The 121,896-nt window shown below is 36.1% G+C and overlaps 1 protein-coding gene across 5 annotated transcripts; it reads left to right on the top strand.

Annotated features, from left to right (window-relative positions):
* The first annotated feature begins 582 nt into the window (after positions 1-582).
* On the top strand, positions 583-56,798 carry LOC127879630 (isoleucine--tRNA ligase, cytoplasmic-like). Of its 5 annotated transcripts, none has more exons than XM_052426613.1 (30): positions 583-700; positions 4,182-4,208; positions 16,800-16,922; positions 17,111-17,267; positions 19,268-19,387; positions 21,275-21,409; positions 23,360-23,444; positions 25,016-25,144; positions 26,239-26,322; positions 27,140-27,204; positions 28,015-28,236; positions 33,012-33,103; positions 33,839-33,937; positions 34,758-34,961; positions 35,667-35,861; positions 37,862-37,948; positions 38,259-38,342; positions 38,867-39,011; positions 39,535-39,655; positions 39,920-40,089; positions 41,950-42,071; positions 43,421-43,523; positions 43,963-44,046; positions 46,206-46,322; positions 47,593-47,760; positions 48,888-48,983; positions 49,665-49,832; positions 50,687-50,941; positions 52,959-53,240; positions 54,030-56,798. In XM_052426613.1, the coding sequence occupies exons 2-30, from the start codon at positions 4,186-4,188 to the stop codon at positions 54,165-54,167; spliced, it is 3,873 nt and encodes a 1,290-aa protein (XP_052282573.1). In that variant the 5' UTR covers positions 583-700; positions 4,182-4,185; the 3' UTR covers positions 54,168-56,798. The 5 variants fall into 5 exon arrangements, with proteins under 5 accessions (XP_052282573.1, XP_052282563.1, XP_052282590.1 ...); XM_052426603.1 differs by having other exon boundaries at positions 26,239-26,326; positions 27,144-27,204; XM_052426621.1 differs by having other exon boundaries at positions 672-700; positions 4,182-4,278.
* Positions 56,799-121,896: the final 65,098 nt, after the last annotated feature.

The raw sequence follows: 121,896 nt of genomic DNA, 5'->3' as shown, positions 1-121,896 counted from the left end.
GAATAATTTTTTTAAAGCCCAAAAAAAGTAAACCTCAGCAGGACTCGAACCACTGACCGCTGGAGTCCTGGAGTAAAAAGTCTACGACCTAGACCACTCGGCCATCCTTTCAGATACATTCAACTGTGTATTTTATACTCTACATAAGTTATCCTCGTAGTTTTACCAAATATAACGACAACAACAGAACTCTCAAAATTATTAATTCGTTTTGCGTTGCAACGCTTTATAATTTTCATGTTTTTAATTCGTCAAAAGATGCATATAATGGCTATTTTAGAGCATGGTAAATGTTCAGTATTACTGTTTCCTCACAAATATCATAACTAAAACAAATATTTGCGAATATGAAACAGCTTTTTCCAGTTTTGTCAATTTACTCAAACGCGAAAAGGCCCCTTTAAAGGCAGCATGAAACGAATAAAAGAATTATTTGGTTATTTGTTCCGGGCCTATGGTTATGCTCGTATATTTCGTTGCAATTATATCTATTGAAACTTATGCATGCCTTATGCATGCATTTTTTCTCTTAAAGCGAATCGACGAGTTCGTTATAACTTCCTTAGCAAACAAAACATTCAGATATAAGATATCGCACGTTGCTATGTACTGTATCGATTTTCAAATCACATGTTCATGCTAGATTATTCAAGAGATTATCCCGAAGCGCACAACCGTGTGCGCACAGATTTTAGACCAGGTAAGTCATATCGCATTTATAATAACTATACTATTTTTTTTTACGTTATATCTGAAAGCTGTAATATTTCTATATATCGCTGACGTTTTCAATGCGACTCGTCTGTCAGATGAACATATTTGACTTCTTGGCTTATAAACTTGCTAAGTCGTCTAGTATTGAGACATTGTATAGTATTTTTCTGTTGTCCGTGACAAGCGGTAGATCATGTGTATCAGTAGCGGATTCGATGAGCACAATACATGGCATATTCATAACTATTAACGTAAATTCTTTTAAAATCACTTCTATTAACTATACGCATGTGTAAATGTATTATTTTGAGCACATGGTTGCTGTGAAACTCACAACTCACACCGCGACGCCGGATTATATCATATAATTGTTTAAGAAAAGACAGTTGAATGTAATAATTTTTTTTCTGAAGATGTTTTACAAGAAAAAGCTATGATACGCAATGAAGAATCTTGGGGAAAAAAACTAAAAACAAGACAATAAAACACACAAAAGAAACAACAATAACATGCAGATTTCTACGATAACATGCAGATGACTACGATAACATGCAGATTTCTACGATAACATGCAGATAACTACGATAACATGCAGATTACTACGATAACATGCAGATGACTACGATAACATGTAGATAACTACGATAACATGCAGATAACTACGATAACATGCAGATGACTACGATAACATGCAGATGACTACGATAACATGCAGATTTCTACGATAACATGCAGATGACTACGATAACATGCAGATGACTACGATAACATGCAGATGACTACGATAACATGCAGATGACTACGATACTATCTACTAGGTCATGATAAGACACGCAGTGTCGGTCATTGTTTGTCATTGCAATATGAAAGTGCATGGAATGATGCAATCCGTTGTCATTTAAAAACGAAAGTGAATTGATTCAATCCGTAAATTATAAAGCGCTCTTTTTGAAAAACGAAAGTGCTTTGAATGATGCAATCTGTATATGGCAACGCATGCACTATAAGTCATTTAAATACGAAAGTGCATTAAATGATTCAATCCGTAAATGACAAGGTGTGCTTCATCGTGATTAAGTAGATATAATGTACATGCGCATATATTCTTGATTATCGCTGTCGTATTTTATGGACCAAAACGTATGTGTGGTACTATATAATCCGATAAAAAAAAATTTATTATGAGAGGAGACGATAGTTGAACATAACATTCCTGAACGGTCAATTAGGTACACTACACAATTATGGAAGATTTTCTTTTAAGCACTGTAACACTGTACGAACTGGTAAATGGACGTTTTCATTTTTAGACAAATTTAAATAGCAAATTGCTTACCGGGATAAAATGTATGTCCCTGCTTTCAAAAAGTACAAAAAAGTTACAAATACAATCACCCTCTGTTTACGCCTGCCCCCCCCCCCCCCTTCCATATAAAGAAGTGAAACTCCAGCTGCTAGAGCAATATTGCATTCTCATTATATGCAATTTGTTGGTCCTTTATTTAAGGCAAGTGACCAATTGCCAAAACAGTACGAAACAGCACACTACGAAACAACATTCTCATTATATACAATTGGTTGGTTCTTTATTTAAGGCAAGTGACCAATTGCCAAAACAGTACGAAACAACATACACACATAGAAGAATAAAGCTTTGGTCAACGCCTTGGAACGGTCAATGCAAAGCATTGGGGGTTTAAACCGGTTTTAGAGCGCTTAACCTCACACTTGAACCAGCAATATACATATACGTGTAAATAAAATTTAACCTCATAGCATTGCAACTCAAATTAAACAATAATAAGGGAATTAAAACGCATTCAATTTAATAACCATTTTATTACTAAATGGTAGGGAAGAGACCAGAGTAACAGAGTTACAACTTTTTGAGGAACGATGAAATGAAATTACGAACAAGTGTCAACTACATCCCTGATTTTTACAAAAAGATTTAAGAATATAGCATCATATAGTTAATATTTCAGATCATCATCGTGCAAATACAAGAAGAAGCAGAAATATTGGGTGTGAAAGATCCATATTATATACATGTAGCTTGGTTGTTTATGTGACTGCTAAAAAAATAAACAAGGGACACAATTGTCACAAAACCAGGTTTTCAAATTGAAAAAAGTCTGATAATGGGAGACAATTCAAAATGTGCATTGTTTCCCCCCTTGTGTCAAATTCAATCTATTTTTACTCGTGGCGACCTTAATATCAATTTGAAAACAAAGTCTGATAAAGGGAGACAACTCAAAATGTGCATTGTTACTGATTGTTTATAGTTACCCCCCCCCCCCCTTGTTTCAAAATCAATATATTTTTAGTCGTGGCGACCTTGACCTTAGAGATATCGACGTAATTCTTTCGCGAGACACACCGTCCAATGATGTGTGAACAAATGTGCCAAATGAATTTAAAATCTCACGATGAATGACATAGAACTTTATGGCCCGGAAAAGCTCATTGATGGCCATTTTTGACCTTTGTACTCAACGTGTGATCTTGACCTTGGAAATATCGACGTAATTCTTTCGCGCGACACACCGTCCAATGATGATAAATGTGCCAAATGATTTTAAAATCTCATTATGAACGACAATATTGACATATTGGTACCCGATAGTAATGAGATATCCATTTATATTGAGGCACGCACATTCACTGTGAGTTATGCATAAATCATTTAAATATTAATGCACTTTTGTTTTTAATGCACTTTTGTTTTAAGCGTAATATCAATTTGTATCAATTAAATCTCTTTATTTATTGTAAATGAGTGCTCGATTTTTAAAGTCGTTTTTACCGAAGGTACTATTTTAGCCATCTTGTCATAAAATTTCCTTGGTTTGAATACAGAAATTATATTAAAAAATATATCAAAAATGTGGTAAAAAACGCTAGAAGAATATAGCATGTCTTCTATAAATTGGTTTCAATCCTGATATGTTCCAGGCAATTGCTATTGGTAATAAAACCAAAAAAGAAAATATAACATTTAACCTTGATGATATCTAAATTCTATGTGATGACACTGTGGTACTCCTCGGCGTAACTATTGATTTCAAACTCAAATTTGATATACATGTTTCAAATATATGTAAAAAGGCTTCAAGAAAACTTAATGTCCTAAAACGAATTGGGAAATATCTATGTAGATTAGGAAAATTAAGTATATATCATTTTTTCATCTAGTCAAATTTTAATTACTGCCCTCTTACTTGGCACTTTTTCGGGGAGGTTAATACCAAAAAAATTGAAAAACTACAGGAAAGAGCCCTGCGTTTCATTTACTTTGATTACAATTCTGACTACCAGACTCTTTTATCTCGTTCAGAATGCCCTCCCTTAAAATAAGAAGAATAAGGACTATGGCACTTTAAGCCTTTAAGATTATAAATAAACAAGGACCATCATACTTACATGATCTCCATAATACGAAAAAACAAAAATTACTCTTTTAGGTTCATGGAACAGCTGATATACCACAGGTGAGAACCACTGGTTATGGTACTAACTCCTTCCGCTCTTATATATATGCTGCCAAACTATGGAATACCGGTAATCTCCCTCAACACTTTAGAGATGAAAGCAATTTCAAATAGTTTAAATGCTTGATGAGCTCATATAGTGGAGAGAGTTGTACCTGTACTTTTTGTTCTAACCATGTTTAGTTACAGTTCATACACCCTGCTTATGTTAATCTGCTAGATTAGTTCATTCTCCCTTGTTTTTATGCTTTATCTTTTATTTTGCCTTTTATTCTTATTCTTAATCAGGGGCTGGATCCCCACTGTCTCTTGTAGGTATGCAGAAAAGTAGAGCATCCACTCCCCTCTATAAGACATGTTGGGATCAGGGACGCTCCAAATCCCCAGATCTGAAAAGATCGTGTCAGATGTGGGGGCGAGAAGCGCACCTGGCACCCCTGGGGGTCTCCATGATGCCCGGGAAGGTGCTCTGATTGACTTCAGGGTCCTAGAGTGGAGGCTCTGCTCCTGTTGTGCTTGCATGCTAGTGATGATATGTACACCCACTCACATGATACCTAAGGTCAGTCTGTGTATATGTACTATGTATTTATGTATGTGCTTTGTGAGGTAGCTGCTGATCAGTTCCTCGCAGATCTGATCTGAGGGGATAGCGTTTTTTTTAAATCCATTTTGTATCTGACGCACCTTTGTGCCCATATTTCTCATTCAGTTTTAACCCTCTTTCTTTTAATGCAGCTTTTAGACATCTATAAGTCAAGATCAGCAGGTACAACACATATTTTTATCGTACAATGTATTTATGTTATTTGTTTTAAACTAGATCTATCTTAGATATTTCATTTCAGTATATGATACTATGATTTTTATAGTTATTGATTTATTCTCATTGAATCTCGCATATACTTATTTAATTGTTACATGTTATGTGGTTATGATATGTCGGTAAATTTTATATTGTCATGTATGCGCCGACTTAAAATAAAAATTGTATTGTATTAAATATGTAGTTGTGTTTAGCCTATATAGGCGGATGACAACGACCAAGTACGGTGTAATTTCAAGAACCGGTACATGTGGATGATGAAATTTAATAATTTTTATTGAAAGAACTGCTGGCAATCATATATTTTTGCATAACAACTAATAAACTACATAACTTATTAACATTGTGAAAGATAGTCATACACAGAGCTTGTAAATTGTAAGTATTTTTCGTTTCTTACACATATCATGAGTTTTCGTGTCTTATGTCATGAAATTTACAAATAAACTAACTGTTAGAATTTTTACATAATTTTGTGTAGCATGTGTGCTTTTATTACATGGTGATAATTTGGAGTAGTTTATTCACCGTTTCATACTCGCCCTTTTACTCTTATCAACTGACAGTACCTATGAGAATATGTTGGTATCTGGAATAGTAAAGTGAATATCTGGTTAGCCTTATTTGTAAAGAGTTAGACACTCGCTCATACAAAATGACAAGAGTTAGGAGCATTGTCGCAAAGGATGTCGCAAAGTCGTTTGCATTGAACATCTGAGTCCAAAAATGACAAGAGTTAGAAAAAAATTGCTTTAATAGTGTTTCACGGTGCAAGCAGTCAATAAACCTTAATTTATTCACAAGAAAAATGACAAGAGTTAGAAGGAAACACGTGCTTTAACTGTGTTGTCGGTCACGAGCGGTCAATATACTTTATATATTTACATGCAAAATGACAAGAGTTAGAAAAAACCCTGTCGTTCGCATTTAACATCTGAGTCCAAAAATGACAAGAGTTAGAAAAAATTGCTTTAATAATGTTTCACGGTGCAAGCAGTCAATAAACCTTAATTTATTCACAAGAAAAATGACAATAGTTAGAAAGAAACACGTGCTTTAACTGTGTTTTCGGTCACGAGCGGTCAATATACTTTATATATTTACATGCAAAATGACAAGAGTTAGAAAAAACCTGTCGTTAGCATTGAACATCTGAGTCCAAAAATGACGAGTTTGAAAAAATTGCTTTAATAATGTTTCACGGTGCAAGCAGTCAATAAACCTTAATTTATTCACAAGAAAAATGACAAGAGTTAGAAAGAAACACATGCTTTAACTGTGTGTTAGGTCACGAGCGGTCAATATACTTTATATATTTACATGCAAAATGACAAGAGTTAGAAAAAACCCTGTCGTTTGCATTTAACATTTGAGTCCAAAAATGACAATAGTAAGAAAAAATTTCTTTAATAGTGTTTCACGTGAGTCCAAAAATGACAAGAGTTAGAAAAAATTGCTTTAATAGTGTTTCACGGTGCAAGCAGTCATAAACCTAAATTTATTCACAAGAAAAATGACAAGAGTTAGATAGAAACACGTGCTTTTACTGTGTTTTCGGTCACGAGCGGTCAATATACTTTAGATATTTACACGCAAAATGACAAGAGTGAGAAAAAATCCTGTCGTTTTCATTGAACATCTGAGTCCAAAAATGACAAGAGTTAGAAAAAATTGCTTTAATAGTGTTTCACGGTGCAAGCAGTCAACAAACCTAAATTTATTCACAAGAAAAATGACAAGAGTTAGAAAGAAACACGTGCTTTAACTGTGTTTTCGGTCACGAGCGGTCAATATACTTTATATATTTACATGTAAAATGACAAGAGTTAGAAAAAAACTGTCGTTTGCATTGAACATCTGAGTCCAAAAATGACAAGAATTAGAAAAAAATGCTTTAATAGTGTTTAACGGGGCAAGCAGTCAATAAACCTTAATTTATTCACAAGAAAAATGACAAGAGTTAGAAAGAAACACGTGCTTTTACTGTGTTTTCGGTCACGAGCGGTCAATATACTTTATATATTTACATGCAAAATGACAAGAGTTTGAAAAAAACCTGTCGTTTGCATTGAACATCTGAGTCCAAAAATGACAAGAGTTAGAAAAATTGCTTTAATAGTGTTTCACGAGGCCAGCAGTCAATATACTTCATTTTTTCAAAATGCAAAGTGACAAGATCTAGAAAAACACAAACTTTAATTGTGTTTCACGAGGCCAGCAGTAAATATACGTCATTTATTCGAGTGGAAAAATGACAAGAGTTAGAAGAAACATATCGTTTAATTGTGTTTCACGAGGCCAGCAGTCAATTTACTCAATTTATTCAAATGCAAAATGACAAGAGCTAGAAAAACACATGCTTTAATTGTGTATCACGAGGCCAGCAGTAAATATACTTCATTTATTCACCTGCACAATGACAAAAGATATTAAAAGCAATTCTTTAATTGTGTTTCACGGTGCCAGCAGTCAATTATACTTAATTTATTCATATGCAAAATAACAAGAGTTTAGAAGAAACTTATCGTTTAATTGTGTTTTATGTCGCGAGCAGTAAATATACTTCATTTATTTACATGCAAAATGACAAGAGCTAGAAAAAGCACATGCTGGTACGCGGTGACCCCAGCTTTATTTGATTATGTTTGCATGTTGTTATGTATTGTGTAATGCTGTTTTTTGTATCGTGCAGTGCGGTTTTGGCCATTTATCACTTGCAATAAATAAAGGACCACATGCTAGTGTATAATGAGAGAGCAATACTGCAATAGTTTCAATGATATACAATATAATTGAAGGTCGCGGTGGTGTAATGGATGTGTTGTCCGCCTAGCGATCGGGAGTTCGTGGGTTCGATCCCTACTCGGGGAGCGTTCTCATTATCTCCTCGATAGATACCAAGTTCTGATTCTTCCCAGGAAACGGACTCGAGAGTGTCTCAATAAGCCTTAGGATTTTGATGTAATCGAGCAAAAATAAATAGGCTTAAACTAGTTCAAACATTAACTTATGTAATTGATATCATTTGGCAAATGTATGAAGCCGTTTTACGATGGAAGTAATTAGTAAGCTTTAATTACGCCTTTGGGAGCATACTCAAGACACAACAGTGATTCACTATAGCAAAAATATATGCATAATTTATTTTTAAAGCTTGAATTATACAAAAACAATACATAATACAAAAGGCTGTCACATACATGTATGCTCGAGGAGTGGGCAAATGTATGAAGCCGTTTTACGATGGAAGTTATTAGTAAGCTTTAATTACGCCTTTGAGAGCAAAGTAAAAAATTTATGTTTCGGTCGTCCTAAAGGTAATGACGTTATGCATTTTCGGTCATATTATGTACCGTAGTGATGTTACACATACTGATACATGTAGTGGAATGTTGCAAAAATTTAATATGTAATTGTTCAAAATGATCTTACTTAAGTAAACTTAAACAAATTGCTTAATGTATTATTATTTATTCGGTTACAAATCATCCGATCATTATGTTTTACAACATTGCAATAAGTGAGCAAATACGTTTTTAAAGTTTAAAAGACATACTCATAAATACATAATCAAGACACAACAGTGATTCACTTTAGCAAAAATATATGCATAATTTATTTATAGTGCTTGCATGAATTATAAAAAAAACAATACATAAAACAAAAGGCTGTCACATACAAGTAATGCTCGAGGAGTGGGCTTTGTCACAGATATTGGCTATACAAGTTCAAAGTGGTTGGCATATGAAACATGTGTAAGGACTTTTTATCATCAAAATACAATAAAGCTACCTTTACAATTCAGTAGAAACGAAAGTTTGTATGAATATTGCACAACACTTCATGGAGAAATAACTCATGAAAAAAATCATTGAACTTACAATATTTGCTTCAAGTACATGTATTTCTTGATACTTTAGTTCCAATTCGGTATTAGCAACTTTATTTTCGTTTTAGTTCGCACATATTTTTAAACACTGCGTACCCACCTATTTTAATTGTATGTATACATGTATTTAACTCACGTTCATACAGTATCCTTTTATGTTTGATATATTTGGCATAAAAAATCATCGATCTGTGAACACACTCCTTTAAATGTCATTAACAAATTTCCGACCCTCACTGCAACAACTAACTAACTCTACCACAATTTTCTAAAAATATTCATGCACAGTTCTTTAATTAATTTGAAATTAACACAAGAAAAGGCCAATAACCATACAAAACACCATTAACAAACAGTAATAGAAAATACATATGCAGGACTGCGGTAGAAACAAACACAATTTCAGATTTGTATTGTATTGTATTGCCATGAAGAGGTAACACCTTCACACAGGCATCTTCTCCTTAATGCTAGTTCCTGTACAAAGAAAGAAGCAACAAGGGCTGTTTGTAAAACATGCATGCCCCCCTATATGGGCTATAAGTTGTAGTAGCAGCCATTGTGTGAATACTTTTTTGTCACTGTGAACAATGGTGGTGGTGGTGGCTGTGGTGGTGGTGGTGGTGGTGGTGTTGGTGGCGGTGGTGGTTGTCGTGGTGGTGACGGTGGTGGCGGTGGTGGTGGTGGTGGTGGCGGTGGTGGTGGTCGTGGTGGTGGTTGTGGTGGATACAATGCATTACAAAAATGCAGTTAGGCTAACATTTGGTAAAATTTAATTATATTACAAGGGAGGCAAATGCTGTAACAAAAAAGAACATGCATAAACGGTAGTTGTTTCCCTTGTTTGAACAATGCTAAATCCTTAAAATGCCTATTTCCAGTAACTGTGACCTTCACCTGTGACCTTTGACCTAGTGACCTCAAAATCAATAGGGGTCATATGCGAGTCATGATCAATGTACCTATGAAGTTTCATGATCCTAGGCCCAAGCGTTCTTGAGTTATCGTCTGACAACCACCTGGTGGACGGGCCGACCGACAGACAGACAGACCGACATGAGCAAAGCAATATACCCCCTCTTCTTCGAAGGGGGGCATAAAAATACTATGATAACTACACAGAATATTTACACATTTAATGTTTTAGAACATTTTTATTGTAAAAGAATATATTCTGTCATCATTGTTATTTGGTAAATTTGATGTTGATGTGTCTCATTAACTGTGAATTCGAGAATTGGTATGCTTCTGTTTTTTAATTTTATTAGTATTCTGCTTTAACTATGTTGGGTCAGGCTCTTAATTTCTGTCAGCGGAATGAAATATCAGCATCTTCCTGCATCATGTACACTCAGTGACCCTGTGATAATCCTCCTTGCATCCTCCTAGAATCCTCCTCATATGATTATCCGCCTTGCATCCTCCTACTGTGATTATCCTCGTTGCATCCTCCTACTATAATTATCCTCCTTGCATCCTCCTGTGATTATCCTCCTTGCATTCTCATTCTCTGATTATACTCCTTGCATCCCCCTCCTGTGATTATCCTCCTTGCATCCTCCTCCGGAGATTATCCTCCTTGAATTCCCCTTCTGTGATTATCCTCCTTGCATCCCCCTCCTGCAATTATCCTCCTTGCATCCTCCTCCTGAGATTATCCTCTTCCTGTGATTATCCTCTTCCTGTGATTATCCTCCTTGCATCCTCCTCCTGTGATTATCCTCCTTGCATTCTCCTCCTGTGATTATCCTCCTTGCATTCTCCTCCTGTGATTATCCTCCTTGCATCCTCCTCCTGTGATTATCCTCCTTGCATCCTCCTCCTGAGATTATCCTCTTCCTGTGATTATCCTCTTCCTGAGATTATCCTCTTCCTGAGATTATCCTCTTCCTGTGATTATCCTCCTTGCATCCTCCTCCGGAGATTATCCTCCTCCTGTGATTATCCTCCTTGCATCCTCCTCCTGTGATTATCCTCCTTGCATTTTAACACACAATACATGTATGATTACAATATGATGATTACAACAGACTTGCATTTACATAACAGCAGCCACAATTACCTTAGGCTGGTTGTAATGAATTGCAAATCTGCTTATTACTCACTTCCACATTAACTGAAATTCAATCTGAACACACACAGAAGTGTTGTTTTCAATGCCGAGTGTGGTACATCATTTTAACAACTTCAGTATTATTAAAAGAAACATTGTAAATGTCTACTGTACAATGTTTTATACAAAATATACATGTTTTAGGCCTTAGGCTATGGGGAACGGTTTCCCATTCAGCCACTGGACCCTTTTGTTGTTGTCAATATTTGAGCCTGATTCAATAACAAACAAGAACATATAAATAAATTGATTATGTTTCTACTATAACCATATGTTTGCTACATAACAAGCTATTACATGTACCTACTTAATGAAAAGGTTTGTTTATGTCTATAACTGATGTTCTAGTTAAGAGTAAGGGTGTCACATTTACAGATTTTTCTAAACGTTTAAACGACATGAAATAAACGAAACGTTACCGTTTAAACGGTATCCCTATGTCCGTTTTAAAATCATCACGCATCAGTGCCATCACTTCTTCAAACTGAAAGTAGTACTTATTTCCGGATATTATATTTAATGCATATCCCATTCGCACATGATGTCATACTAAAACCAACTGTTCTCATAGTTGTCTTACCCAGTGCTCCAGTTAGGATTTGAAAAGGGCAGGGGGGCTTTTTTGTGAAAAGGGCACTTTCGACGCGCAGTATATTGTCAAAAGGGCACTTTCGACGCACAGTATTTTGTTCGAGCGCGCGGATGTTTCTGGAATGCCTCCTATTGCATGTTAATTTATATGTTATAAATAATTGTATTATTCCCATTATTATTAAACCATTCAAATATAATGTCTACAATGAGGATTAAAATAATTACAATGAAATTTGAGATTTATGAATTATCATATGAACAAAAAAAAAAAAAAAAAAAAAAATTATATATATATTTTTTTTTTTTGAGAGGGGGGGGGGCAGGGCGGGGGTTCGGGGGGGCAGGGCGGAGGTTCGGGAGGGCAGGGCGCGGCGCCCTTCGATTTAGGCCTAGCTGGAGCACTGGTCTAACCAATGGGTTACAATTTGTCTACTTACATGCCGTAGTATTTTGACACGAATGTGAATTATTTACCAACATTCCTTTAACAAGAGTAAACCAGTTTTAAATTTTTAAAGTTCTACTTATAACACGATGCATATCAAAAGACGCATACTTAAATTTTAGTAAAATTTTCCTATACGGAGATTGTTCGCCATATCTCGAGAAATGAATGGCGATGAATAAACGTCGTGAATATTTCCTCGGGCCGACGCGCGTTGAATGCTCAAGAGGATTCTGGGCATTCTCATGCAACAAAAGCCAGGAATTTCATGATGATGCGCGTATAATATTCAAGAGGTCTAGTCCATACATGGTGTATTGCTATGCTTACGGTATTGTGAATAAGGGCCATCTGGCGCACAGGATACAAATAGTTTTTAATACGAGTCTTTTTCAGCAGCAAGGGCCCTCTCTACACTTTGGGGGATTGGGGCCGGGGCCCTTAGAGGGGGGAATTTTGCATCGTTTTGGGCGAAAATGGGAATTTTAGAAGATCTTTTCACCAACCATTGAGCACTTAAAATTGCGATATTTTAATATGAGTTATATAAATAAACAATTTATCAAAGTTAGTAGCACCATATCAGCAGGCAACATAGGTATAACATTAAAAAAAAAAAAATGGAGGGGGGATTTATAGCTGAAATAGGGGAAAAAAGTATACTTCTTTCATGGGGGAAGCCACAGAATATTCGGCAGTAAAGAATGCCAAACGAGGGCCCTGGCAGCTGTTAAAAAGCTTTGAAACGTCACAACGTAATGAACTAAAACAAATTTTATTGATATAGACTGGCGTTTAAAGGTTAACTGTTTTTGTAAAGGTTTTTGAGCAAACCACGAAACGCGGCCGTTCAAACGTTTAAAGGTGACACCCTTAGTTAAGAGTAGTAATGTTTTGATTAAATAAATAAGTGGCGATAACAAAAAAAAATAAACGATATATATGTTTCTCCTAACTCGTGTCATTTTTAATATGAATATATAAAGCATATTAAAGGCTGGTGACCTATAATACAAATAAAGCATGTGTTTTTTCTTACTCTTGTCATTTTGAATGCGAATAAATTAAGTATATTGACTTTCCCCAGACCCAACCTGCCACCCCCATTTATCCCAGGGGTTCCAGATTGTTAAATGTACACATATTGGGAATGGTTTGACTTTTCAACAAGAAATATTGACGAAAATACACAGTTTGAAAAGAACCTGTGTTAATGTATTATATAAACACAAAGTATAAAACGCACTATGTGCCTATTGATGAAAGATTGAGGAACACTGGACAAGACCGTTTTCATCGAGAACACTCGAGTTGCCATGCCTGTTTATAATACCTATACGAGATTTTTTAACTGCATATTTTTGTCATTATTTGTTGTTGAAAAGTCAAACCAAACACAATAGGTGTACATTTAACAATCTGGAAACCAAGGGGTAAGCTGGGGTGGGGGGTAGGGTCCTGGGGAAGGTTGGGTGGGGGAATTAATTATACTGCTGCTTTATCCGTGAATTATGCAATATTCTATCTTAATATCCGCAGTATTTTGATAAATTATTAATATTAATAGGATTTCGGTATATCTACACACCGATTTAAACACACTTAACGCTCATGGTTAAACAAACCCTAGTCATTTTTCATATTAATAATGTATTTTGACTGCTGGTGACCTACCAGTACTTCTTTTGCCAAAGCCTTTGCTGCTGTAGCCAACAGCATACCTCGTATTTGTTTGTATTTCGTGGTCACGAAGGCTTTTTATGCATTCTTCAAGTGATCCAAAAAGCACGGTCACATCCTCTGTCATTTTGTAGTGGAACAGTTTTCGGTAACTCGCAAGACAGAGAACGATTTGTGGTACACACATAACTCTTGTCATCTATCGTTCTAACTCTTTACAAATAGGGTCTACGTGAATATCTTGAGCTAAAACTTTGGATTCATAGATGTTAAGTGTAGCAGGGTCCATATGATATAAACAGACTCCCTGAGCCTTTGATTATTTGTGCTATAGTAGCTCTAGAGTCCATATGCACCCAGTGTATGGCGACAATGCGACAGCGCGATAGTACGATGGCGACAATGCGATGGTATGATGTTATAATTTGCTGAAATCTGGCTGAATATATTCCTTCAAGTCTTGGGGCTTCATCAGATGAAAAAATGCGTGTTATCTATGCAAATACACATAAAGAGGAGGCGCGGAATGGGTTTTGAAAATAAATGTTTACATTTTGCATATACCATTACCAAAAAGAACGAAAAGAAACAAACATTTACACGCGTGCATTGTCAGAGATGTTTGCAAAGCTGTCAACTTGAAGTCATGTATAATAGATCCAAATTTAGTTCACATTTATGAAAGTCTACCCATAATTGGAACTGTAGGCAGAGAAAAATTATTATAAATGTTTTGATTACCGGACGTATATTTTTACCTGTATGAATCAATTGCTTTACATTTACAATGATTTTCAAACAATAAAAAAAGATACAAATAAGCTGGAAATTAACTTAGCTTCAGAACGGATATAATTATAAAACCTCTTAGTTCAATGTAAATGATCTACAAAGCATCAGAGTGGGCATAATTCAGCTGTAATAGTGAGCGTTTAAGTTTATAAATGAACTGCACTCATGTCATATCTCGACATCTTTGTACAGCACGATGTCATATTTTTTCATCAACACGTTGAATGTAAAGTCGAATTTTTCCACCAATACGAATTTTTTTAAGAAACCCTGGCGGATATGTTACTCTGGGACATTGGTTAATATAATTGTCGGTGCAAAAACTTTTTCACTGGCATACCTTTGAAGAAATGTGTAAATAAAGTGCTAAATATGAAACAAATCCCTGCATTGTCGACTTTAAATAGCCATATTTCAAGAAATCCTAAATATATAATAACCAGGATTTTTCTAACATACATGGTAATACCTCCTTTGCATACACCAAAATATATTTTAATTCAACAATGCCTTTAAACAATTAAAGAACTGGATTTACTTACCCTACAGAAATTCAACGAAATCTATCGGCAACTTCTCCTAGCACATCCAACTTCTCACAGTATATCGGGTTTCCGGGGGTGATACTCCTCCCTAATACCTATCTTAATGTTTCAAGGCTGGATGCGCCCACTAAACGTGTCATGCATCTGAATGGACCTTAGAGAAAATATTGCACAAGCTCAGATCTGTTTACAGTGTTTTTGTTTTCATTCAAAATTGGGTCTGGTAATCGGCCCCATTCCAAATGGAAACAAGTATATATTTTTCCCAGATGGGAGCTAAAAATTCCCAATGGAAAGTTTCAAAAAAATATTTTTTTTTTTTTAAATTTTAGATCTCAATATTTTGTTCATCTCCCATCAACATAAATTGAACCTTAGTAAATATAATACTAAACACACTTTTATTCTCAATTTTGAAGCATTTTATAGCAAAACAACAACAACACTTATTTTCCAATTTTAGTCAAAAGGCCGCAAATTTACCCAATCCAAAGGGACCTGGCCCCATTCCCAAAACGGTGAATAAAATCACTGGTTTACTGTCAGATTGGCAGATTGTGTAAACCTTTTTGCCATTAAAGGGAAAAATTCCTGAACTCCAACTGGGAATGGAACCAATGTCTCACAAGTGGTAAACAGCCACTCTTACCGCTTGTCTTAAGGGCTAGCTCAGCTGCAAGGCCAGTGTTTTTTTCATTCAAAATCGGGTCTGGTAACAGGACCCATTCCCAATGGGAAAAAGTATATATTTTTCCCAAATGGGAGCTAAAAATTCCCAATGGAAGGTTTCCAAAAAAAAATAATTTATTTTTTTATTTTTTTATTTTATTTTTTTTAGATCTCAATATTTTGTTCATCTCCCATCCATATAAGTTCAACCTTAGTAAATATAATACTGGACACACTTGTCTCCTCAATTTTTAAGCATATTTTAGCAAAACAACAACAACACTAATTTCCCAACTTTAGTCAAAAACAACGCGAATTTTCCCAATCCACAGGGACCCGGCCCCATTCCCAAAACGGTGAAAAAAAACACTGAAGGCTGTTTGAAGTGACCTTATTTTACTACAATACAAACATGTACAGGCCCCCATTATTATGAGTGTTTTTTTTTTTCCCTTTTTCTGGGATGTAGAATTCAACTCATGCAATCGGGATTCAACAATTGGGAAAAGTACTGGTACCAGTGCAATTGGGAAAATTGTGCGCGATAAATCCTGAAATATTATTAGTGTATTCGATTTTTTGTTCCCAAATACTTTAAAATTGATAAATAAATGTTGTCAAGTTGTCAATATTATATTTACTTAGGTTTAGCTGCATAGTGAAACTGACTAAATGTTGCATTTTATTTATGAAAAAAATAAATAAATTTAGAAACCTTTAATTGGGGATTTTTTTTTGACACTAATTGGGAAATTTGTAGTTTTTTTCTAATTGGGAAAGTGCCGTTTTCCGTTTACTTTATAAAAAAAAAAAAAGATTGTTGCAAGTGATTTGCTACAATCCATTAACAAAGTTTATTTGTCGGGAATATCAATTTAACAAATTTGCTTGTTTGTATATGAAAATTTGTCCAAGGGTTGGACCCATTCTTGGGAAATACTTATCTGACCCATTCATAATGTGTTGTGTCCGTCTTATAACAAATAAACAAATTCAATGAAAACATAAAGTGTAATAATGTTGTTTAAAACTTTATAGAATCATGGCTCAGCCAGTGCCAGAGAAGATTTCCTTCCCTGGTGAGGAGGACAACATCCTCAAATACTGGGAACAAATTGATGCCTTCAAAACTTCAATGAAGCTTTCAAAGGGGAAGCCAAGGTAACTCTTGTAACACATTTTATGTGTCTGTGTATAACACAACTCTTTTGGAAGTAATAAAAAGGTATGTTAAGAAAATAATTTAGTTTTATACATCTCGGTCTCTAAGAAAGGTATTAATTTTGTCCATCTTCTTTAACAGTGTTCAAACTGACCTTTTGAATAACTTTTCACATTCATGATTTCAGGTATACGTTTTATGATGGGCCACCATTTGCCACTGGACTTCCGCACTATGGCCATATTCTGGCAGGCACCATCAAGGATGTGATGACGCGATGGGCACATCAGAGTGGCTTTCATGTTGAGAGGAGATTTGGCTGGGATTGTCATGGACTACCTGTGGTATGTTTTAAATATGCTGAGTGTAATGTATCAAGTTGGTATGTGTGTCTTAAATATGCTAAGTGTAATGTATCAAGTTTGTATGTGTGTCTTAAATATGCTAAGTGTAATGTATCAAGTTGGTATGTGTGTCTTAAATATGCGTAGTGTAAGGTATCAAGTTGGTATGTGTGTCTTAAATATGCTAAGTGTAATTTATCAAGTTGGTATGTGTGTCTTAAATATGCTAAGTGTAATGTATCAAGTTGGTATGTGTGTCTTAAATATGCTTAGTGTAATGTATCAAGTTGGCATGTGTGTCTTAAATATGCTAAGTGTAAGGTATCAAGTTGGTATGTTTGTCTTAAATATGGTAAGTGTAAGGTATCAAGTTTGTATGTGTGTCTTAAATATGGTAAGTGTAATGTATCAAGTTGGTATGTGTGTCTTAAATATGCTAAGTGTAATGTATCAAGTTGGTATGTGTGTCTTAAATATGCTAAGTGAAATGTATCAAGTTTGTATGTGTGTCTTAAATATGCTAAGTGTAATGTATCAAGTTGGTATGTGTGTCTTAAATATGCTAAGTGAAATGTATCAAGTTGGTATTATATTCACCTTTTAAGGATATGGCGACTAGATACTAACAGACTTAATTTTGGCAGGTGATAACAATTAATAATGGACCCAAATATAAAATAAACTAGAAATGGCGCTGCAGAGGCCGATGCGTATCCCCACGCCGCATGTTTGACCCAGGGGTAATAGGGCCATGCATAGTTGAGATTGACCGTATTGTGAATCTGTGTTGAAATGAAGAAGTTACGTAAATGGCAATTTTGGGTGGGTGTGGCCTATGTGGGCGGGGCAACCCAGGGTTGGTAATGGGGCTATGCATTGTTGAGATTGAACGTATTGTCATAAGAAGAGTTCAGTATCAATTAGAAGTGAATCAGTGGAGAAATGAAGAAATTATAGTAAAAGGCAATTTTGTGTGGGTGTGGCCTATTTGGGTGGAGCGCCCCAGGGTTGGTAATGGGGCCATGCATAGTTGAGATTGACCGTATTGTCATAAGAGAAGTTTAGTATCAATTAGAAGTGAATCGGTGTAGAAATGAAGAAGTTATAGTAAAACGCAATTTTGGGTGGGTGTGGCCTTTGTGGGTGGGGCGCCTCAGGGTTGGTAATGGGGCCATGCATAGTTGCAATTGGCCATATTGTCATGCATAGTTGAGATTGACCGTATTGTCATAAGAGAATTTCAGTATCAATTTGAAGTGAATCGGTGTAGAAATGAAGAAATTATAGTAAAAGGCAATTTTGGGTGGGTGTGGTCTTTGTGGACGGGGCGCCCCAGGGTTGGTAATGGGGCCATGCATAGTTGTGATTGACTGTATTGTCATAAGAGAGGTTCAGTATCAATTTGAAGTAAATCAGTGCAGAAATGAAGAAGTTAATGTATAATAACATAAAAAATGAGTGAAAATCTCTGACCCGGCCCCGCCCCAACCCCCATAACTTTTGACCCAGGGGTCAGATCAAAATTCCAAATAGTGCAGGGTCGCACATATGCTTATAGCTACCATGTGTGTAAGTTTCAAGGTTCTAGTGCTTATTGCAGGAGGAGATAGTGGCCAGGACGGACAGAGAGACGGACAGACAGACGGATGGCGGAGATAACCACAATATCCCCACGCTTTTCAAAAAGCGTGGGGATAAAAAGTCCTGATGGTTCTTGTCATTAAAATGTCCTGACATTATCATATTGTCAATACAGTTGACAATCTTATGAATGCTGATTACATTACATTTTAATACTGTGAATTTGTTAAGTTGTTTTGAACAAATATGTCATGTATAACAAATTTATGACATGAACTTTTTTTCAAATTTTGACAGTTTTTTTTACATGGAATTTCAATACACTTCCTAATGAATCATCTTAAAGACAGTTACAGCATACAGTCAAGCACAGCTTTTTCAAAATTTTGCACCCAAAAGCAATGCTTTTAAATTTTCAGGAGTATGAAATTGATAAAACCCTTGGCATCAAAGGACCTGAGGATGTGGCCAAGATGGGAATTGACAAGTACAATGCTGAATGCAGAAAGATTGTCATGAGATACTCTTCTGAGTGGAAGGTAGGTCAGAAGGTACTCACCTGGTTGGAATGTAGGTCAGAAGGTACTCATAAGGTTGGAATGAAGGTCAGAAGGAACAAATATGGTTTGAATGTAGGTCATAATGTTCTTATCTGTTTGGAATGTAAGTCAAAAGGGACCCTTCTTACTGAAAGGTAGAGTCATGAGGTACTTATCTGGTTAGAGGGTAGGGTCATGAGATACTTATCTGGTTAGAGGATAGGGTCATGAGGTACTTATCTGTTTTAAGGGTAGGGTTGTGAGGTACTTTTCTGGTTCCAGGGTAGGGTCATGAGGTACTTATCTGGTTAGAGGGTAGGGTCATGTGGTACTTATCTGGTTTGAGGGTAGGGTTGTGAGGTACTTATCTGGTTAGAGGGTAGAGTCATGAGGTACTTATCTGGTTAGAGGGTAGGGTCATGGGGTACTTATCTAGTTAGAGGGTAGGGTCATGAGGTACTTATCTAGTTTGAGGATAGGGTCATGAGGTACTTATCTGTTTTGAGGGTAGGGTTGTGATGTACTTTTCTGGTTCCAGGGTAGGGTCATGAGGTACTTATCTGGTTAGAGGGTAGGGTCATGTGGTACTTATCTGGTTTGAGGGTAGGGTTGTGAGGTACTTATCTGGTTAGAGGGTAGAGTCATGAGGTACTTATCTGGTTAGAGGGTAGGGTCATGGGGTACTTATCTAGTTAGAGGGTAGGGTCATGAGGTACTTATCTGGTTTGAGGGTAGGGTCATGAGGTACTTATCTGGTTAGAGGGTAGGGTCATGAGGTACTTATCTGGTTAGAGGGTAGGGTCATGAGGTACTTGTCGGGTTAGAGGGTAGGGTCATGAGATACTTATCTGGTTTGAGGGTAGGGTCGTGAGGTACTTTTCTGGTTCCAGGATAGGGTCATGAGGTACTTATCTGGTTAGAGGGTAGGGTCATGTGGTACTTATCTGGTTTGAGGGTAGGGTTGTGAGGTACTTATCTGGTTAGAGGGTAGAGTCATGAGGTACTTATCTGGTTAGAGGGTAGAGTCATGAGGTACTTATCTGGTTAGAGGGTAGGGTCATGTGGTACTTATCTGGTTTGAGGGTAGGGTCGTGAGGTACTTTTTTGGTTCCAGGGTAGGTTCATGAGGTTCTTATCCGGTTATAGTGTATGGTCATGTGGTACTTATCTGATGAAAGGAAGGATCATGAGGTTCTTTTTTGTTAGAGGGTAGGGTCATGAGGTACTTATCTGGTTAGAGGGTAGGGTCAAGAGGTACTTATCTGGTTAGAGGGTAGGGTCATGAGGTACTTATCTGGTTAGAGGGTAGGGTCATGAGGTACTTGTCGGGTTAGAGGGTAGGGTCATGAGATACTTATCTGGTTTGAGGGTAGGGTCGTGAGGTACTTTTCTGGTTCCAGGGTAGGGTCATGAGGTACTTATCTGGTTAGAGGGTAGGGTCCTGAGGTACTTATCTGGTTAGAGGGTAGGGTCATGAGGTACTTATCTGGTTAGAGGGTAGGGTCGTGAGGTACTCATCTGGTTAGAGGGTAGGGTCATGGGGTACTTATCTGGTTAGAGGGTAGGGTCATCATCATGGGGTACTTATCTGGTTACAGGGTAGAGTTTATGAGGTACTTATCTGGTTAGAGGGTAGAGTCTAAGAAGTACTTATCTAATTAGAGGGTAGAGTCTAAAAGGTACTTATCTGGTTAGAGGGTAGGGTCTCAGAGGTACACTTATATGGTTAAAAGGTAGGGTTAAGAAATGCTTTGTGAATTGAAGGTTTGGTCATGAGATACTCTTTTGATGAGAAGTTAGGGTAAGGGATACTTCTTTGATTATATTTTATTCACATCAAATTGAAACTTTGAAACATTTCACTTTGACTTGTACATGTACTTTCAGCAAGTTGTCACAAGACTGGGGCGTTGGATTGACTTTGACAATGACTACAAGACAATGTACCCCTGGTTCATGGAGTCCATCTGGTGGGTGTTCAAGGAGCTCTACAATAAGGGCCTCGTATACAGGGGCTTCAAGGTGGGTGCACTTGAACATATATTTTCAATAGTCCAAGGATGCATATTATGATTTTGCAAGCAAACTGTATGTGTCAAAAGTCAGAATACTTAAAAAAAATGTATAAATAATTTGTGTTGAGCCTGCCCGCAGAACGCTTGATATAGCTGTCAAAAGTGTTAAGTGTATGTGCATTCGTTATTGTGTGAATGCATCCAAGATTTTTGTGACAGTAACTTTGTCATTACTTGTTCTATTTTAAAATAACTAAGCACACTAGTTCACCATTATTAAATCACATGATGTCACGTGTAACAATCTGCTCCCTACCTCAAAGGTCAAGGTCACATATAAAGGTCAAGTGTCGATTTTGTCATTAAACCCTAGTCTGGACTGTTATTTGTCATTCATCATGCAATTTTAAAACTAGCTTTCCATGACTTAATTGCTTTCAAAAAACATTTTGGAAAACAAAGGACGATTTGTCCAACATGTTTCTGTGTTATGACAGGCATCTGGTTTACTTATTTTCCTGATCTGAAACAAAATGCTGATACAGATACATATAAAAGACTAGAAATGGAGCGGCAGAGGCCGACGCGTATCCCCACGCCACATGTTTGACCCAGGGGTGCCCCAGGGTTGGTGATGGGGCCATGCATGGTTGAGATTGACCATATTGTCATAAGAGAAGTTCAGTATCAATTACGAGTGAATCGGTGTAGAAATGAAGAAATTATAGTAAAAGACAATTTTGGATGGGTGTGGCCTATTATGGGCGGGGCGCCCCAGGGTTGGTAATGGGGCCATACATAGTTTAGATTGACCGTATTGTCATAAGAGATGTTCAGTATCAATTTGAAGTAAATCGGTGTAGAAATGAAGAAATTATAGTAAAAGGCAATTTTGGGTGGGCTGGCCTATGTGGGCGGGGCGCCCCAGGGTTGGTAATGGCGTCACGCATAGTTGAGATTGACTGTATTGTCATAAAAGAGGTTCAGTATAAATTTGAAGTGAATCGGTGTAGAAATGAAGACATTATAGTTAAAGGCAATTTTGGGTGGGCGTGGCCTATGTGGGCGGGGTGCCCGAGGGTTGGTAAAGGGGCCATGCATAGTTGAGATTAACTGTATTGTCATAAGAGAGGTTCAGTATCAATTTGAAGTGAATCGGTGTAGAAATGAAGAAATTATAGTAAAGGCAATTTTGGGTGGGCATGGCCTATGTGGGCGGGGCGCCCCAGGGTTGGTTATGGCCATGCATAGCTGAGATTGACCGTATTGTCATAAGAGAGGTTCAGTATCAATTTGAATTTAATCGGTGCAGAAATAAAGAAATTATAGTAAAAGGCAATTTTGGATGGGCGTGGCCTATGTGGGCGGGGTGCCCTAGGGTTGGTAATGAGGTCATGCATAGCTGAGATTAACCGTATTGTCATAAGAGAGGTTCAGTATCAATTTGAAGTGAATCTGTGTAAAAATGAACAAATTATAGTAAAAGGCAATTTTGGGTGGGCGTGGCCTATGTGGTCGGGGCGCCCCAGGGTTGGTAATGGGGCAATGCATAGTTGAGATTGACCGTATTGTCATAAGAGAGGCTCAGTATCAATTTGAAGTAAATCGGTGCAGAAATGAAGAAGTTAATGTAAAATAACATAAAAAAATGAGTGAAAATCTCTGACCCGTCCCCGCCCCAACCCCCATAACTTTTGACCCAGGGGTAAGATCAAAATTCCGTCACTGTCACCGTGGCACATATGCTCATAGCTACCATGTATGTAAGTTTCAAGGTTCTAGTGCTAATAGTGTAGGAGGAGCAGGTGGCCAGGACGGACGGACGGACAGACGCACATAGCCACAATATCCCAACTTTTTCTCCGAAAAACGTGGGGATAAAAATTGATTACATGGAATGTAATGAAACATCAATTATAATGATGTATACCCTGAAAATGTATACAATTTCTTGCAGGTTATGCCTTTCTCCACAGCTTGTAACACTCCACTTTCGAATTTTGAGTCTGGACAGAATTACAAGGACGTTGTTGACCCTGCAGGTGGGTGACAATGCTAGTTATCATATTTTCTTGACTAAAAGTTGTCACGTTAGATATTAAAAGATTTTTCCCAAACTTACCTTTTTTCACATTTTCGCCATGTATAAGATGCTAACAGAATAAAGGACGCGCATAAATGCTGTAAGTATTGAAATACTTGTTTGACCATGTTTGTAACAAATTTGTATCACAAAGCAGACCAGCATCCTTAACCCTTTCAGTGCGGGAACCGAATTTTAAAGGCCTTTGCAAACAGTTTGGATCCAGATGAGACGCCACAGAACGTGGCGTCTCATCAGGATCCAAACTGTTTGCTATTCTGATAGTATTCTTTGAAAAAAAATCGAAGAAAATGCTAATTTTAGAAATTCAGCAGACGACATTTTAGCAGACGACAAATTTCCCAGCATGCAAGGGTTAATTTGTTATTCCTTTATAAATGATGCATGTTTTCTTAGGTGTTTTCTCATTAATTGTGATGTTTTGGACAATCTGTTACATGACAATCGTAAAATAAAATGAATCTTATCTAGTGTTGTTATGTTGAGAATTAATTTAAAAATAAAATATTGTATTGTTCACGGTAAAACGAGTTCGCCAGAAACTTATTTTGGTGTAAAATAAAATAAAATAGTTTTGTGAGAACAGCACAACAAAACAAATAAATTGTTATCCGAATGTATGCAGTTCTAACATAAAATTTATTTTTGATTCATGAATAAGAGTGACCAGAATTTAAGAAGCAGGCAAATGTTATCAGGAAAAACATTGTTACTTGTAGTCTATGAAAATGCGGTAATTTTTCAGTGGATACATCTCAATCTCGAGCAGTGGTGTAAGAGATGCTATGTGATTCTTGATATGGAGTCATAATTTGGAATATAAACAAGGCTTTAGATAAAGTTAGATAGTATTTTACTCCCAATTTTTGTCGGTGTATTACCAAATTTGAAGTATCCAAACTCCCAAAAAGAGATAAGAATGCCAACATCCATCACTAAGTTTTGTCTTTAGAACATTTCACCTTAGTGGTCCCTGGTGCAAGTCCTTATTATTTTAATTAGTCAAGTTTGCAAATGGTATAAACAAACAAGAAGTAAAAAAAAAACAGGACTAAAGCAAATAAACTACTTACAGATGATACATGGTATACAATATATATTAACCCTTTCAGTGCGGGTACCGAATTTTAAAGGCCTTTGCAAACAGTTTGGATCCAGATGAGATGCCACAGAACGTGGCGTCTCATCAGGATCCAAACTGTTTGCTATTCTGATAGTATTCTAATAGAAGAAAATGCTAATTTTAGAAATTCAGCAGACAACATTGTAGCAGACGACAAAATTTCCAGCATGCAAAGGGTTAAATGATGTAATGTGCATGTTTATGTCGCTGTATGAACAGAACTTTTATAATAATTATAAGTATATTGTCTGTCCAGAAGGCGCTATTTTGTGTGAGTGATGACTCAGTTCTTGTTGTGTTTATCAGCATGTTTAAGAAGAAAAGTGGTGTAAGAAATTCTGCTTGTATTGCTGATACAGTAAAAATATCCTGTTTGTATCTTGCAGTGATAATAAGTTTCCCCTTGGATGAGAACCCCAGTGTGAGTCTGATAGGCTGGACCACAACTCCCTGGACATTGCCAAGCAACCTGGCCCTGTGTGTGAACCCCGATATGGACTACGTGGAGGTCAAAGGTAATGCCTTTTCATTATAAAATACACACATAACAAAACATGGGTCTTATTAATATTGTAAAAAAATTAAAACAGTACTAGGATAGTTTTTGCTTTGATTGACAAAACTTTAGGTGGTTTATCGCACTTGTTTACATGTATGTGTGTATTTGGTTGGAAAATGCATACAACTTGAAACAAAAGACATAATATGCTAATAAAATCAAATAATTACATTTGTGGTATTTTCCTTCATATTTATGACCAGTGTTTTCATGGATGTTACATTTAAAACATGCTTACTGAATGGAGTGCCTAAAGCAGCCATAAAAACCATCAGAATACAGGATTTGATAACCTCATTTTAAAAATGTTCATGGAGAGGAGAAGCATGTCCCCTGAGCCCTCTAGTAGGCCCTTTTTAATTTAAATATGGCTTCATCGAAGAATTCTTATTGATAACCCTGAACTTGTTGTGCAGTAATGCTTGTTGAACAGTTATAAACAAAACATTGCCAAAGTGCTTGTCAATTTTAGTTGTACGCAGATTTGGCCGGATATGCTACACTAAAAATGGATTTTTAAAATAAAACTTTAATTGATGATGTTTAGCCTGTCAAAATATGGCCAATGCCCACTGATTCAAGTGTAGGGGAGTTCACATTTACTGGCATAATGTGTAATAAGTCAGGGGTTTTTCTGCCATGTAAAAAAGGCCGTAAAACGGACTCGATCCCAAAGCAAAGGACCCGATCCCAAACCGAAAATAAATAAATTCCTAATTGCAAAAAAAGAAGTGTCATATGACTTATATTATTAGACTCTGTATCTCAATTTTATTTTGTAAACAACCTACAAAATATATGGTTATTTATATGATTTTTATCCAAAATGGCCAGGAAAAGACCTGTTGTGTCAATATTTGTTGATAAAAAATTCCCAATTTGGTCCTTTTTGTCGCTAAAAAATCCCCAAATTTGCCACTTTTATCAATTAAAAAATCCCAGTTTGACCAGACTCCTTTTCCCAAAATGGCTTGAAAAAACCCTGTAAGTATTGATGTAAACATGTTCACTACAATGTTCATACTGTAAAGTGAATGTTGCCTTTTGCAGACAAGGCCACAGAGAAGGTATATATCATGATGGAGGCCCGTCTGTCCGCGCTGTTCAAATCTGAGGAGGAGTACACCATCCTAGCTAGGTAGGTTATTTGTACACGATCTGCGCTCTGGGAAACCAGGGCTTAATGCACGTGCATCAAGTGTAATACAAGAATAGCCTATGCATTACGCACATGCTAATCAGGGACAAGATGTTTTGCTTTTATGGTAAATTTTGTTAAAAGGTAGTTACCGCTTATTAAAAAAATTAGTGGGAAAGTGTTGTCCCAGATTAACTGTTGTGGACTGCATAGGCTTTTCTGGGATGACACTTTATGCATATGCATTAACCCTTTCCCACTTGGAAGCAAAGTGAAAATTGATATGTGCAAACAGCATAAAACCAGAACAGCCTGCGAGTAACTCGCAGTCTGTTCAGGTTTTATTCTGTTTGCTGCTCATCAGTATCTAAGGGTTGGAAATGAAGCCTTTAAAACTAGAATCTAGTAAGAAAGGTCTTCAATTACATTAAACTTTCTGTGGGACTACAAATGCGTGAAAATAGGTATCTAAGTGGTAAAGGGTTAAACTTCGAGTTCCCAGAGCATGGTTGCTCATATATAAGCTGTATATAGAGATTTTAATGACATATTCTCTAAATAGCCTTTGCGTGAATATTTAATGTAATTGTTGAAATGAATATATAGACTGTGGACTGTATCCATTGTGAAATTAATTATGATGTATGAAAGTGTATACCTCTCAAATAAATTGACAAACTACTATATAAAGATTGGAAAATGTGTTCAAAATTTCCCTTGCTTAGACAGACTGGTGTAGAGCAGGGACCGTCACTGTGGTTGCCATAGTAATAAGGTGTCATGACCTCAAGATATTGTTCTTATTCCTTATCTACAGGTTCAAAGGTCAGACACTGGAAGGGAAGACATATCAGCCGCTGTTCAACTACTTCATTCATGTAAGTTTGTAAAATATAAAGGCATGTAGATGCATGTATATTTGATGATGGTCACACATTTACATTTTTGTGTAAATGAAATCCATGGAAAGTTACATATGAGGTTCAACCATTTCCTTTTTTTTACAAAACATTACATGATTTTGTTTATTAAAGTTTGAAACTCTTGATAGTTGATACATAATTTGAGTTGAAGCTGTTACTGCTAAAGCCACATTGTTTTCCTGTCATACATTCCAAGTGAGATCCAGAATTAATTTTCTAGGACTTGCTTTACATATTAATTTCTCATTATTTATTAATCCACAGTTTTTTTTCCGCCATTTACACATTTTAATAAAAATGATGTTTGTTAAGCTTGTTAAACTCTCGCCTAGCAATTGAGAACATTGTTAATTTTTATTATAGATTTCGTTTTAACAACACTCAAATGGGAAAATATAATTACGTTGAAAATAAGAGCAATTAAAACTATTAACGGAGTTTTAAAAAAATCTATAATAGACGGTTTTGGTATCATATAAGTCTTGCTCTGTGGAAAGGGGGTTTAATGCATAATAATGTGTTGTCCAACATAAGCCTTTGCAGTCCCCTCAAGCCAATCAGTTACGACACTCTCCTTTAAACTTATTTTTTGCTTACAAGAAACTTTCTTTAAACAAAAAAAATCATAAAAGGGGAAAGTGTCATCCCTGATAAGCCTGTGTAGAGTGCACAGGCTTATCTTGGAAGACACTTTAAGCACATGCATTTAACCCTCCCTTTTCACAGAGCGAGGCTCATATCCTATTATTTACATAATTTCCTCAGCTGAAGGCTAAGACGGGTGCATTCCGCGTGCTGTGTGACCGGTATGTGACGTCTGAGAGCGGTACAGGGGTGGTACACCAGGCGCCATACTTCGGTGAGGATGATCAGCGAGTGTGCACCAAGTACGGGATCATCACCAAGGACATGGAGATGGTGTGTCCCGTCGACTCCACCGGGAAATTTACCTCCCCTGTGAAGGAGTTTGAAGGGCAGCACATCAAGGTGATGAAGCGATTTCTTGTATTATCGGGCATTGTTTTTTAAATATATTTAGCCTGCAGTTCCCTTTAAGATAATTTTTTAAATTATGGCAACGTTTTGTGATTGGTGATTTGGTCAACAGTTGCTTACTGGACTGTTGTATAAGAACAAGATCTTTAACCTGAGCTTTATGAAATTCTAATTGGATATAGAATTAGCAGGCAAGTTGATAACTCAACTGTACGTCTCTTTAGAAAAGAATGGTCCTTAAAGTCATTAAAATTAAACTTCAAGTATGCCCCATTAAAAATTGAGGCAAAGTATACTTACACAAGCAGCAAACAAGTGGGCATCATTGAGGATAATAATATCTGATAACTATTTAAAATAGGTTAAATGGGTCATTATGAAACTTCGTGATCATTTTTGTGGCCATGATGTCTGAGCGAGCAAAGTTCAATTACTAGCCAGATGGCATGAACTCAAATAATTGTAATAGTATCTTCTTCAAACTTGGGAACACTGTTAATGGGCATTATCTCAACCAAGATCAATAACCTGCGAGATCACCTGCTGCACTTCAGAATTAAAGCCCTTGAATCTAGCGCAGAGTTAAGTAGGGGCTCAGGTCACGGTCAAGATAACTGTTACTAAAAATTTAAAAAAATTGGTTTCTGCATCATTACTTCAGTATTTGTGATGAGGTATTGCATTCAAATTGTGTGTGTAACTTAAATAGAGAACTAGCTTGGGATAACATTTCGGGCTAGTCAGATTAAGGTTACTTAAATAGAGAGAACAAAATCTGCTAAAAAAGTTTTGATTGAGGTATTGTGCTGAAATTGTGTGTGTAGGTTGCTTACTTTTAGACCTAGCCTGTGATTGCACATGAGCCAGTCAGATGAAGGTCGAAATGAAAAAAGTATCTGCTCAATTAATTGAGTCTGAAATGATGTATTATGCGTAAATTGTGTATGTTGATAGCATACATGTATTCCTAGCTTTTCTTGTGGAGAAGTTTGGGTGAAGGTCACTGTTAAGATAAATTGAATGTTATGGGGGAATATGCAGAATAAATATGTGCCTTGATCGCATACAACATCAACCTTGCTTTTATTTTGCGCTGGAATTTTTTGTGGAGGTAGCTTACGTTCGGGATTTATCTTAACACAGAAAAGCATGGATGCCCTCCCCTATCCTTCCAATAAATATGTGGCCCTGCTTCCATTGGTGTTCATTTTTTATTTGTCAATGATCTTGTTATTGCAGAAAAATCAACAGTGTTTTGATTGGCTATTTAATGTTTTAAAGAGTAGCATACAGTATTACTTGATATAAACATCGAATTATCGAAAGAACATTCCTTATGGCGAAATGTTGAATTGATTTTTGTCCCCTACCGGTTTCAACGGAGGGGACTTATGGTTTCCGCTCTGTGCGTCTGTGAGTCTCGTCTGTCTGTCTGTATGTCTGTCACAATTTTCTGGATCCTGCGATAACTTTAAAAGTTCTTCATATTTTTTCATGAAACTTGAAACATGAATAGATGGCAATATGGACATTATGCACGTCATTTCATTTTGTTCCTAAGTCAAAAATTCTGGTTGCTATGGCAACAATTAGACTAGAAATACTGCTGAAAATGGTAGTTTTCTGGATCCTGCGATAACTTTAAAAGTTCTTCATATTTTTTCATGAAACTTGAAACATGGATAGATGGCAATATCGACATTATGCACGTCATTTCATTTTGTTCCTGCATCTAAAATTCTGGTTGCTATGGAAACAAATTTAAAAATAATAAAAAAATTCTGACAATGGTGGAGCCGGTAGGGGACATATATTACTTGGCAATAGTCTTGTTTAATATTAGTATTTGAGTATAAATTCCTAACAATGTGCAAAGTTTATCTTAGGACGAATTTTAGCCAAAGAGGTTTATCTGTCCCTTTTCAGCCCCCTTCCCCTGCCTTTTTTGAGCCTGTTTAAATTACTAACTAACTGCATCTACGTTTTTATACCCCCACAAACGAAGTTTAGGGGGGTATATAGGAGTGAGCTTGTCGGTCTGTTGGTCCGTATTAAGTGTCCGCTCTCTAATTCAAGTTGTTTTCATCCGATCTTCACCAAACTTGGTCAGATGTTGAATCTAGATGATCTTAAGGCCAAGTTCGAATATGGGTCATGCCGGTTTTTTAACATTCAGCATGTTGTCCGCTCTGTTATTCAAGTATTTTTCATCTGATCTTCACCAAACTGTGTCAGAAGTTTTTTCTAGATGATCTTAAGTCCAAGTTCGAACATGGGCCATGCCAGATCAAAAACTAGGTCATGGGGTCACGTAGTACATTTTACACATTCAGCATCGTGTCCTCTCTCTAATTCAAGTAGTTTACATCCGATCTTCACCAAACTTGGTCAGAAGTTGTATCTAGATGATGTGTAGGCCAAGTTCGAACATTAGCCATGCCGGGTCAAAAACTAGGTCACAGGGTCACTTAGTGCGTTTTAAACATTGAGCATGGTGTCTGGTGTTTTTTGTTAAGACAACATGCAAAATATTCTGTGTCAATGCGGCATGTGGGGGTATTAGTCACGTCTGTGACAAAGCTCTAGTTTTAATTTAATTAGATTAACATGTATTAATTAATATTAATATGCCATGTTTCTTTTTGTCTCCACCATCTTGAAAAAAAATAATAAAATACATCCTCCATAGATCAAGGTTACCGAGACCTTAAAATGGGAATAATGTGTGACAAGTTGGCACTCTTGTTATGCTCCCCCGAAATTTATTTTGGGGGGAGCATATAGTCCCCGCTTCGTCTGTCGGTGCGTGTGTGTGTGTGCGTCTGTCCGTCCGTGCACAATTTTTGTCCGGGCTATTTCTCAGCAACTAATGGCCGGAATTCAATGAAACTTTATTGGAAGCTTCACTACCAACAGGAGATGTGCATAATATCAGCGGGTTCTGGTCGGATGATTTTTCACAGAGTTATGGCCCTTTGAAATTTTCCATTAACTGTACATAAAATAGTGCAATTCTTGTCCGGGCTATTTCTCAGCAACTAATGACCAGAATTCAATGAAACTTTATGGGAAGCTTCACTACCAAGAGGACATGTGCATATTATCAGCCTGTTCTGGTCGGATGATTTTTCACTGAGTTATGGCCCTTTGAAATTTTCCATTAACTGTACATGTAGTGCAATTCTTGTCCGGGCTATTTCTCAGCAACTAATGACCGGAATTCAATGAAACTTTATGGGAAGCTTCACTACCAAAAGGAGATGTGCATATTATCAGCCGGTTCTGGTTGGATGATTTTTCACAGAGTTATGGCCCTTTGAAATTTTCCATTAACTGTACATATAGTGCAATTCTTGTCCGGGCTATTTCTCAGCATCTAATGACCGGAATTCAATGAAACTTTATGGGAAGCTTCACTACCAAGAGGACATGTGCATATTATCAGCCGATTCTGGTCGGATGATTTTTCACAGAGTTATGGCCCTTTGAAATATTCCATTAACTGTACATATAGTGCAATTCTTGTCCAGGCTATTTCTCAGCAACTAATGACCGGAATTCAATGAAACTTTATGGGAAGCTTCACTACCAAAAGGAGATGTGCATATTATAAGCCGATTCTGGTCGGATGATTTTTATGCCCCCGGTAGGGTGGCATATAGCAGTTGAACTGTCCGTCAGTCAGTATGTCAGTCTGTCCGTCCGTCCGAAAAAAACCTTTTACATTGGCCATAACTTTTTCAATATTCAAGATAGCAACTTGATATTTGGCATGCATGTGCATCTCATGAAGCTGCACATTTTGAGAGGTGGAAGTTTAAGGTCAAGGTCATCCTTCAAGGTCAAAGGTCAAAAAAAAAAAGAAAAAAAAAAATTCAAAGCGGCGTACTCATGAAGCTGCACATTTTGAGTGGTGGAAGTTTAGGGTCAAGGTCATCCTTCAAGGTCAAAGGTAAAAGAAAAAAAAAATAATTTCAAAGTGGCCCAATAGGGGGCATTGTGTTTCTGACGAACACATTTTTTGTTCACAGAGTTATGGCCCTTTGAAATTTTCCATTAACTGTACATATAGTGCAATTCTTGTCCGGGCTATTTCTCAGCAACTAATGACCGGAATTAAATGAAACTTTATGGGAAGCTTCACTACCAAGAGGACATGTGCATATTATTAGCTGGTTCTCGTCGGATGATTTTTCACAGAGTTATGGCCCTTTGAAATTTTCCATTGTACACATAGTGCAATTCTTGTCCGAGCTATTTCTCAGCAACTTATTACGGGAATTCAATGAAACTTTATGGGAAGCTTCACTACCAACAGGAGATGTGCATATTATCAGCCGGTTATGGTCGGATGATTTTTCACAGAGTTATGGCCCTTTGAAATTTTCTATAAACTGTACATTTAGTGCAATTCTTGTCCGGGCTATTTCTCCCCAACTACTGACTGGAATTCAATGAAACTTTATGGGAAGCTTAACTACCTTGAGGAGATGCGCATGTTATTTGTGGGTTCTGGTTAGATGATTATTTAGAGAGTTATGGCCCTTTGAAATGTTTAAGTTGCTAAACCATCCATCGTATTATTTTGTCCAAAGTTATGCCCCTCAAGACGTTTCCTTTTATCTGAATATAAAGTACAATATTGTGACAAAAAAACCTTTGGGGAGCATCACCCGTCTGCGATAGTTTCTTGTTCAAGATTGATCTGGAGCTAGAGGAGAAATGCTTGTTTTCAAACAACCACAGTATATTTTTTTGAATTCTAGGACGCAGACAAAGAAATCATGAAAAAACTCAAGGCAGATGGCAGACTGGTTCACCAGAGTACCTTAAAGCACAGCTACCCTTTCTGTTGGAGGTAAACAAATCTAGAATTTTCTGTAAATTGTTTGAACTAAAGGTCAGAAAGTGTACCCATAGCTATAGTGTTAAATTGATAAAATCAATAACTCATTTATTCTCTACTTTTACCAGTATGTATTTGCATCACATTGAATGCTGCAAATTCAACATGCTAACGAAACCGATGCCCATATTAGTGAGCTGTTGTATTGTCAAAGTGTCATGTACATCATTTGTACAGGTCATAGTGTAATGTACATACTTTGTACAGGTCTTAGTGTAATGTACATCATTTGTACAGGTCTTAGTGTAATGTACATCATTTTTAAATGTCATAGTGTAATGTACATCATTTGTACAGGTCATAGTGTAATGTACATCATTTTTTACAGGTCATATTGTAATGTACATCATTTGTAGAGATCATAGTGTAATGTACATCTTTTGTACAAGTCATAGTGTAATGTACATCATTTGTACAGGTCATAGTGTAATGTACATCATTTGTACAGGTCATAGTGTAATGTACATCATTTGTACAGGTCATAGTGCAATGTACATCATTTGTAGAGTTCAGAGTGTAATGTACATCTTTTGTACAAGTCATAGTGTAATGTACATCATTTGTACAGGTCATAGTGTAATGTTATCATTTGTTCAGGTTATAGTGTAATGTACATCATTTGTACAGGTCATAGTGTAATGTGCATCATTTGTACAGGTCATAGTGAAATGTATATAATTTGTACAGGTCTGAGACGCCCCTGATCTACAAGGCTGTCCCCAGCTGGTTTGTGCGAGTGGAACACGCTCAAGAGATGCTCCTGGCAAACAATGCTGAAACATATTGGTTTGTGCTCTTTATATAGCTTTTTATGATAAAATTTGTATGCCCAAACAGAGTTAGAGGCATGAGTTCCTTACTTACATAGCATGTGCTTATTTTTTCAAGACCTGTTTTAATACTGGGTGGCTCTCGTTCAATGTAAACAGTTGAATGACCTTAATATGTGCATAATTGTAAAGAAATGCTTCCACACATTTTGGCAGAACTATATCCCTGTGTCCGCTTTTCAAGTTTAGAGTTTCACAATTTTGTTTTCAACTCTATATTAAATGCTTTACAGATTGTTCTCAAACTTGTACAGCTTTATTACCTTAATGTGAAGATGCTGTTCAAGAAAGGAATTATGGTTGATACAAGGCTGGGCAGAGTTAAGGCCCTTTGTCTTTTTGACAACTGTAGAATATATAATGGATTTGTCTGTGGTGAAGAAAGTTTAGTTGGGGCTCTGTGGCACATTTCTAGTTTATTTTTAATATAATATTGACATAAACATTATTTACTTCTATATTTATTGACATTGTTATTGAGTCTGTTAAAGAACCTTGTGAATGAATGGTAGATTGTTTGAACTTGTCTATGTCTTTTTTCTAATACTTTGATTCAGTCTTAGAAAATTCTGTAAGGAAATAAAGGAGGGTTTCTCCATTATGCTAAAACAGAAATTATAAAATTAAATGTGATTTATTTAATTGTCTATCAGTTGAAAAAATGGTCAATAATAATATCCAAAAAGACTGCTGAAAGGACCTTGTGGCTTTGAATATTTAGATCAGTAATCTTAATTTTGTAATTGTAAGTGAGTTAACTTGGTGTGTTCACACAGGGTGCCTGCATTTGTGAAGGAGAAGCGTTTTGCCAACTGGCTCCAGGAGGCGCGTGATTGGGCGATCTCGCGTAATCGTTACTGGGGCACCCCACTACCGCTGTGGGTGTCAGACGACTACGAGGAGGTAGTGTGTGTGGGCTCCATCGAGGAGCTGATGAAGCTGACAGGGGTCACTGAGGTCACTGACCTGCACAGGGAACAGTAAGCACATCTGCATGCACAATAAGATAACAATAAATTGTCTAGATTGTGAACATGATACCAGCCTCGCTCTTGGAAAATGGGGCTTAATGCATGTGTGTAAAGTGCCATTCCCGATTAGCCTGTGCAATCTGCACAGGCTAGTCACAGACATCACTTTTTGCTTTAATGGTATTTTTGGTTTAAAGGAAGACTCATCTTAATTAAAATACAGTTGAAGTCAGTTGAAGTGAAGTGTCTTCCTGATTAGCCTTTACGGACTGCACAGGCTAATGTGGGACAACACTACGCAAAAGCATTAAACCCTTTATTCTGAGAGGGCGGCTCATATTAGCATTTTTCCTCAATATAAAGCTGGTAACGTAAGACTACTATTTCCATTGGACCATTTTTCCCAATTTTAAAATATCTCTAAAAATATCCCATTACCCCCCAAAATTCCAAATTTGTAGAAAAAATGGCAAAAGGCTGCATATGCATATGTCTATACAATAGGTCAGTATACCTGCTGAGCATGTTTTCACAACACCCTACACTTACTGTAATCCAGTTTTGTCCGGATTTTCTGTTTACACATACTGACGAGATTTCTTATAGACATCAAACATTTTTGGTGTGGTTTTCTCCATATTTCCATGTTTTCTTTTAAAGTTTGCCAATAATGACTGAAATATATTAATGTAAGACCTGTTCCATATTTTTCAGCGTTGACAAGCTGACCATCCCGTCTCGGCAAGGCAAGGGTGTGTTGAGGCGTGTGCCGGAGGTGTTTGACTGCTGGTTTGAGAGTGGTGGCATGCCATACGCCCAACAGCACTACCCGTTCAAGAACAAGAAGGAGTTTGATGAATCATTCCCAGCAGACTTCATCGCTGAGGGAATTGATCAGACCAGAGGCTGGTAGGGCCTTGGGTCACTTGTTGTGAAATGAAAACTGCTAATCGTAACTATTAAACAGATCAGTGCTCACGCTGCTGCCAGACATTATCGCCAATGGCGATTATTTTATCCAACTGACTATTATTTCATAAAATTGTCTAGAAAAAATGGCGATTATTTTATCCTCCTACATCAAAAAACAAAGTGTCTCTAAATGTTGTCCAGCGAATGCGAAACGCCTGCAAATCGGGCCATCAAGCAGGAAAAATCGATAACGAGATTACCTGTGTACACACTCGACCCTGTGTATTGTCATACACGCGTCAATAACTTTTGCGACATTGTGGCCTAGAGCGTTTTTCTCAATCAGTGTCCGACAGCAGTGATATATTTCGGAAAAAAACGTTTTTAATCTCCCCGTGCTTTACCAATCATCGGTAACTGTTAGATCTTTGCTAATTTTTCGCCAATTATTATTTAATTGTCATGAAAGCGCTGCTTATATTGTCGGCTGGTTTGTTTTTCACGCCGTTTTTTCTGCAATAAGATTACGTTGAACATTGCTTGATGAAATAATTATTTAATCGCCATCAACTAATTATCCCCGTAATTACCGCTGTTTGTTGTCTGCTTTAACATAATGATTTCAATTTTTAACCAGGTAACCTGGTTTTCCCAATTCAAAGGGACCCGGCATATGCCATGACCAGCACACACGTGTTTGGAATTACACTGAGGTGGTGTATTTTAACTCACACGCTGTGACGTTAATTGACGTAAACATGATCGGCATTGCCAAAGTGTTATTTTTGGAGTAAATCATTTACAATTGATATTGGCCTCTGCCTACAATATTGCGGCCGATGGCAAACATCGTATTAAGAGATAAAGTAGTCGAACGATATGCACATTTTAGATTATGCATATTAATATTTGATATTATGCATATTTCATGTGCAAAACCGTACAATTATTCGGATTACCGTTTTCGGATACTGTATTTTTTTCGTCGATTATGATTTATTTTCGAAGTTCATAATAGCAAAAATAGAATGACGAATACACATGTGGTGATACGGAAGGTGTGGTTTATAATATTTCAAGTTGTATTATAATATTTCAAGTTGTATTCACCAAAAATTGCAATTGGAAAAACTATAAAAAATTGTATAATTAGTAAGGGCTCTGGGTGGGTTGGGGCCTCTGCCCTTAATTCTTATGTGTATGTAACTGTAGCTGAGATCTGGTTTGTTAAGTCACACTCACAGCATTGATTGTATTCTTTATTGTAAAGCCATGATAATATTTTATAAGAAAATGACACACTGATATTATGCTTGTTTTTAAGTGTACCGGTATATTTATATTATAACTTTAATCCAATAGATATACATTTAATAAAACATAGATAAAATGAGATTCATTGTTTTTTCTTTCTTTTTGCGTTCAGTTCCGTTTTGCGGAAAAGTCCGCATATGTTTTAGCTATTATTTTTTTAAGTAAAAAAATTTTGGCTATTATTTTCTGAAGGCCAGAGTGAGCACTGACAGATGTAGATCAAATTCGGAACTTTACAAGCATTCTGATAGGTCAGTAATTTAAGTTGAAACCAAGTTCAACCTTTAAAACATTTTCTTTTTTGTACAGTAAGTTCAATTATTAAAAAAAAAAGTTTAATTAAGATAACAAATGTAAGAAATTATTTGTATCAGGCCAAGCATTTCTCTGGTCAGATTTCCGGCTTTTGTCAAGAGCCAGCTTGATCTGTTCAGAAAGAAAAAATGCATTTGTTTCAAATTCTGTTGTCCTGAAATAGATTGAAAAAGTGTACAGTCATATTAAGTTATATAATCTGAGTCACTGCATGAAGACTACCAGTATCTAGAGATTTCACACTGTTACACATGTACCTCCATGGCTGGCAAAGCAGATTACTGGTGGATTATTGAAGTTAAAAAATTACAAGTTCAGCTTTAAAAAAGAATAACAAGAAAGTGATTATTATTTTTATTTTTTTGCAGGTTTTACACCCTTCTTGTGTTGTCAACTCTGTTGTTCGGTAAACCCCCATTTAAAAATCTGGTCTGCAATGGACTTGTATTGGCCGCGTAAGTAACACATACTCCAACTTTATGAAGATTGAGAAATGAACATTTATTTGAATCAATATGACAATTTGAACAAACGTCTGGAAGAACATGTCACTATTTCATTTTGCTTCATGGTTTAAATAAATTACTGACAAGTAAATTTAGTCCCTATGTGTGGTGATGTGTTACAGAATTATTAGTCTGTTATGCAAAATTTTGACTGGCCCATTCTTACTCAGTTACTGCAAATTGTTGATGCCAGTCTGGGACATTTTTCTCTGCTCACTTTTATCGTAAATAAGCAATTTGAATTGATTGTTTTATACAGAGATGGACAGAAGATGAGCAAGAGGAAAAAGAACTATCCTGACCCCATGGAGGTCGTAAACAAGTATGGAGCAGATGCACTCAGGTGAGTGATGATAGATAACCTCTGCAGTTTGACAATTTAGTTTCATATCACAAACATTATTGTGATAATCAACTTTGAATAAATGTTTTTTTTAAATGTATTATTTTTATTCAATATAAAGTATTTACTCACCTTGTATTACCTGTTTTCTTTCTTTGAAGATTGGTTTTAGTGGTAAGCAGCTAGAGAGTGGTTAAATTTTGTATGGTTGTGGTTCAAACTGATGTGTTTATTTTTAAACGTGAATGTATGGAGGTATTTCCGTGCATCATCTTGATGTATCAGTAAAGTCAGCAAATACAAAAAAACATACCATAAGCATAAACCTTGGCTTGCAATTGCCCGGACATAGAGGATGGACAAGTGATCACCATCTCATAAGAAAGAAGAATTTAACTCAGATTTGTTAAAAAAAACAACACACTATGAAAAGCCCAAAATGAATTAACCATAAAAAAGAAGACTTTCAATAAATTTCATGATTTGTTTATGTTCTTCTAATGAGCATGTTCATGGTGCCCCAGGCTGTACCTGTGCAACTCTCCCGCTGTGCGTGCAGACTCCCTGAAGTTCAAGGAGGAAGGGGTGCGAGACGTGCTCAAGGATGTCTTCCTGCCGTGGTACAACGCCTACCGGTTCCTCATGCAGAACGCTGAGAGGCTCCAAAGGGTGAGTACATATCTTGCTTGAAGAGTATTGTTCCCTTCTTTGGAAAAACGTTGCGTGCTTTAAGAATTAATGAAACCCCTTGCAAGAGCCCATTTATAGCAGGGACCAAAGAAACAAACAAAGATTATTTTTTTGAAATATTGAAATTTTCCACCAAATTGAAGCTAAGCTTGAAAAATGTATATCTTATGTGAAAGTAAATAAACAATCTTAGCATGTTGGCCTTGTTGCCTGGTGTTATATGAGCTTTGCTGTGGGAAAATTGGGCTAAAGCATATGTGTACAGTGTCTTCACAGATTAGCCTGTGCAGTCCACAGAGGCTTATCAGAGACAACACTTTTTGCCTAAACTGGATTTTCACTAAGAAGAGACTTCCTTTAAACAAAATATACCACAAAAGGGAAAGCATCGTTCCTGATTTGTCTGTACCAACTGGACATGCTAATCCGTGACGACACTTATTGCACATGAATTAAGCCCCATTTTTCCAGAGGCTCATATTTGTTGCTATATTGTGTCCAGGAGGAAGGCGTTTCCCTGCAGTACAGACCGGAGAAGTTGGGCACCTCAGAGAACTACATGGACCGATGGATTCTCTCCTTCACTCAGTCACTCATCAAGTACGTCCGCACCGAGATGACAGGTATGGCACACACTATCAAATTATAAAAATAGAACATAAATATTTTAAAACATATGAGCGCGGCTCTGGGAAAATAGGGTTAAATGCATGTGGGTAAAGTGCAGTCTGCACAGGCTAATCAGGGAGAGACTTAACACCTAAACTGGAATTTGCTAAGAAAAGACTTCCTTTTAACTAAAAACTCCATTAAAGCGGAAAAATTTAATAAAATCATGAGCTTATTTCACGAAGCAGTCTTGTAACATAATCTGTATCCTTCCCCAGCATATCGACTGTACACAGTGATGCCAAGACTGGTGAAGTTTGTTGACCAGCTGACCAACTGGTATGTTCGCATGAACAGGAAGCGTTTGAAGGGCGACACAGGGGCAGACGACTGCCTGCATGCTCTAACCTCGCTGTTTGGAGTCCTCTATTCTATGACCAAGGTCATGGTAAGTGCTAATGTCTATTCTATGACCAAAGTCATGGTAAGTGCTCATGTCTATTCTATGACCAAGGTCATGGTAAGTGCTCATGTCTATTCTATGACCAAGGTCATGGTAAGTGCTCATGTCTATTCTATGACCAAAGTCATGGTAAGTGCTCATGTCTATTCTATGACCAAGGTCATGGTAAGTGCTTATGTCTATTCTATGACCAAAGTCATGGTAAGTGCTCATGTCTATTCTATGACCAAGGTCATGGTAAGTGCTAATGTCTATTCTATGACCAAAGTCATGGTAAGTGCTCATGTCTATTCTATGACCAAGGTCATGGTAAGTGCTTATGTCTATTCTATGACCAAGGTCATGGTAAGTGCTAATGTCTATTCTATGACCAAAGTCATGGTAAGTGCTCATGTCTATTCTATGACCAAGGTCATGGTAAGTGCTCATGTCTATTCTATGACCAAGGTCATGGTAAGTGCTAATGTCTATTCTATGACCAAGGTCATGGTAAGTGCTCATGTCTATTCTATGACCAAGGTCATGGTAAGTGCTCATGTCTATTCTATGACCAAAGTCATGGTAAGTGCTCATGTCTATTCTATGACCAAGGTCATGGTAAGTGCTTATGTCTATTCTATGACCAAAGTCATGGTAAGTGCTCATGTCTATTCTATGACCAAGGTCATGGTAAGTGCTAATGTCTATTCTATGACCAAAGTCATGGTAAGTGCTCATATCTATTCTATGACCAAGGTCATGGTAAGTGCTAATGTCTATTCTATGACCAAGGTCATGGTAAGTGCTCATGTCTATTCTATGACCAAGGTCATGGTAAGTGCTAATGTCTATTCTATGACCAAGGTCATGGTAAGTGCTAATGTCTATTCTATGACCAAGGTCATGGTAAGTGCTCATGTCTATTCTATGACCAAAGTCATGGTAAGTGCTCATGTCTATTCTATGACCAAAGTCATGGTAAGTGCTCATGTCTATTCTATGACCAAGGTCATGGTAAGTGCTCATGTCTATTCTATGACCAAAGTCATGGTAAGTGCTCATGTCTATTCTATGACCAAGGTCATGGTAAGTGCTCATGTCTATTCTATGACCAATGTCAATTATTGTCGTCTTAAGTCTTCATAACAATGTGTTTTCTTTGTAAAGTTGGAAGAATCTCCCCAGGATTTATGCAGCATGGAGTTATCATGAATCAGAGTTAAACTGTTGTGGCTCTTATATTATCTAACAAAATGTTATATTTCATTCATGTTTGCTTTTCACAAACTTTAAAAATGTCTCGTCTGGCAAAATATTTCAGGCAAGTTTGATAATCATTCAAATCACCTGTACAAACCTATATACATGTAGTTTTATATATTGAAATGATAAATATCAACAACAAAAAGCTCACACTTACATTTGCTCACCAATGCAATATTATTGGGGCACACAAAAGTTTTCCCATAATTTTGCCACCCTGTACACAGAATTATCTCAGTCCAATGGTAATCATGTAATCATGTAAAGAATATAATGGCCCATCTTAACCAGTCTGTCTACCGTAGTTGGTAGAGCAGTGGACTACAAGTGTGAGAATCATGGGTTTGATTCTGGGTTTGTTACATAACTAAAGTGGTGATTGGTCATGGAATTATTTCTACAGCCAATCTCTGGCTACCTCATTTTAGTATGCAGTTGTTAGTTACTGATACAAGATGTGCACTTTGTACTCGTAAATATGCTTACCAAGCACAATTTTCTTTGGGTTAACTGACTTAAAATTTATATTACTGAAATACTGTAGAAAATGCAAACAAACAATATAATCTCTCCTGTCAAATGTTGGTTAATGTCTGTTTGAAGGCCCCCTTGATCCCGTACATCACAGAGCTGATGTTCCAGAATCTACGCCACCTGCTGGACCCCGCATACGTACAGGGACAGGACACCCGCAGTGTACACTTCACTATGATACCTGAACCTAGGTGAGTAGAGTACACTTCACTATGATACTTGAACCCAGGTGAGTTGTGTGTACTTCACTATGATACCTGAACCCAGATGAGTTGTGTGCACTTCACTATGATACCTGAACCCAGATGAGTTGTGTGCTATTCACTATGATACAGGATCACAGGTGAGTTGTGTGCACTTCACTATGATACAGGATCACAGGTGAGTTTTGTAGGCTTCACTTTGATACCTGAACCCAGGCGAGTTGTATACACTTCACTATGAAACCTGAACCCAGGTGAATTGTGTACACTTCACTATGAAACCTGAACCCAGGTGAATTGTGCACACTTCACTATGAAACCTGAACCTGGGTGAGTTGTGTGCACTTCAATATGATACAGGATCACAGGTGAGTTGTGTGCACTTTACTATGATGCCTGAACCCAGGTGAGTTGTGTGCACTTTACCACAATACCTGAACCCAGGTAAGTTCACTATGATACCTGAACTGAGGTGAGTTTTGTGCACTTCACCACAATACCTGAACCCAGGTAAGTTCACTATGATACCTGAACAGAGGTGAGTTTCGTGTACTTCACTATGATACCTGAACCCAGTTGAGTTCACTAAAATACCTGAACCCAGGTGAAATGTGTGCACTTCACTATGATACCTGAACCCAGGTGAATTGTGTGCACTTCACTGATACCTGAACCCAGGTGAATTGTGTGCACTTCACTATGATACCTGAATCCAAGTGAGTTGTGTGCACTTCACTATGATACCTGAACCCAGGTGAATTGTGTGCACTTTACTATGATACCTGAACACAGTTGAGTTCACTATGATACCTGAACCCAGGTGAATTGTGTGCACTTCACTATGATACCTGAACCCAGGTGAATTGTGTGCACTTCACTAATTTACCTGAACCAAGTTGAGTTGTGTATTCTACACTTTGATACCTGAACCCAGGTAAGTTGTGATAGCAGGACACTTATGTTTTGCTGAAATTAAAATAGACTGCACTGTATGGTGATGCCCTTACTTTGTGTTGCAAGACAATCAAGGATAGACACTTCAATCTTTTATATGTTTGTCATGTTTACATGTAATTAGAATATCCTGCTAGAGAGGAAAGTATGTGTTCAGATACATTTTTATCATAATGTGAAGTTGTGAACCATTAAATTGTGTGTGTTTTTTCCCACAATATCAAAGGAGCTTTAATAAGGATGTCATTTTTGTCTTGTATCGGGTATTACATATTATTATTACAGTGTTGTTTAAATTTAGTTTTGGCAGTCAACACAACATTGATGAAACCTGCACAATACTATGTGTTTACGTACATGTTCTACCCCTGACATGCTTGCAGGGAGGAGCTGATAGATACAACCATAGAGGCTGCAGTGTCCAGGATGCAGTCTGTGATAGAACTGGGCAGACTGGTTCGAGAAAGAAATACACTGCCTCTCAAGGTAACCAGTCCACATGCTGCCTAGCTCTACACAGAAAAATTAAAATTAGTAAACAAAAAGTATGAATCTGGGCTCGTTTGTTACTTTTCTGTTTATAGAGCCTGGATTTTTTTCTGCTATGTAAAAAAGGCCATTAAACGGACCCAATCCCAAGAAGAGTCTGATGATTATTATATCTCAATTTTATTTCTTAAACATCTAACAAATTATATAACTATAATTTATGATTTTTCCCAATATGGCCAGAAAATGACTTGTTGTGTCAATATTTGTTGATAAAAAAATTCCAATTTGGTCCTTTTTGTCGATAATTTTTTTTTACATTTGCCATTTTGTATTGTTTAAAAAATCCTAATTTAATCTTTTCCTTTTCCCAAAATGGCTATAAAAAACCCTGGAAGCTATATTACAATTAGAATTACAATATATTTAATTATAGTACCCCCTGAAGGAGGTTGTGGCTATAGCCAGTGACCCTGCCACACTGAGTGACATCAAGGCTCTAGAGTCCTATATTGTTGAGGTGAGGCTTGTATACAGTTTGAGGACCAATTGGGCCTTGTTCTGAGAAAACTGGGCATAATGCATGTGTGTAAAGTGTCATCCCAGATTAGCACAGGCTAATCAGGGACGACACTTTCCATCTAAACTTGATTTTCAGTAAGGAGGGACTGTCTTGAAACTAAAAATACCATAAAAGCGAAAAGTGTCGTCCCTGATTAGTCTCTGCGGACTGCACAGGCTAATCTGGGACTTTACTTTACACACATGCATTAAGCCCAGTTTTCTCAGAACACGGTGCAATTACTGAACAGGACCATTAATCCTTCGACTCTGGGATATGCATTTTAACACGTTTGCAGTCAATTAGAAAATAAAAATAGATGAGAGACCTTTCTTACAAGATTGAAGTTTTAAAGGCTGATGAACAGCACCTGAACAGACTGCGAGTTACTAGCAGGCTGGCTGTGCCGAATTTATGCTGGTTGCATTTAGCCATTTTTACGTTGTTTCTGATTGTAAAAGGGTTAACTAAAGAATATACACATTTTGAAGATAATTTCCCTTGTCAAACAACCATACAGTTAGTGTAGATTGTTTTCATGAATGCTGTAAAATTTTTCTGTATGTATCAAAATAAAGTGGTTACTAACTTATCCCCCACAATAACTTAAGGGATATAGAATTGGCGTTGTCCGTCTGTCTGTCAGTCCGCTGTCTGTCACAAAATTATTTTTTGGCGGGGAATATCAATTCAACGAATTTGCTTGTTATGTCACGCAAAGTGTGACTGGGGATAACCTCTTATTATTGCTGTTGGGCAGAAAGTCAACATATATGAGACAGGTTATGGGTGTAACATTTCCTTTTGATGAATGTAAATGATAATAGATATTCCACATTATTACCAATTACTCAGTTTTCATATTCTGTTGGTAAAAATTGCTATTTCAATATGTTTAAACATCCATTTGAAATGTTTTCAACAAAACTAAAGTAAAAAGTAACACAGAAGGGAACTTATTTGCACTGACTTAGCCAATTTAAAGTAATTAACTTGCAATTCAGTACATCTGAAAGTAAACGTAAACAATATATGTGTTTGTCAAAAACACTATGTCCCCTTTTGAGCCGCTTTGAAGATATATATTTGACCTTTGACTTTGAAGGATGACCTTGACCTTTTACCACTCAAAATGTGCAGCTCCATGAGATACACATGCATGCCAAATATCAAGTTGCTATCTTCAATATTGAAAAAGTTATGGCAAATGTTAAAGTTTGACGCAAACACACAAACCAACAAACCAACAGACAGGGCAAAAACAATATGCCCCCCCCCCCCCACTATAGTGGTGGGGGACATAAAAAGGTTAAATGCATAAATATTCTTAGATTTCATATTTTTTGTTATTTGTTCTTATCATAGCAGTGGTGCTTATATGTTGCCTGACAGCTCATATCGTACTTAAACTGGGCAATAATGTTACAAAGCTTTGTAAACAATGTCTTAGAATTATGCTATGGACAAAAATTATGTAAGAAAATAAACAAAGGGCAACAACTCCATAAGGTGCAGAGCCACATTTCTTGTGTACTGCACCTTCCGTTAAAGGGAGTTATCTTACAAACAAGTTTCATGTTGATGGGTTGTATACACTCTTACAAAAATAATTGATACAATTTTGTGCTAGAGACATTCAAAACTAGACTCTGAAACTGCTGTTATTAATAAAACTATAACCTATATGTTGCATTGTAAGGCTACGCAAAATCCAGTCTTTGTAAGAGTTGAATCGTTTTAAGACTAAAGTGTTTTCGGTGCTTATTATACCCCGTCATAGGCGGAGGGATATTGTTTTGGCATTGTCCGTCCGTCTTTCCGTCCGTCCATCCGTCTGGAGCCATATCTTGGAAGGGCTTTGGTGGATTTCATTGAAACTTGGTATGAGTATATAAATGGATAATAGGATGATGCACGCCAAATGACATTGTACACCATCTGTTAATAAAGGAGTTATGGCCCTTTCTATCTTGGAAAAGTGCTTTTTTCAGTGTCAGATATAACACTTTTGTGTCAAGAAGCATATTGGCGGGGGATATCAATTCAACGAATTTGCTTGTTTGATACATAATTTATGGTATGATAAACATCTGCAAACCAATTTGGTGCCCTTTCAGGAATTGAATGTAAAGAGTCTGACCACATCTACAGACAAAGAGAAGTATGGTGCCCGGCTTCATGCTGAACCAGACCACCGCATACTGGGAACCAAACTGAAACAAGACTTCAAAGATGTAGGAACCCACATGAAATGTGATACCTAGCCCCATGACTAAGACAATGCCAGATCTCAAAGCTTGCCTCATGACTTAAGAGATACCAAAGAGAATGCTCACTACATTTCACTGTTGATAAGGGAGAATGCTCACTACATTTCAGTGTTGATAAGGGAGAATGCTCACTACATTTCAGTTTTGATAAGGGAGAATGCTCACTACATTTCAGTGTTGATAAGGGAGAATGCTCACTACATTTCAGTGTTGATAAGGGAGAATGCTCACTACATTTCAGTGTTGATACGGGAGAATGCTCACTACATTTCAGTGTTGATAAGGGAGAATGCTCACTACATTTCAGTGTTGATAAGGGAGAATGCTCACTACATTTCAGTGTTGATACGGGAGAATGCTCACTACATTTCAGTGTTGATACGGGAGAATGCTCACTACATTTCAGTGTTGATAAGGGAGAATGCTCACTACATTTCAGTGTTGATAAGGGAGAAGGCTCACTACATTTCAGTGTTGATAAGGGAGAATGCTCACTACATTTCAGTGTTGATACGGGAGAATGCTCACTACATTTCAGTGTTGATAAGGGAGAATGCTCACTACATTTCAGTGTTGATAAGGGAGAAGGCTCACTACATTTCAGTGTTGATTACAGATAAGGGAGAATGCTCACTACATTTCAGGGAGAATGCTCACTACATTTCAGTGTTGATTACAGATAAGGGAGAATGCTCACTACATTTCAGGGAGAATGCTCACTACATTTCAGTGTTGATAAGGGAGAAGGCTCACTACATTTCAGTGTTGATTACAGATAAGGGAGAAAGCTCACTACATTTCAGTGTTGATAAGGATTGGGTTGAAAAGAAAAGATAAAAACTTTAGCTTGTAATAATGAGGCCATATATATGAATGATAACATTTTTTAAAGGGTTTCTGCGTGAATACCAGCTTAATAACAAGCAGAATGTTTGCAATCATTCCACTCTGTGGCTACTGTAAGCAGATTTGCAGAATGTTTCTAAAGAGAATCTTAAGTTTAGTAGAAAGGTTTAATCCTTTATTTGATGTTATGTCTGTAATGTAACGTGTGGTCCTTTTTTATGCTCCACTGTAAAAATAATTGGATTACAATTAAAAATATTGTATTAACGATCTTTATCAGCTGTTTTCAGAAGTAAATGTTTATTAACTTAATGCTGCTTAAATTATTTAAGTCAGTCTAATGTTCTATCAAAGAAGCCTATTTTAAAGAAAGTCACACATATATCAGGTCCACAAATCCATCCAGTCATTGACAGACAAGGACCTGATGGCGTACCAGCAGTCTGGGGAAATCACTGTACTGGGACATCGTCTTGAGGAGGGCGACCTCCGCCTCATGTACAAGTTTGACAGCGAAACTGGGGCCAAGCAGTACGATGCCCACGCTGACCCTCAGGTACTCAATTTGAGGGATGACTGTGTTTTGGCTTATAGAACATAATTTATCATCTCTTCTTGTGCATATTTATGGTCCATTATTTATCTAAAATTGATTTTTAACAAATTAAACTGAAGTCTTTTTATGTCCCCCACTATATTAGTGGGGGACATATTGTTTTTGCCCTGTCTGTTGGTTGGTTGGTCTGTTGGTTGGTTGTTTGGTCTGTTTGCGCCAACTTAAACATTTTGCAATAACTTTTGCTATATTGAATATAGCAACTTGATATTTGGCATGCATGTGTATCTCATGGAGCTGCTCATTTTGAGTGGTGAAAGGTCAAGGGAATCCTTCAAGGTCAGAGGTCAAATATATGTGGCCAAAATCGCTCATTTTATGAATACTTTTGCAATATTGAAGATAGCAACTTGATATTTGGCATGCATGTGTATCTCATGGAGCTGCACATTTTGAGTGGTGAAAGGTCAAGGTCATCCTTCAAGGTCAGAGGTCAAATATATGTGGCCCAAATCGCTTATTTTATGAATACTTTTGAAATATTGAAGATAGCAACTTGATATTTGGCATGCATGTGTATCTCATGGAGCTGCACATTTTGAGTGGTGAAAGGTCACGGTCATCTTTCAAGGTCATTGGTCAAATATTTGTGGGCCAAATCGCTTATTTTATGAATACTTTTGCAATATTGAAGATAGCAACTTGATATTTGGCATGCATGTGTATCTCATGGAGCTGCACATTTTGAGTGGTGAAAGGTCAAGGTCAAGGTCATCCTTCAAGGTCAAATATATGGGTCAAAATTGCTCATGTAATGTCACTTCTGCAATATTGAAGCTAGCAATTTTATCTTTGAAATGCATGTGTATCTCATGGAGCTGCACATTTTGAGTGGTGAAGGGTCAAGGTCATCCTTCAAGGTCAAACGTCATATAGGGGGACATTGTGTTTAACAAACACATCTTGTTAAATCTAACTATTTTTCCTCTAATATTCGCCAAAATATATATTTTGCAAAACATTTTAAACTTATATGGGATTTATGTTTTTTCCCTTCAATGTAGTCAAGTTACTTTTCTCTCTCTCTATGGTTACGTGAAAGCCTTTTCTATTGTTATGTGTGTCAGGTGCTGGTGCTGGTGGATGTGACCCCTGATCAGACATTGTTGGACGAAGGTGTGGCCAGGGAGGTCATCAACCGCATACAGAAACTCAGGAAGCAGGTACATACCCACATAACCAGTGACAACTCACAGTAAACATGTATTTGAGCTGGGCTTAGTGCATGTGCATAAAGTGTCGTCCCAAATTTGCTCCTGCACTCCACATAGGCTATTCAAGGACAGCACATTTTGCTTTTTGCTTGTTCAGACTGCACAGGCTAATCTGGAACAACCCTAACCGCAAATGCATTAAGCCCAGTTTTTCGAGAGTGTGGCTAATTTTTATTATGATGAATTCATGATATTAATTCTTAAAAAGGTTACTTTATTCATACTTATGTCTTTAGTCCGCAAGTCTGGATAACCTTCAAATCCTGCTTTTCCGCCAGCTTACTGTAGATATGATCTTAAATATTAAATTTCTAAGAAAAATACATTACTCTTTTTATGAAGGCTAAAGTGATTTTGTTTAAATCGACTCTGATATGCAGAAAGCTTTATTCTGCCAATTAAGAATCTTAATAATGTTGTTATATATTACAAATATCATTATTCTTCAAACTCAAAATTAACTTCAAAGGGTAGGTGAAGCCTCCACATGTGGAGATTGAGGGCACTCCTACATACATTCATTCATACCTTGAGGATTGAGTGGAATTTGAAACTGCAGGGTTTGCATACATTTTCTATATCAGATTCAGTGCTATTCCACCCCAGCCTTGTGTTTGCCACGTATTTCAGGCAGGTTTGGCTCCATCAGACGACATCACCCTGTACTACAAAGCCAGCCCTGACCTTGTGAAGGTCATCCAGGACTTCAGTGAGTTCATCTTTTCCACAATCAAGCAGCCACTGCAGCCATTCCCTGTACCAGGCAAAGAGAAAGTCCTCATTCAGGAAGACCAGAAGGTAACTGAATAAGATTGTCATATTAATGCCATTTCAAAGTTTTAGAAGTCTTTCCGAATATGATCCTGCTTTATGTGTGGACCAAAAGTGTGTCCCAGCACTCCTACCTAATTACATTACTAGACTCACGAAAGTTGGGACAAATTGTGAATAAACCTTTAATTTTCATGTAATCAGATTTATGTTCCTGAAGGGAGGCTTATTGTATGGAATTGTGTTTCCTTCTTTTCATTATTCGAACAAGTATTGAAGGAAATCCAATAAATGTGCATGTTTTAGTAGATGGCAATAAATGTAAGTGCAGAGTACAAGAAAAGTAACTGTGTTATATTTACAGATTAACCTCCCTTTGTTTTGTTTTTCTGCAAAGCATTACTGTTGGTACAAAAATTGATTTTAATGAAACTTTCTCAATATATCAAAGACAATGAGATTGTTCGTTTTCAAAAGGTAAATAAAATGCAACCAATGTCCCTACTGTAGGTCAAGATCAAGCATTCAGGTCAGAATAATACTTAGATTGCAATCGGCACTTTCAGTGACAGCACATGTTATTTTATCAAATAGTAACTTTTGTAGCACAAGAAATATAGGAAATGTTGTCAAAAGGATGAAAAGGATGAAAAAGACTTGGCATTCGTTCATCAAGAGGTTAATATCATGAAGTCTCTTAAATCAAATGGATTATCAGTTATTTATCACTCTAATCAGCAAAATATGGAAAGCTTATTAGCAATAGTGCATTAATTATTTCACTTTTCAAATGAGACAAAGATGTGTAGCAAAATTAAATACACATGTAAAAAAAAAATGAATGCAAAAAATTGTAACTGTTTACTTTCACATGCTTGCAGATGAAATCCTCTCACCTTGAGCTTGCCATTGTAAAAAGAGGAAGTGGGTCCCTGGAGTCTGTTACCCTGCCCAGTGTACAGGTCCTGGCCCCAGCCCCTGTTGTAGCTGGTACCCAGCCTGCCTGTCGCTTTGTGAATGTACAGCTATGCAGGACCCAGTGCCATGAAGGGGTCTCTGGGAGCCAGCAGGCTACAGTTCTCTTGGAGAATCCTGTCGGCCAGTTTGTGCTTACACCAGAGGCTCTCAGAGATCAGGTCGGAACAAGTATTGGTATCTATTGTTGGTAGTAATAAACTTAAAAACTTTTGATTGATGAAGTAGATACATGAATGTGACTGTGAATAAGATTTTGACACATCTGGCAAAAATGACTGTAAAGGTTTGATTACACAGGAACATTAATTAACATTAAAAAAAAACTAAAAATAAAAAGTAAGAAATGATAGTTTAAGCAAAAAGTTAATCTTGCAAATTAATATAAGATTGTTCCCAGCCATGTCTAGTGTCTGCCTTGGAATCTGGATGTCCCTGGTTTAATCCCAACTCTGAAAGTAATATCAATATCTGCTAAAGACATCCATATTTCTTCTCGTGATATTGACTAAATAGTTTTTATACGCCCGTCTATGACGGGACGTATTATGGTATACCCCGCGTCCGTCCGTCCGTCTGTTAATGTCGTACGCTACGTCAAATATCCTTTGACAGATTTTCTTCAAATTTTAACACAATCTTAATATTGATAAACCCTGATCCCCTTTCGTTTTTGACGGAATTCTGAATTGTCGTTCCAGAGTTATGGGACTTTGTTCGTCAAAATTTCGTGATTTCATTGAATGTCCTACTGTAGCTATATAAAAATGTTAAAGTTGTTATAACTTTGGTATGCTTGGACCTAGAGTCTTGAAACTTGACATGAAGGTTGGCCAGAACTAGTAAGTAACCCCTGGACATTTCAAGGTCATTCATTTGAAGGTCAAGGTCACTGTGACCTTGAATGTAAAAATGTTAAAGTTCTTATTTCATGTTATAACTTTGGTATGCTTGTACCTAGAGTCTTCAAACTTGAAATAAAGATTGGCCAGTACTAGAAGATGACCACTGGTCATTTCAATGTCATTCATTTGAAGGTCAAGGTCACTGTGACCTTAAATGTTAAAATGTTAAAATTGTTATAACTTTGGTATGCTTGGACATAGAGTCTTCAAACTTGACATGAAGGTTTGCAAGCACACTTAGATGACCACTGGTCATTTCAAGGTCATTCATTCTAAGGTCAAGGTCACACAAGGTCACTGTGACCTTAAATGTTAAAATGTTAAAATTGTTATAACTTTGGTATGCTTGGACATAGAGTCTTCAAACTTGACATGAAGGTTTGCAAGCACACTTAGATGACCACTGGTCATTTCAAGGTCATTCATTCTAAGGTCAAGGTCACTGTGACCTTAAATGTTATTGTTGTTCATGTATCCTACCGTAGCTCAAATATCCCCCGATGGATTTTTTATACGCCCGTCTATGACGGGACGTATTATGGTATACCCCGCGTCCGTCTGTCCGTCCGTCCGTCCGTCCGTCTGTTAATGTCGTACGCTACGTCAAATATCCTTTGACAGATTTTCTTCAAATTTTAACACAATCTTAATATTGATAAACCCTGATCCCCTTTCGTTTTTGACGGAATTCTGAATTGTCGTTCCAGAGTTATGGGACTTTGTTCGTCAAAATTTCGTGATTTCATTGAATGTCCTACTGTAGCTCAAATATCCTTCGATGGATTTTTTTCAAATTTCAACACAATCTTAATATTGATAAACCCTGATCCCCTTTCGTTTTTGACGGAATTCTGAATTGTCGTTCCAGAGTTATGGGACTTTGTTCGTCAAAATTTCGTGATTTCCATGCTCATGTACTTATAAAATAAACCATGTATTCAAATACAAATAAACTGAAGTAAAAAAATGATTCAAAGGGTTATTTATTACCTTACTACTTCATTGGCGAACGACGGGCGTATCATGCGCTCATGGCGCAGCTTTTATTTTATTTAATCAAGCTTTAATAAATAGGTTTAACTTGTTGAATCATTCTTGTGTATCAAACTAAATAAATGTCTCATGGGCCTTAATTGACTCAATATTTATTGATACAGTGTTCAACTAGTAGTTAAGATTTTCAAAACATCATTCAGTGTTGTTGTTTGGGGGACTAAGGATTTACCTCTTTAAGGGTATTAAGTATCAATTTTACATTTTTTTTTACAATTAGGTGAAAGCTGCATTTGGTGTGCGAGGTCGTAAAATGGAACTTTACGTGGATGCGAACTGCAGTACCCCAGTCTCTTCAACGGCTGATGTGAAAACATTGGCATCTAAAGTGCTGTACCTGAGTCCCTCCACAGGAAGTGTACCTGCCTGCAGTAGTGTTACCTCCCCTATATGCCATTTTGCCAACCTGGAGTTTACTAGTGCTGGAAAGAGTGCTCAAGGGACATTACTTTTAGAGAATCCAAGGGGGTCAACTTGCACTGTGGCACAACTGCTCACCCAGGTTTATTGTTTTAAAGAACTTCTTTGCTTACTTGCTTGTTTGCATATTGATAGACATATAGGATAAAGAAACATATTCAGTATTAATGTCCCAGTCCTTTTTTATCTGTTGAGGTTTAAAACGAGCAATGTTTAACTATTTCTTTGTGTAAGAAAGTTAAAACTCAAAGTAAAAGAGATTATTAAAAACAACACATTAACATGATTAAAAGTAAATCTTCAAAAAATTACATATGTTCCTTTCCCAACAATAACCAAAATATGTCACTTCTCTTTCTCTATGTTCCTCTTGCAACATCAACCAAAAGATGTCACTTCTCTTTCTCTATGTTCCTTTTGCAACATCAACCAAAAGATGTCACTTCTCTTTCTCTATGTTCCTTTTGCAACATCAACCACAATATTTCACTTCTCTTTCTCTATGTTCCTTTTGCAACATCAACCAAAAGATGTCACTTCTCTTTCCTCTATGTTCCTTATGCAACATCAACCAAAAGATGTCACTTTTCTTTCCTCTACGTTCCTTTTGCAACATCAACCAAAAGATGTCACTTCTCTTTCCTATTTGTTCCTTTTGCAACATCAACCAAAAGATGTAACTTCTCATTTTCTTATTACTTCAATATAGATGGATCAACATTTGTATATCTGAATAAAACAACTTTTGTTAAAATAGATCTAGTATACATGAGTCTGTTAATATACATCTGGAATACCTTGAATCTGTTGCTCATGTTTGACATTTAGAAATCATATGGATGAATGACTGTTTGATGATTTACCTTTCTAGGTAAAGGCCGTTGTAGGTCAAGATGACCGCCAGGTGAAGGTGTTCCGGAAACCAGGACAGAAAGATCAGGTGACAGCAGAAAGCGTGAAAGACATCCTCTCTCTACATGCCCAGACACTTTATGCGGTTGACCAATAATGGCAGTTAATTGTTAGGTCATATATTCCTATGATTTGTATATTTTCTGTGACTGAATTTTGTGAATTGTATGATATCATTTGTTATATCCACTTTTATGGACAGGTTATTATGTGATTAAATTGATTATAATGGCTATATTATTATTTCAACTCTGTGTTTTGCAAGTGTACCATATGAATACTGCTATTTGCTTGACTTGTCACCAATATGATCGAGCTATGTTACTCACACTAATGTTGGCGTCTACATTATGCTCTGTCCGAGGTAAACTTGCAACTTCCTGTATCACTGTTTCTACTACAGGGCTTTAATTGAAATCTCCCTCATGTGTATGAGGCCATTGTGTTGGGTCAGTGACCAAGTTCTATAACTCTAACCTGCAATTTAGCAGTATTATCTAAGGTGACCCCCCTCTTGAAATTCATAAAGTTTCGGCTTAAAGTTTACATATATAGATGATATTATGTGAGTTTGGGATAGAGATCAAGTTTATCATGGGAGGCTTAGTACCATGGTAGCGCGAGGCTTGCCTAATTCTATTTATCCTATAATATCTCCCTTTTTATACAGGCGACGTATTATAGTTTCACCCTAGGCGGCGGGCGGCGTCCACAGCAGTGTCGGCTCTCTAATACAAATAGTTTTCATCCGATCTTCACCAAACTTGGTCAGAAGTTGTATCTAGACAATATCTAGGTCAAGTTCGAATATGGGTTATGCCAGATCAAAACCTAGGTCACGGGGTCACTTAGTGCATTTCAAGGATTCAGCATGGTGTCCGCTCTCTAATTGAAGTAGTTTTCACCTGATCTTCACCAAATTTGGTCAGAAGTTGTGTCTAAATCATATCTAGGTCAACTTTAAATATGGGTCATGCTGGGTCAAAAACTAGGTCACGAGGTCACTTAGTGCATTTCAAGCATTAAGCATGGTGTCCACTCTCTAATAAGTCCCCTACCGGCTTCAACGGAGGGGACTTATGGTCTGTGCTCCGTCTGTCTGTCTGTCCGTCCGTCCGTCCGTCACACTTTTCTGGATTCTGCGATAACTTAAGTACTTAATATTTTTTCATGAAACTTGGAACATGGATAGATGGCAATATGGACATTATGCACGTCATTTCATTTTGTTCCTACATCTAAAATTCTGGTTGCTATGGCAACAAATCGACTAAAAATACTGCTGAAAATGGTGGTTTTTTGGATCCTGCGATAACTTTAAAAGTTCTTAATATTTTTTTATGAAACTTGGAACACGGATAGAGGGCAATATGGACATTATGCACGTCATTTCACTTTGTTCCTACGTCAAAAATTATGGTTGCTATGGCAACAAATAGACTAGAAATACTGCTGAAAATGGTGGTTTTCTGGATCCTGCGATAACTTTAAAAGTTCTTAATATTTTTCCATGAAACTTGGAAGATGGATAGATGGCAATATGGACATTATGCACGTCATTTCATTTTGTTCCTACATCAAAAAATCTGGTTGCTATTGCAACAATTAAAAAGAATATTCTGACAATGGTGGAATTTCTGACAATGGTGGAGCCGGTAGGGGACTTTTATTGCTTGGCAATAGTCTTGTTGAAGTAGTTTTTATCCGATCTTCAACAAATTTGGTCAGAAGTTGTATCTAGACAACATCTAGGTCAAGTTCAAATATGGGTCATGGCGGATGAAAAACTAGGTCACGTATTCACTCTGTGCATTTCAAGGATTTAGCATGGTGTTCGCTCTCTAATTGAAGTAGTTTTCATCCGATCTTCACCAAATTTTGTCAGAAGTTGTATCTAGACAATATCTAGGTCAAGTTCGAATATGGGTCATGCCGGGTCAAAAACTAGGTCACAGGGTCACTAAGTGCATTTCAAGGATTTAGCATGGGTCCGTTCTCTAATTCAAGTAGTTTTCATCCGATCTTTACCAAATTTGGTCAGAAGCTGTGTCTAAATGATATCTATATCTGGGTCATGCCGGGTCAAAAACTAGGTCATGAGGTCAAATAGTGCATTTCAAGCAATTAGCATGGTGTCCTAAACCTTCAAACGGGCGTATCTTGTGACAGTTTGGCACTCTTGTTCAATTAATAATTATCAAATATTGCAGGTTTATACATTTGTATTTTTCTGTAGTTGATAAAAACAGATTCATTAATTAAAAAAAAAGCAAATCTGATGTATAAAAAGCAAAACTACAGAGATCAAGTTGATATGATTGTTGTTATACTATAGATTTTCATCTGGTAATAGGATAAAATACATAACTACAACAGATATTCAACCTAAAATACTTCTATGTCTTTGTGGTCAGGTGCCTGACAGAAAATTTACATTATGCTATCAAAGCAGAAGACAAGTCTAGCGCGCTGTCTCTGGACACATCTTTTGTTATTAAAATATTGGATGATAAATGTGAATGCCTTAACAAATTTGATGACAAGATCGGATATTTATGTAGTGCCTACAAATATGTATTTGTATTATTATTTAACAAAATGAGAAGTGGCAAGTTTAGATGGCTATATGTTTCCATGTCTGCTTTAGTATTTATTTAAACATATTTTCAAAGTTTGAAGTGCATCTTATGTTTAGGTGATTGGAAAATAACATGAATTTTTCCCTCAAGTTGCCTCTTTTTTTACTTACCCTAGTCAGCCTTTTGTACTTCAGTTTTCGTAAAAATTATTAAACATTATATTTTATTATAAAAAAGCATACAATCAATAAAAAGAAATGAGCGTACAATTTGCTAATATGAACAGTATGCTCGCATTAAAATATAGGAAGTACAAGTACATGTGTAATTCAATATTAGTGAGCTTATCTAATGATCATGATTGCATTTTTTAAGCAAGCACTGGCCGTAAACTGAATGATAAGAGGGCTGTTAAATAAATGTGTCTGTTTGTTCTTCAGGGATTTATCAAAACTCAAAACAGCTCTTCAAATGCATTTACATATTTTGACTTTCTGATGAACATGCTTAGCAATACAAACGGCAGTTAATTTTTAATGCAGCATTAAAGGGGCCTTTTCACGTTTTGGTAAATTGACAAAATTAAAAATATATTGTTTCAGATTCGCAAATTTTCGTTGTAGTTATGATATTTTTGAGGAAACAGTAATACTTAACATTTACCATGCTCTAAAATATCCATTATATGCATCTTTTGACGATTTAAACACCTGAAAATTATAAAGTGTTGCGACGCGAAACGATTGAATAATTTGGAGAGCTCTGTTGTTGTTGTTATATTTTGTGATATATGAGGATTGCTTGTATAAAGTATAAAATATAGCACTAATGGCCGAGTGGTCTAAGCAATACACTTTTACTCCAGGGGACAGTGGTTCAAGCCAAGTTGAGGGTTACTTTTTAGCTCATCTATTTTTTGAAAAAAAACTATGAGCTATTGTCATCACCTTGGCGTTGGCGTCGGCGTCCGGGTAAGTTTTGCGTTTAGGTCCACTTTTCTCAGAAAGTATCAATGCTATTGCATTCAAACTTGGTACACTTACTTACTATCATGAGGGGACTGGGCAGGCAAAGTTAGATAACTCTAGCGTGCATTTTGACAGAATTATGTGTCCTTTTTATACTTAGAAAATTGTGGTTAAGTTTTGTGTTTAGGTCCATTTTATTCCTTAAGTATCAAAGCTATTGCTTTCATACTTGCAACACTTACTAACTATCATAAGGGGACTGTGCAGGCAAAGTTATGTAACTCTGACTGGCATTTTGACAGAATTATGAGCCCTTTTTATACTTAGAAAATTGAAAATTTGGTTAAGTTTTGTGTTTAGGTCCACTTTATTCCTACAGTATCAAAGCTATTGCTTTCATACTTGCAACACTTATTAACTATCATAAGGGGACTGTGCAGGCAAAATTATGTAACTCTGACTGGCATTTGGACGGATTTTTGGGCCCTTTATACTTAGAAAATTGAAAATTTGGTTAAGTTTTGTGTTTTGGTCCACTTTACCCCTAAAGTATCATAGATATTGCTTTCATACTTGGAACACTTGCAAACTTTTATAAGGGTACAGTAAAAGGACAAGTTGCATTACTCTGGTTGTCATTCGTACGGAATTATGGCCCTTTTTTGACTTAGTAACTTTGAATATATGGTTAAATTTTGTGTTTCTATCCACTTTACTTCTAAAGTATCAAGGCTATTGCTTTCAAACTTCAAATACTTTCATGCTATCATGAGGTTACTGTTCATGGCAAGTTGAATTTTACCTTGACCTTTGACTCTCAAGGTCAAATTATTAAATTTTGCTAAAATTGCCATAACTTCTTTGTTATGCCCCCCTTCGAAGAAGAGGGGGTATATTGCTTTGCTCATGTCGGTCGGTTGGTCGGTCGGTCGGTAGGTCCCTCCGTCCACCTGGTGGTTGTCAGACGATAACTCTAGAACCCTTGGGCCTAGGATCATGAAACTTGATAGGTACATTGATCATGACTTGCAGATAACCCCTATTGATTTTGAGGTCACTAGGTAAAAGGTCGAGGTCACGGTGACCCGAAATAGTAAAATGGTTTCCGGATGATTACTCAAGAACGCATACGCCTAGGATCATGAAACTTCATGGGTAGATTGATCATGACTCGCAGATGACCCCTAGTGATTTTGAGGTCACTAGGTCAAAGGTCAAGGTCACAGTGACCCGAAATAGTAAAATGATTTTCGGATGATAACTCAAGAACGCATACGCCTAGGATCATGAAACTTCATGGGTAGATTGATCATGACTCGCAGATGATCCCTATTGATTTTGAGGTCACTAGGTCAAAGGTCAAGGTCAGGGTGACCCGAAATAGTAAAATGATTTTCGGATGATAATTCAAGAACGCATATGCCTAGGATCATGAAACTTAATAGGTAGATTGATCATGACTCGCAGATGACCCCTATTGATTTTGAGGTCACAAGGTCAAAGGTCAAGGTGACCCGAAATATTAAAATGATTTTCGGATGATAACTCAAGAACGCTTTTGCCTAGGATCATGACACTTCATAGTTACATTGATCGTGACTTGCAGATGACCCCTATTGATTTTCAGGTCACTAGGTCAAAGGTCAAGGTCACAGTGACAAAAGTCGTATTCACACAATGGCTGCCAGTACAACGGACAGCCCATATGGGGGGCATGCATGTTTTACAAACAGCCCTTGTTTATGATAAGATTTGATTGATACTTTGACAAAACTACTCTTACCTGACATACCACAACAGACTCCACCCAAACCATCCCCCGTGCCCTCCCCCCCCCCCCCCCCGAATCCTCCCCCCCCGAATCCTCCCCCTCTCTATTTTTTTTTAAGATCATCTCACAAATGACCACCACACCCTCACACTTTACCCCCCTCCCACCCCACACCCCAATTATTTTTTTTGAAACGGTTTAAAAACACAAATATTTATTGTTATTATTTTATTTTTGAAATACCGTCCAACCATCGCACCCAAGAATCCCCTCCCCCCCCCCCCCACCCACCCACCCCCACCCCCGAATTTTTTTTTTTTTGCATTTTTTTTTCGAATTTTTTGGAAGATAATGTTTTAAATGTCCACACCCCCACACTATACACCCCTCTTCACTCCACCCCTCCCTCCTTTGTGATTGAAATTGAGAGTCCCCTCACCTTTAAAAAGAAAATAGATGAGCGGTCTGCACCCGCAAGGCGGTGCTCTTGTTTTTTCTTGATTTAATTTTATTCTTGTTTTTTTACTGGAGCTTTTTAGATTCGATGTTTACATTTTTCAATATTAAGCATTTAATGACCAACTGCAATACACGCCAAAATATGTGAAAAGGCCCCTTTAAGAGATCAAAGTAAGTCGACTTCACGTCTGTCCTTGATAACAATAGTATTGCTCAATGCATAAGATCAAATATGTTCTATGCATGCCATAAAAGCCTATAAACATTTATTTCACATAAAACAAAATTATATTATTGATTTTTTTTTTGTACACTTTGTGCCTAATTGTCTCAACTACAATGTAGCAATTCAATACAGTTTGCGCTTACAAATTCTATTGTACCACAATATACAGCCTCGACAATTTGTCATACAACACAGAATGTCTTCCATCTCAAATGTCCATTTGGTATTTACAAACACACAAATCTCACAAGTTGTTAATTTTGTATTTTGAGTTTAAAAGAGTTGAACTTTGGAAACTTCAGTAAAGTACACGATTTTACAAGTCAACGTGACTGACTATTGTCAGTCGAGTTCAAAAACGTGTGACGTCAATAAAACGCTGTTAGAAAGTAACCGTTTATCACAACGTAATGCAACTTAAGGAAATAACGCCAAGAAGTGACGATTACGGCATGAGTTTGTGCGCAAAGTTTAGGTTAACTTAGACTAAGAGTGTTTCAAATGTATGGCCAAATTGCGTGCTCAAGTTGCTAAATAGGGGGTTTCTATACACAATCTTCCTGGATTTGGCCAGATGCATCGAGAACCTTTCACCAAAACAGGTTTTACTTTATGTCTAATTTAAACGAACCGAACTCTGGGAAATAATTTTCGTTTTATGTACGTGCTAAAGTATCGTCCCAGATTAGCCTGTGTAGTCTGTCTGGGCTTATCAGGGACGACATTTCCGCTTTTATGGTATACAAACTATGTTCTTATCGAAACTTTAGGCGAAGTGTCTTACCTGCTTAGCCCGCACAGGCAAATCTTGGACGGCATTTAACACACAAGCGTAAAGCCCAAATTTCCTATAGCGAGTGCCTAATGCAATATATTGTATCTGTTGCGTTGCCGTCGGGACTAAGTTAAGGGTCAACATGTACTAAAATATTTCCTTAAATTCAATGTTAAGGCAATAAATTTAACAACAAATAAAGTCAGATTTTGCGCATAGAGACCCTTATAACCATACATTTTTCTTAAACAATCAAAAAGATATGTCCATCGTCGGATACCCACGACTAATTAATTCCGTTACTCTCCAGCATAAGATCAATGGAGAGTAGCGGAATGGGTCGAACGTGAGTATCCGACGATGCTACAGTGACTGGTTTGACAAAAAAACAAGATACACGACACAGACCAAAATCGTTTTGTTTTTGTAATGTTTAGTGTACCCACAGAGCGTATGGCATCTAGAGTCCGTGGTGTACCCCAAGTAAAGGGGTTCGAATCTAAATATTGATATAACGTAATTCGAACGCTTGCAGATCATGGCTGAACTTAAATATTTCGCTTATGTTTTCTTGGTAGGCTTATCAAATAAAGAATTGCCCGCCTTCAAAGGATATGATAAACAAAGGATTACTCGGTGCATGGTCTATGAATGCCTGTCTTGTTCTACAATAAATCATTGACGCAAACACGCTCTATCAATCAGTCACGATTACAAAAGTCAGGTACTGATGAATGGTCGACTTCCTTGATCGCACCGCTGTTGTCGAATGTCAACAGCTAACGGCCCGGGTCTAAATTGTCATGGTGACAAACATTGGTTGTTACAGGACGTCAGCCGCTTTCAATCCTCTTGCGTATTTGTTAGCGGGCTATTCCATTGATGTGAAATGTTACAGGTGAAATCACAAAGCATATTGAGATCAATTTTACGGGAGATAAAACGTTGCACAATGAAAGATTTTGTTGAATTGGGCATTTTTATTAATACGTTGTTTATAATCAAAGTACTGGTGGTGCAATTTTGCTCAAATTTTGTGGTCGTAAAAACACTATACACCGTGATGTCAACCTTTGTTGAATAAAACAGATGGAATTAAGAAAGGGTGACGGTGGTTTATTAAGCAAAATCACGAACCAATATAGCTTCAATGTTTCGCCTCTCCATAAGTTTTACCGACCACGTCCTTAAATTATGGTTTAGCTAAAAACCTTCAAAATGTAATGCTTAAAATAGATTGCGCGATTGAGTTTACATGACACTTGCACCATAACATTTGATTCTATGGTAAATTTATGTTTTGTTTCGAATCACTCTGTTCACCGGCATTGGCGTATTAGTAGTCTATGGTCAAGGTTTGCCTGAAGCATTTCCATATTTCCGTTTCTTTGACACGTTAATGCAATAGGAACTGCATTTTTATGTTTGATATCATTCTTTCCGGACATTTACTTTAAATTGTAAAAAAGTTGATTTAATGTTGTTGTTTTATTGTTCTTAAGCATTCAGGTTCACGTGCAATAACTCCAACTCCATTACTTATGTTATTCAATACAATTTTATGCTAAGTGATGAAATTAAGAAAAGTATTGAGGTAATAATTTCCTATATCTTTCTAAAAACGTTGATTACGAACTGCTTTTTGAAATTTTAAATTAATCTCAAATAGAGTTTGGATGCTAGTACTTCTAGTCCTGATCGATGTCTTGTCACTGTTCAACTTAGTTTATCATCAAAAGGACTGAATATTAATATAATTGAATGTTCAGAATTCAATGTTTTGTCGTAAAAGATGTTAGTTGTTCTTGTATTGTCGTTAAATGTTATTTGTGAATACTTTAAGAGTTTGAGTGAATAAATGTACAGCTCAAACACAGCTGGTCATTTAGCTTGGTGATTTTCTATTGCGACTACATTAAGTAATTGTCTGAAATAAAGTTATGTTGGTTGTGGTTGTGACTTATATTTGGCTTGACCTGCTGATACTTATTGCGGATCAGAAGTGCAAGACCAAGTTATTGCCTGAATTAAGGATGATGGTGGTTTTGTATTTAATTGTGCTTGACCAACTGATACTTACTATCATTAGAAATGTGCCAGACCAAGTAATTGTCTGATAATGATGTTGGTGGTAGCCGTGTCTTATATTTGGCTTGAACAGCAGATATGTATTACCCATGAGAAGTGCAAGACCAAGTAATTAATAAAATCATGATGTTGATTGAGGTTGTGTCTTATGTGAGGCTTGACCAGCTGATACGTATTGCCCATGAGAAGCGCAAGACCAGGTAATTGTCTAAAATCATGAAAGTTGTTGTGGTTGTGTCTTATATTTGGCTTGACCAGCTTATATGTATGGCCTGTGAGAAGTGCAAGACCAAGTATTTGTTTGAAATAATGATGTTGGTGGTGATGGTGTCTTATCTTAGGCTTGACCAGCTGATATGTATGGCCGTGTGAAGTGCAAGACCAAGTAATTGTTTGAAATAAAGATGTTGGTGGTGATTGTGGCTTATTTTTGGCTTGACCAGCTGATATGTATTGCCCGTGAGAAGTGCAAGACCAAGTATGTGTTTAAAGAAGCAATCATACCACTTTAATGGGATTTTACAATTTAAAATTGCAATTTTAAAAAAAAAAGTCATATATTCAATAACGAACGTATGTATTATATTCAAACAAGCAAACTGACACTACCGGCTTAAAAACAATAACGGTAATTTAAGGGATAATAATCAACTGAACTCGATTAAATAATAAAGCGCTTTTACGCTTTTCATTGTAACTTTGGAGAAAAAATCATGTGTTACTTTTAAATCGTATAAAATATACGATCTACAATAAGTATAAATACGTATAAAATAAGATGTTAGCTTTTGGTAATAAATGCCCGAGTTAAAATCCCGTGGTAGGCAATGAGATATACAACTAATGTGAAAATACTGAGCTCAAGCCCGGGATTGAACCCACGACCTCCAGAGTGGTAGTCCGACACTTTAACCACGTCGCTAAAGAACTAGCCCAACAGCAAGACTGTTGGAAGTGACCTTATTTCACTACACTCCTCCCCCTTGTAGATACAAAATGCTCGTTTTTATTTATTTGTGACCACAATAAATTCCATGTTAATTTCCTGCGAATATATCTATTGATACGACACACGAACACTAAAATCGTACCGTGTTAAAACCATAATAAAAACGAGCATTTTGTATCCACAAACATCTATTTTACCAGACCACATCTGGCGTTGAAATTTCGACAATGGCCATAAGGAACAATGATTTGTAATTGTTTAGCTTTATTTTACGATATATTTTACGAAATTTTCGTTGATTTTGAGTAGTAATGTAACTTTAAAATAGCACGAAGATATAACTCATGGGTAGTAATCACTGAATGTAACTGCAATATGTAGGATATTAGTTCATGGGTAAGTAAGCCCTCTAATTAAACTTTGCAAAATCCAACATGTGTAAGCGTTCACATATATGTATGCTTTCACAGTTTTAGATAGCATTATTCGTGTTCTCACATACACTAGTTATAAACTGATTATAACGCATTTGCTTTTAACATACGTTCATATAAAAGACGTCATATGTATCGCCATTTATTTCATATGAAAGCGTTATTCAATTGAAAACTGGTGCATTCGTATACCAAGTTTCTATGTATATTAACAAAACCAACAGTATACAAAATGGATTTTTTATCGATCAGTGTGTAAACAATAGTTGTTCATTTAAATAGATCTATTGGGATTGAAGCTTATACCTAAAAATGGAATTTTTCATTACAATTTATGTATTGTAAAATAAACCATGCATTACATTTAAATATTCGTGATTATACATCACTCGTTCGGTTTAAGGCCAAATGTTGCATGACGCGAAATTACACATTCTCAGCAGATACCTAAATGATTCTTTCTGCCTACGTGAATCCGGGATCCAAATTACGCCTTTTATCATCAAAAACCTAATGCGTCTTTCCACCCACGTGAATCCGAATTTCTATATATATATATATATATATATATATATATATATATATATATATATATATATATATATATATATATATATATATATATATCGAACAGGATTTCGAAGTAATAAAAATGTATACAAAATTCGGAGGTAGAAAATAATGCACTCGTCATTGACTGGCTGTAACATGTTATTTCTGTTTTGCAAACGTTTCACACTTTGACAATTCGCGTTGTCATCACATACGTAAATGCTTTTTGTTCGCCTACGCGAATCCGGATTCAAATATAAAGATTGAACGAGATTTCAAAGAATTACAAACTATTTATGACTATACAGGCTATAACCTTTTCGTTCTGGCTTTGACAGACTAGAGCTATAACAAGAGGTGGCGCAAAATGTTCTTTTAAGATGCTATCATGCTTTCAATAATATGCAAGTCACCTACCCGGCCCGAATTGTAATGATTGATGTGGTTTTTAATATTTAAATTGTATAATTGCCTTTGATCATTGTATCATATTAATACCAAAACACAATTTCCTTTTTTTATTTACCAAATCATTTGGCAGCTTCGTTTCAATAAGGCTGTAAAAAGAGTGTAACTGATATGGTTAAATTGTTTTAACGTACCATTGCACTTAATGTGAGTTAATTTTCTGCTGTAAACCTGCTTCAATTAATTTTAATTGTATGTCTTTGTAGATGAAAAGTGAACTTTCAAAGGCTATGGATCATTGATCAAGCATTCCTTATGCGAAATGCTGTATGCAGCATTAAAATAATTTAATAAACTAGATGCATGTCTTCAAAATTACAAGCCGTGTGTCAAGAAGGCATGTAATTACTTAGCAAGCTGCACCAATCCCATTATTTGTGGTAAATAAATACTTGTTCTTGCACTTCTCACGGGCAATACATATCAGCTGGTCAAGCCAAAAATAAGACATACTCACCACCAACATCTTTATTTCAAACAAATACTTGGTCTTGCACTTCACACGGCCATACATATCAGCCGGTCAAGCCTAAGATAAGACACCATCACCACCAACATCATTATTTCAAACAAATACTTGGTCTTGCACTTCTCACAGGCCATATATATAAGCTGGTCAAGCCAAATATAAGACACGACCACAACAAATTTCATGATTTTAGACAATTACTTGGTCTTGCACTTCTCATGGGCAAAACATAACAGCTGTTCAAGCCAATAATATAAGACACAACCACCACCAACATCATTATTTCTAACAAATACTTGATCTTGCACTTCTCACGGGCAATACATATCAGCTAGTCAAGCCAAAAGTAAGACATCCAACACCACCAACATCATTATTTCAAACAAATACTTGGTCTTGAACCTCTAATGGGCCATACCTTCAACCTCTCATGGGCCATACCTATCAGCTGGTCAAGCCAAATATAAGAAACAACCACAACTAATTTCATGATTTTAGACAATTACCTGGTCTTGCGCTTCTCATGGGCAATACGTATCAGCTGGTCAAGCCTCACATAAGACACAGCCTCAGTTAACGTCATGATTTTATTAATTTCTTGGTCTTGCACTTCTTATGGGTAATACATATCTGCTGTTCAAGCCATATATAAGACACGACTACCACCAACATCATTATCAGGCAATTACTTGGTCTGGCACATTTCTAATGATAGTAAGTATCAGTTGGTCAAGCACAATTAAATACATAACCACCATCATCCTTAATTCAGGCAATAACTTGGTCTTGCACTTCTGATCCGCAATAAGTATCAGCAGGTCAAGCCAAATATAAGTCACAACCACAACCAACATAACTTTATTTCAGACAATAACTTGGTCTTGAACTTCTCGGGGGGCAACTTGTATCACCTATTCAAGCCAAATATATGACAGAACCACCAACATCAATATGTCAGACAAATAATTGGTCTTGCATTTCTCACTGACAATTCCTATCAGATGGTCAAGCCAAAGATAAGACACATTACCAATGCCAACATCATTTTTTCAGCCAATTACTTGGTATTGCACTTCTCACTGGCAATAAGTATAAGATGGTTATGGCAAATTTATAAGACACAACCACCACCAATTTTATTTTATTAGACAAATGATTGCTCTTGCACTTCTCACGTGCAATAAGTATTAGCATTTTAAGCCAAATATAAGACACAACCACCACCAATATCATTATTTCAGACAATTACATGGTTTTGCACTTCTTGAGGGCATTTATTATCAGCTGGTAATGCCAGTCTGTAAGTTGGTTTTGCAAATCTAAAAGGCAAGTATTTTTGCAAGCCATGAAAAATATAATACACCGCTACCAAGTTACCAACATCATTATTTCAGTCAATATTAAAGTGAGTCTTACATGAATCAAATGTTATTATATATTATAATAAATGTATTACTAGCTATAGACAATACGTACATGACATCACCACAATTATAATTTGGAACAATATTTTGGGAATATAAAAAATGAGAAAAAGCTAGAAAAAGCCATTAGAAATATAAAATATTTCCAACACCAGCACAATTATTTTGGTTAATAACTTGACGAATGATGAAATAACTGTAAATGTATTATACAATAAAACAATATTCACTTTTTGGTTCCCATATCTTAAGTAATTTTGGCAGGATTTTTTAAAAATAATTTACCAAGATAACAAATCATTATAATTCAATCTAAACACTTACAGATACTTAATACCTAAAGAATTAACCATATTTCCACATATAAGCGTTCACAGAATGTGTGATATCTAAACGTTTTAAGTATACTTGTGGTAACACTTTAGTATAACATATTCATAAAAATTTGGGTCCGGTTGTAAGCACAATGATTTTAAACAGTGACCGTTTTAACCTGTGAGGCCGTTTTACCTCGGGACCGTTTTCATTTTTACCAGTTATAATTTTCACCATTAATGTCCGGAAATAACAACAATCCGAACAGTAGTTTTTTGCATTCTTGATGTAAAGTCATTTTGTACTTTTAATATAAACAAAACTACTAAACATTCAAATCAAATAAGTGCTACTTGTATCGGACATCGGTCTTAATGTTTTCACGGTCAGCGGGTTTGTAATTCTCACGGGGGTAACGTGAGAAATGCAAGACTTCCGGTTAATCTTAAGAAATTCACGGTCTTGCAATTCTCACGCTACACCGGGCTCGTGCAGTATTTGGTGAAAGCGGAAATGACGAATTAAATTGAGCACGAATCAAATGAGAAGACACGAAAGGATGAGAATAAGGCATAAGCCACATTTTCCCATAGCGAGTCTCAAATGCAATTTATTCTACAAGTTGCTTTGAAGTTCGGGCTAAATTAAAGTTATTCGGTTAGCAAGTCGATCATTCTTGTCGTCAGAGATAGCATTTAAAATTTAAATATAATATTTGTACATTAATATGAGCATATAAACCTATTTGTATAACTCGAGTACTTTCAGTTTTCTCGAAATTTTTGGCTATTTGCGTGTAAATATTCGTTTTGAAGTTATGTTGAACTTTCATTTTGGCGAGGATGGTCTTTACAAATTGCATAGCGATCAAACGATAGGAATGAAAGCAGCCGGAAGTTTATTACAAATATTCCATTAAGGCTTGCCATTTCTTAAAATTCGATAACCAGTTACTGTTTTGGTGTTATTTTTTTCCACAACGAATGATGTGTTCATCTATTCACTCTTGCTTTTTTTCAGTGAAAAACAATTTGTTCATCAAAAAATTTCTGTGAAATAATTTGAAATTCTGTCTGCGGTTTTTAGGACGACAGTTTTACAGTTTTCTATATAGTTTATATTGTATAAAACTGATATCAATCTCATGTAAGCATTCATTTAAGCCAAATTACAACGCTGAGATCCCATGCATGAACAGCTGTAGTCATTCATGATCAGTTTTACTTTAAGTTGCTTGTTTAATAGCGGGTTTAAATGAGACTAACGGATTTAAATATAATATTCGAAGCGAACATTTCTGTGTAATTATTTTGAATTACGGTCGACGGTTTTCTGATAATTGTTTTAAGTGTTCCTTAAAGCCATATACGGAAAAAGTTCCCATCTTAAGGCGGCAAGGAATCAAACATCTTTTTGCTTATTAAGTATGACGAAAAAGTATTAACAAAATACACGTAGCAGCACAACGTTACCGCTTTCTGTTTTAAGACTTATGTTTTATATCCGAGTCGGTTAAAACGGTTAACGGACCATACGGACAACATGTACTGACCATACGGACTACATGATTTAATACCATTAAGCTTATTTTAAAACAGGAAATAATGTGTTTGCTGGATAGGTGATCATGCATTTACGTCCCGCTCGAAAGCGTGCGCCCATATCCTAAAATGTCTACCGGTACCGCGCACGGGCGTTAGCCACCGTGGCTGCAATGATCTCCATCAGGCCTGATTTATGAGACATTACGCGCCGCAGCATCAAGCGAAAACTGGTGGTGTCGTCAAGTCTGCCTTCACCGCATCAAAAGCCCGCTGTTGCTAAGCCGCCCATATTAAATGGTTTCTACCCCTGCAAGATACAATTGTTCTTCTACGTTAGAGTACTTCTTTATGAATACCTGGTGATAGTTTGCTATGCCTGTGAATCGTTCTACATGCTTTGAAAAAGTAGGGACCGGTCAATTTAGCACAACCTGAATGTTGGCATAGTTCAAGGCGATCTCGTTGTCGCTCACCTTGCGTCCCAAGATGTCAACCTGCCACAAAAAAAGAACACTAAACCTTCAGCTTCAACCCGTATACTCGAAACCTAGTCCGAGAGTCCCGGAGGTTCGTCAGTGTTGTACCAAATATATACCCAGGACCATACAAATATTAAGAAAGGCGAACATTGTTTCCCAGTTAAGACCCCTAAGTTTTACATTCATCACCCGATTGTTGTGTTTGGGGGGGGGGGGGGGGGGGGCGTTGCACAAACCGACACTAATATGCTTTACCATGAAAGTACCATGTACTTATTTCTAATGAAAAGGTCAGATTCCTTCAAATAGGTCAAAAACGAGTGTCCATCAATCGTGAGCGGTTTTCTAATTAATGTTTGCTGTTTTTGTTGCAAAAGATAATTATTTTGATACTATGGTAAACAGGTTGCTAATTCCTAGTAAGATAACAGTTATCCATCAATACATTCTTTTTTTCCGTTCAGTGTGATTTCACTATTAAGTATTATAGAACAGAAACAAAGTTTTAGATAGGCAAGGTCCCTGAAAGAGCACAGCAATGTATAAATAACCGTCTTTACCTGGAACGTGTTTTTCTTATTCGACCTTCTCTGAAACACCCATTAATTAAGATGATAATATATCGGCAAAACATGTTTTTTTTATGTCATGGATAGTTGGCTTTCTTAACCACACAAGATTTCCATTTATATAATAAAATGGTGTTTTATATATCCATCAACAACAGCAATAAAATGAAATATTATCACACGGATTGTGGAAAGTAGATACATTGATTTCAGCGCAAACTATTTTTAAGTCATATTATACGGTCATATCATTGAGCTAATCTATACAAGGGATGTGTAAATAATGATTTTTCCTTTGCGTGGGTGGCTACTTCAAGATCTACTCTTATGACTTTACATAACATAATTACCGTTCTAAAATACATTCTGATAATAGACCAACAAAACCACGTATAAGCTTTGACAGCTGAGCATATCAATGCAACAACCAATTTATTGCGGTTTTGATCTATATATTGTTTCACTTTAGGTCACAATCCACAATATTGCCATTTTATTTCATTTATAAAAAGTTTAATAACACAAGCAAACAAATTGTTTACCTAAAACACTTGATATACTAATTGATGCATCTAATTTTTTTTCACGGTCGAGCGTTTTTTAAGTAAAATACTGTTGCTGCAACACATTTTGTTTAATACAGAACATTTAGTAATTTCAAGTATGGAGTACATATTAAAATAATGTTTTGTGTGGAAGGATGACCTCTGAGTGGATTTGTTTGTGTCCAAACTTTCGCTGAATGGGTCAAGTTCCCCACGGGTACTACTTCCCCGTACCCCGGGTACTTTGAAATATACTTCACCGTACGATAGCATGCTTTTCTTAATGTACAGCTACATGCAGTTTCATTCGATCGTCTAAAACATGTCAATGAATATTTCTTTTTTTTTCTTCTACGAAATCCCGTTGTAAGCTCCAATGCAATCGATGTTTTTAATTGCTTTTTGATCTAGTTCTTTTCTCAAAATTGGTCGGGGTGGTAAAATTATGATTTTATGTTATATGATCTCAATCGTGGTTGAATAATTTACCGATTAACGAATAACTCAAACCCAGCCCGTTACCATCCCTTATACATACGGGTAAAATAGATTGCAGTATACTTGAAATCGCGACAATAACATTTCTATGAATCTCCTTATGTATACGGTTATTTATGTGCTAGAGTGAAACATCGTTAAATCTGATTAAATCTTAAGTTATACGGCAGATTGAAAAAGCATTTACATTTTTCTTTATTCTGCTTTAGGATTAATAATAGATTTCTAGGTATGATTGCCCACAACGACCCGATCATATGTATAAAAGGAGACTGGTTTTGAATTGTTTATGCCACTGCTCTTACGTTAGTTTGAACTTGCGTGAGTGTTCAGATACACAGCGATAAAAGGAGGCGTTTACAGTCAATTCTACGAACGTTAGTTCTTTTTAATATTTTGGCTGTATCGCGTATTGCTATGTATTGTTTTTAATCAACGCTGCAATATTTTGCTTCTCTTTGCTTCGATTAACATTTCAAATTGGTATAAATTTATTAATGATTTCATAAGTAGTGTTCATGACATCGTCGGTCCTAACAAACCTTTTTAACCACTGTCAAGAAATCAATTAAAGTGACACACAAATAAGCATCGCTATTTTAAACAAACTTAAACAACAACAACATATGAAAATAAGCTTCGTTATATTAACCAATTTAAAAATCAATTTAATTGGACTATTTTCCAAACAATGTTTGGTTTCCACTCTTATAGTATTGAAATTTTGGATTCATTATTTCACAATGAAATTTAAAAATAATTTTCGATCAGTTGTTGTTACTTGGACAATAGATAGCAATTATGTGATAATGCTTTCGTTTTAAATATGATATGATATTTTTTATATTTCATCTAAATTGTTCTGTATCGGTGCTTTTTGGCTACTGTTGATTGTTTCTGTTTGCCTTTTTTAAGTCAGACGTAATTATATTGGATCAATTGTTATTGGTATAATATTGTTTTGGAGTGTTTTATGTCCAACCGATTTATTGTCATCCATGGTCAAATGGCATCACTTCATTTTAAGAAAATGAGTTTAACTTCAGTTAACGCTCGAGCAAATTTGGCTAATGATCGTAATCTTATATTAACAAAGAAATTGCTAAAACAAGGTTTTTTGTATCATAACCTAAGAAGTAAATTCGCTAGATTTCACTCAAAGTATGGTGATTTAATTTCAAAATATAATGTTTCTTTAAAATGGCATTTAAATAATGGAATTTCCCATCCATCATTTTATGGAGATGTTTTGAAGCGTGTCCACAAATTAAAATATGTTAAAGAAAATGTTCATATTAAACTTTTCAAATTAATTAACTTGTTTTTATCGAAAGGATATGATGCTGATGTACTTAAAAACACGTGCTTGATGGTTTTTGATTCACTATATCTTTCTTCTCTTAAAATTTGGAATCATTAATGATATTATGGGCATTTTTCACATTTGAGCATAATTGTGTCTTTGTGTCGTTTGCACAATTCTGCATGAAAACTACATTTAGACTCACATCTTACATCAAATCATTTCTGTCGTCAGTTGTCAAAACACCTATATACTGTTTGATTCAAATAATGTCGCTTTAATGGAATTACCATTTTTATACATTTGATTCTTAATATTTAATCACCTAAACTTGTTTTATAAGTATGTTCAATTTTGCAGTACCGCCCCATTAATATTTTTATTTGTACTTAACAGTATTGCCCCTGGATTTTGTTCACTTCATTGTGTCTTCGCTTGTCAATTACGTCATAACTCTTTCTCTGTTCCTGGGTTCATTGATTTTTGTGATGTCATACGACCAACTTTCCCAGTTGTAATCTACATGCACAGGTCATTGGGTTTATAATTTCATTTTTATTTTCTCTGGGACATGCGTTTCTTGTTTGATTTATTTTTTAGCAGTACATAAACAACCAAGCAATGTAATATGGAATTTTTACACCCATTATTGCTGCTTCTTCCTGTATTTGTGCGATGATGATCTGACATATAAACTTTATGATGCTATATTTTTAAATCTTTTTCTATAAAGAAGGAATGTAGTTGACACCACAGGTGGAAGTAACGTACCCTGGATAGTATATATATATATATATTTTTTTTTGGAGCCCAATATATTAAAATAAATATATAAAATCATGTTTATGAGAAACAAGAAATATCTTTAAAAAAGATATACGGCGTTGATTGTGGTTGGAGTTTATGGAAGGTAAAGATTTAAATGAATGAGATCAAGGATAGCTAATATCTTTTTCTGTGCAGTTTTTAGCTGCATCAAACGCAGTACGGGATGTTACGCGGAGTTTTCGCGGCTGATTTTACATTATTACATATTGCTGGTCATAAACCTATAGATACAAAAAAGAAAACCAAAGTCAACCGGCCACACGCGAAGTCTCCGTACATATTTTATGTATTATTATATGTATACGCGCGTTCTTCGAACAAACCTGTTTGAGTGGTTTATCGGGAATTGCTACGTGTATTTGATTCGATTATTAACAGTATCGAGAATCATCGCGCTCATACTTAATACATTAGTCAATATGCTGCAATAATACATTAGTAAATATGATGGAATAATTCTTGTTAATTAATTAAAAATAATATTTATCATGGTATTGTTGAAAACACATTAAGAATCTATTACTGACATGCCATAAAATAATATCGCTGGATATCTTCATTTCACATCTTTCTGGTGGTAAAGAAAATTCTGGTTCACCTAGTTCACGCTATAGCGTCTTTATTATATAACTATTATATAACTGACCGCGAACTCCGAACAGCACAGAAGGTCTGACCTGTATATAAACTCTGACATTCAAACACACTAACCGCGAACTGACCCCTTATACCTCGCGGGTTGAAATGCAACACATTAAAGTGAGGCATCGCTTCCACTGCTCTTTATACTTTTACATATAACATGTTGACAGGAATATGGAAGTCAGTACTAAATATGAGAATATGGCCTTTAAGTACACAACGTTCTCGCGCTGAAAATCCTCTGAAAATAAAAGATGTACGCACAAACTGTATTGATGTCGAGATTGAGTGTAAAACTGTTCTATCTATAAAGCCTTTTTATTAGAGATAAAACTGTTTCATGCTGAACACGCAGTAAAACAGTGTTACAAAGACGCGGACATGTTTCCAATGTTCTAGTGGTATTATCAAATCAGCCAATGCAGTCAATGAAGTGTATTCATCTGTACTTGGCCGCGGGAAGTTTTATTTGAATTCTATTGGACGCTAACAAAGGTCAGGCTAAGGTGAAAAGCTGGCGTATTCAGCTGACGCCGAAAAAATTGACAAATAGCCATGAAAAAAAAATCCCCACCCTCTGATATTGGAATCATAACAAGGTCATTAACTAGACTTTATTATAGACCTGTCTTCGCGGGCCGCAAAAATGTCAAAAATAGCTTTAATCCAAAGCATCCTTTGATCGTCCTATGGGCAATCGGACAACCTTTCAAAAAAAATTAACTTCAAAAAAATCTGTCCAGCCGTTAACTCACAGTCGGTCGAAAACCGAACAATATCTCGAGTCCGTTTGTCAACCCGAATAAATCTTGTAGATACTTTCAAACAATATTTGTTAGTTTTTGCCCCTTAATCGATAGCTCACGTTCAGAGGGTGGGGATTTTTTTTTTATTGTGCTGTATTGTGCTGTTTTGTACTGTTTGGGCAATCGGTCACTTGACTTAAATAATGACAGCATTAGTTCAACAATTTAGTGTTTGTATGTAAACATGTAAAGACAGCCTTAACTGTACGAAATTCTATTATAAATGCCACATAATTGAAATTAATAGATTTCAGTAGTTCCCTTGAAGTTAAATGAAATGTAGTTTGTCTTTAGTGAATTACAAATAATTATGTTTCTTCTTTTCAAAATCGTTGTTGTTGGCTTAATAAATTCTAATGTGACATTTCTCTGAGCCAAAACTGGTGCAACGCACGAACCATTTATTTGTGTTTTATAGCTCGATTTGATTGAAATTATATTTAAAACTTCCTTATTGAGAATACGTAGCATATTGACCGTCTTACGAAGTCATTTTAGATGTTGACCCATTGATTACAAATTGCCATTTTCTGTCGTTTGCCCAAACGAATACTTGGGTCATGGATGAAGATATTTTATAATAACTCTGTACAAATGTGGATGTGTGTTGCGCGCATGAATTTGATTTCAAGATCTAGTGACCCGCCTAATGCGAAAAAAGGTCTTATGTCATAAGCGACCATCGTATGAGATCACGGAGTCTGGTGAGTCTACGCAGTCCGCTATAACGTTACGCAACGTTTCGATAGCTCGTTAGTGGACGGGGCAGCTCCTGACCGAATTCGAATGCTGGTTTGGAGCTACGCTGGCCGCATATGACATAAGACGCGGGTCAAATGTTTGATATGGGAAACATTTGAGTTGTACGCCCATTATCCTGCACAATACTCAGTACATTTCTTAATTTATCGAACTGCCCCGCAATATATTTGTTGCATGAAGAAATTTGCTACGATCGCGTGTTTTCGTTGTATGAAATTTTCATTTGCTATTAATTGATATAAAAAATTATATGATTTAATATGCTTACTTATCTATTCGAATACTTAAATGATGGGCAAATAATAGTTTGATTTAATGTGCATCTTATTGGTTTAACAATGTCGATAATGTAATTCGTAATTTTGGGATAGTATTAATAAAATTGTCATATGGTATCAAATTCTATTTTGAAGTTTAAAATTACTTTTACACTGTAGCCTTACTGATCTGAAATTCATATGTCGTAGTGATATGAATATATAATGAAACGAAAATAAATACATAACATAATGAACTTCGAGTTTCTTGTTAAATATTCCAGTGGAAAGACGTGTCTGGCGTTCACTTGCGGAGTAAAGAGGAAGCAAACAAAAAGGGTAAAAAATCAACATATTGCCAAAAAAGCCAAATCAACTAATTAATAAAAAATAAAACAAAACAGTTGTGCTGAAATGCTCATAAAATATTTTGCTATTTACAGACTGAAAATATGAAAATGAAAATAAAAATCCACGGAACTAAACGGATTATTATCTCAACTATTAAGTGTAAATACAGTTTTGGATGTGTTTTTTATATACTATCATGATCAAGAGGTTATGTATATATTACATATTATAAATAAATATATAAGTTTAAATTGCATCAATCATGTAAAAGAGAATATCCAGTCTCCATGTGTTCAAGGCGACAAGGACTCGTCACCCGCCAGCATATCACAGATGTTCTCAGCAACTGCATTGAGCGCCAAATGCGATGGTACTTCTTTGCCGCAGAACGACCCAACTCCAGGTGAAAAGCCGATTTATTATCAGAATACCAAAAGACAAGCTTTAGTAACCTTCACTATAGGTAACCAGATTGAAAGTTAAAGTGACCCCGCTATGGGTTAACAGTCCCAGGTGACGCCACCAGCAAAACACTCTCTAGACCTAAAGAATAATCATCATCATCATCATCATCATCATCATCATCATCATCATCATCAGCAGCAGCAGCAGCAGCAGCAGCAGCAGCAGCAGCATTATATAATCATCATCATCATCATCATCGTCGACGTCGTCGTCGTCGTAGTAGTAGTAGCATCAGCAACAGCAGCAGCAGCAGCAATAGCAGCAACAGTAGTAGAAGTAGTAGTAGTAGAGTATAAATATGTTTGATTTGAACCGCTGAGACCAGAGGTAGGAAATATAACCCCAAAACAAATAAGTAAAATTATCAGTGAAAGTCTAAATTTTGGAACTCGAGCTCCCGAAATTTAGTTGTTAGTTACGAGCATTTTGCCACGATGCTATTCGCTTTCAGAAAGTTTGAGACAAAAAATTCTGTTGTATTGAATAAGATGAAATTTTACCTTGTTTCCAATACACGAATTATGTCATAAAAAAAACACCAAAGCTAGTCGAGGATATAAACAACGCATTAAATCACAAAGAAATTAATTATTCTTTAACAGTTGAAAAAACGGACTATATTTGATCCAATGAGCGATTTCTGTTGTAATTGACTGATTGCGATAACAGCTGGTTTGCCCCTGTCTTTTTTAAGCATAAGTTAAAACATCGTTGTTATTAACAAATAGTCACACAATAACAAAAAAACGTGATTGAAAAATATATTCGTCCGAATGACCATGCCCAACCCATGCAAGGCACGATTAAGCATTTTCATTAATTAAACAATGTGAGGAGGGTTTTGTGTTGATGCTTTATTTTTATGGTATAGAAGTTTGTCATACAATATTAAGTAATTTGTACTTTTGCTTAAGGAGCCATCGTCGACCTTATCGAGAGATGTCAACAAGCAAAAGAGTATTCGTACAACAGGTACAGCAACTTCCGGGTCGGGGCAGCACTACTTTGTCAAGATGGAACTATATACACAGGTAGCCAAAAAGGACGTTATTATTAAAAAAAAGCGTCTGAATACCATTTTAGAAATAATAAATTTCCCAAGCGAAATGTATGATTATGATCCTTAATATTAACTTTGTTTAACATTTTATATTTATTTTGAGCTCGATTGTAGTTGAATAGTTTTGCTTTCTAAGACACTTTTAACGATATGAATGTATTTCCTTTGTAAAACCAGTAATTGGTGTGATTTGTGAGATGCCTACGATTGCGACCGGATTCCCGACGAAAGGACCGCTCTAAGGATAATACAATTGTATTTAAATGTTCATATTTATGCAGACCAATACTGCAATATACAACATCACGTCCTGCATGTTTTGAATATCTTTATGCAAGTATGTCAAGGTATACATTTGCAAATATTGTAAAACCTTCATGACCTAAGAAACAAACTATATCCTCGAAGAGTCACTGTAAAGCTGTTAGACTTAGGAAACAAACGGCCTCCGTTGAATTTGATTTGCATGTGATAGCTAAATACTATTCGAAATGTTAAAGCAATTGTGTGTAAAAATTGTAGCATTCTTTGACGAAAAAATGTTTCATACTTAACGATTCCGTAGATCGAGTATTAGGTTAGTGGTTGAGCACAGTGAATTCGGCCTTTATGAGACGATACATTCAAGTACACAAAGACGCTACCTAATATTCTATTGATATACCTTTTTGATGAAAAAAATCATTTAGTGGTAAAATAAATGGTGTTTATACCGCATTTCCGATTTAAATAATATCTTTCGGTTAACGATTTCTTCCCTAATAGGCAACCGCCACGTGATGTCTGAACTGCCTGACTGTGTAATAAGCATTTTGGTTGTCTTCAGATTTAGCGCGGTCGAATCTAGATCATTTAAGTACACAAAGTCATTTGTTTATATGTTACACGATAAGTCAAGATATCACTTGCTTAATTATTGCGCGATAAACTTGCATATTAGACTCCTCCCGAGAATTTTTTTTCTATTATCACAGTACATTGTTGTTTAATACCGCAAACCACAGTGACACTTCTCAACTATGGTTTAATGCGAAGTCATCCTACACGTGGCTGTGAAAGTTAATATATGTTGACTATGAACATTCTATATGATGCAATTAAATAATGAAGTCATTTTCCTTTATAGTTAACTCCGGTTTGTAAAATTGTTATCGTTGAAAGCGTGTTCCTTCGCATTTAGTTCAACGGTCAAATGATATTGTTGCCAGTAACAAAATAATACACCAAATTTTGTTCATTTTACTTGTCCTAATGTATTTAATTTTCTTTTTTATTTATATGTAATAGGCTGTAACGTGGAGAACGCATCCTACGGTTTAACGATTTGCGCCGAGAGAACGGCTATATTCAAGGCCGTTTCTGAAGGTCACCGAAAGTTCACGGCCATCGCAATTTCCAGTGACGTTGTCCATGAATTTATATCACCTTGCGGGGCATGTCGGCAAGTTTTTGTCGAGGTGAGGACTACCGTAATAATTGTGTAGAAAGTAAAGATATGGTTGAAACAAAGTGAGGAAAAATAGAGTCAAACTGAGCCGTGTCGTGCGAAAATAGGCCTTATGCCTTATGCGAACAGCGTACATCCAGACCAGAATGAGCAGTCGTGCAGTCTGGTTAGCAGCTATCCTATCCGCTACAAACTCACGTAATGTTCCGTGGTCTCATGAACAGACTGAGCGAAGACCCATTTTTGCATGACGCAGCTAATAGGGCAGAGTAGTTTAGATTATGGTTAAAATTTTTTGCAATATGCTATTGTTCTCAGTATAAATCGGATTATTTCTTTTTATACTTACTACTTCTTTTATTTTGGGTAGATACTAGAATATAAGTTGGCAAGCTGTTTTATTATGATGCTGTGCAATTCGAAACATTAGTTTCACGACTTATCCTTTAGGGCTCCTACAATGTCCGGTATGCGTACATAGTCATGGTTATATAGCGTTTATGCTCGAAGCAAGCAATATAGAAAACGCAATCCCAGGGTTATCTAGTATTTGTACTCATAGCAAGCAATATAGAAAACGCATTCCCAGTGCTATCTAGTATTTGTGTTCGAAGCAAGCAATATATGAAACACAATGCCATGGTTATTTAGTGTTCGCGCTCGAAGCAAACAATATAGGTATCGCAATGCCATGGTTATTTACTGTTCGTACTCGAAGCAAGCAATATAGGAAACGCAATGCCATGGTTATTTAGTGTTCGTGCTCGAAGCAAGCAATATAGGTAAAGCAATGCCATGGTTATTTAGTGTTCGTGCTCGAAGCAAGCAATATAGGAAACGCAATGCTATGGTTATTTAGTATTCGTGCTCGAAGCAAGTGCTCGAAGCAAGCAATAAAGGAAACGCAATGCCATGGTTATTTAGTATTCGTGCTCGAAGTAAGCAATATAGGTAACGCAATGCCATGGTTATTTAGTGTTCGTGCTCGAAGCAAACAATATAGGTAACGCAATGCCATGGTTATTTACTGTTCGTACTCGAAGCAAGCAACATAGGTAACGCAATGCCAGTTCTCGGAATCTTGACACTGATATGCGTTAGCTTACCCAACAATGTGAAATAATTAGCTGTCCACAAATAATAATCAGTGGAAGAAGCTTCCCGTTGGGAAACTAGGGGCATCCCCATATTGGTTTCCTGATCGGGAAACTCATATACAAAATTTGCATTTTTATTCCCGATCGGGAAATAAAACAGCAATGTTATGGTGGGTTCAGAAAATGGGCTGGGGGAAAACTTTAATATACAAAAAAAAGGTTTTAACACCGCCTTTCTGTAGAGGAAATACATATCTAAATTTTTACCGTGCAAATTTTTTGTTAAGTCCCTGGTTTTCTTTCAATAAGGTTGCAAAATTTGTATTATCTACGTAAAAATGTTAAAATCAGTAGTTTTCCGAATTAGAAACCAAATTTCCTGATAGGGAAACTATCAGAATTGACTGAATTGCTGTTCATGCTTGTGGACTCTTTTCTAAGAAAGCCTATTAGTACCACTTACATTTTAAATAAAAGAGTGCAAAAACGTAAAAACGCGAAAAAGAGCGTTTCTACGCAAATAAATACATAATAACGCTAATCAACGTGTAATAACGCGAAATAAAGGCATAATAGTGCGAAATAAAGGCGTACGAATGCTAAAAAGGCGTAATAACGCAAAATTAAAGGCGTACAGACGCTAAAAAAGTCGTAATAACGCCAAACTTAAAGGCGTACATACACTAAAAAGGGCGTAATAACGCAAAGTAAAAGGCATACAAACGCTAAAAAAGGCGTAATAACGCCAACCTAAAAGGCGTACAAACGCTAAAAAAAGGCCTAATAACGCAAACTTAAAGGCTTACAAACGCTTAAAAAGGCGTAATAACGCCAAACTAAAAGGCGTACAAATGCTAAAAAGGAGTAATAACGCAAACTTAAAGGCTTACAAACGCTTAAAAGGCATAATAACGCCAATTTCAAAGGCGTACAAACGCTTTAAAGGGACTGTCAACCAACTGTTACATTACTTGAAAAAAGTTCATATTTTCAGTATATTCGCTGATAAAATTTCGCGATGTGAAATCGAAAGTACGTCGCGAAAATAGGTGACATTACGAGATACACACTATAAATAACGCAAGTAGATTGATCATTATATATATAAAATATATACAATTCCCTACGCATGCACAAATTGCATTCCTGGGTTTACCTGGGTGACGATGATGATCGATCTACTGGCGTTATTGATAGTGAACTTATAGTTACATGGTAGACATACCCAGTAAAATTTCTTACCAACTATACTGAAACTATGAAAACTTGACAACTTTTTTCAATTAATGTAATATACAAGTCGTGATATTTTAATCAATATAAACTAATAAATGTAAAAGAATACGGTATATTACAACTTTTGTTTTCTTCGTCGTCGTGGTTGACAGTCCCTTTAAAAACGCGTAATAACGCCTTGTGTACTATATAAAGTGATGGCTTCTTTGAAGACATTAATTCATACCAAGGCGTTATGAGTACATTTGAGTTTATTATCCCCCGCCATAGGCGGAGGGATATTGTTGTGGCGTTGTCCGTCCGTCTGTCCGTCCGGCACTTTTGTGTCCGGAAACATATCTTGGAAGTGCTTTGGCGGATTTTATTGAAACTTTTTATGAGTATATATATGGATAATAGGATGATGCACGCCAAATGGCATTGTACACCATCTGTTAATAACGGAGTTATGGCCCTTTGTATCCTGGAAAAATGCTTTGTTGTGTCCGGAGCTGCATCTTGGAAGTGCTTTGGCGGATTTCATTGAAACTTGGTATGAGTATATATATGGATGAGAGGATGATGCATGCCAAATGGCATTGTACATCATTGGATAATAACCGAGTTATGGGCCTTTGTATCTTCAACAAATGCTTTTTTGTGTGTCCGGAGCTACATCTTGGAAGTGCTTTTGCGGATTTCATTGAAACTTGGTATGAGTATATATATGGATAAGAGGATGATGCACGTTGGCGTTGTCCATCCGTCCAGAAAACTTTTGTGTCCAGAAGAATATTGGCGGGGGATTCAATTTAATGAATTTTTTTGTTGAATTTGTAAAGACAAGTTCAGTCTTTCTGGAAATCGTCCCTGAAAGCCACAATAGGCAACCGACATTTGTACGGAATCAACATATTGTCATCCCCTATGAATGGATTGGTTTTATACGCAATACTCGATAGTGCGACGATGCTGTAATTGTAACCATCCACACCGGAAGGCGACAGTACGGTGGCGATTACGCGTCATAATGATGATGATAACGCGACAGTTCGATTATGAAAACGCAATATTACGGCAATGCGATAATGATAACGCGACAGTACGATAATGAAAACGCAATAAATAACGACAGTATGATGGTGAAAATGCGACAGTACGATGGTGACAACACGAGGTTTTATCGCCTTATCGTCATCGTACTGTCGTTATTTCGCGTTTTCGTTATCAAGCTACTATCATCGTGATTGCGCGTTTGCATCGTAATAATATCGATCATTGCGTTTAAGATCAACCCGTTCATAGGCAATATCCATATCAGGATTGCGTACATTTGCATGTTTGCAGTTAGTAAGACAGCTTGATTTCAATTTTCAATCTTAAGTATCGTGGCTAGATTTTTTCCTTTATAAACCGAAATGAAATATACAAGTTTATTTGTATGTGATGAATGCAACTAATAACTTAAAAAAAGACAATTAAATCTTTGTCATCAATTTAATTATTTAGAAACGTACAATTTAAACTTAAATTTGTGAAATTAAGATATAAACAAAATATCTTTTTTTCAAATGTATTCCTTGTTCAACATACGATACGTAATGCTGCTTGAGCGATGAAACTGTATAAACATATATTAACCAGCATGTGCACTTGCGCGCCTGGATATTTTGGATCATGTTTACGTATGCGCAGTTATGGCCCATATTTAGCAAAAAGGACTGTAAAACTGTGGTACACGTAACTCTATAGTAGTTTTGCTAGAGGGATGATATTTAACAAACACATGTTCAGCATGTAAATCTATGCACTTAAGTATCTTGAGGCATTTAACATGTAACCATATTTAAGGACCTTTTTGCAAAACAACAACAACAACCCAAAAGCATTAAAGCCTTTTGTCGCGTATAAAACACTAACTGTGTAACTGCTAGCTCGATTATACGTGTCTTATAATAATATTAATAACCACGTGTTTTCGTAACTCGATTAGTGTACAATGCTCCTGCCGCATAAATTATCAAGTAATCTACGTCAAACGTGATGTAAAAGGGCTACGCCCAATCAAAGAAACACTATTTATCTTTCTAAATCACACATCCAGGAACATAGCTATTATATGACATATATTTATACATTGCAAAGGTATCATATTATTAAAAACATTTGAATTAATTAACAGTGGGCAAAAAAGATACGCCTTTTCTAGCGTTATTGCGCCTTTTAAGCGCTTGTACGCCTTTCAATTTGGCGTTATTACGCCTTTTTAGCGTTATTACGTGTTTATTAGCGTTATAATGCGTTTGTTTGCGTTATTACACTAGCAGAACCAAGTAAAACGATTAATGAAAGGGTATAAATTATATACTAAAACTCAACATGAACATGTTGTAATTCTGACTTCATTATTCTGTTTATCTCCCCTGAAACGTTGTCTCTAAATATAACGCTAAAAGTATAAAACGGAGAACTATTCACTATTTTGTATTTGTATATCTTTGCTTAGAGAGACTGTTTGCGATAGGGCAAATGACCTAAACTTTACAGTTCATTTTACCGTATGACATATTGATATAATGTATTAGATACATGTCTTTTTATGTCATCTTATGCCAATAAATCAATCTTATAACTGCCTTTAAATAGTACAACCAATCTTCTTTGAGACTTTCTAAGAGCAAAACATCTGTATACATAATGGATCTTAATATGTTGACCTCAAACTGCATAAACTTGGACCGACCGATATTACAGAGGGGGATATCACGTGACAGTAAAGATGGCGACGTACATGCTGAGACAGTTATTTTTCGCCGTTTTATATACCCTTTTTTACTTTTGTTTGATTTTAAAATGACGCTCACTTTGCAGCCACATTAGTAAAAAGGTGAAAAGCGTTTTTTTTTCGAATTACAATTCTGTTTTTATCTCGATTTTACTCCCCGCGAATTTTCTTAGTGGAGCTGTAATTAGGTCGCAGCAAGCAAAGTCGAGATATAGAGCGAATACTAATACGAAATAAACGCTAGTAACTTTCATGCTGATATGGCTGGAAAGTGAGTGGCATTGAAAGTAATGCAAGAAATAAAGGGTACAAAACGGCGAAAATATTATCTTTGCCATCTTGACTAAACGTGATTACCCCTTCTGGTTATGAAAAAAGATCAAATTTCTAGTTGATATCTTGAACCTCCTTGAGAAATCAGAATTACAAATTTTTTGCGTTAGAAGTGCCTTTAAAAGAATGTCTGAGTGTATACCACTCATTCATGTATAATATATACTTTAAGATACTTCCATGTATAATATATGTTTCTTTCAGTTTGGCGTTGACTGGGATGTGTTTATGACCAAACCAGATTTGACGTATAAGCGCATGAAAACCGGAGAGTTACTGCCCTTTTGTTTTGCACCAGAATCATTTGAACAACATAGAGTCCTGCTTCCGTGCTTTGGATGTGTTAATGACACTAGTTGTGTGTTTAAGAAAACAAAAAAGTAAAGAAAAGTGAACACTTAATTCGCAAAATGTAATAAAACGATGTCTCAGAATCACGAAAGACTCAGAAGTTTTAACCTTTGTTCAGATTGTATCAAGATGTCGGTGTTTTCAGAATTATTTACCCATTTGCTAGTCACGAGAAAATTTTCATGAGACAAAATCCCAAATGTGACTTTAAATTTAAACAGACATTTCGACATTTTATTACACAGTCAAAAAATTAAAATCGAAGCAGATTTCATAATAATGAGTCGGAGTGTACAGGTATATTGCTATATTTTATCCTTATTGTTCCCAACCGGTGAAACCGGAGGGGACTTATGGTTTGAGCTCTGTCCGTCTGTCAGTCTGTCAGTCTGTCCGTCACACTTTTATGGATCCTGCGATAACTTTAAAAGTTCTTCATATTTGTTCATGAAACTTAAAACATGGATAGATGGCAATATGGAGATTATGCACGTCATTTCATTTTGTTCCTACGTCAATAATTAGGGTTGCTATGGCAACAAATATAATAAAAAAATTCTAACAATGGTGGAGTTTCACCGGTAGGGGACCATATTGCTTGGCAATCTCTTGTTAAAAATAAATCATCTGTATGTACTAGTTACTCGCACAAATTGAGTATATGTTTTTAAATTATATTTTTATGTCAATTACACCACAATTAAAATAAAGGGGAATTTTTCTGTAAATTTAGTCATTTTTAAGAATTATAATTATAAGTCATCCTAACTTACGACGAGGAGTTGTGTAACATCTAGACAGGAAGAAAGTTCCTCCTCCCGTTATTATTCAATGTGAGTTCTATGGACATTTACTCTCCAACACATGGTTAGCGTTGATTGTCACTGTGACTTTCATTGAAAGTGTGTTTTGTTTAAACCATCTTATTCGTAATACAAATGTCTGAAAGCATAGTCTTTCCGCGTGAAACCAAACAATGTCCAAATTATTGCTGTCACTCCTATTGCACGGCCGTTAATCACGGGAGCCACCTCTTTTTGCGGTGCATTAATAAATGAGCCAATGCTACTTCCGAGGTGGCGCTAAGGCCAGGATGTTTTGAAATTTCCAAGATAATTCTTCAAGGTATTCAACTCTAAATAATTCGAAAATGGGTTGCATCGCTTTGAACAGCCATAACTTCATCAACTGTGCAGCGCTTTCCATGAACTCGGTCTGTTGATGTTTAATTAGATGGACGACAGATTTTTACCGGTGCAGCAAAGCGAACATTTGAAAATATATTAAAATGTGCCTCGAAAAAATGGTATGTGTAATGTAAGACAAATAAGTTTATTATATTCATAGATTTAAAATAACTTTATTTTAAACCTATTTATTTGAAAGATCATTAAAAAGACGAGTGGGGAACGAATTGATGACTTTCCGGTCGCAAGGCGGACACCATATCCTATACAATATTACGGCTGTAAAATATCTCTGAAACATTAACAAACAATTACAAACAACACTTGCACTATTTGCACTCAACAGACAGGAACAATCATACTGGTGATTTGTGGGTAAAATACACAAACTCATTTGTATAAAGTAACGTAAAATGAGTTTTTTAAATTTTGTGAAATAAAAAAAACACAATTAAGTTTGAATAAAGTATTTAACGTGAATATTGCACCCTTATAATGTTATTTTTATTTTATTTGTGCTTGGGAATCATTTTTGTGTTTTTTAGTGTATTTATGGGCTTTGACTATAATCGGTATTCAATAATGTGTTTTATTTTAAATTGTGCATGTTCTGTTTCCATTTGATGCACGATCGTTTTCCTTTTATACTGCTTATATTGTTATATTATTTGTATAAAAATAAAACGCTTTATATTTTTCTAATGTGTATAACCAATTTATACCATATATAGAAATTGTGATTTTGTTTCGGTTTTTAATTTCGTGATTTTCGGGTCACAAAAGGTGTTTCGGAAATGTTAATGCCAGACTATGAACATGAATCATTATTTCTAGTATTTGCAGAAGCCGCGTCTGTAGAATAAATCAAAAACAAAGCTTTCTTCCTAACAGCCAAAGATTCATACAAGAATGTTTGATTGTGATTGATAATAATTGCCGTTTATTGTATGCCATTCGATTTGAAGCTCATTTCAAATTAATACATAAAGAATTATGTCTTTTTTATCAATAATTCGAATTATAATTATACATAAGTTGTGTGCGTGTTTTTTATAACATATTGATTTTTGTGACTGTTTTCCTGGTAGTATTTTCATACAAAATATTTTTAAATTAGAAAAAAAGATACGTGTTTAACTAACTTGCATATTGTTGTCTTCTTTAGAATATGGATTATTTAACGTAGAGCAAAAAACAGGCGAATTATATGCGTCGAAATAAATCGTTATTATATTCTGAGAGAAATAAGAAAAATATATTCATGGATTTAAAAAACCTTTGAAGCAAAAATCTTACAATACTTAAATAATTTGCACTAAATGTATATGACAATTTTATTTCTGCTGACTTCTGAGTCAAATTTATTTTGTTTTCGTTTTTGTTTAAGTTTTGCTTGGTTTGGGGATTTTTTGCTATAAACATTTTTCAACGTGTTTCTTTGGATGAATGAGTGATGCAGTTATGTTAAAATATGTGAGCGTGTTGTTGCCTTAGAATGTATGCTTCCTTTTCCATATTATTGAAAAAATGTTAACCTTTATACCTTGTTTGTATCTTTAGAAAACGATTTGGTTGAGCTATTGATGTTATTTATGTCCATAACGAATGAAATTCATAATTTGTCGTATAATCTAAGATCCTATAGTCAAGTATATGCTTTATTAAGTATATAATCTTGTAAAATACTAAAGGGACACACATGTCCGCCACTCACTTACACTACAATACCAGTTTACTATCACTTTGTAAGACATGTCTGCAGGTTGGTTTGGGGGTTAATAAAGGTTAACTACCAAAATAGTGTGTTTTCATTGTTATTACATTGATATGTTATAATGTGTGATTGTAAACGATGGTGCAGATGCAATATAGTTGAGTTTGTAAGACTGATATTCGCTATCGGTCTTTTGAGACTGTCATTTCAATCATCTGCACACGAGAAACATACATGATGTTTGCAGAAATCGCGTCAGTAAATCGAAACATGAAAGTGTTTTTCATAACATTAAAAAATAATGAAATATGTTTGCGTTCGAAAACTAAGAACTTACCCTTAACGAAAAAAAAAAAGAATTGCATGATGTCAAACAAACATTTACGTGAAATATACACATAATCTTTTTAATCAGTTCATGGGGCGATTATAACAAAGAACATTATACAAAAAGCGAATTCTCTACAGGTTAAATAATAATAATAATAATAATTATTATTATTATTATTATGGCATATATCTAAAAGACAGAACAAACTCCGATGTTGATGATGGAGCACGAATTTTTCCATAAACTGGTATAACAACTTAAGTCCATATTTGCAATGAAAGAGATAAGAACTTGGAAGATTTCACTAATTAATATCATCATGAGTGCTGCAGCGAATCCAAAATTGCAATCGGACCCGGATTCAAATCCAAAGGCCCGGATATCGAATATCGGTTCGAATCCTAATTTGAAAGTAAACATACGCAAAATAAATTATAATTTATATTGCTAAAACCAAAATTATGTTTTGAAACACCAGAACTTATATATTTCTTTTGAAAAAAAAAGTGATTAACTTTTATTATCATTATAAACTTTATTACTCCAAACACTCAAACAGAGAACAATAATCAAGTTACAGTTTAAGAAGCCTCAAAAACCTTTGAAATAAACCAAAAATCTGCAATATGACTAGATTAAATTTGCTTCACAAATCAAAAGTCTTGACAAGTTAGATGTGTCTTAAAGTACCTCAAAAATACTGAAAAAATAAGTTCCTGTATCTCAAAAAATCTATAAAAAATAACAAGTTTTTGAATTTCAAAAAAAAAATAGTTCTTATAACATTATACTTAATATAATACATTATACAAAGTTCCTGTAGCTTCAGGATTTTTCAATGAACAACCAATTCTTGCATCAAAATTCAAACTGATTACAATGAGAACCTTACATACTTTGCAAATGGCGTTTGCTTTGTCAAGTTCTGTTGAATTAGTATGCTGATAAAACTCGAAATGCTTCCACACCGAGGATTTTAATTGTTTAGGTGCATCGTGAATTTTCTTCTGCGCCATATTGCACCATCGAAAACGAAAGTAGACTGTATAGTACCATGTTTTTGTCGAAAAGGTAGCAATAGTCATAACAAACTACGAACCAGTCAGCCTTTCAAACAGAAAGAAACAATTTAACGAAAAGTATTAGGGCGAAAGATACAATTACCGCAAAGGAAAGGTTAAACTCAAATAAGATCCGGATTCGAAACCGATTTTACCAATCACGGTTAGATCCGCGAATCCTTGTTTGGATCCGCGAATCTCGGATATTTCGGATATCCGTTGCAGCCCGAATCATCATAGCCACACGCTAACCACCTGTGAGCTCATCAGGAAATGCAAAACAGTAAGTGACATTTCAGTGCGCATTTCCATTGTAAAGAAGAAAGAACTTAATTTTAATTTCCTGAGCAAATCGCATCAAGTCGTAAACTGTTCCACAGGTGGTTAGCGTGTGGCTATGATATTAATTAGTGAAAACATCAATTTGAATGAAAAATTATCAAATTATAACGAAAATTCAACTTCTCTGAAAAAAATCACTATCAAATATATATAGCAATGTATTCACATATATATACCAATGTATTCAACTCGAAATGACCCGAAAATGGGTGCATCGCTTTGAACAGCCATTAATTCATCAAACTTGGTATTATTCAACGCAGAAATGAATTTCCTTTCTGTAAATGTTCATATCTTGCATATTTTTTTACAATTTCTGGACCAAAATATTAAGAAATAACACGATACACAACTCGCTTGACCTACGTGAGAAGTTGATTTTTCGTTATAATTTGATTATTTTTCATTCAAAATAATGTTTTCCCTTATTAATATCATAGCCACATGCTAACCACCTTTGAACTGTCCATCAAGATTTCGCTGTCGCAAACGTAAAGGCAAACACCATTCATTCATATGTGAATCGTCACAGGAATCATCGCATTGTGTAACAAATAAACCCTCTGAGACTTCACAGAATCGTTCTAGCAGTCAAAATGGTCATACATGGAGTAACAGAGGGGGCAGCCATATTACACTCGTGGTCATTGAAATCCAACTCAGATGTTCTGTTGAAGACAGCGGTCTCACCTGTGTGCGCCGGCGGCCGGTACGCTGAGGCCCATTTACTCATGGAAGAATGTGCGAAGAGATCATTAATTACGCAGAAGTTAGCCGACAAGCTGCGGTTGCAACGTGACGGAACTGACGTCATCAATTTATCATCTTTTGGAGATCCCGCACACAGCGTAAGACGTCTTGACACAGCAACCATCAACATCGTGGCAACAGATGGATGTATGATTCCCATTCGGGTACTTATCATTCCTGTTATAGCGAAACCCATAATAAACCGCTGTCGGCATTCTATCAAGAGTTTGAAGTACCTACGAGGGCTACGATTCGCACATCCGGCGACGATGGAGGATACATTTGACATCTCTCTACTCGTCGGTGCAGATTTATACTGGCAGATCGTGGGAAACCAGGTAGTACTAGGCGATGGTCCCGCAGCCGTCAGCTCTCGTATCGGCTATTTCCTGTCCGGACCACTTCCTGCACACACCGGTAGTACTTCCTACGTGATGGACGTAATTGCTGCACAGTCTCAGATTATACGGATCTCACCAGATTCTGGAGTTTAGAATCGCTGGGTATTTCCTCCGACGAGGTTGAAGACGGAGATGCTGCCATGAATCTCCGCCAATACCAAGAACACATAATAATATTATCATTTACATACGGGAATACAAAGCAAAGTTACCGTGGAAACAAAACCAACCACCGCTTCCTATGACATCACGAAGAGGAGGACAGAGAGCACTGTAAGCCGATTGAGCAAAGAACCACATCTGTTTTTGAAATACGATGAAATTATCAAAGGGAAAGAAAACCGTGGTTTTATAGAGAAAATATATTGTGTTGCCACACCGAAACGCGTACATTATTTTCCCCACCATGGCATGTCGAAGGACTCTACAACGGCTCCTATCAGAATAGTGTACAACTGCAGTTGCAGCGCATCAGCTCACTAATAATAGCCCAAAAGTTAGTCATCGTGACGTCAATCGACCATAAAAATGGTCATAAACGCTCAAAATGACATCATGCAAAAATACACCGCCATATTTGAATTTTGAAGAGACATTTGTGTAAAATAAACAACTGGCGCTTAGAAATATGGATACATTATATTAAACTATAATAATACAGAGATTTTGTCATATCTAAAATAACCTGTTTCCTGTTTTGTTGAGTCCCTGCTAGAAATAGCTTAAATTTGACTACAATGCAACGCGACAAAATTGGCTGCGACTAGATCAGAAATGAGGGTGATCTGACAATAACAAACGAAAAATCTATTAATGTATGCATATTTAAATAGACAGGCAGCGAAGATGGAAAGGTACGATCAGCAAACGTTATAAAAAGCTTACAATGTGCACACACTTAGATATCGAAACATGAAATGAAAAGTCCAGATACAGTATTAGCAACAACAACAACAAAAGTGGACTTTGCAGTGAACGGTTGGAATGTTTTTAAACTGCTTTTGTTTGTATGATGATCTGTGAAATTAACAAGTTCACATGAAAATCAAATCATGGCTGCTTAAATAACTCCATGAGTTGTAAAGAAAAAGGTAAGTAAAGTTTCATTCACAGCCAAATAACATATCTTTTAATGTTCCTATATGCAGGCCATATCAATACACCCTTGTCTTTTTGGCAAAACTCCTGTTGCCACTCTCAACTTGTAATTTGAACAAATACTCAAACAGTTTACTGATAAATATCTTATTTAAAATGAAAAATGTAATGACGTAATCGTTTAAGATAAACTCACAACAATAAAAATAACATTTTTAAAACAGTAAAACAACAATACATCTTCTTTTTAAAATTTTACATGGTAATGTAGATAAAGTTATTATATTAAGTACACTTCTGACCGCAGCCCTATCCGTCCACTGTCCACAAATGTAATTGGTATCAAACATTTCATAAAGCTTTCAAAATATAATGTCCACTGATAATAAGTTGGTCTATGGTTTTTGTATTTTCAAAATTTTCCTTCGTGCGGATGACACCTATCTCGGTAAAACACTCCCGTTGCAACGCTTGAGCTTGAGCTTGTTTTGGTGTACAACTCTGGTTTGGCCTTCTTTGTTCAGCTGGATGGTAAAGTTGATCTCGGAGAGTTTCGCTGTTATAAGATGAGGACCTGACATAGGCGCACTAGGTGGTTTTTGTGGCTTTTTATCAGCGTCACAAACGGAACAACTGGCAACATAAACACGCTCATCAGCCTTAATACTGAACCAGTAATACCATTGCGCTAATCTTGCCCTAGTTCACTTAACCCCTAAATGGCCAGATGCCACACTGTAATGGATTCCACTCAATACCAACTTTTGCAGTGAGTACGAAACAACCAGCTGAAGGCAATCGTGTGTTTTATTAACCTTTGAAACTTCCTATATAGCACGTTTTCAACTGGTACTAGTGAGTCCCATTTCACCCAGTAACGGCGTGCCTCTGGACTCAACGATACCATTTCATCAACCGGCGCTCTCGTGCCATCGCGCATCATACGTTAAATTTGAGCTACATACGGATCGTCACTCTGCATGTCTGCCATTTCAACGGTTGTGAATTCAATGCTCATGTGTACAGGTTAGAACTCCCACTGTCGTCTGATGGACCTGGCTCTGGCGCCTCACACGCGTCACTCTTAACACCGTTAAGCACATGCGCGTTTTATGTTGAAACGACAGGCGTTGTGCATTCGTCTTCATGTGACCAGACATTCACTTCACGATGCTCGTTCCTATCTTTTGTTTCGTTTGTTTTCAACAGCATAAGGTCTGCTCTCCTTTGGCATTTATTGCATGGGCCGCACTTCAACGGTTTGCTTGTATCTACGTCGCTACATGTACAGTACCGGGAACTTTCACGGCGCGATAAAGCATCGCAGTGGTCTTCCTTGCTAACTGCTCTGTATTCGATGGAAAAGTCATACGCAGCCAGAATCTCAATCCATCTCGCAATTTTTCCACTCGGTTCCTTTAAACTTTAGAGCCATATCAACGATTGGTGATCTGTTCTTATGATAAAATACCGCCCCAGCAAATACTTTCTGAAATACTGGATGAAGTATGCTGCCACTAAAAGCTCTTTCTCAGTGATGCAGTAATTCTGCTCTTTTTTATTCAGCCCCCTGATCGCGTCGGCAATAACTCGCTCGCGAATCTGCTGTTCTTGTCACATAACCGCGCCGATCCCCGTGCCGGACGTATCGACATCGAGGACATCGGCGCCCTTAATTCGTTTAAACGCCATATCACACGCATTGTTCCATTCGAATTTGACCTCCTTTCTCGTAAGATCAATCAAAGGTCGCGCGATTTTAGCGTAATCTTTTATAAATCTACGATACTATGAGCCAGTTGCCACAAACGGTTTAACCTGCGTTAAAGTTCCGGGTTTAAGACAGTTGACAATTTTTTCAACGTTCGTGAGATCTGGACTTAAACCTTTATTTGAGACCACGTGCCCCAGAAAAATGACTTTTTGCAGGAGAATGCGGCACTTATCTGGCTTTAGCTTCAAACCTGCTGTTTGGATACGACGTAAAACCTCATCAGAAGAGATTTTACCGCCATGTGGATCCGAACAACACGATGGCATCAGTGTAAACCAAACAGGTAAGCCAAGTTAAACCTTGCAATGCCAGCTCCATGGTACGCTGGAATGTACTTGCGGCGTTGTTTAAACCGAAAGGCATCGTTTTCATCTCATATTGACCATACTTACAGCAGAAAGCTCTCTTGGGAACGTCATCCTTCTTTAAAGGTATTTGAAAGTACACTGGTGTAAGGTCAAAACTGCTAAAGTAGCTTGCCCCGGCCACAGCGTCTAAACAATCTTGGACTCGTGGTAGCGGAAAACCATCTGGCTTCACCAACGCGTTGACCTTTCTTTAATCGACGCAAGGTCGTATAGGGCCAGATTTTTTTCTTTTACCAATTCGATTTGACTGGCCCAATGAGACGTACTTTTCTGAATAACGCCTTTCTTAAAAAAAAATCAAGTGCTTTATTTTCTTCTTCAGCGTATGCTAATGGCACCCGCCTTGGTCGCTGTGTAATGGGTGCTTCGGTTCCTGTGTTTATGGCATGCTCAGATAGATATGTAAGTCCTAGGTCCAAATTATCTTTATAGAACTTATCTGCGTGTTTAATCAACAACCCAGCTATAACATATTGTTGCTCTTCCGTTTTGCCGACGACTGATTCTTCCAACAATGATTTCAGGTGTGGGGTACGCCCTTTGCATTGGCAACCGGTAAGTCCGTAATACTGCTGTCGGTTTCAGCTGTTTTCAGCTGGACGCTTCTTACCGTTGTTATGTTATCCCGTTCGCTTTTGTTCTTTTCATTACTGATTAGCTATAACCCCTGTAAAGCAATCTACCCTCTCTGCTTTTCCAATCTCTGCATCTTGCCGTTACGCTACGCCCGTTGAGAAAGGATTCAACACTCTTACCTTAAAGGTGACGGCTCTGTTTACGTTTACTAACGTTGCCGCCATTATCAATGGGTAATGCTGTACAAAATCCTCTGTGGTTTCAATAATAATATTTGCTTCTTTGTCTTTATCATCCGCCTCATCGCGTTCAACATAAACATCAACCACTATTTCTAAGAGTCCAGGGAGTGCAATGTCTTCTGCAACAGTAACCTTCCGTAGCCTCTTTGTAGCGGGTATCAATGGGATTTATTTTCCTTTTAGCTTGATGATACTCTTGCTTATGAAGATATCCGCCTGTCTGTCCTTCTCTCCAGCCAACACATCCAGCCCTAGTAGCACTTCGTCATCTATGTCAGCCACAACTGCTTGACAGGTCACCTTTACTGGGCCTTATACCATATTAAATTCCCCAATCACCATCTCATGTATTGGTGAACCGCCAGCCCCACGCAGCTTGACTGACCCCATAAGGACCGGCTTGCCCTTGGTGCTCAGCTTGTCATACACGGGACTGGACACTATTGTTCTCAAAGCACCGGTGTCGGCGGTCAAGGCCACTGGTGTCTCCCCTATCCGCTCTCGGATATAAACGCCAGTGGTCAGCTCTCTGCCTTCCTTCACTCCCGTACTTGGTACTTTATTCTTCGACTCGCTTACCCCAGTATGATGATGCTTGCCCTCTAAATTATGTTGACGTCATTTCCTAAGAGGACCTCCCACTGGGCTCGAGAGAAGCCCCTCTCTCGTTTAAATCTTCTCGAGATGGCTTTTTGCTGTCAATCTTCGTGGCAGATATATTATCCTTTGGTTGGTTTTGCGGGCAGTCTCTCGCGTAATGGCCGGTCTGATGACACCTGAAGCACTCTACGTCTCTTCTTCGTGGCCACCTCTGCAAATGTTTCTTTTGTATGGTTGTAGTAACTTTGGCCGTTTAGAACGCGCAACTCGGATACAACTTCCTTTAGCGCTACGGCTACCTCGCGCATGAACCCATGTGTAGCGGCCATGCCGACGCCGCCTTCGTGGTCGCTATTTCCTTCTGCATCGACTTCCATTCGCGTCCCGTCCATTTGCACACTCGGTGCATCCGGAGCGACTTCCGGTCGCGCATCGTCCCTAAACCTGACTTTAACCCTCCTAACCCTAACCCGAATTAAGCGCCTGATGTGTGCAGAAATCGTGTTCCCCTCATGAACCCCGCTCTGATAGTTACTTCCGGGTCACAGTTGTTTACATCGCTAAAGATAACTAATTTAACCACCGCAGTATTCTTGCAAAGTAAATATTTAGTCTGGTTGCTATAAATGATATTTGTTACCGATTGCCAATATATAAGTTAAAGGGACATCACTGCGTTTACTGTATACTAAACACCATAAGAGTTGTCTATACTGTTACTCTTTCAGTGATACGATTATTCTTCATAGTTTGTTGTGCACTTGTAGAGATAGTTCATGAATGAAGAGTGTACTTTCTATGTTGTCACTGACTCAGTAATTAAAATGTATGGCTTTAAAATATCAGATAGTTCGTTCTCGCGTCAAATAGTAGAGTCGCATATATTGCCATATGTTCCAGACATAAGTCCGATTACTGGATCATAAAGGTGTTGGTTTAAAAGTTCTCTTGTCAGGATTGTAAAATGCTTAAACAAGACATTTAAAGCTTCATGTAGCCTTTTTCTTTAACGTAAACTCGTAATAGGTATAATGTAACAACATTTACAGTGCAATTTTCTTCAATTTATAAATAACCTAATAACTATCAGAAAACAAGTCCTGCTATCACAATGAAACTCTCGCGCAACTGTCTAACACTCATTCAACACAATAGTATAAGTTTTTTTTAAATGATAAAATATTTAAATATATTAACGAATCAAATCACTTAATTTGTTAGGTATTTAAGACTATTATAGTGTTGTTCTATCTATGCGAATTCAGTATATTTAGTATTTCTTAGAGGTTTCTTAATATTTTGGAATCGATGTAAACGCCCTTGATGTTATGGCTTGATTGAATTTCTTAACAAACTTTTTTGGGCCCTTTTATACTGGAATGACCAAAAAGTTTGTCACTGACCGCTTTTACATGGCCCGACCAAGAATTCTTGGTTAAATGCCCCGAAATAAATGGTCGGCGGACAAAAAGTTAGTCATCGTGACGTCAATCGACCATAAAAATGGTCATGAACGCTCAAACTGACATTACGCAAAAATACACTGCTGTATTTGAATTTTGAATAGACATTTCTGTAAAACAAACAATGGGCGCTTAGAAATATGGATACACCACTTTAAACTATAATTATACAGAGATTTTATCATATCTAAAAATACCTGTTTCATGCTTTGTTGAGTCCCTGTTAGAAAAAGCTTAAATTTCACCATAATGCAACGCGATAAAATTGGCTGCGACAAGATCAGAAATGTCAGTAATCTGACAATAACATACGAAAAATCTACTAATGTATGCATATTACAATAGACAGGCAGCGAGAATGGAAAGGTACGGTCACTAAACGTTATAAAAAGCTTACAATGTGCACAAACTTAGATATCGAAACATAAATTAAAGTCCAGACACAGTATGAGCAACAACATCATCAAAAGTGGAATTAACATTGAACGGTTGGAATGTTTTTAAACGGCTATGTCTTTTGTTTGAATGATGTTCTGTGAAATTAACAAGTTCACATTCAAATCAAATCATGGCTGCTGAAATAATCAATCAATGAGTTGTAAAGAAAAAGTTTAGTAAAGTTTCATTCACAGCAAAATTATCTATTAATGTTCCTATATGCAGGGCATATCAGTATATGATTCCCGGCTGCATTAGCGCATGATGTTAACGTTATGGTTGTTGAGCGGGGCGAGGTAACAGCCAGTGACATACTGCCAGTGGCAGAGATGACATTCGGAGGCCTGTGTTCAGGTTGAATCCCGGTTTCATCTTTGTTGTAGATAATATGAGGTTTGTCGGTCTAACTGTGCTTTTCCATTAATTCCCCGAGGTTTTTGAAGTAGCTTTCAACGATCTCCGGCGTTGAGTTTTTCGCACGGCCACTATCCAGGGCGCGTGGTTTTATGGAAGAGAACATGCCTGTCCATCTCTTCAGAAAGCCTTACAACCCGTTTATTCTTAGTGGCGTGTTGGTAGGACGCTTTCCTAGATGTTCTGCCAATGCCCCAGCCAGGTTCTGGACCTGTACATTGGTGTAACCATATCCGAGCTGGGACATGCACTCAAGATGGTCCACCAAGCCCGTTTCCTCTTCTTTTGAAAAGAATTAATCAGAGCCCAATCATATATTAAATGGATCTTTTTCCCCTCACGCGATTTCCCCTCACGCGATCTCTTAATGTTTGAATTGGCACATTCTATGTAAATGCAGCCCTTTTTACTGGTATCCCTTTCTCCTTTAACGCAGCATATGCATTTTGAGGGATTCTGGACTGTATCTACGGTATTTAAACTAAACGACAAATAAACGATTTTTCGATTAGAAAAAAAATGTTTATTTGTGAATGCATAAAAATGTCAACAATTACATAATGAATATTACAATCTCTGATGGAACAATAACCATGGTAAATTTGTATTGGGAACTGTCAACAAAATATTTATTGTATACACAATGCGCTTATTGAAATTTAATTTCTTTGCGCATCATGCATGTTCTTAAGTGAGTTAAAATACCCCGTTGGGAACCTCAAAGCGCTCCGAAATCAATAGAGCGTTAACTTCGCTACAGTTACATAACAAAATAGCTCACACCTGTAAACAGCGTTTGGAAACTCATTTGTTTTAAAGTGTTGGTGACCTATAAGACAATCATTCTCGATTAAATAATAAGTTGAACGTTAATTTAAGCAATTTCTTTACGTGTTGTGGGACCTTACCTGTTTTAATCGCATTTTCCACGGCAAAATACACAACTGTTGTAAAGGCTCTATCTACTTTCAAATAAGCCGGGCACGTGCAGTATTTGGTGACAGCGGAAATGACGTATTAAATTAAGCACGAATTAAATGAGAAGACACGAAAGGACGTGAATAAGGCATAAGCCCCATTTGCCCATAGCGAGCCTCCAGACTCCAATGCAATTTATTCTACAAGTTGCCTTTAAGTCAGGGCTAAATTAAGTTATTCGGTTAGCAAGTCGATAATACTTGTCGTCAGAGATAGCATTTATAATTTAAATATTATATTTGTAAATTTAATATGAGCATATAAACCTATTTTGATAACTCGAGTACTTTCAGTTTTATCGAAATATTTGGCTTTTTGCGCGTAAATATTCGTTTCGAAATTATGTTGAACTTTCATTTTGGCGAGGATGGTCTTTACAAATTGCATAGCGATCAAACGATAGCAATGAAAGCAGTCGGGTGTTTATAGCAAATATTCCATTAAGGCTTGCCATTTCTTAAAATTCGATTACCAGTTACTGTTTTGGTGTTTTTTCCACAACGAATGATGTGTTCATCTATCCACTCTTGCTTTTTTTCAGTGAAAAACACTTTGTTCATCAAAACATTTCTGTGAAATAATTTGAAATTCTGTCAGCGGTTTTTAGAACGACAGTTTTAAAGTTTTCTATATAGTTTATAGTGTATAAAACTAATATATCAATCTCATGTAAGCATTCATTAAAGCCAAATTACAGCGCTGAGATCCCATACATGTACAGCTGCAGTCATTCATGATCAGTTTTACTTTAAGTTGCTCGTTTAATAGCGGGTTTTAAAGGGGCCTTTTCACGTTCTGGTAAATTGACAGAATTAAACAAAAGTTGTTTCAGATTCGCGAATTTTCGTTTTAGTTATGATATTTGTAAGGAACAGTAATACTGATTATTTACCATGCTCTTAAATACCCATCATATGCATCTTTTGACGATTTAAAAACCTGAAAATTATAAAGAGTTGCAACGCGAAACGATTGAATAATTTGTAGAGTTCTGGTGTTGTCGTTATATTTTGTGAAACTACGAGGATTCCTTATATAAAGTATAGAATACACTCTACATTGTATGAGCGCGGATGGCCGATTGGTCTGGACGATAGACTTTTACTCCAGGACTCCACCAGTGGTCAGTGGTTTGAGCCCAGTTGTGGGTTACTTTTTTTTCTTTGAAATTTTATTCTTGTTTTTTAACTGGCGCTTTTTTGATCAAATGTTTACATTTATCAATATAAAGCATTTAATAACAAACTTCAATACATGCCAAAATCTGTGAAAGGGCCCCTTTAATGAGACTAACGAATTTAAAGAAAATCTTCGTAGCGAACACTTCTGTGAAATTATTTTAAATTACGTCGGCGTTTTTCTGATAATTGCTTTAAGTGTTCCTTAAAGCCATATACGGAAAAATGTTCCATCTTGAGGCGGCATGGAATCAAAAATCTTTTTGCTTATTAAGTATGACGAAAAAGTATTATCGAAATACAAGTATCAACGAAACGTTACCGCTTTCTCTCTTAAGACTTATGTATTATATCCGAGTCGGTTAAAACGGGCCACATGATTTAATACCATTTAGCTTATTTTACAACATGAAATAATTTATTTGCTGGATAGGAGATCATACAGTTACGTCCCGCTCGAAAGCATGCGCCCATATCCTAAAATGCCTACCAGTACCGCGCACGGGCGTTAGCCACCGTGGCTGCAATGATCTCCATCAGGCCTGATGAGGCATTACGCGCCGCAGCTTCAAGCGATCCTCGGGTACGTAAAGGGAAGTCTGTCCTTCGGTATCGTCCGGACCTCCAGGTTGGCCGCTGTACCCCACGTACGTATTCGGAAAGGCGTCCTTGAAGGCACCGAAAACGTCCATGGCAACAGGGAGCAGTGAAGATTGATTCGTTGGTTGCGGTCCACCATCCCCGTCAAGATGTAACGGAGGCACATGTGAACCTCCCTGATATCAGGTATGAGCCCCTAAAATGCAGGACCTTGGCGTTGATCTTCTCCAGGTATCGAAACACACTCCGCAATATGTGGTTTGCCCCAACCATAGTGCAGTAGTGGTCGAGACTAGCCTCACAAAACCTCACCACCAAGTAACATATCAATATGCGAGTAAGTGGAAGAGGAAGTTCCTTTGAGATGAAGATCAATTTAAACATAACACCGGAGGCCAGATAAAGTCTAAATAAAAGAAACGGCAGGTTAAGAATGATGGTTACAGACGTTGGCGACAAGGGCCCGCGGGTTAGCCTCCTTTTCCATAATGGGAGAGTGGATACCGAGCTCGCGCATCTCTCCGCAGCCGTCAGGGGGTAAGTTTCCCAGAAAAACGCTTGCCCACTTGAAAGCAAGTGATTTCAAAGACGGCACAACACACTTAAATGTAGCAAGTTAAGGAAAGCCCCTGCTTCCTCCTACGAAAATATCTTAATTGCCTCAGCGGCCTAAACCTGGGAATGGCGCCTATTTGCTCCTTCCTGGTGTTCCAGAACGCATCACAATGACCCCAAGGGCATCCAGACATAAAAATGTCCTGCGGGAAAGGTCATCGCTATTGGGTTCCCTCAGGTCAAAGATATCCGGCACTTGCGATTTTAGCATATGCTGTATACAAAAAAGCTCTAGGCAGCTACGTACCGGACATGAAAAATCCTATTTATGCACCTTCGCCAGACCCCATTTCTATTCCATTTCGCGAACCGCTTGCCTTGGTGACAGACGGGTCGTCCGCTTAAGCCGGACGAGTCGGACCGCGTCCGGTCCCTAGCTCCACCCTCCCGGATGTCGCCCGGGGTACCTCGGCTTCCCAAAGCCTGTCTCCATGGCCTTGACCCCTCAACCTGTCGGTCCGATGGAGCTGACTGGTGGCCGATGGTGATAACCTAGCGAGCATCCGCAACGCCCACCTTCACACCGCGGTCAGCCGCCTCTTGGTCGGCCTGGCCTGTCCGTGCTGTCGGCGTCGCCTGGACTCTGCTCCGCTCAGGACTCTCTTTCTTCCTCCAGCTCCAGCAGCTGGCTTCGGGGGCAGATATCTCATCCCGCTCATGCGCGGGGTCACACACTATCATTTTCTCGAAAACTTAGCCCCGTAGTGTACACCGTACACACTTAAGCTGATTCCATTTTTTCTGGCTCAATTCAAGGCACATTGTTTCCCAGGAAACCTACGATGTAAAGTGAAACATAACTGAAGCCCCACCCCCCACCCCCCCCCCCCCCCACCCCCCAAAAAAAAAGAAGAAAAAAAGGCCTCTACCGGTTCACGGCTGGTGTGGTTGGAACCGAATCAGAAATAGCAGGTCCACTTCCCCACGCCCGCTTGCAGAATCCATGGCGTCATTGGCATCCTATATATAAAAACAACTACCTTGATCAGTCTACTGAGGATCCGGTAATTCCATAAACTACTAAATTAACAAAATCTGCAACCTATCTGAACCTTCCACTTACAATCCCAATGAAAAGGAATGTGGTACGGCATGCAACGTTGCGCATGGAGCGGAAGACTGTGGCAGACGAAGAGAAGAAATTAGCGGGTCACGTACTTTATGATCACCATCGTCGTATGGCTTCCAAACGTGCAGCGTATTGGTCAATCCTACTTGATCAATCTCATACAGATGTTTGTTGGATCCCTGGACCTCGCAGCTGTTTTCACAGTTACGCAGAGAATGGAAACAAACAATTACTTAACACAAATTTAACAACTAAAACTTACAACTAATGTAAACCTGTAAAACTAATATGACCCTCCACGCAAAGGATTCAATTGTTATCTTGCCTCGTAATAAACAAGACATGGTTAGCATGAGGGACATCGCTACTTCTTGGCGTCCAATGCATCTGTGGCGGTCATAGTCATGAATGACCCATGGTAACACAACTTGCTGTGACCCTGTCATGGCTTCCAGAACAGACAGTGCAGCTGATCGTAAGAATTCTCTTCTCCCGCGTCCAATTCGGACTTAACTATCTCTTTCGTTTGCAAACCCGGCGATGCCCTGTCCCGACATGGCTTCATGAGGTCATAGATTGTGAAGACCAGAACCGCATTCATCAGCTTGTTCTGAAAAAGGAAGTTCGAGGGTTTTCTTACCACGAGGCCCGGTCCCTTCCATGGAGGACACTGCCTCTCTGAACTCCCCTCCAACCGTTTTTGCATTAACCTGAAATGATCTTAGAAACAAGTTTTACTATTTGAGCATCCTCCTTTGAGCTCAGGAACCGGCTTACCACTATTATTTCCCTTTGATGTTGCTTCAAGCCCGTGAACGCGCTTCGTTCCCTCATGGTCTCTTACAGTTCTCTCGCCACCGTATGGGCATCTCTGAGTCACGGAGGACAGCACGCAATGTTGGAAGCGCACACGGATCTTCCTCGTCGATGTACTCGGTGAACGCGTTCACACATCTCCCCCACCACATGGTAAGGCTCCAGATCAGACATTGCATGGACCCGCAGCGAAATCCCCCCTTCCGTAATAAATGGGAGAGCATCCGCATTCCCACGCTTCCGACCTGCCCGGTGCTGCAGCACCATGTTTAACTGAGACACTTCATCCAACCATCTCGCCAGCCGAAATGGTGGTTCCCAATAAACAAAGCGACAACATTTAACTTAAGTGGTCAGTCCTGATCGTGGAAAGGTTACCCAAAAAGTAAGGTCGAAAGTTCGAAACTGATATGTGAACTGTACTACTGCTAGTAGTTCCTCCCTGGTGGTGCAATACCGTCTCTGCTCAGTGGTCAAGGCATAGCTACCGTATGCTATAAAGCATTTCTCTCCCGTTCTGAACCAACATTAGCTCGACCCCTATTGCTAGATGTACCGCGTCGGTGTCTAGTATGTATTCGTCGTGCTGGTTCGAGAGAAAGAATACTGGTGGTGTCGTCAAGTCTGCCTTCACCGAATCAAAAGCCCGCTGTTGCTAAGCCGCCCATATGAAATGGTTTTTACCCCTACAAGATAAAATGGTTCTTCTACGTTAGAGTACTTCTTTATGAACACCTGGTGATAATTTGCCATGCCTGTGAATCGTTCTACATGCTTTGAAAAAAATAGGGACCGGTCAATCTAGCACAACCTGAATGTTGGCATAGTTCAAGGCGATCTCGTTGTCGCTCACCTTGCGACCCAAATGTCAACCTGCCACTAACAAAGAACACTAAGCCTTCAGCTTCAACCCGTGTAGTCGAAACCTAGTCAGAGAGTCCCGGAGTTAAGTCAGTATTGTACCAAAGATATACCCAAGACCATACAAATATTAAGAAAGGCGAACATTGTTTCCCAGTTAAGACCCCTAGGTTTTACATTCATCACCCGGTTGTTGTGTTTGGACGGGGGGGGGGGGGGGGGGGGGCGTTGCACAAACCGACACTGATGTGCTTTACCATGAAAGCAAAAAGTAGTTATGGTACGTTTAACTTATGTATTATTTCATAGGAAAGCATCAGTTATTGTCTAGGAAGCTTTTCACGTACATATATGTCTTTATGTACTGATAAACACGTGAAGTTAATGCACTTATTTCTAATGAAAAGAGTTCTTTCAAATAGGTCAAAACGAGTGTCCATAAATCGTGAGCGGTGTTCTATTTAATGTTTGCTGTTTTTGTAGCAAAAGATAATTACTATTTTGATACTATGGTATGTTTAACAGGTTGCTAATTCCTAGTAAGATAACAGTTATCCATCAATACATTCTTTTTTTTCGTTCAGTTTGATTTCACAATTAAGTATTATAGAACAGAAACAAAGTATTAGATAGGCAAGGTCCCTGAAAGAGCACAACAATGTATAAATAACCGTCTTTACCAGGAACGTGTTTTTCTTATTCAACCTTCTCTGAAACACCCATTAATTAAGATGATGAAATATCGACACAACATGTTTTTTATGTCATGGATAGTTGCCTTTCTTAACCACTTTAACAAGATTTCCATTTATATAATACAATGGTGTTTTATATATTCATCAACAACAGCAATAAAATGAAATATTATTACACGGATTGTGGAAAGTAGATACATTGATTTCAGCGCGAACTATTTTTAAGTCATATTATATACGGTCATATCATTGAGCTAATCTATACAAGGGATGTGTAAATAATTATTTTTCCTTTGCGTGGGTGGCTTCTTCAAGATCTACTCTTACGACTTTACATAACATAATTCCCGTGCTAAAATACATTCTGATAATAGACCAACACAACCACGCATAAGCTTTTACAGTTGAACATATCACTGCAACAACCAATTTATTGCGGTTTTGATCTATATATTGTTTCACTTTAGGTCACAATCCACAATACTGCTATTTTATTTCATTTATATAAAGTATAATAACACAAACAAACAAATTGCTTACCTAAAACACTTGATATACTACCTGATGTATCTATTTTTGTCCACGGTCGAGCGTTTTTTAAGTAAAATACTGTTGCTGCAACAAATTTTGTTTAATACAGAACATTTAGTAATTTCAAGTATGTGTGAAAAATGTGTGTACGAAAATTTTGGTACGAACAAAAATGTGGGTACGATAATTTTGTGTACGAAGAAAAATTTGGGTACGAAAATTTTGGGAACAAAAAAATTATGCCAAAAAAATTGGGTAAGAAAATAAATTTGGGTACGAAAAAAAAATTGTTACGAAAAAAAAATTGGGTGCGAAAATTTTGGCTACGAGAAAAATTATGCCCATAAAAATTTGGGTACGAACAAAAATTTGGGTACGAAAATTTTGCGTACGAGAAAAATTATGCCCATAAAAATTTGGGTACGAACAAAAATTTGGGTACGAAAATTTTGGGTACGAAAAAATTATGCCCCCCAAAAAATTTGGGTACGTACAAAAATTTGGGTACGAAACAAAATTCGGTTACGAACAAAAAATTGGGAACGAAAAAATTATGGAAAAAATGGGTATCACAAAAAATTTGGGTACGAAAATTTTGGATACAAAAAAATTATGCCCCAAAAAATTTGGGTACGAAAAAAATTTTGGGAACGAACAAACAATTGGGTACGAACAAAATTGGGTACAAACAATTTTGTGTTCGATTTTTGTTAATAGGAAAGATGGGGTAACTGTAAGTATACCGGGATACCCAAAAGTATCATTGGAAAATCGGTGTACGGTGAAGTATACTTCAAAGTATCGAGGATGCGGGGGTACGGGGAAGTAGCACCCGTGGGGAACTTGACCCATTCAGCCAAACTTGCGTGGTTATGGCATACGTGTAATTAACACGTCTACTTTTATTTCAGCAAAACAACTTTTTTTTTTTTTCCTTCTACGAAATCCCGGTATGACTAGATACCGAAAACAAAACAGTACTGTTTTCGCGAAAACAGTAACATGTACCGAAAACAATGTTTTATTGAATGTTAAGACGAAAACATCGCTTTTTCCTATGCCTGGTTTAAAAAAAGAATAGTAGTTTAAAGATTTTTCAACATATATGTTAAAACCTTTAAATAAAATTTATTTTAATAACAATAATCCACATTCAGTTGTTTTTTTTCGTATACGAAAACAGTAAAATGTACGCCCGAAAACAGTGAACAAATATACGAAAACAGTATGTATTAAATATGTTAGTAAGAAATAGATATCGATAATATCTAACCAATACTATTTTATTCATTTGTAATGAAGTTTATTTTGCCAAGAAACCAAAAACAGCATAGCATATGGGTGTCATAATTGATCGTTTTTATATATTAGTTTTTAACGTCGGCAATTTTTTATTAAAGTACCGGTTCGTGTATTCTTTTGTGTTACATTTTCTATCAATATCAACCCATTAAGAGGTTGTAATTAGAGATAAACTAAAGAACCTGATTGGTATAATTTGTTTGTTGTTTTCACAATTTAATAATCGTATTTTAATTGTTTCAATAAACATTGTTGTTTTTCGTGTAAACCAATCATAAAAGAATTACTCAAATCAGACCGACTTAATTGGGTATAAAAAGTTGGAAGTTCAGTCTTGAATCCTTCTTAAAAGGGGCCTTTTCACAGATTTTGGCATAGTTTGTCATTAAATGCTTTATATTGATAAATGTAAACATTGGATCTTAAAAGCTCCAGTAAAAAAAATCAAGAATAAAATTAAACAAAGAAAAAACAAGAAGCCGGTACCAGGGCTCGAAACAGTAACCCCCGGAGTCCTGGGGTCAGCCTGAAGTAAAAACGCACTAGCCCTCTCGGCTATTCCGCCGGGTATACACAGTTAAAGCTTTTTATACCTTATATAAGCAATCTTCGTAGTTTCGTAAATTTAAACGACAACAACAGAACTCTCCAAATTATCAATCGTTTCGCGTTGCAACGCTTTATTATTTTTAGGTTTTCAAATCGTCAAAAGATACATATAATGGCTATATTGGACTATAGTAAATGTTCAGTAATACTGTTTCCTCACAAATATCATAACTAAAACGAAAATTTGCGAATCTGAAACAACTTTTTTCAATTTTGTCAATTTACCAAACCGTGAAAAGATCCCTTTAATACTGTTCAAATTCATTGTGATAACGTGTGAGTGGCTTACAATGGCAATTGACAAGTGTAACGTGTTTTCGTTCATATGTACGGATAGCTGTATCCATTGTGAGGTAAGAGATATACTTAAATATTTATGGTCCGTATATGTCCCTGAATTGTGTAATTCAACAACGACTTATTTTTCTTGCGTTAATAATTCATTGTCAGTAGCAAAGAATTTTGCGCAGTAGTGACATCCGTACTTGAATATTTATCAAATAGAGGCTATCGTAATTACTCTAAGTTTTCGTTTCCGCAAAATTAAGATACGAAAAATATTCTAAAAATACAGGTATCTGAAAATTTAGCGACTCTAAAATGATTGAATTGGCAATCGTATTCGAGTATGCAATATGAATAACGTTCCTTGTATTAACGACTAATATTACGTGCATGTAATATACCGCGCCGTTTACTCCAGACAACCGTATAGATCAGCAATATGGGCAGACACATGCATGTTTATGTGTATATTGTAACTAAAATCATTGATAAATTATAATTTATTATAACCGTAAATGCAATGAGATTGCTTAAATTTAATTATTACAAGAACGTGGTTATTTTTAGCGGATTTATTTGTACAACTTTTCTATAACTAGCATCATGTAATGAATGGTTGGAGAATAATATCCTGAGACTTTCACATATTTACTTTTTAAGATATTTGCATTTGAGTAGAAATAACTTAACATCATTTATTCTTGAATAGAAATTTACTTTAAAATAACAACAACAACAACAACATTTTATTAGCTATTAAGCATTACAATTGCTTCTAAGCCAAATGCAAAAATACACAAGTGTGGTGACATGGATGACAATAATTATTAAAATTAAGTAATGGTAGAAGTTAACAATGATTTGACTGACTCATAACATATGATATATTTCTTTAAGTTTAACATCAATAGTAACAGTTTCTAATAACAATAATGAGCTAAAGAATAACAAAGATTTGACTGATTTATAACATATGATATTTCCATTTGAAATTGATAACGAAAATTGCAAATTAAAATAATGAGATCAAGAAATACACCGTTTTAGATCTAATTCTGAGATAAATAGTACACTTTGGATGAATTAATTTGTGTCTAAATTGTTCCTTAAACAATTTGCATTATATATATATATTTCGAAAGATTAATTATTTCTTTTTTATTTTGTGTTCTCATTAACATATCGAACTTATTTATTACTTATTTTTCTGTCACGGTTTCTTGTTCAGTCCAAACATAACTTAAACCTTGCTGCTCTAGTATTGATTTGATTTGATAAGCCCAATTTCTTTTGTTGTAAGTTATGTTTTGATTTGCGTCATTAAACAGTAATGTATATGCTATTTTTATCAGGCTATCATTTGTACATGATATTATTTTAAACCAATAGATAAATATATGTAATTTTCGAATGACAGATAAGGGGTATCGTCCTAATTCGCCATACAGTGCTGATAAATTTGTTGATTTCTTGACACATTCATTTTTTTCTTAAAAACTTTGTATGAATAATCTCTTATTCTTTTCCAGAATCTTGTCCCCAGATTTCAGCAGAATAGTGAAGAACCGGGGTCACTAATTTATCAAAAAAAATTAATTTTTCTTAGTTGGGAACTCATATTGTTTTACAACAGATAAAAGTCGATGAAGCGCTCTATTACCGTGTTCTGCTATTGATTTTATCGTTTGATACCAGTTTCCGTTTTTAAATAAGGTTACACCTAAGTATTTGAATGATGTGACGATTTCTAATGTTTTACCATATAGGGTAAAGTTAAAATTTGTATGTCGGTTACTTTTTTCAAAAATGACAACTTTTGTTTTGCTAATATTGATTTTCAATTTATATCTATTACAATAGTTTTCAATGTCATTTAACATTAGTTGGGCTGATTTGGGTGAAGTCGAAAATAGGACTTGATCATCGGCATAAGACAATAAAAATAATTTTATATCGTTGATCGAAATGATTCCTTCAATATTAGAATTAATATTTTCAAAAATGTCATTCACGAACATCATGAATAGGATACTTGAGCACTGGTCGCCTTGTTTAACACCAGAGTATGAATTGATGTATTCGGATATATTATTGTTTAGCCTGACGGCTGATTTTACTGACGAATACATGGCTTTGAGTGCAGAAACCATTTTAGAGCTTATGTGTGCGTTAATTAGCTTCTGCCATAGTAATGAACGATTTATACTGTCATAACATTTAGCATAATCAATAAAAATGCAATACAATTTTTGACCAGAGTTTAAGACTTTGTTGATTATACTGTTCAATATAAAGATACAGTCGACTGTGCTTTTTTGTAACCAAATTGGAAGTCAGATATAATTTTATTTTCATCACACCATTTGGTTAGTCTGTTTAAAAGAATCTAAGAATATATATTTGATAAGATATTATTTAATGTTATTCCGCGATAATTTTTTGCATCGCTTGGGTCTCCGCCTTTAAATATTGGTGTGATGTAACCTATTCCCCAGCTCTCAGGATATTGTGCAGTATCAAAAATGTTGTTGAAAATAGTTGTGAGGTACGGTTTAATAGAATTATATGCTGATTTAATTATTTCAGCAGAAATATTATCGGGACCGCTAGATTTGCCATTATTTTGTTTGAACACTGCCTGATATATTTCCGACTCTGAAATTGGTGAATCCAGATTGTCATTTTCGGTTTGTGGTCTATTTAAATTTTGTGCATTTATTTCATTATCTGTATTATCACATGGAACGTTTCCGATTAAGTCATTAAAGTGATTATACATTTCGTTCATGTGCGCTTGATCTGTAATTTTATTATACGGTTTATAGAATTTTTTAAGTGTTTTCCAAAAAGTTTTGGGTTGTGTTTTGCAATGTTATATAACCGCGTGCTTTCATTCATCTTATGTCTATATTTTGCTTTTCTTCGAATAGCGTTATATTTTGTTCTATAATGTACAAATTGTTGTCTGTTTGAGTTGGATTTATTCTAATTAAAGTTATTTTTTGCGTTATGGAAGTTGCATTTTGCAGTTCTACAATTATTATCAAACCATTCTGGCGCTTTTTGATGTGATTTTTTATTGCTATTAATTGTAAATACTTTTCCAAATATCTGAACGCTATTTTCGTGTAAATATTGAGTTAGAATTTTAATTTGATTATTGACATTGATTTCAGTAAAAATTGGATTTAATACGTCTATATTTTCTTCTATCAATAAATTAAATTCTTGTGATTTGTCAGTATCAAATATTCTTTTTCCTTTTTGTGTTTTGTTTCAGTTTTTTTGTTTTGTATGTTAATATTATTTTCTGTACGAAAACTAAAATAAAGCCCAGCATGATCAGAAAATTCGGTCCAATCAAGTATTTCAAATTCATGAATGACATTCCGATTGTACGCGTCGTGGTGTATAAGTGAATAATCTGTTACGCTAAGACCACGTGGTGAGGTGAAAGTGTAATTACCCGTTTTATCTCCATGCATTCGACCGTAAGCTATTATATGGTTGGTTGATTTGCACATGGAAATTAATGCTCGGCCTTGACAGTCAGTCATGTGATCTTCATTCATTCGCTTCGGAATGTGTCCAAAATTTAGTTCATTTGAATTGGTATTAAAATAAACAAAATATGCAACCTATTAATTTTTTGTTTGTTCGTCAGTCGTTGTCAAACACCTTCAATTGTTTGTATAAATATATGGGGGTGCATTACGTTTTTTGGAGTGTAAAGTATTTGTCGCAGTTATCTGTCAGGTGTGAAGCCATTATTTAATACCGATTAACATGTGTACATAATCTGGAAAATACGCCCAAAATAACATACCACGAAATGAACGTCATTGTTTATGTTGTAATGATTTGGATTTAGAAGATGAATACCATTTTATATGTATATGCCGATGTTTCACTGATTTAAGGAAAAAATTTATAATCCGTAAATTATATATAAACCCATCTGTATATAAATTCCACAAGTTATTAGTTTCATGTGACAAATCATCTCAAATGTATGTGAATATATGAAGGAAGCTCTTGCTTTAAGAAATACAATTCTTAATAATATTGTTAAAAAAAATAATTACCGCTTTGATGAAATTTGCATATTCTTGCAATTGATTGTGTTTATTTATTTTTGTATTCTTAATTGACCTTTTATGTTATGTTACGTTTAAAAAATTCATTACCGCTTTGTTGGAATTTACATATTCCTGCACTTGATTATGTTTATTTATAAACACCGCTTTGATGGAATTAACGTATTCCTGCAATTGATTGTGTTTATTTATATTTATATTATTAAATGACCATTTATGTTATGCTATGTTTAAAAAATTTCATAACCGCTTTGATGGAATTTACGTAGTCTTGCAATTGAGTATGCTTATTTATATTCGTATTCTTAAATGACCATCTATGTTATGTTATGTTATGTAATGTTGTAATACCTATTTATGTGACAGAAAATAATGTATATATTTGTGTATGAAGACGATGTACTTTTGTATAAGTCTAAATAAACTGTCTGTCTGTCTGTACATGTGTACGGTGTGCGGTAAAAATGCCAGAGGTAAAAAAGCAATAGGTAAAAATGCCAGAGGTAAAAATGCCATAGGTAAAAATGCCAGAAGTAAAGTTGTAAAAATGCCATTGGTAAAAATGCCAGAGGTAAAAATGCCAGAGGTAAAAATGCCATAGTTAAAAATGACAGATGCTATATAGTAGAGTTTTGAGCAATATTTTTAATGATATTGAGAACAGGTTTTGATGGAATAACATTCTATGTTTATGTTACTTATTACATTTTTTACTAATTGAACATGCTTTATCTATTCTAAATTAAGACTGTAATTTAGTGTTGTTGTTTTTTCGTAATTTATTCATTATGTTTTTTGAGCAATAGGATAATTAATATTGGATATATTAAATTAGAGTCAATAACATTGACTTATTTGCATACCCCTCAATGTCTTGATAAATTGTATAAATTTTCAGCTAGCAATATAGGTCGACAAGAAATGCAAGAACAAACCAAGACACATTTGCATCTTTTATTTCGGATCTCTAGATTTTCTGAGAGCGCGCGCTTTTGGTAATAGTACCAAAAGCGATATGCAGTTAAATATTATATACAAAATTTCAGTGGTGGGGAAAAAATAACTCTCTAATAAATCTATATATAATCGGCTCTAAGTTTAAATGCTTTAATACAGAAATAAGCTAGACGTATCAATACATATTTTCTGGTCTCATTTAATAAAAAATGTAAACATAATCACCATCAAAACCCTGCTTGTTTGTCACATTGCTTTAATAATTTATTGTCCTCAAAAATCAAAAGATTCAATTCCAAAAATAAAAATCAAACAGCTTTTAAAAGGAATATAACATGTTCAATTAAAAAATGTTTCCGTAACGTAAACAAAGAATGTAATTCCTACAATACTCAATGTCCTGAAAAAAATTTGCTCAAAACTCTATTTAATTAACTAAATAACATCTGGCATTTTTACCTATGGCATTTTTACCTCTGGCATTTTTACCACTTTACTTCTTGCATTTTTACCTCTGTCATTTTTACCTCTGGCATTTTACCTATAACATTTTTACCTCTGGCATTTTTACCTACATTCATGTGTACATGTTTTTAATTCGATTAAGCAAATGTTATTGGCCATTGCTTGTCCTAAGGGATTTATCTGCAAGGTTTTCTTACCTTAATCCGGCCATAAAAATGATTGATCGAAGTGACACCAGATAAGTGAAAATAGGGTAGAAATCATAAAAAAACAGCGCTTTAGAATGCAATAATACAGAATATACAGAATATATTATTAAACTTAAGCATATAAAGCTCATCGTCATAAACAAACATATACAATAAAAGCGTGCGTTTTAAGTAAATATAAAATACATTATTTCGAACAAAGATCAATATAAATATACACGAAATGAAACATTTTTCGCGAGAGTGTCACATCGTAGTTTATACATAATAACCACATAATGTCCAACATAGCTTTATAATTGCAATAAATATTACAATATCATGCACCAATATTTTTTGCAAGAGAAATATTATAATTGTATACTATATGTATACTATTTTAAAACAAAAATGTTATATTTATTCTACTTGTCGCACTAATATTTGTTGACTGTAATTTTGTTGTTTTGTGCTTTATGAATCCTGTTTATAGATTCTTTGATAAATCGTTCATTAAAGAACACTTGTTAAATTCCTTTTAAAGGCTATTGGATTTTTATTGTTGTAATAGAATATTTTGATTTTAATGGACATTAAATTGTTTAAGCAATGTGACAAACAAGCAATTTCTGTATTGCAGCATTTCAACTTAGAGCCGATAATATGAGTCGCGTTCTGAGAAAACAGGTCATAATGCATGTGCGTAACGTGTCGTCCCAGATTAGCCTGTTCAGTCCGCACAGGCTAATCAGGGACGACACTTTCCGCTTTTATGACATTTTTCGTTTAAATGAAGTCTATTCTTTGCAAAAAAACAATTTAGGCGGAAAGTGTCGTCCCTGATAAGCACGCGAAGACTGCACAGGCTAATATGCGACGACTCTTGTCGCACATGCATTATGCTCAGTTCTTCAGAACGCGACTCATATATAGATTTCTATGTTAAAAGGATTTTATCCAACAAAAACGATTGAACAATTATTGGAGAGTACTGTTGTCGTTTTATTTTGTGATACAACGAGGATTGCTTATAGAAAGTATACAATTTTAAACACGGTCCGATACCGAACAGCATATTATGCATCTTATTATGAAATTTTATTCATTTCCAGATTGTCTTTATGTAAAACATTTATGCTCGTTTAATTTAAGTTTGTCTACCAGAAATACCAATATCTTAAATGTGTGAAATAATAAAATATATATTTTGTTGATGTATTCTTTTATATTACCATTGACATAATTACAAGTACCGTCTTAAACATATTTTATTCTTAAATGATTCCTGGAGTTATCATGTATTAAAATTATGATTCAACTGAAATATCATGATGTAAAGGTGGGAAATCTAACTGTTTTCGGTAAATTTACTGTTTTCGGTATCATGTCCTCGTATAATATAATGCTTCCATCTTAAAACAGGAATAAAATGCTTTTTGTAAAAAAAGAAAAAATGAATATAAAGCATCATTTAAATGCGTACTGGAGTCAACAGTCATTTAAATCATAGTTTAACGCCACTTTCACGATGTAGAGATGGAAAATCTCACTGTTTTCGGTACATGTTACTGTTTTCGCGAAAACAGCACTTAATCTTTTATATTACCATTGACTTAATTACCGTCTTAAACATATTTTAGTCTTCGCTTAAATGCTTACTGAAGTTATCATGTATTAAAGTCATGATTTAACTGAAATATCATGATGTAAAGCACGGACTCTAGATGAGACGGATATGAAACGGGACCGTATCGGCAAATAGCTTGTCGATACTTTGTTACGTAACCAGTATCTATCGATTAGCGTACATCGAAGCGCTGAGGTTATACATTTTGATGTACCCACTCACGTCTTTTTTTTAAATTATACTTTCATTTCTCGGCCGATTTTGACAAATTATATATCATTAGAAAGCCTACGTTACGTAGTTTTCAGATATATAAATATATATTATGTTTTTTTTCTGATTTGGGCAGCCCGGCGAGTTATAACTTTAACTTTTGCCAAATATCACACCGTTTTAGAGTCTAGATTTACGGTTGACATGTTCGAACTTTATACCGATTTGTAGTGTTTATATTTGGAGTTCGGTTTAAAAAATTACATCTTGCTTAGGAGAATAGAATTCTTTATACGATAGAAAAAAAATGTTTTTAAAAATGAAATTCAGTAAGGAATGACTTTGTACGAAAGTATCGCGCGGTCCTAACGCAGAGAACTGATGCTACGGTCTTGGCGAGTATGCTTTTGTTTAGATACCGGCCATTTAATTTCCTTTGTCATGATTATTATAGTTTTTATGGAATATATTGAAATATTTTGTTCACGAAACATATCAATAAAGCTAATTATTAATAAATCTTAATAAAATAACGATTTTAGCTCTTGTTTACAACACTGACAGGGTATTAATTTTATTACGAGACAGCGAATATAGCGGACCCTCTTGATATTTTTCGGACAGGATTTTCAAGAATCTTTAAATAATTTTAATTAATTGATAATTTAAGGTAAATAACCTTTCATATAATTATACATAATAACCTCTTTGAAAATAAACAACAAACGATGAATGTCTTGACACCCATTTTATTTGCAGTATGCAAAGATGAAAAATATCAAGTTTCGTTTATTGGCAAAAACGGCAAAAGCATTGCCTTTGGCCATTTACAAAAAATATAAAGATTATGGCCAAGACACACAGAAAAATATCATATATATACACACAGTCATACATACATAAATACATAAACCCACATATTATATGACTATTTTAAACATCAAAATATATACATCAAATAGGTATATTCAGAGTTCACACAGCAAGCAATGCATCACGTAAAATCGAAGCATTATAACAATATTTAGCAACGCTTCTGATTTTTCGTTTAGATCTAGATGACATGAAATTAATAAACATATTCATAGACGGCCAGGAAGTATTTACTAGGTATTTTTTCCTAATGTTAGTAAAAGCTGTACAACATAGCAAGAAATGGTATTCGGATTCAATAGTGTTTAGTGAACATAATCTACACACTCTATTATTGCGATCTACATTTCTGTATCTTCCCGTTTCGATTTCAAGATTATGAGAGCTCAGACGAAGTCTTGTAAGTGATATTCTTAATTTTTCGTGTGATACATAGTCTAAATAGTCCTCATATTCAAAAGTTCTTTTAAATTTACAGTAGTAAGATAACTTAGGCATATTTGAAATGGATTCTAACCATGTTTGTTGAAACTGGTCACGGATCCGTTGTCTCACTGAGGCAAAATTAATGCTGATATTAGAATTTTCAAAAAGATCACCATTCCCCAGATAATCAAAGTAGGATTTGCATGCTTTAAACCAGCAAAAGGTATTAATATTTCTTTGATTTGTGAACACTCTATACATAATGGAATCTGTCTTATTCATTATTTTTATATAAAATTTAAGAGCTCTTTCTTTACACAACACTGCTAATGGATATTTGCCGGTTTCACCTAATACAGCCATATTTGGTGTTGATTGTTTTACACCAAGAATTATTTTCAAAAATTTAAAAAGTAAGGCATCAATTTCCTTAAAGTTATATATTCCCCATACTTCTGAGCCGTACAGCAGAATAGGTAGAATCATACAATCAAATAGATATAATTTGGTCTTAACATCCATTTTAACATTATTAAATAAGCACAGAAGATTATGATAAGCTTTCAGGGCTTGATCAGAGAGAGCTTTGACAGCATATCGCATATTCCCTGTATAATACAATTTTACACCTAAGTAGCAAAAACTGTCAACAATTTCAATGATTTGTTCATTTATAGTCCACTGATAATTATGATGGCTCTTACGCGTTTCAAAGATACATACTTTAGTTTTGTTAACATTAATTTTTAATCCACATGATGTGGAGTATTGCGATATACTATCAAGTTGTGCTTGAAGACTTATTGGATTAGTGGTAAACAGTGCGATGTCGTCAGCAAATAACAGAAGATACAACGATAACTGTTCAATATCTTTGTCTGATAGATTTACCATATCAATATAATCAGTGATATCATTAATGAAAAGTAAAAATAAAAGAGGTGAGAGTGGCTCACCTTGTTTTAATCCTATTGATATGTCAAAAAACTCTGAAAAGTTCATGGTCGAGCTTGAACGGACACATGCTTTTATGTTTGAATAGATTGACTTAATAATGTTCATAATCTTACAGCTCAGGCCTGATTGCACCAGTTTTACCCATAATATATCGTGGTTTACAGTATCGAAAGCCTTTTCATAATCTATAAAAGCACAGAACAATTTGTTTCTGGATGCTAAAACTTTTTGGATAATTAAATGCAAGATAAAAATGCAGTCAGTTGTACTATGGTTGTCCCTGAAGCCAAATTGTGAGTCATTAAGTTTTTTGTTATTTTCACACCATTTATTAATTCGATTTCTGAGCAGCATAGAAAACAATTTAGCAGTAATATTGATTAAAGTTATACCCCGATAATTCGAAGGATTTTTAGTATCGCCCTTTTTGTGAATAGGGACAATTACACCCTTGGCCCATGCGTCAGGATAGGTACCGTTAGTAAAAATGTAGTTAAATATGACCACAAGATAAGGTGCAATAAAATGTTTTGCGTCTATAATAAAGTCGCAAACATTTCCATCAAGATCGCAACTTTTATTTGTTTTGAGTGATAGTATTGTTTTTTCCACTTCATCTACTGTAAAATCCATATCCAGTTCATCGATATTTACATCAGAATCATGTACATTTTCTGTATTCAGACTCGAAATGTCAATCGAATTAGAAATATTTTTAAAATGGTCTACGAAATCTTGTAAAGACACATCCGATATACCCTCACTCTTATTTTTAGTAAATTTTGTTATATATTTCCAGAATTGTTTTGAATTTTGTTGACACATGTTAGATAATTTATGTTTTTCTTTATTATAATAATTATATTTAGCAGAACGTTTTTGTTTAGCATATTCACTTCTTTGTTGTAAGAAATAAATTCTATTGTTTTCCTGAGGATTGTTTTTTAAAGATCCGTTTCGCATGCAAGAATGAATTTTTGTACGATTTACATGCATCATTAAACCATGGAGATTTTTTTGATTTAGCTTGTTTAGTACTTTTATACACTTTGCCGTGGATTGTAAATGAAATATCATAAATTAACTTCGACAATGATTCAATACAAGCATTAATATCAATTTGACCAGAAAGTACATTGTTTTGAATGGAATCAAATTCACATCTGTTATTTTCTAAAATGTTGGTAAACGCACCAGGATTATGAGGACCCCCAATGATCTTTTCAATATTTTTATCATTGTTTACAATCGAAGTATGGATATCTAAATTAAGTTCAAATTCAATGGGGCAGTGATCGGAAAATTCAGTTAAATCGTGAACGACAAATGAGCTGATTTTACTAAATAGTCTCGCATTTGTAATTACATAATCAACGACACTTGAACCATTGCCAGTAGGATTATGATACGTGTAATTCCCATTATCTAATCTACCATTAACAATACAGATTGAATTCTCTTTGCAACACTGAAGTAATTTATTACCAAAACCGTTAACAATGACATCGCTGCTGACACGGGCTGGTAATTCAAAAGATTCATCACACTCAGGAAGATCAATAAAACGATCTAAATTACAATCCTCAATTACATCTGATTTAAGCCCGACCCTACTATTTAAATCCCCTACTAAGATAATGTCGCCTACAGTACAGTACTTTCTGATATCAAAATTGATTTGTTCAAAAAAATCACAGTTATATAAAGGTGAAGAGACACTTGTATAAACAGTAGAGTCTTCAGGTGGGATATAGCTACAACAAAAGAAAATATCCCGTTCAGTTCCTATGAATGAATGGTGTAATTTAAACCATAATAATCCATTGGAGTTAATGTCTACAATACTTAAATGATTTTTAAGAAAACTTTTGTAGTAAACAATAATTCCACCGCTGTAGCGCTTTGCTCTTTTGTTTGTTTTAGGTCTCGGGCAATGGAAATTATCAAAATTATCAATTTTGAGGTTTGACCTGTTGTTACTCCACGTTTCACAAAATATTAAAATGTCAAAGTCAGATATGAGACTATGGAAATCAGAGTCCGATAGTTTACTAGGTAGGCCCTGTACATTCCACTCCAAGATACGTAGCCGTTTCCGCTGCGTTTCCTAGGGGCGCGTCGCCGAAGCCGTCGTAGTCGGACCGCCGATAGATCGCTCCACATCCGGAACGTTGTCGGCAGTATACATTCTATTGTCAACATAGAGCTTGTCGTAGTTCAAGTTTACATTTTTGCCTTCATTGCGACATTTGATCATAAATGGGATGAGTTTTCGACGCCTATCCTGAATTTCCTTTGGGAACTGGTCTGCAACCCGAATTGGAGTTGTCTGCTGCTTGTCGCGAATCCGTTGCTTAACATCGATCTTGTCCTGGAAGTAGTTGAATTTAACAACGACAGGTCGGTGTTTGTTAAACTGAAAGCGCCCAATCCTGTGCGCACGATCGATTTTTAATTTGTTTTTCGCATCCGCCATTTCGAGGACATCTTCACAAAAATTTAGGATTTTTTGACGACAGTCTTCCGCGCGGCGCTACTCATCAGAGGTTCACTCATTAAGGTAAAAAAAATAATAAATTGTCTCTCATCGAGCGGGCTTGTGCATCAACGATTTCATTTCGTACAGTATCTTGACCGGATTTCAGAACTTTAATTTCATTCGTTAGCCTTTCATTTGTCTGCATTTCATTTTTTATTTGGTTTTCAAGTGTTGAGTATTTCTTCGCGAGATCGTTACAAACGTCAGAGTCAAAATTTCGGCTTTTTTCGTAATCAATAAGCTTCTTAGTAACATCTGTAAGACTGGACTCTAAGGTGTATACTCTTGATTCCACTTTGCTTAGTTGTTGTGTGAGACAAACCACTGAACTTTCAATTGAGTCAAGTTTAGAAGCAATGTTTTTCTGTGAATTCTCCATACAATCAAAAATATGAAGAAAAAAAATAAAAAATGAAAAATATCAAGAGGGTCCGCTATATACATGTACGCTGCCTCGTAATAAAAATAACACCCTGTCTGTGTTATAAACAAGAGCTGGTTGGGAGCGTGCCATTAATGGGTATTACAATCAAGCCCTCACACCCCTGATGAGGCTTAATCATGGTGTCAAAGCTTCAAACAATGACCTCTCTATTTTTGTATTAATTTCAAGTGAAAGACAACTAAAATCAAGAATGATTATAACAAACATGTAATGGAGTATAAACAATCTACCTTTGTCAAACTGAACAGATCTGTTACTCTTTACCACTAGCAATAATGCCCTCCGATTCAGATGCAATCGATGAAATAAGCATGATGAAACAAATGAAATATTTACCATTCACTCTTTCGTATCCGTGCTTGGAAATCATATGACCCCGAACACGAGACATTGTCTTGTAAGTTTTTGGGCACTCTGTACACTGGTAGACACCCACTGATTCGATTGCTTTTGTCACTTTTACTTTCTCACACGGTTTAACATTCTCAGAATCATCACTGCTACATGTGTACCGGTAAGCACCTAAAAATTCGTCTAAATTCTAAGTCGTCATCATTCCAGTGAAAAAAATCCGATTTTGAATAGTTGGACATGATGCACTGATGTCAAAATACGAAATGATCTGAGTAACACCGACCGTGATTTTCAAGAATCTCTAAATAAGTTTAATTAATTGATAATTTAAGGTAAATCACCTTTCATATCATTATACATAATAACCTCTTTGATAATAAACAACAAACGAATGTTTTTCACACCCATTTTATTTGAAGTGTGCAATGCCGAAAATATCAAGAGGGTTCGCTTTATACGAGATCTCATAAAAAATTATCACCCTTTCAGTGTTATAAACAAGAGCTGAAATCGTTGATTTATTAAGCTTCATGTATAGTAAGATTTATTGATATGTTTCGTGAACAATATATTCGATAAAAAATATAATAATCCTAGCAACGGAAATTTAATGGTCGGTATCTAAACAAAAGCATAATCGCCAAGACCGTAGCATTAGTTCGGAGCATTATGACCGCGAGCTACTTTCGTACAAAGTCATTACTTATTTACTTTCATTTTTAAACCCACTTTTTTCTATCGTATACAGAATTCTATTCTCCTAAGCAAGATGTAGTTTTAAAAACTGAACTCCTAGTATAAACGTTACAAATCTGTATAAAGTACGACCATGTTTACCGTAAATATAGATTCTAAAACGGTATGATATTGGCAAAAGTTAAAGTTATAAATCGCCGGGCTGCCCAAATTAGAAGTAAAACTTCATATATATTTATATATCTGAAAACTACGAAATGTATGCTTTCTAACGATATATAATTTGTCAAAATCGGCCGAGAAATAAAAGTAAAATTATAAAAAAGACGTTAGTGGGTACATCAAAATGTATAACCTCGGCGCTTCGATGAACGCTAATCGATAGCTACTGGTTACGTAACAAAGTATCGTCAAGGTTAAACGCGCGTGGGTAAAACATAAAATGTGTATTTCTCGTGTTTAACTCACTATACATCCACTAATAACAACGGAAATATACCAAAAGTTATATTTTTTTTAAAGAGGAATTAATAAGAAACAAGATAACGTATTAACCAACATCGGATGATTAGTTTTTGAACAAATTTGAATTGACTACAGTAAGGGTCAAATACTCGTTTCAACTCCTGTCAATATACGCTCCGTGTGTAAAGGTGGGAAATCTAAATGTTTTCGGTAAATTTACTGTTTTCGGTATCATGTCCTCGTATTATATAATGCTTCCATCTTAACACAGAAATAAAATGCTTTTTGTAAAAAAGAAAAAATGAATATAAAGCATCATTTAAATGCATACTGGAGTGAACAGTCATTAAAATCAACGTTTAACGCCACTATCACGATGTAGAGGTGGGAAATCTCACTGTTTTCGGTACAT

This window comes from Dreissena polymorpha, chromosome 1 (assembly GCF_020536995.1).
Source record: "Dreissena polymorpha isolate Duluth1 chromosome 1, UMN_Dpol_1.0, whole genome shotgun sequence".
In the NCBI taxonomy this organism is placed as follows: Eukaryota; Metazoa; Mollusca; class Bivalvia; order Myida; family Dreissenidae; genus Dreissena; species Dreissena polymorpha.
This window is presented reverse-complemented; position numbering and strand designations above follow the sequence as displayed.

Bases quoted from the DNA above. Each gene is read 5' to 3' on its own strand.
- LOC127879630 (XM_052426613.1), top strand. From the start codon at position 4,186: ATGGAACAGCTGATATACCACAG. The intron at 17,268-19,267 runs GTATGTTTTAAA...TTAAATTTTCAG, and splicing joins ATTGTCATGGACTACCTGTG to GAGTATGAAATTGATAAAAC. The intron at 37,949-38,258 runs GTAAGTAACACA...TGTTTTATACAG, and splicing joins AATGGACTTGTATTGGCCGC to AGATGGACAGAAGATGAGCA.